Raw genomic sequence first — 144,179 nt, forward strand, 5'->3', positions numbered from 1 at the left:
TCAGTTTTTCTTGCGGTTTCGACCTTAAGATTAAAACAAAGATTATACATACATACGACATAAGATATAGACATAAGATTAATATTAAAAACAACGGTAAAATTGACATGGATCTGCAATAGTATTGCATTAAAATACAATAATTTGACATGCTGCAAGACTTCAGCATGTCAAACTATCCAACTTCCAACATCCAACGAGCGTTTGTCGAAGTACGTGTATGTGTTGAAGTTCTTTCTTTTTGATATACACTGACAATGTGAATGTGACTAGTGAATGTATGCTAAATAAGTCCAACTTAGAAAAAGAGGTCAATCGTCGAATCCAGCTCGGATGGGCAGCGTTCAGATAGATAGCTACGTAAAATCTTCTCATCACAAATACCACAGTGTCTCAAGACGAAAGTCTTTGACCAGTGTGTGTTGCCAGTGATGACATATGGCACTGAGACGTGGTCGCTCACAATGGACCTTATGAGAAGGTTCAAGGTAGACAAAGAAGACGTAGCGTGGGTAGGCCTCTCACAAGATGGACCTACGACCTATTGAGGTTCGTGGGGATCCGCTGGATGCAGACAGCGCAGGACCGGTCCCGGAAGGCGAGGCTTAGGGGAGGCTTATGTCCAGCACTGGACGTCTGTGGGCTGATAAGAAGAAGAAGAAGTAAGCTACGGTACGTTAGAAGTATGGCTATATTTCGGAAAGGCACCAATTTATTATGACTCAGCTGTGTTTTATTGGTCTAGAATAGCATCCTGCAATAGCTCCTGTCTCATCCTATCCTATATAGCTATACAACAGTAGGTTTGGCAAAAGGCGACCGTGAAATTCCCTAAAGATTAGGGCAGTAACGTTCTCGGAGTACCAAATTAGCCAACTAAAAAGCCTAGTGTTAGGAATTCCTCCCAATTCGAGTCCGCGAACGCACATATAAACCGTCCAGAGCTGTAATAGCTCCTTAGGGTACCAACGATTAGGTAGGAAAAGAAATATGCACTAAAATGTAAATTTTTATTTACCGAAAAGCTAAAAATATCACATTTCAAACAACAAATCAAATTCTTACGTAGATCCTTAGATATGAGTTCGTTAGTTTGGTTTGTCTTTTTCGTGAGGTATTATTACTTTATTTATTAATATGGTGACCTTAAAACTGTCGTACGGATAATTAAAACGTCAGTTGCGATTTTCAGTAACCTTTAAATTTGAAATCAACCCGACTCAAATAATAATCGCTTAATTTCAAGTTATAGGAACAAGTATTACGTTCGTTACTATTACTCTTAAAAGCTATGTAATATATACTGGAGTTATCAAATTAAAATTCAACATAAATCAAGCCCACGCCGTACCTTTATGTGTACGTGTGATGTACACTTCAATGTACTGAATATGCTTCTAATGCCTACAAGTTATATTTGCAAATCGTCGTACAGTGAGTCAGCGGGGGCAATATCACAAATCACGACTGACTGCGTACAAGAATCTATTTTATTTAAACAGGGACCGAACGGGTTTCTGGCAACTAATACATTGTAATCTAGATTCGTTTGACACTGCACCTGGAATTGAAAAGTATCATGAAAAAATATTGACATCATCCAATCCAATAGCTGGTACGCAAAACCAATTTAATTTATTTATTCACAAAGATACCAAAAGAAATAGATCACTGATTACATTTCCAAATAAGAACCTTAATTGATTTATAACATTTTAGCGTTTCATAAGTATACGCGTCATTCATTGTAATGACAATGAATTGCAGTAAGTATAATTGGAAGAAAATAATATATAATGTGTTCAGAGACAAGAAAACTAATAAGCAATATATACATAATAATGTGAGTTCACAGAAATAGGTCGGGAGGTAGCTGTTGTGCTTCAAAGAAGATTGTGAAGTTCTAGTTTGGATCTCTGGGCTTCAGTAGTCATTTGACACCAGGTTAGCTGGGAGCTCGACCAAATCGATCAGAGAAAGCGTTCCCGAAATAAAACATATCGGATTATAAGGTCTCAGATGAGGATCTTATTAGATTATTTACGTCAACGGATCTTTTTCCAAATGGATGTCTTTTTTTTCCTACCTATGCTGATAGGCTTGGGAGGCTATTTCAGCTTCTCCTTGACCTATAAGTAAGCTCACAGGGCTCAAACCTGGAGTGTTGCTAATACTGGCTCTAGCAAGAGCAGTGCTTCGTAGAATCTACCACTGGATCGGAAATGCGACCCACTGAGAAGATCCGGCGAGAAACTGAGTGGGCTGTGTCTATGGGTTAATTTACTCGTCGAGCCCTTCGTCGCAAGCGATGACGAGGACGGTGACCAGTGCTTGAGGTATCTAAAAGCACCGTTAATCCGTAATGATGTGTTTACGGCACGGTGTCTTTAAAAAATAAACCTGATATTGAATTTTATTAAAGAACATTTTTCACAAGCTACACAATCGTTTTACAACTTCGAACGAACCGTCTTACATCGGACCTGATAATAAAATTTCATATTACTAATGATGGATACATTATGAGCCAATAGGCATAGCTTTCTTTATAATGCAACCGAAGGTAGATGAGCTAACGGTCGTCCTAATGCCACAGTCATTGCTGCATTGTATGCGCATCAGTAATGCAGTGCAGTACAGTCGAGCTTATGCTCAACGCTGGAGATCCTTTTCTATGCTCGTCAGAGGGGGGACAGGTCATAGCGCTCAGGGAACATCTTGATGGAAACATGACGAAGCTAAACGCTACGTTGGAAGACTAATTAATGCTCTGAGACGAAGTATAGAGAAACTCCATAGAAGACAACATAGATCTAAATGTCACCATTATTCTGAAGAGTTTTCGTATAATCCGGTTCGAATAGTTCGACAGCCGTTACAAAGACTAGATAACAAGACACGAAACTAATTATTGAAATGAAATTTAGGCTATTGGTATCAACGTTCTTTAGTAACCATTTTACACCCGATGGACACGACTGCTTAAAAACTTCAATGAGAAATATATGAAAAAAAGAGAATGAGAATGAGATATTCCCACGATTTTCACAATAAGCTCTTACGGAATCGTCGAATTCCAATGGTAACATTCAAAAACGGACAAAAAAGAGGGTAGATAGATATAAGTCTACACGTGGCCATGACACTCGCAACAGCACCAATTTAAAGCGGAAAGTCACTAAACGCCAGAATCGTGGTAAAAACCCGTTCAAAAATAATGTGCGTAATGTAGATAGCTGAGAAAGTACCAACTAATTGTATCAGCCATTATGTCTCATTAAAAGTTTAAATGAATTAATGCCGAGTACAAAAAGAGGTAATTCTCGATGGCAGTCTCTACGAGAGCTTATCGAAAACTTAAAATGGTAGGTAGTCATGCTTTTAAGGTTATAGTTAGTACGCAACCAGTCGGGCTCATACTTGGAAGCTGCGCTTCCGCGTGCAGAGCTTTGAATTAATCAAGTCTAATCCAGCTTCGAGTCTGGAGCTGTTGAATTACTTAGCTTTTTGTATGTAAATAAATAAAAATAAATAAATAACTAAATAAACAAACTGCATTCCACAACGCCAAGCTACGTTTTTCTTCTGTGTACGAATGCAGGAAATACATATTCGAAATAAGACTGTACACGCATCGACAATGCATTAAAACAGATCAGTCAATATAATTTAAATCGTAAAATAATTAGTAACAGTTTGGTAACAGCATTTTACGTTGGTTTTGGAAGTTCATAGGCATCGCAACCTAAATGCCGCCATTGAGATTTGCGTTCTCATTTGTATGGTAATTCCTTCATCATGAAAGTCGTTGGTGAACATAAATTAAAAAAGTGTGTGTGTCCACTCCGACGCACGACTGGAGTTTACTGGATATAAAAAATTAAACGAAACAATACGAGAAATAGTTCTATATTACGACAACACGATACACTACAGATTATTAACAAATTAACGAGACACAAAACAAACGACTAACAAATATATGAAAATACAAAATGAGAGAAACGCGCGATCAGTACGAGGCTTTGTGGCGGACTGCCGGCGCAGCAGCCCGGCGCGCATTTCGTGTGACATGCGCATAACGCATTTCGTGTGACATGCTAGTACGATTTTGGTCCCCATAATTTTCATACCCCGGGCCTATATATGTAAATCGATTCTAAAGGAGTAAACTCCAAAAACGTATTTCATTAGAAATAGCTTGTACCTGGTCGCGGCATTTGAACACCGCCATACTCGCATCGATACGAGTAGACCAGGTATTTTAACCTTTAGGCCACAATAACTTCAAAGCAATTACGATAATTTTAAAAATCAACGTAACATATTCGTCTCTTCCAAGTTAGGAACATCATATATGTCCCTGAAATATACAAGACAAGAAAAAGCGCACACAAACAACCGTACACCTCAACAAGGGTAAGCTTAAAACTCAATAAACACTCCAGTTTTTTTTTTATTGCTTAGATGTGTGGACGAGCTCACAGCCCACCAGGTGTTGAGTGGTTACTGGAGCCCATAGACATCTACAACGTAAATGCGCCACCCACCTTGAGACATAAGTTCTAAGGTCTCAGGTATAGTTACAACGGCTGCCCCACCATTCAAACCGAAACGCATTACTGCTTCACGGCAGACATAAGCAGGGTGGTGGTACCTACCCGCGCGCACTCTTAAGAGGTCCCACCACCAGTTAAGTAGATATAGCTAAATTCATTCGATCCCGACACACAGGATCCAGATCGAGCTAGCGAAAAGTTTTTATACACAACGAAACTTTATGAATTTCTTACACATAACGTCGACTGCATTCCGTGGGCGTACGTACGGATACTTACGGCCATAGCTAATTGTAGGACAGATTGCGTTGTCTCAAAAGGGACCGCAAGCGTGGGCGCCGTAATTGAAACTGTCCTTGGGCAAAATTGACCGACCGCCTTCTTCGGAATCAAGTAAACGACTCGTTTTCTTGACAAAGGCCGTTCTAATTATTGTCGGTCGTTGTTGTTTAGTGCATATTTCAAGGCGACGTACATAGAAACAGATTTTATATTGTCCTACCGTAGCCTCATGGTAGATTTAAATGGCTACCAACCAATTGAGTCCACATGGAGCTCCTATCGATCTGGTACCATCGCGATCGATCTTTTTTTTTGTTGCTTAGATGGATGGACGAGCTCACGGCCCACCTGGTGCTAAGTGGTTATCGGAGCCCATAGACACCTACAACGTAATCGCTGCGACCCACCTCCAGACATGAGTTCTAAGGTCTCAGTTTTTAGTGTACAAAGGCTGCTCCACCCTTCAAACCGAAACGCATTACTGCCTCACGGCAAAAATGGGCAGGGTAATGGTACCAACGCGGTCTTATAAGACGTCCTACCATCAGTAAAAAGTGCTCTCTTATTAAAGGGATTTCTTTTGATTGGCTGGGTATTAGGATCAACTGTGAATCTTAAACAAAAAGCACTGTGACCTGAGGTACAGAGATTAAGCGTATTCCTTATTACACATGGCATTAAAAACAAAAGAAACGTATTTTATTGTTATATTATTATTAAAATAATAGTGTTTCGATTTGGAGAATAGGAGTCAGTTTTTCAGTTCGAGGAATTCGTTCTAAGGTAACAATACGGGTGAGGTCATGTACATTGTGTCTATGTCTTACTCACCTTAGATATGTGTCATAGTGACAGGGAAAATTCTAGAAAAATCGCTATCATTCGATTCACTTGCATATATATTAGTAAGACTTTTGGTACAGATAGCCTCATAGGTCAGTGACCCTAGATACTGCTTGCTGAAGGGGTCGTTTTGAAATTGAAATCAGTTTCTTGTTATTACGCTTGTTATTTAATTTAATTAAATACGCTTGTTATTTGAATTCGAGGTGTGTGTCGCTTATGTGAATGGTTTCCGTGCTTATAACAAAGGCTAAAGGTTTGCGTTTGTATAAAAAAGGCAAATATTTATTGAAATAATAAACAGCGCTGATGTCGAATAGATACGTAAACATCCTCGTCCAACACACAGTCTAGTTAACAAACATAAATTATAATATACTAGCGACCCACCCTCGCTTCGCTTCGGAAACATTAAAATACACATGAAACCAAAAAAAAAAAAAAAGTAGCCTATGTTCATCAGGGACAATGTCGGCTTCTAATGGAAAAAGAATTTTTCAAATCGGTCCAGTAATTTCGGAGCCTATTCGAAACAAACAAACAAACAAATCTTTCCTCTTTATAATATTAGATTGTAAATCTTGTCTGTGTTTCCGTAATACTAAACAATTTGAATGACAATCGCCTAAGAAGGTAATCGCTTTCAAAGGGCGAACATTTCTATCGCCCGCTCATTTAACGCACGACAATAATAATGCTTCAATCACGACAACTGATTTGCACTAATAAACCATTACCGCAACACGATCGCTCAACATATAATCTCCAAGGAAATATCGCATCTATCACAATATTCATAAGGACTTGCGCATTTAGAGATGGTATGTCTCGATTCGCGTAATCGTTAATGACATTCCAGCTGTGTGCTGATCAGTCACTTTTCAAGGTTAATACGAACAAAGCCTGTTGCAAGTTCTAGAACAAAGCTTCTACACGTGTGCCACAGTTTATGAGATAAAACATAAATAAAATGTCGCGGCGCCTGCCTCGTTTAGCACAGCAAGCTAGCCAAAACATTTACTACTACCGGCACCGCGCGCTGACAGCATTCAACAACATTCTGAAGATACCTCCCAATAATCATTATTGACACAAGACCTTCCTTTTTTCGAGAAAGGTCACATTCCAAGATTCATCGACGAACAATCACAACCAAACCATTGTATAATTAAAACAAGTAGCAAGAATGCAATTGGTTTTATTAAAGAAACAATAAGGCCACAGTGTCTCGCGTAGACATACTTTTTTTTTGGCGACCGTGACAGGACCCGCGTTCCGCCTCATTTGACGTGCCAAGTCATCATTAAGATAACGGCGTCGCATCAGCAATCTCCGCCAAAAGGAAAGAAAAGGGAACGAAGTACTGGACAATCGCTGGATCCGGCAGCGAAGCAGCAGCAGTAAGACTTCGCCACGACCGCGTTGTCGTTCATCAAACAAGATAAGTGTCTTTCCTTCAACATTCCCAATCCCTTAATATCAAATCCATAATTATTGCCTTCACAGTGTATCAGAAGTTTCGTACATTTGTGCAAAGGATAATTAACATAATTTTACGTAAATCATCCAAGTGTTCAACAAAGATTACCAAGTGCATTGTTATGCAATCTTGCTACCATTGCTTTAAAATACAAACAATCAAACCTTCATTTCAAAAACGTTTTCTCAGTTAACAAGCTGCCAAGCTGCAACAAATCCACGCATTTCGTAAAAATTCTATACAATTTTACGCGTCATTCTGCGATCTACCTACACATTATAATTATTCAATCATTGTTTGATCTTAAATCATTAGAATTCATTGTTTTAAAATATATTCATATACAATAAAGGTCATAAAATTCATTAAACAAGTTTAACATTAGCCAATTCAATTGTCACTGTTTACGAAACAGCACGTTAGTAATTATATATTATTTCTTTCTGCTCATTCGTTTGGCCGACGTTTCCAGGCTCGCCCCGCGATTGATCGCGCCGCTTCTGAACATACAGCACCGCATGTAATAAGCCGTGCTCCGAGACCGCGAAGACTGCCAACGAATGGAGGAGAGTGAGTCGGTACCCGAATGAAACAACCGTTGCAGCTAAGTCAGAACGAGTGTTTTTCATTATTTAAAAAATCATTTACTAACTTTTCCATTCTTTAAAACAAGTAACGATATTCTAAGAACTCAAGTAAATTAAATTTAAAAATACAACAATGGCTACTGGGTCTGATAAAGCCATGAGTAAATACAAAGAACTGATTCTAAGGCGTAGTTCTATTAAAGGTCAAATAACAAAGTTTAAAAATTATTTAGCTTTGTTTGAATCATCACCGTTATCCAGTATTGAGGTAGCTGAGCTATCACTAAGACTAAACAGATTTGAAAATTTATCCACAAAATTTGATAGCCTTCAATCAGATATTGAAGTGCTCAATCACGATAGTCTAGAGAGGGAAATCGATGAGAGGGATGGTATTGAGCGCGACATCATTTCATGCATTGCTACGGCAAACAGTTTGATATCAGAAACAAACATTCAACTAGAGGCGCGCCGAAAGTCTGTCGCGCCACCGGAGCCTCAATGCCATCACCACCACGATGACCCTGGTGTTAAGCTGCCGCAGATTCAGATTTCTAGATTTGACGGAGCTTATTTCCGCTGGCTCGAGTTCCGTGATACCTTTGAAACATTAGTACATAATAATTCGCGTATTACCGATATTCATAAATTTCATTACTTAATTTCCTATCTCGAAGGAGACGCAGCTAGAATCATCTCCAACCTCGAAGTATCTTCTTCTAATTACAGAGACGCCTGGTCATTGCTTTGTGAGCGGTACAATAACAAAAGACTTCTTATCAATTACCACTTGTCTGCTTTAGTCAATGTACAACCTATAGCACGCGAATCAGAAAGGTCATTAAGATTTTTAGTTGACCATGTTACGAAGAACTTGCGTGCACTTTCTAGCTTGGGACTACCCACAGACAAGTGGGATATCTTGTTAATATTTTTACTTTCATCCAAATTAGATAATGTCACTCTGATTAAATGGGAAGAACTGCGTAATACTTTTGATAGTGTCCCAGAACTGAACCAGTTTCACAAGTTCTTAATTGACAGAGCTGATGTTTTGGAAGCCTTGAAACGTAGTAAACACAATAATAATTTTAGTACGCCACAAGCTACGTCTCAAAGAAGTCAGGGTATTCACAATAACAATAGGCTTCCTCAAGTTTATAAAAAACAATATGAAACAAATTATGTACACGCTACTACAACTGGTCAACTATATAAAACCAAACCCACTTGTATCCTTTGCCATGATGATCATACAATTTACAATTGCCCTACTTTTAAGGCCAAAAACGTTAACGAGAAAATAAGTTTGGTTAAAAAATACAATTTGTGCTTAAACTGCTTGAGGCAAGGTCATCAAAAACACGAATGTAAATTGGGACCATGCAGAGAGTGTAAAAAACGACATAACACATTATTGCATAACCCTGAAGATTCAATATCTGATGAGAACAAAGATTCAAATTCGGTAATTGCTTTCAACCAAAGATCTTCAACCTGATACAATCAAAACTGATGCTATAAATATAGTTGTAATAGGCAATAATTCATCAAATAGAGTAGTTGAAGCCTGCAAGGCAAATATAAAATCAATCGATAATTCATACAAAATTATAATACTTTATCCTGTTTGGTGCTTAATGAACTAACAGGAGAGCTCCCAAAGGCTCCGATAAATATGCAAAATATCAAATTACCTAATCATATACAACTAGCTGATCCTAGTTTCAATTTGTCTAAATGAATAGATATCATTCTTGGAGTAAACATAAAATGGGATATTGTGGGTACTCAACAACAGTCATTGGGATTAAACGCTCCAAGCTTGATCAGCTCTAAACTTGGTTGGCTGGTAGCCGGACCTATTCATGTTATTTCTTCAAAGTATGTTGAACGTAATCAGTCTGCTCTTTTTGCTTCTTGCAAGCAAGAGAGCTCACGACGAGTATAGTAACGGTTTCAGAATCGATTATAATCAATATTAATTACTACTCTAAACTATCAATGTTGCAAAGATCATTCGCCTACGTAAGGCGATTCATTTTTAATTTAAAAAACCCTTTAAACAAATGCCTAGGTTTCGTAACAGCTGAAGAGTTAAAGGATTCTTTTGAACACTTATGTGCCATGGCTCAAAGACAAACTTTTCCATTACAATACAAATTGCTAACACGACACAAGATACTAAAGACTAAATTTAAAATTTTGTCACTTTCGCCCCGGTTCATATCGCGTCGCGGCAAGCCGGCGGAAATATTCTCTGACATTGGTCGAGATTTCGTGGGGACAGCTAAAGAACTAGGTACATACTTAAGAACTAACAATGTATCTCTTTCTGACTTTGCTGCTTAAGAAGGAATCAAATTTTATTTCATTCCCGCTAACTCTTCTCACTTCGGTGGTCTTTGGGAATCGAGTATAAAATCAGCTAAACACCACATCAAGCGTGTGATAGGCAATAGCCATCTAACCTTTGAGGAACTACAAACTTTATTTGCACAAGTGCAGGCAATACTCAACAGCCGTCCCTTAGGTCCTTTATCCTCCAGTCCTGACGACCTTTTCCCTTTGTCCCCAGGACACTTCGTCATTGGACGACCACTGACAGCGTTTCCATCCCTTGATGTTCAAAATTTTAACTCAAACAAGCTGCAACGCTATCAACGTCTTGAACAAATGCGACAACATTTCTGGACAAAACGGCAAAGATGGACACAAGAAACTGCAAATGTCAAAATTGGTGATCTTGTTTTAATAAAAGAAGATAACACGCCACCATTATGCTGGCGCCTTGGAAGGGTTTCGCAGACATTCCCAGGACCTGATGGCATAACCAGAGTGGCGGCCATTCATACTGTGACGGGGAGCATACGGCGGTCACTCATTCGTCTATGTCCTCTATTCAATGGCCAAGAAACCTAGGAGTGTTGAAAGAAGACTCTTTCAACGGGGGGGAGTATGTCGCGGCGCCTGCCTCGTTTAGCACAGCAAGCTAGCCAAAACATTTACTACTACCGGCACCGCGCGCTGACAGCATTCAACAACATTCTGAAGATACCTCCCAATAATCATTATTGACACAAGACCTTCCTTTTTTCGAGAAAGGTCACATTCCAAGATTCATCGACGAACAATCACAACCAAACCATTGTATAATTAAAACAAGTAGCAAGAATGCAATTGGTTTTATTAAAGAAACAATAAGGCCACAGTGTCTCGCGTAGACATACAGAATCGACGCCTGTCTTATTTAAACATTCAATTAATACTTTGTAATTTTCATTCGCGAATGACACATCTGCACGTGTAGATGATAATGCTATTAGAAAATGTGTGGTGAATCACTGAATCAGATCAATAAAATAATGAAAGAGACAGAAATAATGTTACAATGATGCATAACAGTTATCACATAATTCCATGCAGACGATTGTACTTGTATTGTCAATAGCTCAAAAAATTTTTCGAGTCTACATCCCGATCCTGCGGGCAGAATGGAAAGCAGTCGACGTCGCCCCAAACACGTCATCTCGGATCCTCCCGATCCACTAACGTTGCTTCTAGGTACCTCAAGCACCGGTCATCGTCCTCGTCGAACTCGTCGCTTGCGACGAAGGGTTCGAAGAGTAAATTAACCCTCAGACACAGCCCACTGAGTTTCTCGCCGGATCTTCTCAGTGGGTCGCGTTTCCGATCCGGTGGTAGATTCTGCGAAGCACGGCTCTTGCTAGGGTTCATGTTAGCAACGTCATCAGGTTTGAGCCCCGTGAGCTTACCTACTAGTTAAGGCTACGCTGATATAGCCGCTCAAGGCTCTCAGCTTAGGTAGGAAAAAAAAGTGAGTTTACAGAGGTATTGTTTCTATGGCTCTAGGATTATTATTTCAGATTATCCTGTTCCATCTTCTTTTTGCAGTTGCGCCACCCGCTAATGGAACGAAGCTACTCATTCTGCTAGGTTCATGCTGCTAGGTTCATCTAACGTGTCCGGAAATATATCTCTATCTCTTTCTCTCTTAAAGGAGGTTTAAATAGACCCCAGCGGTAGGCAAATTTATGTGCCCTTCATTGTAAATTTTTCTGAACGATGATTTTTCTGAGCAATGAACACATAACCAATAAGGTTTTTAAGGAACAAGCTCCAGATCAGTCACGATGTCGCTTCATCGAAGTTCTAGAATCTACGAATTCCAGTCATTAAGAACGTATGTGAATGAAAATCATGAATTTACATTAAGCCAGTCGATGTGATACGTCGGAACTATTTCTTCCTAATTTCTTCTTCAAACCTCTACGCACGCCATTTGTTGACGCTTCCAGAGAAACTGTGCGTGACTCAAGAAATAAGATGTAACAAAAAAAAAAACTGAAAAAGTCACGAGGTTGGGGCCATTTAAGTAAATTTCCGAATCATATTTATCAATCTGCTCAGAAAACTCTTTGCTTACTCCCTACCCGATCCCAACAATAATAAACATATAACTCAACAAACAAAGCTACTTTAAATCTCAGTTTGTCCAATAAAATAATTATGTACCTACAATTAAGAACATTTGGTTAGCCTAGAGAATAAAAAATACACAAGTTCTTAAGTAAAAAGTGAAAAAAAACACATCTTTTTCATTTGATTATTTTTAATTACATGAAGTCACGTTTGAAGATAATTATACTCCTTTGTTCGAAAAACTATTGAGTCGTGTAAGAAAATAAAAATATTGAACAAATCAAATACACCGAGCGCATATTTCTTTTGAAATAAAATGATTCACATAAATTCCAGTGCTTGGATGATTCAAAATGTAATTATCAAACAAATGGTGGTTACTGCTCACGTATTTGTCTAAGGAATTAATTTTAAATACCAAACAAACGCTTTAAAGAATTCATAACTATGAACTGTAATCTTTACAAACATAAAGGTGATTTTTATTATTATTTAGAAACTTATCACAATAATTATTCTGGCGTTCTAATCGGATGCATATTGTATGTCAATTTTTGCCAAATATAAAGGTTTCTATTCTTATTTATTTATTTATTTTTCTTTGTTTCAATAAAAACCATACATTTCGTTAGCATTACTTATGATCTATATTAGTAATTTAAAGACAGAACGCATTAATATCCGACTCTATTTGCTGCAAATTTTTTTTGAGTATTTCCTATGTGTCTACTGCAAAGGCTGTTAACTAGCAGTTCCTAGTACAATTGGTGCAACTAGGTTATTGTATTAGATCCGTGGATCCCGGATCAAAAGGTCTTAAGTTCTAAATTTAAACACATCACAACCTCAACATCTCCACCTACCTTAAGATATATGTTCAAAAATTGATTTATCTGGTTGTACAACAGTAGTTCCATGCTGCAACCCGGAACGTATTACATCTTCACGGCCGAATCAAGGAAGATGGAGGTATACTGACGGTAGGACCTCTTGTGAGTCCGCACGGGTAGGTACCATCACCCTGCCCATTTCTGCAGTGAAGTAGTAATGCGTTTCGGTTTGATGAGTGGGGCAGCCGTTGTAACTATACTGAGACCTCATATCACTTGACACCAGATGGGCTTTGAGCTCGCCCACCTATCTAACCAAAAAAAAACTTACCTTTATGGCTTACAATTTCGGCCACTACCACTAACAGTTTGGTAAACAAGCGCATCTATCTAAAAATACTCAGCAACAAATAAAAGTCATTTGATTAAGACTGATATGAGTTCATTGCACACTCGCGTCCAGTTAAACAGGATAAAGGTTAAGTAGAATAATGAAGTTCACAAACAAAGAAAACGGGTCAATTCGACCAAATGACATTTTAGCGCCGTCCGTAACCCGAGATGTGTTAATTTGTACAGATGAGCTCAATAGCTTTGTTTTGTACCAGCTTTTGCACTTCCAATGCTGGTGTTCAAGGATGGGTTTTGAGGATTCAACATATTTTACTGATAGTATTTTACGTTCCACGTTATGTTGAACCTGATTCATCATCGTCTTCCATAGACATTGGTAATGCCTAGTCGAATACGAGGAAGAGTTTGACGTGCGATCTAGCCTATAGATATAACGCACTGAGTTTCTCGCCGGATCTTCTCAGTGGATCGCGATCTGGTGGTAGATTCTGCGTGGGACTGCTCTTGCTAGTATGTACTTGGAATAGTCCCTTAGGCTACCAGCTAATAGGTAGGAGAAAAAAAATGCCGGTGCCTTTTGAGTGGTTGTTGATTAAATCAGAAATTTGAGTAACTGAACTCCTGCGTCGAACCCAAGAAACTAGACCAGTTTTCTCGGAAGATTATTTTGATCCTTTTTTTTGGTTTTGGATTGACTGTAACTTAAGGTCCCCCGTCTTGATTATTTAAAACTTGTAATTAGTTAAGCCATTCCCGAAAAAATACTTGTCGAATAAAGCTAAGGTAGACGATCCTGAGAAATACGGTTTCATCAGACTAAAGGAGACCATTGACACGACAATCTAATAAGTAGATTGAGGGAATCTTAATTAAATTAGAATTCGTCCAGTTCAGTTCTGAAAAAAACGATAAACATTTTGGATGACCACATAAAATTTACGTAATAGTTAGTAAATAATACATAGTTATTAGATTTGTAGGAATCGTTGGGAATAAGAAAAAACAATTTAGAATCCATAAATAAGCTAATTAAACTTTTTTTAATTAACTTATACTTAAAGTAATTTTCTTTGAAGCACTAGAAGTTTCTTCAGGGATTATGTAATAATACGTAATGACTACATATTTTATTCAATAGTAATCAAACAGAAAGAAAATACTTTAATTACGATAGAATTAATTATATTGATTATCAATATTAGTACAAGGCCAGTCAAAGGTCTAACATTGGTGACGTAGAGGCTTGTATAACATAGTCGCTCCTGGCGCCATATTAATATGTATTAGTCGTTTATTTTTATCCCAAATGACGTCACACACAATAAGTTTATTATGTTTGAAAAGAATTCCTGGGTTCCTATGACAACTAAATACGGTTGAATATTGTTCAAATCGGAATGCTGGATTGCTTCAAACTAGGAATAGGCAGGAATAGGTACAAAATATGTAACTGGCAGTAAAAAAATTAAATTATAATTAATATATAGTCACAGAATGCACGTTCAGTAGACCCTGGTACGATGCACAAGTTATTTTTACTCCGTTTCTAAATTAGTATGACCTCAATTAGCACGGGTGTGAGTAAAAGATAATTACCGCTCGTTATGGACTTGTAAACGTTTGTTGTTATGTTATTATTATAAAACAACTTTAAAATCTTCGATATTTATGATAGACATTTCATACATAGCTTTCATGATAATAATTTATCTATATATTAATACGTGAAGCAAAAATTTTGTATCCCTTTTTACGAAAATTGCGCGGACGGAGGAGTATGAATTTTCCCAAACTTACAGAGAATATAGAGGAGTGCAGAATGTTAATAGTAAAAAAAAATGCGATAATAATACATTAAATCAATAAAAAAAACATTATACACACTACCATGTATTTGACATACACACATATAACAATATATTATTATTATACTCTATGTTTATTGTCAAACTTTTGTTATTGCTTGATGTCTGTGGTCAAATTGAGAATAGGTTATTAAATATTTATCTTTAATATTATTTGTCTATAACGTAGCCTTGGCGAAATCTGTGATTATAGAAATATAATAGTCTTTGACAATAGAACCATAATGATGTTCAAGCTTATAATTTTAATTAATTGTACTCGAATTTCGACTACTGCGGGACAACTAGTTCTATTTAATTTTTTTTTTCTGTTCATTTTACGCCAACAGATGCCAATTCGAGCACTGTCAATTTTCTATTAATGCGAACATCTGTAACTTATAAAATAATAAAATAAAAACAAACACTTAGTGACATATGTCAATCACCAAATATACAACAATTTACTCGTGGTAGGACCTCTAGTGAGTCCGCATGGGTAGGTACCACCAACCCGCCTATTTCTGCCGTGAAGCAGTAATGCGTTTCGGTTTGAAGGGTGGGGTACCTAGCCGTTGTAGCTATACTGAGACCTTAGACCTTATATCTCAAGGTGGGTGGCGCATTTACGTCGTAGATGTCTATGAGCTCCAGTAACCACTTAACACCAGGTGGGCTGTGAGCTCGTCCACCAATTTAAGCAATAAAAAAAAACCGCTTGCAAGTGAATCACGTAATATTGATAAAGAATTCATATACTTCGAATCGTAAAATCGTAATGTAAAATCGTATTGTAAAAGTTTCCTTTCCAAAACTTGCATCTACTCAGTGAAATGATTTCCAATGATTCCAGCAAACAAAGAAAATGCGACAAGCATTCATTAGGACCGTTAATTTCTCGAAAAAAAAAAAAACTGCTCCTAACTCGCCCCTAAGTCATTTCCATCAACTTTAAATCCATATAAAGCTGTTCTTAACATATCATTTACATAAGCCGTGGCGAGAAATGTTGGACCGCGCCTAAAACGGAGCAAACGAGCTGGCATTAAAATAAAAATCTCCATTTCAGTCCTACAAAGATGTTTTCTTGGTGACGTTCCGCGCGTCTGACTTTGGCTTGAGACGAGATCCACGCTGTAAATGTTGATTGTAAGAAACTGCACGGCTATAATTAGCTAGTCATTGATGAACTCGGGAAAAGAATAGTTTTCACCGAGCTACGTTGCCATCGAAGATACAATTGCAATTCAAAAGATCAAATATCTAAGTAATAATAGCGTGGTATGGACATGTGATGCGTAGAGAGAAGATGCATGTGACTAGATGTATGGAAATGGTAGTGCAAGGTAGAGGGGGAAGAGGTCGACTAAAGAAGACATGGATAGAGTGTCTGAATGACGATATGAAAGAGAGAGGAATGAGTGTTGAGATGACGGCTGATAGAAGAGAATGGAAGAGAAAAATTAACTGTGCCGATCCCACCTAGTAGGATAATTTGGAGAAAAAGAAGAAATACCTATCTAAGTAATATAATATATTTAAGTGCGCATTAGATATACCTATTTATTAAATTTACATATTTCATATTTACGTATTATTTATGATATTACAGTACCTATGTATTTATAAAAATGTATATTTAGTTTTTTAAATACTCGTGGATTATAAGCATAGTAAGTATATTATTGTAGAGCACGTATTTTTTCCTTTATTTTATACAAAAAATAAATAATGACACAATCAATGTTACTCATTAAGCGTATTGTTTGTAATTAATAATTTTAATTTTAATTTCATTAAGTGCTTTACGTACGAGAATTATGTTTTACGTCGTATCGTAGCTACACGACAAGCACAAGGTATTTTAATTTTATAATTTACGGTAACTGCTGACTCTAATAAAATTGTGCTTAATCTCCATTAACCTATTCCAGTGGCTTATTACATCGGCCCACGCGAAGTATTTTTTGTACTGCTCTCTCGCATTTAATATAGTTGCTCCCCGTGGAACAGACTCACAGCGCCCCCTGCTGACAAACACGGCGAAACGCGCAAATTAAATGCAAATTGTCGACTAAATCTGTTTCCATTAAATGAACAGACAACAACATTATTTTTCTTCGGTTGCGTCGAGTCGGCCGGTTCTATTAATTGATTCTCGGGCGCATTAATAAGCAATCTCGTTTACAAAGTCGCACGCCGCTCGTTATCAAGGCAAAGAGATTTTATAGTTCGAATACTCGTATGTACAAAGCGCCAGTGGCGCGCGGAAAATTCCAGAACTAATTTGACTTAGAAATAGCCCCTTTCACGCAGTGCTGCCGCCCTCGGAGAAATGCTTTCTTTTCCTTCAAGTTCCGCTATCCAACGCTAGGTGGCGGCAAAAATTTGGGCTCCCGAAGCATTCGGCGGTGCGCAGATGTGTGCGTGAAGGAACGAGATAGAAAATAAAAAAATAAAAGGAGTAAGACAGACAGCGATATAACATGTGTATACTAAGGCGTGGTTACGTGCATGCACGTGATTTTTTTTATCGCAAAAATGGCCGGAACTTTACACTTTTTGCATTAGACAGAAAAGTCGCAACTACGTCCTGCAGTTGATATTTACAGCTTTATGACAATGAGTTAAGGTTCATATTAAAGTTTAACACGATTATAGCGCCGTTTAGAATGTGAGGTATAGCAAAATAATTGGCGTCACCGGCGTCGCGTCGTTTTAGAAAGAGAGAACGTTAAGCTACCGGTGTTACGATGGAGCAGTGCACATCGCCGACCGTTAGATGGAGGGGGACGGAGATTTAGCGACGAGGGACGTTAGAAAGAGACGTAGTGAAAAAAATGACAGAAAAAAGCCGTTTTCAAGGTGCACGATAGAAATTACAGAAGCATGGGCGCGGTTTAAAAAATGGCAGGGGCGCCTGCGCCCTCACCAAAAAGCTGGTGCGGAAGTAAAGGGGAAAAGAGACGTTAGCGAACACAACGCGAGGACGAACAGTTTAGCGGCGCGCCGCGAACCTTTGCCACTTAGGTACGCGACCACTGAAACAATACACCCGCTAATTATTACGCTCAGTTAGATAATGTCGTACGAGTGATCAGACAAGTGAACGTAGATAAAAAATTCGCTAAATTAAAGTGCGCGTGTGTGTATTTTTTTTTAATGATTATTCCGACGTAAACATTCAAGAGAAAACAGACTTAGTTGATACGTGTGTTGGCAACCAGTGTTTGTTCGATATCGAATGCTGTTAATGACCACGCCGGTTTTCCCGCTAAATATGGTAATGATCGAATCATTCTAGACAAGCGATTATTTCGTTATGTGATCTCTTTCAACATTTTTTATGGTCGAAACGAAATTAAATTACGTTCATAATGAACTTAGATTCATGTAGCGAACGTCCTAAAATTGTGATAATGACATATGTAGCCATTTTTATTCCAATGCCGAATACAAATTACGATCTATCAAAAATAAAATATTTATTACATTGATTTTATTAGTGGGTTTTGTATTAAATTTGAATACATTGAAATTTTAATAGTTGTTTTCGAGGCAGGGTAAATGTTATTTAAAACCTATAAATAATAACAGATGTTTATAAAAAATATTAGTATATCAAATACATTTTGAATTAATATGTGAAGCTAATATTCACTCCACTGAAGCCAATTTTAACGTAACCATAATATATTGCCGAAATTATAATTTAATGATTCTTGATGCATGAAATAAAATTAAATGTAATTTAGTAGCTTCAAAAATATATGAACTGCTCTTTATTAATAATATTGAAAAACAATTTTACTGTGCGATAAATTTCTCGGTACCTAATTCACAATTTCACACACAAATGAAAGTAAGTGTATTTAAATCGTATGAAAATTATTTTAGTACCTAAATTTCTATACAGATATATAGACTGTCTTAAAACAACAAAAAAAAGGTACAGGTTTATTTAAAATTAAAAAGTAAACTCTTATTGAAATATTTTTTACCTATAATAAAAATTATACAACATGGCCGAATTACAAAATAGCGCGTAATATCCATTTCATTTTATCATTTATCGTGAACACCGCAATATTATCTAATACTCCGCAAAGAAATCAATTATAGTAATAGCAGATTTCTGGTAACAGTTTTCTTTACCGAAATTATCAATCGGTATCAGATATACATAGTATTGTATCTGATAAAAAAAAATATCACGTACCTGGCCATCGTTATGTTTTGCGATAAAAATGGCTACTGTGGATGGCAGTATTAAGAAAAAAAAATTCAATCGAATTACTTGTGAAGTCAAAAACGAAGTATTTTCTTTCGAATTCGTTATTTTCTTATTTTCTTCGGTTTTCGCAAGCCGTAGTAATAATTCAAATTACTTTTACGGCTTAATATCGAGTATCGAGTTTCTTATCGTCACGATAGTAACACCCACGCTTGCAATACTTTACAGTTTTCATGGTCACAGACGAACTATTAAGCGTCGAAATTTTAACATTATGTTAATACAATGACAGTAATAGAGATCGAGCCGTAAATATAGTTCAATAATTACAACTAACAGTTTGGTTACATATCTCAAAGAATCTCTGTGCAAGAATAAATTGTCTTCTATATCAACTTTGTAAACTGGAAACTGATTGAAAATTTTAACAAAATCTTACATTCGTCAGTTTTACTATTAAATATCGTACCAGTTATTAATAATTTTATCAATAATTAGGAATTCTTGCTAATATGTTTATGGCTCGATTTGTCAAAGATCAAAACTGCCTGTCATAGTTAAAAATAATAGTTACGTTTCTTTCCACGCAGAAGGACTAACGCTGACATCAGTTTTGACAATTTGTTTGACTTGGAGCTTCATGTACCTACATGATAAGGTGTGTCAGATAACCGCCAATCATTTTCTTTATTGAAATCCAGATATTTTAATAGTAGATAACCTTGCACACTATTTATGGAATAACTAGTTTTTTTTTAGCTAATTTAGAAGTTGTTCGCACTGATAAACTGAATTAAAAAAGAACGAACTCAATATTGCGGTTTTTAATTACGTCTGAATCTCGCGAAACCTGTACTTAATGTATCTGATTAGTCAACTTTCGAAAATCTTCGACCACAAATCCCGCCAATTAACGTTATAGTAAATGTACCGTAAAACGTACGTGATCATATAAATCAATTGACGAAACAATCAATAAATAACTACGAAGAACACCTGTGTGTGTCTACGCATCACGCAACCAGAATTCACATAAATCACATTAATTCTCGAATACACTAGAGAAAATCTTGTTCGAGATTAAAAAAGAAAAAAAATAATACAAAAACCAGTTGCATAAAACATAAAATTTGAATATTTTAGCTGTTCGATGTAACGGCCCGGCCAATAGAAACGCATTGCTCTGTTTCTTGTGCTGAGAACGTGGGCCTATGAGTGGGTATCCACACTAACTTTACGAACTGTGTAAACGATTTTCTCTTGACGTGACCGTCCTAGTTTGTTCGTCGTATCGTCGCTGTGAAGGTTAAATGAAAAAGGTCTTTAAACTCAGCGCTCTGAACGTACGCGAGAACCAGTATTTAATCAGCAAAGACTAGATTGGCGTGTTGATCGCGGCTCGCTTACACCGTTTCAACAGTGTGCGACTAGAATAATTTAATATGAACGGTCGCCAATAATCTTAGAGATAGGTAAGACGATTTTGGTAAAATTTATTGGTCTGCTGAGTCACCGTGTACTTTCGACATTCTAGAAACAGTCAACAACCTCGATTTCGTCCGTGCAAATATATCTTATGCGATACACACTCGAATATCTGTCTTGGTAATAATTAGCAACTAGTATTTATCACCTAATACGATGCTAGAGTGGTTACAAACAAAGCTACTTGCTCGTCGCCTGATGCCTCAAACGAAATTTTCATCAAAAGTATTTATTTTTATATATACATAATATATCGGAGTGATTGTGAGCTTCAATTCTGTGAAAATATAGCCCGATAATGATCATTGATCCGTGAATGACGAGGTATCAATTAATATTATAGGGACCGACGACCCGACCCGGCTGTGCGCCACATGTCGCCTCACAAACTCTCACTCACTCACTCCCATCAGCCTGAAACTAAAGACAACGATACCAACAGAGTCTCTTTCATTATAATCTAATACTAAGACGGTGGTAATTCTCATCGACACCACTTATAAAGTCTGAAGCTACTCTACTGACTCTACTATTGCATACCCGAGCGTTTTGTGAGGATAAGTACACATGCGTTACGCTGTTCAACTACCAATAGTATTCCGTCCCTCTCCTGCAAGTGTTGATGACGCATCATATCTTCTCCCTCTACACGCACGATCTGATGTCGGTTGCGCTTCGTTTGTCACATCCCTCGAGTCGTATAGCTATCGCATAGGAGCTAGATTGGCGCGTCGAGTATTCAAAATAGGAACGTTAGTAAAATGGACGGAGCGGTATACGGTGGGGTGGATGTGTGCGTGAGGAGAGCGACCCTCCCCCGCGCCTCCGCCCCCGCCCGTCGACGACGCGGCCTAAGCGAGTGGCGCGCGTTTACACAATTCGTTGGCTTGGAGTGCGGATGGCGCGACGCTCTTTCGTGAAGCGTCTTCTTGTGACGAAGATCGACGCGCGAACACGTATCGACAATTGTTTTTAACACGTCTTCAAACTCAGCTCCGTGAGACTTAGCGGGTTTTAAAACATTGCAAGTAACGTCCTATAATACTACGAGTACACTTAACCAATGTTTACGTTAGACACTTCGAACTGAGGTTGGAGTGACGAACGGACAGTGACATATGGCAAGGAAATAAATAAGTAAATTACTTTACGGATAAATAAATCAGAATGAGTAAACGGCGACAAAAAGATTTAAAATTTAAATCTTTTTTTTTTATTTTTTAATGTGAACTAATCTCAAAAAGTGTTGGCTAGTGCTAGTGCCTGATACGATATCTGAAGAAGGCGCGACGGAATTGTGCCTAAAGAATTTAAAAAAAAAAAACTTTACACAAATAGTAATTTACACTTAGTTAAAAGTTCAGTTAGTAACATTCAGTCAGCAGAATAAATCGGTAAGTTTTTTTTTTCAATTGTTTTAGTTACTATGCTATTTCTATAAAAAATATCAATTGAATTTTTACTTTATTGCATTGAAATATAAGTAAACACAACTCCGTACTACACATTATTTTTTGCGGTCGTTTTTTTTTCTGTCGTCACAAAAAACCGTACTGACGCTAAACTATTAATCGAGCGTAAAAAAACAGTTATCTAATAGTTACATTGTTAGTCAAGCCTTATTTTTTTACCTAATGGGGTATAATGATCAAAACTTTTTGTTTTTCATAGTGACTTTACGAAAAAGCGATTTTTTAAACACCATCGCGCTTAAACTTTTGTTCTCTTTCATATTACTGGTTAATATTAATATTTATTAGTTTTAAAACCGTCTCAGAACTGTAAGAATATTTACACAGGTCACGGCCTGAACGATTAACACAATCTAAAGTGAACAGCAAAATAATATACTTATAAAATATTGTAAATAGATTTATTTTTAAATAGCGTAATTACGTAAGATATGAATTTAAAAAACGTAGGTGAGTTATCAGTACGCTTGGCAACAGAATATTCGATGATAAAAAACAGTCACATGTTTTTATCTTGTTACTACGATTACATACTTGGCCCTTATCGAACATAGGCAAACATTCAGAAGACGTACCTACCTATTCTGAGAACTAAAAAGGATACGGCAAGTATGAAATTTTAAAATTCACAAAGAAATGTTAAGAATGTATCTCTCGTTCAAATATAATTCTAAAATACAACAAAATACTTTATCTTTAACAACAAAAAAATACCAATTGATAGGTATATGACTTAAATCTTTAAACCTAAGCGCGTAAAACTTAGGCGCGTGAAAACTTTATAACGTTAAAAATTATGTACTACTTACATGTTTTTGTTTTGCTAAAACTCAGTAGGTATGTAACAAATACAATATGTGTATGATATAAAAGCTAATTTTAAATAAAACACGTCATGCACAGACATGCTAATGTTTTGTTAGCTGTATCATGTGAACTATAGGTACATGTGTTATCTATGTTGCTATGGCAGTAGTCGGTAAGTTTTCCGAGTTTACATTGAAAATGTTTTGTAAAATAATACACGAGAGCAGAATATGTACATTGTAAAACTATTATAGAAATGTTTTTTTTTTGTAATTTTTTTATTTATTTTTTTCGTAATCGCCTTAATTTTTTTTCGTTTCTGTGTTCACCTATAAAATGGGCTTATTAAATTATATGTTGTAAAAGGTACTCATGAGTTCCATTTAATAAATTATTGAACACCCACTGTAGCTCGATTTATAATAATATGATAATGAACAATTTTTACACAACTTTTAATATTAAAAAAAATATATATGAAAAGAATCCTTCCTTAAGAAGCCATTTATGTGACTAAGTGTGAATAAGTGCATGAAATTAAATTAAAAACACTATGTACGGTTATTTAAAAAAAAAAGCTGTGCAATAAATGAGCACAAATAAGAATAGTACCCAGTTTCGGGAAGTCATTCTGTGACATGTTAAAAGATAGATAGATATGATTATGAACATTTCCTAAATATTAAAAATAAATTTCGATTAGTATATAACGACAATTTGTTCCCAAACACGTTTTCTGCAATAGAGAACCAGGAGGAATTAATAAAAAAGTTGAAAAAAAAATTAAATTACAGGACTAGTCCTGTAAGTAATTTAATTTTTTTTTTCAACTATACTTCACGGTGCGCTAATGTTTTAAGTGCATTAGTGCATTATATCCACGATCGAATTAACATGATGTCATTGTTACAAATGCAGCAGTTAAAATTAATATCACATATCCACCGTATCAATTTTATTAGAATTAAAGCACATACAAATGTAGTAAGATACAAAAAACTTATTCCCTGAAAAATTACTTAAATAACAGTGATATTTAATTAAAAAAATTGGAATGTCAAACAAGAAAATATTGTGTAAACTTTAAATTAACTTTTCTATGATGATCCCATTATTGTACTTTTATATAGATATTTTAGATAGATTAATAAATAAATACAAGTTAATGAAAATGAATAATTTAAATAACCAACAGATCGGAGCAGTTGATTTTATCAGAAACACGTGCTCTCAGCTATGTTTTGTATCTTTAAGCACTTGTATTATTTAATTTAAAAAGCACTATGATGACTTTTGATCGAATATATACACGTGCTTATAAACTGAATCTAGTCTCTGAAATATTACAATCATACTCTGTGGCTTTATTGATTAGTGCGTGGTCAAATCGTTCGAGCATCGCTTAAACAATATTTTTACAGCTTTTAAAATTATTAATGGCGATTCAAGGTTGTTTTCTGGTATAATATAGTTAGCAAGGGTATGAGATTTTATTTTTTTATTGCTTAGATGAATGGACGAACGAGCTCACAGCTCACCTGGTAAGTGATTACTGGAGCCCATAGACATCTACAACGTAACCCACCTTGAGATATAAGTTCTAAGGACTCAGTATAATTACAACGGTTGCCCCACCCTTCAAGTCGAAACGCATTACTGTTTCACGGCAGAAATAAGCAGGACGGTAGTACCTACCCGCGCGGACTCACAAGAGGTCCTACCACCTGTAAAAAATGTATGCGCTTCACATAATATCTCGCGATAGCCAATGTTTGTCTTTTGCCGGTATTTTTAATTTCTACGTAACTTTAGTACAGGGCGCGATGAAGGTGACTTATTTATAAACAAAATACTGATGATTGTAATTCTTCACAGGAAAAATATTTTACTAAAATTTAATATAAAAAAAAGTGTAATTCACACGCGGTAGAAGTGAAATCTTCGAAATTATACAATCTCTTTCTCTCGTAGACTAAATCGTTAAGATGTAATGTATGTCTCTTTTTTAGTGTCGCATTTACGTTTCATCCAATTTACAAACAGTGCCAAAGATGTTTAAATTTCAGATAGTAATTTAAATTAGTTTCGAACAATAGGCATAGCCGCCGGTGAGGACTAGTTGTAATTGGTCATTCGTCGTCATTAAGTGCAGTAGCTCAGGGCAACGAGTCGGACTTTAATTTGTACGTCCGAGGTTCGTATTCCGGTAGGTAATTATAATTTACAGCTTTTCTGACTTGGGGCGACGTTTTATTGAGCGAGGGCTTGAAAAACAAAAACATTGGTGAAAATCACAAAAAAAAACAAATCTGGCTATGTTTTATTCTTTTAATTGCCTTTGAAGACAGACACGCGTCACCTTTTGATTATATTTGGTCATTGTCGCTAAATAGCAGCTGCTTGGCGTTGGATATTTTTTTCGGAGCCCATTCGAACGGGACCAATCAAGTTTAAGGGTCTAAATAAACCGGTAATTGCCAGCTAAATCCAGATGCAAGTGAACGTTAAATCGTAGCTTCATTCGTAAATATCTTTAACTTGACACGGTCTTGCTTCTTTAGTTTTATTATTACTATTCTAATAATCTAATATCCAAAACCCATTTTAATGTCTGTCGGGTACTGTCACCAGTAAAATAAGTTAGATTTTTGCTGCAAAACAGTCGTGCAGTTTTGTTTGAAGTGTGGGAAACCGTTTTGATATACAATTGATGTCTGTGTTTCAAAGTGGCTGGAGGTAATCTCGTTAAATAATTATTGGGTGCCGGCGACCTCTTAACACTCGGTATATAGTTAGCTCGTACCTTTATCAACGACGTTAAAAAATATTGAGAACGTGACACTCGAGCTGTAATTTAAAAAGACAATAAAAACGTTAAAAATAACATTCCATGATTATCAACTTATTTAATTACAATTCTTGTACCGTACAAACAAAAAATGTTGTTAATGTTATCATTAAAAATTTTAACAACGACCTTTACTGGTACACGGGTTATCGAAAAAAAATATTATATTACCTGAAGAATGATTAATGCTAATTATAAATAATGATATAAAATAATACTTAAACATTGTTACATCATCGCTTCGTAAGTACGCTTCTTTTTATGTCCACACGTGTGTAGTGGGAAAATAATGGATTTCCACACCGCTCTTTCGTCTGCATCTTGACTATATACATAACCTTTGTTCCTGTCTATATCTGTGCGGTTTTTAGTGCACCTTGTATTAAATTTACAACCAGAACTTTTGGATATAGCCATGCCTTCGCTCATCAAGGGATATGAGGTCAAGTCGATTGGTTATTTACAACGACCGCTTATACAAACCTACCTGCTACGTATACTCAAGTTAAATACGCTGAATGAGTACTGAAACTCATTGCGAATCATGACGGAAAAGCGACATTAAATTCAAAAGAAACGGGCAGTAGAAATAAATAAATTATATCTTCAATAACTCAGCTGTTTCGTCGGGTTCTCACCTTGCCGTTACGAGTTGTAAATAATCTGGCATGATGCCATTAATGCTGATAATTGTATACATAAATAAGGTTAATTGCGAACTGTTCAACGTCCATCATTCGGTTTTTTATTTTTTAATATTCTCATTACTGTACATTATTCTCCTCCGTTTAGAATTGGTAATTTAAATTTTGCATATCATTAAAAGTAACACTGTTATCGTGACGGCTTTAAAGATTGTATTAAAAAAAATTTAGGTATATACTCAATAGATTTTAGATTGAACACGAGCTAAGTTAATATGCCTAGATTAGAATGGCGACTTCTTTGGCAAAGCCATTGAATACGATCCTGAATTCCGGCACAGACATAGTTTGATAACAAAGAAAAACACGATTGAATGTCGTCTGTTAGGCTAAAAAGTACACAATTATTGTAGTATCCTTGACCATTCATACGTACGCAAATTTTCAACTTCATCATCATAGGTGATATAAACTACGTTAAAAGATTCTGTAACATAAATAGATAGACTCAGGTCAAGTCAATAAAAGCATGTTAAAAATCCTTTTTATTACACCTCTACGATGCGTTAGGAGTATTCCCTTCAAATTTCAAATTTGTGCTTTTTTCCATTGCGTCTACGTGAGCGGCCAAACATAAATTAAGTTTACTACATAGTCTTTTGTCTATGAATTTTGTTGACATTAACATTAAACATTATAACGCTTTGAAGATGAAATAGTAAAAAAAATGGATGTATGTAAGAGAAGAAAGGTACTTACTTACCAATATGAGTCGATTACATACATAATCCTATAAAAACGATAATTTTTCTCACTAACGAGAAAATAATCGAACTTCCCACAAAAACTGTACACTGACTAACTAACTAGCTTATAAATTGTTTTCTTAACAATTATTTTCAAGTAAATTAATGGTATTTCTGTCGCTGCTATTTTAATGGAACGAATAATAAACATTTTCGTTGTTACGTCGCGTCGGTACGATGAAAATATTTTGACTTTCATTTAGCTAATGAAATGCGCTTTTTGCTGTCAAATTACGCGAAGAATTCAGGTTGCCTTTTTGGATGAAATTCGTTTAGGAAATTTCGACGCTAATGAGGCTCTTCAAGCACCGGTCACAGTCCTCGTCGAAGCCGTCGTTTACGATCAGCGAATCAACCCGTAGACAACTCACTGAGTTTCACCCCAATTCTTCTCATTAGGTCACTATTCCGATCCCGTGGTAGATTCAGCGTTTTTTTTACCCTACCCATGCTGATAACCTTGAGAGGCTATTTCAGCTTCTCCTTGACGTGTCGGTAAGCTCACGGGGCTCCAACCGAAGTGTTGCTAACATTGGCCCCAGCAAGAGTCGTGCTTCGCAGAATCTACCACCGAATCGGAAACGCGATCCGTGTGAGAAGCGAGTGAGAAGATCCGGCGAGAAACTCAGTGTGCCGCTATTCAGCGAAGTACTGCTCTTGCTAGGGATAGTGTCAGCCAACTCTCTCAGATTGAGCTCCGTGAGCTCACCTACCGCACGCCATAACGTAGCTGAAATAGCCCCTTAGGCTATCAGCGAATTGGTAGGAAAAAAATCGACGATATTGAAAAACGCGGCAAGAGCGCGCGCGTAATGAAAACATTAGCCTTTTAATGCTAGTTCGAAAAGACACGGAACATAGTCCCGATCCTGTAGAGCAGAAATGAGCAACCTTTTTAATCAATGGGCCAATTTAAATTTAAATTTTTTTTGGCGGGTCCCACGTAGATTAACTCTTATTAATTACGAAAATGTATTTGTAAAAATTATTAAAATAAAGAACATGAAACTTAAAAAAAAAGTAAAGTTTTAACTATTAAAATTTAACTATTTAAAAACAGGAAAAGAAAACTATTGTACTCTTAAAAAATTCAACGTGACTTCTACGTTAAGGACTAGTAAATTAAAGTGCTATTGCAATAATTATCCTAAAACAAACACAAGTGAGGTCTAAATCCAAATAAACTCAATAAAAAAAGATACTTAGGCAAAAGTGTAATAAAATTATTAGTGTTGACGCCCACTGAGCGCGTCGGATTGACGACGTAAACTAATGATGTCTCTGTGAAAAATATAAGACAGGGAATAATAACAAATATATGTAAATAAAAAAATTGACTGATTGGGTGGCTAGTGGCTAGCGCCCCTTACAGTTAAGCCGTGGGTCGTTGATTAAATCCCGGCTTCATACTAAACATTTATATGTCAAACAGGTTTGTTTGTCTGGCCGGATATTTTATATCTAAATATTATGTATTAAAAATAATTAAGTATGTTTATCTGTTTTGATTTCCAGGGAACCCTGGTTTGAGGCCATATATCTTTTGTTTCTCATTTTCATTATTTTAATTAAACTTACTTATACCCTGTTTATCGTAACATTAAACGTAAACTTGGACGATGAGGCTGTAAAAAACGCAAACCTTTGCTTTAACACAACAGATAATTAAAAAAAAAATACATAATCCTACAGATCAGCTGGAAGTTCTACAAAAGGGACTACCCTTTTAAAGTTTCAAACGAATTCTACCTTATACTAAAATAATAATAGGAACTAGCATAACGATGCTAATAGCTATCATAAAGATTAGATTGCAAAAATAAAGATGCAAAACAGTCATAAAAAAATATCTAAAATCAAATACCGTCCATTAAGCGTACCTTTAGCTTTTAGTTGTGTCAAAACGTCAGACTACTATATCACGTTAATATGCACTGTATCACTCACGCAATTAAGACGAATTTAACGACGCCTCACGTGAGACAATGTTGTAATTCATCCAGACGTTTCGGCCGCTGATCCTGCCAAACAAAACATAGAAATACTCTGAAGAGTTTAGTCCCCGTGCGCTCAACTAAAACTAGATTTGAATATGTAGCTTATATCTTTAGAATTAAATTTCGATGATTTCTCATCAATACAATTAACAAATACACAAGTAGATCGCAAAACAACTTGTTTACGATTATTTTCGATCAATACATTTTTAAAGTTAGAAAAATCACATTATTTACAGAAAAAAGAACTTTATTAATTAGTAAATAAATTTTAATGTTATTTTTTAACGGTAATTGAATTATAAGTACTCTCTGACGGAATGGTGACGGTACACACCCTAAGCAATTATTACTTCACCGTATTTGAATACCGCTATAGGCCAGTATCGATTTTGAGTCGTCATCATATTCAATACATTCAACGGGAACGATGCCTTGTATACATAAAATAAAGGTCAATGAACTTGAATTAATTTGAATGGTGGAAGCTTATAGAATATACCAATTTCTATATAGTATTGTTATGTATATGTATATAGTTATTTTAATACTGAAGCTTAGACTGGGTTTAGTTGAAAATTACCAAAGACAAAGGTGTTTATTGCAAAAAAACAAATAAACCGATAGTTAACAAAAGAGTGCCTAAATACAAATAAAACATATTTATGTTTTAATCACTAATTATAGTTTAATCATGACTACGAATGTGGCTAGCCGTTGTGTGTCAGTGTTTAATCTATGGAGTTGTATTCGTTTAAAAATACGTCACGTGATACAATTGCGTTCAGTCGAGCCCTGTAAAATTTACGCGCTAATTTGAAAAAGTGAATTTTCACTTTAAAAAGGATACTGACGTTTCTTTAATATTTTAATTGTGTCTATGACTTACGCTTTTGATTGGAGAAGGCCTTGATTTTAGTACCTGTCAGTTTTAGTATACATTCAATATGTTTCATAAATAAATGTGTAAATGGACTTTTTGGCGGGAACGCGGAGAGTGAAGTTGTGTGATTTATTTTATTTTGTCTATTTAGTGTTTCTTCAGGTTTAAATGTGTAATAACGGTGGTTTATTAATAGTTTAGAATCTGTGAAAGTTCACAAATGTGAGAAAATAAAACAAAGCCGCTGGACGTCAATTCTCGGGATTCTCCAAAAAGTCCACTGAAAAAGTCTCAGTAAATGACCACCATTTTACTAAGATTATATTTCATCACATATTTCATCACATCTCATTTGTAAATTTAAATCGTTTTTAATCATTTATTTTATGTCGAGATTAATTTTCTTCGTTTTTTATTATTCATAAACTGTACCTAAATAATTAAAACGTGGAATCATAAAAATCTTATTACTTGACGCTGGCTAATGCACAAACCGGGCCAGAGCCAAAAAATAATAAAGAAGAAGAAGAAATGTGTAAATACATTTGACATTCGGTTGGCAATAGACAAGAAAGAACAGACTACATTTTACTTGGCGATGTTGGCGTACGGAATAAATAATAATAAAGATAGCTAATTGTTATTGATGTTGTCACCTAAAATCTATTTACGTATGCATTGCTGGTAAGTATTTGAATGGCTCAAACTTAGTATAGATGGGTGCCCGAGCTCACGGCCCATCTAAGTAATTTTAAGTTGTTACCGAAGTAGTTGTTATCGAAGCAAATAGACTTCACAGCATCAATGCGGCCAGCCAACTTGTGAGGCATAGATGTAAATTGTTGAATAATTCCACAGATTTTTTTTGCCAGTTTCGTTATTATTACACATACTTTGATGGGTTTTTTTCTTAGTCACAAAAAAGTGACCACACTCTTAGTTCCTCTTTTCCTACCTAATCGCTGATAGCCTAAGGCGCTATTTCAGCTACGGTCGCATAAGTAGCTGAGTTCACAGGGTAATTTTGAAAGAACTTCCTATAAAGTCTGCCTTAACAAGAACAGTGCTTCTGACAACACCACTGACAACATCCGGCGAGAAACTCAGCGGGCTTTGTCTATCGGCTCACGTCGAACTCTTTGTCATATTTGACGAGAACGGTGTCCGGTGCTTGGAGAGCCTAAAAGGATCGAGAGTAGATCGGGAGGATCCGATAAGACATGTTTAGGGCAATGACGGCTTTAGGTTACTCTGTCGTCTGGGTCGGTTTTGTCAATAGAGGCGGCTCCAGGCGGCCACGATAAAAGGATTATCGTGTCGCGCCGCTTTTTCGAAGAAACACCCTCAGTGAGATGCTTGAATTCCATCACACTGCCTTCTTGTAAAATGAATTGTATTATGATTGACCTGGGCCATCCTGAGATCGGCGCAATGGAACTATACGTTACGGAAGTCAGCCGAGAGCTTTAATCTAAACAAGCTTACTTGGTTACTGTAGAATAAAAACCTAAGTATCAATTATCTGGCATTCCGCGTTCATCAACTAGCGATCATACGTACAGCCTATATTACTATTGAAACTCATTTAATTTTATCTCGAACAGAATGCGGGTATCGACGACCTGAATAGCAATCGCTTTCGTGTTTTTATAATAGAATAGATACGTAAATGGGCTCACGGTCCACCTGCTGCTAAGTGATTAAGAGAGCATTGAAATAATAGCAAAGGGAATAAGCAGAATCGCACTCCTAATCTGTGCACTGTCGTGATCTGTACATAATAATAAAATCTAAAGCATTTTAAATATTCTTCGCTTCATTTTTTTGCCTGCCTATGCCGATAGCCTTTAGAGGCTATTTCAGCTTCTTCTTGACGTGTAAGTGAGCTCACGGGGCTCAAACCGGAGTGTTGCTAACACTCGCCCTGGCAAGAGCAGTGCCAAAATCTACCACCGGATCGGAAATGCGACCCACTGAGAAAATCCGGCGAGAAACTCAGTGGGCTGTGTCTATGGGTTAATTTACTCGTCGAGCCCTTCGTCGCAATCGACGGATTCGGCGAGGACGGTGACTGGTGCTTGAGGTACCTAAAAGCACCGTTAATGGATCAGTAATGACGTGTTTAGATCGACGTTGACTGTTTACCGGTCCACAGGATCGGGTATAACGCTCTTATTACTGATGCATAGGACAATAGAATCCTAGCTAGTGTGTCATGATCGCTAGCTAGTCACCTGTTGCCTTTCGAAGGTCACCGACTCTTTGGAGATTGACGCTTCAGAGACCTAGAAAGCTAGAGAGCTAGTTCGGTGTCAAGAACGACTTGTGCCAAAAACAACAGAGAGAATCAACGTCGTCCCGTACTTACGACCAGATTTGTTAACTACAATATCGACAGTGTCCGAGCATGTATCAATCACGAACGGATATATTATCATACACCGTGAATGTTTCGTGTGTTTGGCATTTGGCACGAACACGCAAAACTGTTTGACAAACTTTCCGCAAAACAATTTATCAAATAAACACTTAGATAATTGGCAACATTTATCCAATGAGGGACGTTTGGTAAACATGTTCTGCGACTGAGTCATTGCGGTCACAGTCGCACCCCAAAATAGAATAAATTACTGTACATAGTATTCATTATATACGGATATATTATATTGTTTTAACTATATAGTTATTTACTGCAAACAAGGATGAGTTTTAATAAATAAATTAATAACCTTTGAAGGAATCGAATTGGTTACAGAAAATAAAGCAAAAATAAAATGAGTTAGTATCTCTCTAATGAAGGCTTTTTTTTGTAACCATTATTGTTTTTCGTAATTCTTTTATTAAAATAATCTTGTTCTTTATTGATATATGTATAATATCAAATAGTAAATAATACAGAAAGGAAAAAAAAACAATTATATATTAAGGAAAATAATGAAAAAAAACAAATTAAAATAAAAGCTTAAAACTATCGTGAATTCAATACGTCCGTTTTCCGTCGTCGTGTACAAAACAGGAAAAATAATTTAAAAAATAATCTGCCACGAACTGTTTGACTGTGTGACTCAACGATCCCTGTGCCGAGATTGATATAAACGAGAAAAAGATTAGTTCCATCGGGCATCACGCAAACGGTAATTGCCGCAGCTCCTATGCAATTGGCATGACAGGTGGCTAGCAACGTAAATGTACACTTACACTCGACGTTTGCGTACGTGATTTATGTAGCACAGATTACCGTACGCAAAAACAGTTCTCTTTAATAAAACATTTTCTGTTACCAATTTTTTTTTAAATATAATATCCGTTCAAATGTCACATGTATTTTGACAGACCACAGATAATAATACGTTCTGAACGAAGCACACAACAAATATAAAACTCTTTTGAAGCATTAAAACACACTTTTCAGTTAATTTTTTAATGATAGAACAACAAAACACAGAAAATGATAAATTGATTAATTTAATCACAATCATTAAATATATAAACTTGAAAAAGGCGAATTGAAAAATGCCTTATTGTCAAAAGAATCTAAGAATTCATTTTGTACACACAAAGGTTACGTTTGACAGGTAATTAAACAAAGACACGATCTTGAGTGCACCGTCGTGAATAGATCGAGGTGGTTCAAACAAAAGGGCGTAACCGACATATTACACCGAAGATTTATTATTGTGTGAGACTATTTTTAATAAATCGAAAATAAAGCCAAGGTATATTTATTTTGTGTCTTCTTCGTATTTATCTGGTTATATCGTACATTAGCGACCCGCCCTCGCTTCGCTTCGGAAACATTAAATTTTATTTTTTATAGCTGAGTCCCGCGATGTTACCCGCGGTTATTGTCGTACCGCGGATGACGCCGCGGGGCGAAGCTAGTCTAAAAGAACTAAGTTACTTCTTATATGATCAGGTATCTATCAGTGAAAGTCTCTTGAAAATTGGTCCAGCTGTACCAGAGATTAGCCGGAACAAACAGACCGACAAACAGAGACAAAAATAAAAAAATAAATTCTTGGTATATGTACTGTGGTATATATACTTACGCATTTAGTAAAAAGTGCTTATTTTATTATTACAAACAGACACTCCAATTTTATTTATTTGTATAAATGGACCAGTACAATCTCAACGGTTTCTAACTATCTATATAGTAAGCTCTTCTTACGACTAAGCCACGTACAAAAATGCCAAACAATCTCACACGTAAATTCCGATCCGCGTCTTAAGCTCTTTCAATTGTGAAACCCCAAAATTTACTATTATCGATTGCACAATGAGTTCAAGGGCCATATTTTGACATTTACAAATGAATTTCCGATGTTTTTTCTGCCCTTTACAAAGTAAAAAACACTGACCCCCGTGTACATTGCGTCATAAATTGAACTTTTTAATTAAACATTTGAACTTTGATGATGTGCTTTTTGTTACTTCGTGACATGGCGATGCCGTTGCGTATCGTAACGAACTTCAAACGGTTTTTATGTTAACATTAACATCCGATAAAAACTTTCCCAGTAGTTTAAAAGCTTAGGATAAAAAGACGTAACTACATATCTAGCAATTAAAAAAGAAAAAAAAAAAATAGACAACCTCATTTTTATAATCACGCCGCAATGTCTTTTAATGCTTAATGAACTTAACATCAAACAGCCCGCCGCTGTCAAAACATGTTTGACATCTCGACGTAACAAGCAATTCATTACTGTCTACACAAAGAATGTAACTCACGGACCGCACAATAGCACAATCACTAAGCCGTAGGCACACTTTGTACTCAAACATTACTATTGTTAAGTCATAGAAAAAGTTTCAAACCACCTTTAATTGAGCGGTTAAGATTTTTCACTATATTTTTTTTTTCATACATAGTGCACGGTGTTTTTTTTTCAATAAACGTTTTGTTATCATTTGACTTTGACATTAAAGGACTGAAGTTCAGAATAAATAAAATACACAGCTAAATAATCGGGTATCGCTATTTGAGTACCAATTCAGGAATCTAGTAACAGTAATAAAGCGATGGTAATATTAATCCAGTGATAGTTGCAGTAAAATTAATATCATCACTAATACCTAATTGCTGAAGCTATTGGTAATAACTGCAGTAGTTTACGATAGTACGAAATCAATTAAGCATTTTTAAAGTTTACATACGGCCGTGGTTCCTAGATGTTTTAGCCAATGTTTTTTTTTGTTTTTTAATTTAACTTCAATAATATTCTGAGCAGAATGGCGATAATTTGAAGACACTTAATTATTATTTTGAAGAACCCGTGACATTCATATATTCGGTTCTATTTCCCTATATTTAGCACATTACTGTCAACTAACTTTATTTATCGAATGATTAATAGGTCTCCATTGTTTTCATGTTCAAGTCCAAAGAAACGCTTAGAACAGAAAATTTTTCTCACAGCGTAACAGTCTCATTCGCGTAGCACTTTCTTTGGGCCACTTTCTGGTAACCACTCCACATAACGTGGACCGTGAGGTCGTCCATCCATTTTCCGTATAAATAAATAAAGTAAAACTCTTCGATTTCCCGCTTAAATACCTTTCTAGAAGGCACACCTACAGACAACAGAACTACAGACTACAGTTAAACAGAGCATTACAGCTTCAGATTTAAAATAAAACAAATGATCCAACTTAAAAATTTGGTTTAAGATTTCAATGCAAAATACATTTTGAATATCCAAATATTTTTATTGTGTAAAAGTCCGTAAAAGAGTTAGAGTTAGAGTATGTCTTGAATGATTAAAAAAACGGGATTTATGTTGGTTTAGGTAATTCCGAACTAATTAAAGGAAGGTCGTAAAAACATTAAAGTTATTCTTAAAAGTTCTCGATTCGCGCCTTATCTTTCAAATATTCATCTATCAGATTATCAGAACATTCTGGACGATGCTGTATCGATTTTGAAAATGTATGTCACAGCAATCACATACGAACTCAGACAAAAAAAAAAAATTTACACTTTTCGCCCTTCAAAACTGTATGCAAATGCTGCTACATACAAAAATAATGCATGGGGCATCAACCCGTAGATAAGCGAGATAAATATTAGACAAAGACGGATGCTTTAGTAAGTACAGCTGACATCTCGGCGTGATAAAAAATATTTTTATAATTTAAATCATCCGTCTTAATTCGATTTATGTTCAAGACCAATTAATTTAATCGATTCGATCGCTTGTTTGGCTTCATTTGAGAAGATGCTCATTGATTTTGATAAACTCTGGTATTGACCAGACCTTACTAGAAATATGAAGTTGTAGTCTTGACTGTATAATAAAAACCTCACCCTTCGGACCGTGACATATGACCACTGAAGTCGGAAGGATAGAATGTGCAGGTTCAGAATACTGTTTGATTTTACTGAATAGTACTAGAATACTTTAACAATACGAATTTTTCGTTCGGAAGACTTCGTGGTTATTAGATATACATTTCCTTAGTAAAAAAAGAGTTAACATTACCATTACATAGTCGAAGTAGAATGCGATCTGACGTAGCTGTCGCACATAATATAACAAAAACAAAAATATGACTACACTCACAGAAATAATATCAAGATTGATTGATTTATTTCTGTGACTACAATGCTAGGAGAATACTAACTAACCTTGGGCGCTCCTACACAAATTCTATAATAAAAAAGTAGTAGGGTCTAATAATGAATTTGCCATCTTTCACGTGATTCACATACGACTATGCCACGAAATCATGACAGAAATACTTAAAAATAAATGGTAAAAAACTACCTCATCGATATCGCATTCAGATTATTAACACGAGGAGAGCTGCCATTTCGAGTACGTTCAGTACTCTATGATTTATTAAGAAATAGAACTGGAATTGCAATACGAACTAACTAATTACTAAAACTTTGAATTATTTTCATATGAGCTCGTGCACTAATTTTTTTGTTTTTTTTTATTTCAGAACACAGATGACAGTTCTGTTATTCAAGAATACTATGGTAAGATTTTATAAAAATCTATTAACTTTTTTTCCCGTATCCTCCTCGTTGGTAGCAAGGAGCTTTAATTAATAGTTGCATTGGAACTTGGCCATTTTCTTCTCCCTGATTCATAATGGTGTGAATTTTCATATGTATACTGAGGATCGTCTGTACCTCAATAATTAACGCCATAGATCTCGACGAAGGTGCCTCGGTTCGGAGCGAGTCCAGATTCCGTTTTCTTGGCCGATACGAAGCTATGTATTTGTTACATTTAAATATGTAGTCACATCCTGGCCTATACAATAATGGTTTCAACGGTCGCGATTTAGGCTCTGTGCCTCTGTGGCATCACCCAATGTAACCGATATCCGTATTTTTTTCCTTTTTTTGTAATGGAGGGTGATTTTTTAGTGATATTTTTCTAGTTCATAAAAAAAGTTTTTTTACTTTTAATCAGCCGTTATCTAAACCGTGGATGGTATCTGTGTCGTTTATGCAATTAGGTCATTAATCATGAGACAGTTTTTTTTTAATTAAAATAATTATCTATTATTTTATAATTATCTATTATTTTAATTAAAAAAAATAATAAAAGAAGACGTGGATAGAGTTTGAGAATGACGATATGAGAGAGAGAGGAGTGAGTGTTGAAATGACGGCTGATAGAAGAGATGGAATAGAAAAATTCGAAATAGAAGAAGATGATGAATAAAACGTTCACGATACGAGAGTTCTTTGTGTAATAACTCAAAGCTGCAAAATGTGTAGATACTTAGGTAGATGTTACCACTTTCTGCGTATTTCTGCCGCGTTCCCGCTTTAAGGTTGCAACTGGCATTTTAAGGTAAAATGAACTTTTTCTACATACACCACAACATGTCCCATTGTTGTGTATCAATAGCATTAAAAGTAGGTACTTAATTATCAGGTAATAAACTACCTAAGGAAACTTAATTTGGATCCTTCTGCCTTTCGAAAGATTAGCGAAAAATAACATTACACTCAAGATAATTCGTAACATTTCTCTTCAATGTCACAAACTTATGTAAAGTGCGAATATATCGAAGAAAGTATTGATAAACGTATTGATTGATGACATTATTGTTATCGCACTCGATATCCGTAAGCACTTGCCTTCATTATTCGATTAGATTACTTACAAAAAGAATTTCTCCTTGGAATATGTCATTCAGTCGTTTAATACAATGTCATTATATAAGTAGCGATCGTGCAAGATCACTCTCAGTACAAAATATACGGGTACATGTACAAAGTTTATTTTAAAAGCAAAGATGAGATTCTTCGTATTGGAAAAATAAAACACCTTGTAAGTACTTAATTACAAAAAGCCTTACACAATGTTTTTGTTTTGTATTTTATCTATGACAAGAAACCGTTATGAATGAATTACTGTAATCAATGAGCTACCACTAGATATTAGAGACCACAAGATAGAATGACGATAATTCATTTCATAACACAATGATAACCATTATTCCTTGTCTTTACATTAACCCTAACCCTTTGCAACGCCATACGGTGTCTTCCATATCCCGACTTTCACATCCTTCCTGTTTTTAAATGTATCATAACGCAGCAAAGCAAAAAAAAAATTAATGCGTATCATTCGAACGTTCTAGACAAAAGCCCCACTGTCTATTGTACGTTTAAAAGGATTTTTTTTGTCATCTCCGAAATTGGTTCGTACGATGCAACCTAGCCGATCTGCGTTTGATGTTTTTTTGTGGCACGACTTTCAGTTGTTTTTTAAGCGTGTGTGTAATTGATACTTCGGATTTATTACGACGATTGAATCGGGCAAAATGTAGGTCACAGAGCATGAAACTCGGGTTGATTATTTTAAGAGCGTGTATCTGATTATTCTCGTGGCGATCATGAATTGAGGAAGTCAATCCATTTCAAAGTTATTACAACTCGTTATGACTCCTAACCGAGGAAACATAAAGTATATTTTCACTGTAATTGCGTGATTAGTGCCGACGATAAATTGCTGTACACTTTATAAATTGGTTACGATTTATCGTAAATTAATTTAAGTGAAAATACGGCAAGTTGAAATTGATTTGCAAGATATCGTCCGTTAGCTTCTCAATCATTAGTAGCAAATGCTTCGAGCATTATGTTTATTGTTTTATGATCTTAGCTACTTAAGATTTCGTGTTGTCCATCATAATCATTATAACCTATAAATATACCAATATAATGGACGTTTTGGTTCCCATTTAAGGAGTTATTTTGATGGTTGAGAGGTATTTTGATGTTATAGTGTATAATGTATCCTCAGATTTGTTTTTTTACCGTTTTACGTAAAATTTTCCTCGTCCGAGCGTAGCTATAGCAGCCCCTTAGGCTACCAGTGATTAGTAGGAAAAATAAAATTCACTTTACAAAGTTGACCGAAATACGAAGTCGACGAAAATCTGTACACCGTATTTTAATTGCGATCCTATCTTTGACAATCCGTATTAATGTAATCTAAAGATATTTACAACCCCATCACTCTCACTCGTTAGTTGAAAATACTCGGAACCGACAAACAAAAAAAAAGCATCTTACAAACCGCGATCACAGTACGCCATTGTCGTTTCTACCTTATCTAACAATGAGCACCGTGTATCAAATCACCGACAGATACTAAAACTACTTTGAATAAAGAACCCATTGTGATTATTAAAATATTATGCTAATGCGATAAAAGGAATTTTTGACTCCCGGCCCTAAGCGGCCAGGTGTCGCGCTCAAAGGTTAGAGATTCAAATTCTGCACCCCTATTTGAATGCGATCATTTATTAAGATTTAAACCTTTTGTTTAGCGCGTTATTCCCATAGATGTGCACGCTCGGATAGTAATATATGTGAGAAAGGACGTATTGATATATTTCTTTGATATTCTAATGTTCATTACGAAATGTGCGCGCTACAACGGTCTTCGAGACGACGTATCGTAAATTTTAGGATTATTTTGACAAATGTTGTCATGTGTATATTATGTTTTTTTTTTATACTCCGAAGATTTTAATGAATTACAAGTTTATGAATGTCACGAGTTAGGGTTGAACGAACTTGCTTGTGCTGCTACACATGTATATGTGAGTATATTACTAACAAGAACGGGAATTTTAGCAGAGCGATAATAGCATCTAAAATCCGATGAAAAGGTACTTTGTAGGGCTTTCACACAGCATTGATACCTCGGTTTCATGTCTCAAGATGAGTGACGTACTTTGTGGTCTAAGGCTCCGGTGACCACTGAACAAGACAATCCGCGAGAGCTAGTCATTAAATTTAATTACAGAATAACTAAAAACACTAAACATATTCTCAAAAAAATTCAACCCCTCATATTTATTTAAACTAATTATAATAATGCGTAGATAAAGTAATCCAATTGAATCACACGAATAACTTTATAAATGATTAAAAGTAAAATATTGCAATTACAAGTTCACAGAAATAGATTTCGCGAAATCACTTTAAAATATTTTAGCGCGAACTGCATTCGTTAGAATAATTCGTTTATTAAATGTTCGTTTGTTTGTGATAAGCATTGAGGCGACTTCCGGTTCTGTGCTGGTTAAATAGCAAAAACATATAATATGCAATAATTATGCTGATTCACGTAGTGCTAATAAACTCATCATTTTAATCGTATTTCTTGATGCCTCAAAAATAATGTGTTAATAATCGACATTCATTATTTTTTTCAATTTTAATAAATGTTTGTCCTCATTATTTTAAGTGTTAACACACATTATAATGTAACAAAAACTAGTAGGTAGCTACTCTGTGTCGAATTAAATTATTATTTGAATGCATTTTTTTGAAACTTATTAAAAATATAATATAAAAAAATATAAAAAAAAATATAACCTATAATGTTAGCTTTTTCTTTCTTTCAGTCCATATATGAGTGTTGAATTCTATATGAATATCACTATTATTTAAATACTTGTGAATATCTTTTGTTTCAATACGTTAGTTATAGTTCCGTACCTATAAGTTATTATATTATTAAATATGTAAATCATGAAAATAAACTTAATTACTATTCAAGAAACTTCGTGAAACATTATTATGTTAATTATGAAGTAACGCATGAATTTAACACGTAGCTTGTTTTGAAAATTCAATTATCTGCGTAATTTCGTTTTATACCATATATCCGTGACCACAAAATTCTAGCAATTAATAACAAATATTAACCAGTAAGTACAAACATTTTTCAAAAAAATTTAATATCACAATTAACAACTCGTTTATTAACATAATCGTAATACATATACGTATATATATTCAATAAAAAATAATCTAGGCCGCCATATTACATAGCAACATTCAAAATAATAATTCGTTTGAACAAAATGACATGCTAAATGTATGTTTTATTACTTAAATAAACAAGTATCCAATCGTTAATTGTGTCCATATGTCGGTCTGTCACGGAAATAATAATACGGATATTCGTATCACAAGCCAACATGTAGCCGTGCTGTTATTTTCAGCTTATTTTCAATGTGTCAATGGATATTACAACAAATAATACTCACCTTATATTCAAGCACTGAGAAGTATTATATTATTATTATTTTTATTGCTTGGTGGTGGACGAGCTCACAGCCCACCTGGTGTTAAGTGGTTACTGGAGCCCATAGACATCTACAACGTAAATGCGCAACCCACCTTGAGATATAAGTTCTAAGGCCTCAAGTAGTTACAACGGCTGCCCCACCCTTCAAACCGAAACGCATGACTGCTTCACGGCAGAATAGGTAAGGTGGTGGTACCTACACGCGCGGACTCTCAAGAGGTCCTACCACCAGTAAACATTATTTGTAGGAAACGCGTATTTTAAGTGACTTCAGTATTTGAAAGTAGAACAATCATAAATATTTTAGACATCTTCGCATAGCATATCTCTGGATACAACGTCGACTTTAAAAAATTAGCATTTCTGTCAAAGTCAATAATATAATGGAGGTATTTCACAAGCACACCGTTTGACAAGATCAAAATATTAAGAGGAAAATCGTTAAAAATACCGATTCGGAGCGTGTTTCATTGATCCACAATTTTATTTAATACTAAACAGTGTCAATGTGGAATGATCACCTTTGATTTTAACGAGCTTAAAAAGCATAATGTTTTCATTCGACTGTAAATCTTATGTGCTACTAAAGTTTTTCTAGATGAAGCGATTTGGATGATTTTTTTGATTTGACAACTGTTGCTCCTCATTGGTCCCATTTATCAAAAGATCTCATCGTTTAACTGACTCGATACTTTGATGATAACTCATTTTATATTACAAAGTCGGTTTTCATTTTTGTTAAATATTTCTATTACAATTTAATACCAATCCCTATTAAGTGCTTACCAGCGCCCAGATAAATCACATGATTTCACACCTTCATTAGTCATAAGGCTGAAGCTTCAACTATAATTTAAACGGCTGTATCATCCGTTAAACTTGGACGGATGACTGCTTCCCGCAGAAAAGATACCTACCCGCGCGAGCACCCAATACGCCTATATTTGTAAAAAAATTATGTATATATGTTATATTTTCTAAAACGCGAGGTGACTTCTCCTACTTCCTCCCATTATCGAAGTGACTTTATCCCTAGAATTGCTGGTGCTCAAAAGCCCAGCCAACACCCCAAAGTTGGCCCATGCGCTCGGCTACCTATGAAGACCATTACTGAGTTCTTGCCGGATCTTCTCAGTGGTCGCGTTTCGGATCCGGTGGTTGATTCTGCGAAGCGCTAATCTCGTTAGGGCTAGGTTAGCAACGTCCTCAGGTTAGAGCCCTATGAGCTCACCTACTCGCTCGACGACGCTGGCATAGCCCTCTAAGGCTACCAGCTTAGGTAGAAACAAAAAAAGGACCATTTTTCATCAACAACAATTTCGCGATTAACAAATCTAACCAACACTCAACAAAAGACACTCATTCACGAGCCGATAAGTGCGCGAGCAAACTAAACGCTCCAAACAATCCGTATGTTAATATCAATCTTACAGATGGCCTGTACAGCTGTTCTTGCTATTATTATGCAAATTACGTCATACTAGTGTGTATGCACACGGGATAACGCACGTGTTGAGAACAACCATACTACAGCTCGGAGTCGCGGGTTTGTACCGGTATAAAGTTTAATTCACTATCGTCTTCACCATAGTAAGACTCAATCCTCGTACCGATTCTTCTAGATATGATACGAGCAGTTGTTCTCTCAAACTGCAATCTAATACTGGTGGCAGGACCTCTTGAGTCCGCACGGGTAGGTACCACCACCCCGCCTATTTCTGCCGTGAAGCAGTCATGTGCTTCCGGTAGAGCAGCCGTTGTACTGTCCAACTGAGACTTAGAACTCGTGTCCCAAACTGTACGGCGACATTTAACGTTGCTGATGTCTATGGCTCGGTAACCACTTAACACCAGGCGGGCTTTGAATCGTCCATCTACCGAAGCTATAAAAAACTGCCATTAATAAATTAAATAAATGCAAAAAAATAATGCTAAATAATAAAGGTATCATGATATTATATGCTACGTTTTATCCGATGTGTCTTCCAATAAACCGATTACCACTTAATGTGCGGAACACCTTGTAAAGTCATTAAAAAAAAACAAAGTCATTATAATTAAGTAACACAATTTATACAATGCAGCGTGCTTGCGTAAAGCTTTATTGAACTCGTAAAACAACTAGAGAACAGAGATAATTTATTTTTATAACTTACGACTATCACACTTAATACTTAATAGAATTAAGTTTATTATTGCTTTGAAATGTCGTTATAACCTTTGACTTGGATACGTGCTTCCAATTATTACAGTTTAAATATAATGTGATGACAGTATTCCAATTAACTGAAGTAATTAATTTCTAGGTTATTAGTTGAGTTAATAGAAGAGTTTTTTTAAAATAGACAAGTGAGCAAACCCTTTCATTAACAGGGAAAATGTTTAAAAAAATGCACTAATGCAGAATTTCTTTTAATGTGAACATGGGCATTAAAATAAAATAAAATATGCAAATTATTGGAAAACGCTATAATCCGTACAGATATGGTTGTAACGCTAAGTTTCATTTTAAATCAACTCAACATCCAATTTAAAATGGTGATGTAATTTGAAAATAATTGTGAATATCAAACATGAGTGAAAGAGACAAAGATGTGAGCTAAGAAACATTAACATTGAGTTCGTTATTCGAATTTCAAAAATATAATTAAACAGCTTTCTTTGTAATAGTGCATGAACAGTGCGTGCAGTAACAGTAATTCAATATGCAGCATATCTGTTTGAATCGAGTAAATAATTATGCTGAAATGTGTTTTATCATTGCATGTGCTTACTCGCATTGATAGCGTTTTCATGTGATGCTGTGCGGCCGTTGACCCCGACGCGCTATGTTTTGTAAGGCTCACGGTCACGCTTATTCATTATGATACTAAATTAACAGCGTCAGTCTAATTTTTAAATCAACATGGATAGACCAACTGAAATAGATACGAAACACTATTTTGCAAGTATTTGGTAAAGATTTTTTTATTGCCCATATATGCATGTACATCGTACTATGAATGCCGCTTTCCACATAGAAATGCGATCATGAAATCTCAATTGTATTGTCTATGGTTTACCATTCTTCACACTGAAACGCATGTTTTTCGGTAGAAATAACCAAGGTACCTTACTTACTGACCGTACAGACTCATAAACGCTCTACAAACAGTAAAAAAAGAAGTTGATAATTACTTAAAAGAAATATAATTGTGTTACGTTAAAAAACTGTTAATTTAATTTAGAAGTATGTTCTATTAATTGACAATTTTAGCAAATTTCTAAATATTGTTAGTTCGAATTCTTATTTTCCACTTTTAAATAGCCGTGTAGACAATAATGTTTCTTTAGTGAAAACATGTTCTATTTTCGAAAATTATTTATAAGTGTCTAAGTACTTACATATCATATTTAAAACATGTTCTGGTTTTAAAAATTTAAGACGGTTTGCATGGTTTAGCGTCATACAAAACTATAATAACACGTTGCCTAACTGATTAACACTTTAGTAGTTAAAACGTTAAAATAACATATTATATTATTACACAGCATTATTTGCACTGTACTTATCACAGGAAATAAGTTTAAAAATATTATTCCCAACATCATGATAGTGTGAAAAAAGTTTTCGCGTAAATAAATTTGTTAGCGCCTATGACGAAATCCTGAGATGGTCGTTTAGATGGTAAAAAGTAAAAAAAAAACAGGACATCGTCTAGTTCATTAAGATTTTTTTTAATGATACGAACACAAAAGGGATCCAGAATTAGGTAATGTCCTTTCGAAATCATTCCAATGCATTTCGATACAAGTTCTGTGTGATAGGATTTTTTTCCAAATCGGCAAAATAAATCTAAACTCTCAATCGGATTAGAATCTATTTACGCTAACAAGTGGAACGGCTGCTTTGCCGTAGAGAAGGAAGCAGGTGAAAAGCACAACTCTTACGGTCTCACATAATAGATCCTTTCGTATCAGTGTATTTCCAGTTTTCTCACGCCGATTTCATCGCGGAAATGTACCCAACCTAATAATGAAGTATGTCTTGAAATTGTAAAAAAAAACAATAAATCTGTACGAGCATCGAAAAGTCGTAGCCATTACAGCGCATTACAGAAAGAAAAATATATTAACAATTTATCAAAAAATAATAATTAATTCATACCTATTCTAGTAAACTCGAGAGATTATACTAGATTCTACGGGCGAGTAGGTGAGCTCGCGGGCTCAAACCTGCTAATACTGGGCCTAGCAAGAGCAGTGCTTCGTAGAATCTACCACGTTGAAATGATTTGAGCATTTATTCTATACATCACAAGGTACAGATTTCCGTGTAATAGTGACAGTCGTGCTCCGTTTTAAACAAAATTACCATACTTAATAACCCTTTACTTAATTCATAATTAAAATACAAATATCGTTTGTGTCTGAAAAACAAATAAAAAATACCTCGGGTTTTATTCGTTAAATACTCGAAAGGCTTTTAATCGGGCGTGCTTAAAGAAACATTCAGATTTATCGTTTGACTTATCACCTGTCGTCGGGTACAAGCGACACTAGAAAATAAAAATTACTGTAAGCAGAGTAGCATTGGTCACGCCACAAATATACCCTCTCGATCCATCACGCGGGCGGGCCTTCCCCCACCCCCCGCTTCGATGTCAGCCATTTTGAGTTATATATACTTAAAATACTACCAAAATCATAATCTTAATAAAACAAAATGTAAATTAATTTATTAGTTTAAAACTACGACAGTTGGTAGTACTGAATTTTTTTTCACGTTGGTCACCCGTCATTCACATAATGCCATAATTTTTTTAAATCATAAATTCCAGTTGTGTGCGATAAAGCAAAACAATAATATTTTTTACGTTATATCAAATTACATCACAAATCAACCCCTTTTTTTTATCACGTACACGCGATTCCACGTAAACCCTTTTCACGTAATTGTAGATAATAATCTAAAGATCTGATTATACCTGGCGGTCTCAGTTAAAGCGACGTACTCACTCTCTCGTTTTGCGATAACTTAAATGGAACTTTAGCGTAGAGCGTGCAAACTATATCTTGAACCGGCATCACCATTTTGTTTTTAACCGTTAGTACTTATTATAACGTGAGGTATGGCAACATTTTGTAGGGCTGCCCAAGTTTAAACGTTAATAATGTTCGTTGTTATCGAAATAACAAACCGCCGCAAAGAAATGGTTAATATGTCCATCCAGTAAATAAATAGACACAAACACCTCTTTAATTACTACATCCATTACATCTAACATTCAATTTAAGTATTAGTGTTACTAAATATATATATATATTACGCCTACAAAATTTATAGTTTCTTATAAAACATTGCAGCTTTTAATATTGTTAAAATTTACTATCATTTAAAAAAAATTTAGCTTTTCTCATTTCGCAAAACGTCGATCCTAAATCTGTCCACGTTGAGACATCAAACAATATATTAAGTATTTAATGCTGGTAATATTCTTCTACAAGCAACTTTTACGGATAAATGTCATATTGAATACTTTACAGTTTTCGTGGTCACGGAAGACTAAATTGTTACTCGTCGACAATAGAATATCGTGGTACCTAGTTAGTGATTGCAATCGTAAAACTACTTTTAATTACATTTAAAACTTTTCAGTACAAACAGACAGAACCAATCTAGATCATTGTATTTAATACTCCTCGAATATTTTAGATACATCTGCTAAAAATTTAAATTATAATAATGATGCAAACATCACAATGGTAGCGTCAGAATAATAATATAATATTATAATTAGTTTTAATTAAGCACATTTAAGGAACACGTGAAACGAATTAACTTAAGCGAATGATCGACTAGAACCGTATGTGCAAATTCATCTTGTATATTTAATTTTATTTTATTCGAATTTATTTGGCATTGTGCTGTGTTTACTGTACCTAATAAAATTTATCGACCGCAAATAGATGCCTATTTTCGGTCGATAAATGTCAAGTCAAAATCTTATAGTAAAATTAAAGTTGATTTCTTCTGTATGTGTAATAATCTGTAAGGTTTTGCGTAGACCCGTTGCCGAAGGCGAAGATAAAAATGATGAAATAAGAAATGAAAAAAAAGAAGCAATGTACGTCAAATGAATATTAGTTGACGCGCAGTGAATATACTTTATATGTTCAATACTGTGTGACCGATGTTGTACCTATGTAATTAAAAAAAGTAAAAAAGGATGTTTATCATAGCACTTACGAAGTCAAACTCAGCATTACTATAGATAAATAAATACGCTTCAGTTGACTGGACATCCGTAACCTCTAATGCTGATTGTTTTTCTCTGAAATGCGTAGGCAAAGGAAACCGAGGCATAACTTACACGCTTAGTGACACACACACATTTTATGTTTTACCTTAAGTAAACGTCATACTTAGTAAGAAGTCTATAAGTTTAATCTGTCTCGCACCACCTATTGGATTTATATAGTGTGCGAAAGGGATAGCTGTAAAAGTTATCACTTTAAAACGTTCGTCTCAGTTCAGTTACATTCAAAACGTAGAGTAATAAGGTGAGAAGTAAGTCAGTTGGGGAAAATCAGATCGAGTTGACATGTCCATTTTTTTGTTAGTGCCATAAATATTTTATTCTAACATTCTTCATAGTTTCATCAAATAAAGAATTATAATGCTCAAATTTTTTAATATCGATTGTTTTCGAAACAGTTGTAGTGATATTTTATATATGTGTGTGTGTTTTTTATTTTTTATTACTTCACACAAAATCGATTTTCAAATTTATTTTTCGTTTCAGATGACGACGTGTTGGATGTGTGATGGTTAAAAAAATCGACCGCGTCCAACCTGTTGCACGGAGACATTTGGTGAGCGATCCAAATTTATTCTTTACCCTTTTTTGTGAACTTTTCAAGGTATAAAAACAACAATGTAAATAATACGAGCTTTTAAAAAGGCTCACATTCGAGTGCTGTAAAGATGGCGATGCACTGAGAGGTACTGTTAAATATTGTTATTATTTTTTCAAAAGCATAGTTAGTTTTAGGGCTTGCTTTACGATTGAAAATTGATTGGTGCAAATCTGCTGTCTAATGTTTTTCTATGACAATAAAAGGAAGTGAAAAGCGTATGATCTGCATAATTTTTGACATTTGTACATAGTATAGGCATAAGCAAGCATAGGTAAGCACCGGTGCGTCTCTGGCCTAACACTGACATTGTCCATGGGCCTCAATGAACACTCCCAACACTTCTATCGCATTTATTTCATGTTTTTTATTATCTTAAAGTTCCACGTTCCAATCAAATTTGTATTTTTTTCTCATTATAACAAAATAAAATTACAAAATTAATTTTTAGTATTAATTTGTAGCTTAAAAATTATTTCAATTTGTTAGTAATCTTTTTTGAAGCCCATTGTGCCACTGACCTTTCAACGAATGACGGGACCACTCGGGCGGAGTTGAATCAGGTATCAGCTTTAACTTTTTTGTACACATTTTTTTTTTCCTCTACTCGCTCGGAAGTAGGTTAACCTATTTCGTATTCGTATTTAGAATACTTTAAAATATTATACGTTTAAGATGGCCGCACACAAAAACCGGATTAGGGTTTTTCATTTCGATTGGCCTTTACTTAAGTCGTGGATAAATTTAATTTGCATTAAATGTCTTCGAAGTGAATTTTTAATTCAACTATTCGTACAATCTTGATGAAACAGTTTCTTAGAATAACATTCAGAATTTACGTAAAGCAAACGTAGTCCGATCATTAACCTTTTAAAGTTCTGATTTCGAATCTATGTATTTTGAAGCAAATCCGACGAAAACCACAACAATCAACTTCTAATTTTAAAACGACCCTTCAATTTTTAAAAGCGTCCGAACCTATAGAAGCTCTCGGCATTTAAACCCCATTACACACTTTTGAATAAAACGCCGCGAATCGCGTTCAATAACATCGCGTTCTAAAGACGTCATTCTGCAAGAACGAGTCATCGCACGGAGATGCAATCAAAGGCAAGAACGTTCTTGCAATTTTATTAACATTAAAAAAAAAACAATAAGCAAAACCGAATCACAGAGTTCCAGCAATCATTTATAATTTGATTAGGTTTTTGTGACACGGCCTGATACGTTTTAAATTGCATATAATACATGTTTTCAGTCTATCCTATTCATTTGTTCGATTCAAAGGAATTTAGGTCTTGTTTTGTATGTGTGTGAGGCGACAATCGTCTGCTGATATTCTTAGCGATCAATTTTTCAAAGAGATACACGTGAATGCTCTACCTGCATGCCGCGACTTAATATGTGAACGACATTATGCATTGTGCCAAGTTGAATTTAATTTCGGTAGTAAAAATCAAGATTGAAGCTGGTCAAAAGAAATTAGCGTAATGAAATATTGTATTTTAGTCGGTATTATTATTAAGATATTCCGTTAGTGCATATTGGCTGTGCTCAAAATTTACCGTATTTTTTCGTATAGCGTACCAATGTTAAATCATTTACCGCTATTCTGCTTAATTGAAGTACCGCTTTAAAAGCCTCTATAACGAAACTGATTCTGAGAGGAATCTTTTAATAAACAAAACATAAAAAAATTAACGCGATCAACAACATCTCACAAGAGTTAATTCTCATACATTAACATTTCGATATTGTTTACGTTATGTATTCCTCAAATCGTACACATGTGGTCAGGATGCGTTCATCCCGCAAGTATGATTTATTGTTATGGTAACAAATATTAGAAGATTATTTACATGAAATATGTTTGGACTCGATGAACTATATGTATATATTAGTCAGTATCTTGACCGTTTCCATGGATTGCAAGGATCTGCGCCCTCGTGGATCTTGAATATATTAATTAATACATTTTGTTTTTATGAGATAGTTATGTTCGTGTTATAAGAGAATTAACCTTGAAATAATCTACGCTGAACAACTTTTTTAATTACATATTTTTAATTGTTTTAATTGGATCATAAATAAGTTCATTACAAAATGATTGTACGTGATCACATGTTGCATAGTCTCGTCCCGCGGCACCTGCTCTCGGACCGGTCCAAGAGAAAAAAAATCGTTTAATCTTTCCCATTTTAAAATAACATTTTTTGTTTTTTTTCTGTAAAGTCCGCATCGTGGGACTACGGCGCTGTTTACGTGATGCCTTAGGTGGACTAACCTTGAGGCTGTACAAGCAAGTTATCTGGACATATTACTCCCACACGTGACGCAGCTGGGAATTCATCGTTGGCGTTTTAAGTTTCTTCCAACCCCAGGTTTTTACCCTCGCATAAACACCTAGGCTACCAGCATAGGTAGGAAAAACAAATCGTGCAACCAAAGCCTACCATCATCAAAGCAACTTTGACGTCGGAACAGACAGTGTATATCTATCTCTTTCTCGCTGTTTAAAATAGAATATGAAAATATCTCGTAGGTTATAGCTTACGTCATCGAACATATTAGTATCGAATTAAGTAAGATGCCACTAGCGTAAAATGTCAAAATATAAATAGAAATAAAAGACATCTGATTTTTAATAAGCTATACGAAATTCGTAATTTGTATGACTTTGTTTCTATATGTGACTGACTGCATAAGCTAGCGGTAAGTAAACTATTACGTCGATTAATTGAAACTAGAGGTCCCGCAGTAGTCGAAATTCGACTATAATTAATTGGAATTGTAAGTTTGTACACTATTATGATTGTATTTTATACTTCCATAATCACAAATTTCGCCAAGACTACACTATAAAAAATATTAACAAAGACAAACAATATTTAATCTCAATTTGACAACAGAACTCAAGAACAAAAGTTTGACAATAAATAGTATGCATGCGTGTGTGCGTCATATACATGGTATGTAGTGTGCGTAATGTTTTCTTTATTGATTTAATGTATCTTTTATGCATTATTAAAAAAATATTAGCATTGTGCACTTCTTCTCTATATTCTCTATAAGTGTGGAAAATTTCATACTCCTCCGTATGCGCAATTTTCGTAAAAGGGATACAAAGTTTTTGCTTCACGTATTAATATATAGATTAAAACCACAAAGAAACACGAACGGTATGTTGTCAACACATTTTTCTGAAACAAACAGCTTCCTCTCCAGATAACAGCGTAGCTATTTAAAACCGTTCAAGAATTGACGACACAACTATTTTTTAAGTATCAAAACTATTAACTTATCTATACTAACGATTTTGTGCAGCATTAACCCGCGCCTTTTAGATAAAAACAAAAGAAAAACACACAAAACGTAATTTGGAAATTTCCCCGGCCCTTGCTACTACGTAGACCGCTCAAATTATATATAAAAAATTTGTTGGAAACTATATTGATGCTTACGTCGAACAGGTTTTCTAAAGACCGGATCGACTTCTCTGTGGCAATGCGCACACACCTTAATTTACCATTTAAGAACGCCAATTCGAAGCTGCCTTCAACGAAAACAATTCTGACATTTAAGAAACTTTATTTTGATTGTACGTTCAACTAAAGCAATATCCAATAACGCGGCAGCGCCCTTAAAACAAGATTTCTACTGCAAAAATTATAAAGGACAGCTTAACAAAGAGTTAGGTCGTGCAGGTCGCGTCGGGCATTGATCGAATATAACAAAAAAAAAAAAAAACGCAAAATCATCATCGATGCAAAAACATCGTGACTCATATTTTTATACCTTCGCTGTGGCTAATAAAGGAAAATTGTTGTTGGCAACACTAACAAGTGTGCCGGTCGAACTTAGCTACCTGTCATTTGTCATTTCGCGTGTGACACAGAGGACGTTCACACCAACTGAAAATGAAATATATATAATTTGCACATCGCAAATTGTTTACTATGACGTATGAATCAGAATTAATGTCCTTTTGTTTTCGTAGCTCGACCTTGTTCGAACACTCACATAAATGACATCGGAATGAACCTTTTGTGTTTTTGTGGGCATTTTTTTGTGTCAGTCATTGTTGGTTCGTTAGTGATGCAAATATGTACGTTTTGCAAAAAAAAAAGAAAAAAAACTAAGAAGCAAACGGTTTCCAACTAGTATAAACAGTTGACCGTGACAAGGTCGCGAGGATTTTGAACTTGGAGATATCAGAAAAAAATTGAAAAATTTGAATGTTGCATTCGACTCGGCTGATTGATGGGATCCCTTTGCACGCGATTGAATCTTTTGTTAATTTTTTTACGGTCAATCCATTCACGTTGTTTTTTTCTTCTTATTGTTTTAGTTTCGAGAAGTTTTTTTGTTTTAACCGCAGATCTTAAATTCAGATACAATATCTCGTGGTCAGAGCAACGGATAATTGTAATGAAGCGTAATTTTACGTTTACCGATCCGGATAATCTCGACAAACGGGCCCAATGAATTTACAAGAAAAACAACCTATAATTACGAAGCATCTTTCGAATATCGAAATTATTTCAACATTTTCGTAAAATAATCATTTAAGTGAAGCATTGATTTACGAACATCAGGTGTAACGAAACTATGGAGGGTCGATGCATGGAATACCATCTCAGTGTATTAAATAGTTGTCGCTAGTAGTTGCTTAGTAAATTGTTTTTTTAAATAGCGCCATAAACTACCACACTTCACTCTGTTTAAAACTGCTATATTCATAATATCATTTCTACTTCCAATAAGTATTCCAGCCATAAGTTATTGTTTACATGTAGACACATTTTCAACATGCCCCCTATACAAGATCATACTCCTTACCTCTACCTACCAGAAACTAAACCAACCATTCTTAGTAAAGTGTTTTTTTTTTAATAGTGCCATAAACTGCCACATTTCACTTCCATCCAGTACACTTCACTCTATTCAAAATTGCTATACTCATATCATTTCCACTTCCAATGAGTCTTCCAACACAAGGCCCTTAAACAAGATGGTAGTCCTTACCTCTACCTACCAGAAACGAAACTAACCATTCCTTCTCTGCTTCGACTATATATCAGCTTGAAAATCCAAAGCCACGCTTTCACGCTGAAATAAATTACTAAATGACTAGATAGTGCAGTTTCGTAGAAAACAACAATGCATGTAATGCATGCATGTAACTATATTTACATATGGGACCGTCAGCGCAAAAGTGGCCTCACCAACAATTTTTCATATTCGCACTTACATATTGCAATTTATTTAAAACATAATAAATTTTGATGCAAAACCGGCCTATCCCTAGTCTCACACATAGAGAATAGATGGCTGTGTAAACATTATTTTTGCGCGTATTTTTTTTGCCTACGAAGCAGTGTAAAATTTAATTCCAACCTCATTATCTCCATACTAACTATGATAAGCTTAGGACACTGGCGCTGACTGCCTCATGTATCCTAACGCCCCCGATATCCGCTATGCATAATCGTGACACGGCCTTACAGTATTGTCTCGGCGCGTGTGACTCAATCTCTTGTACTTATCACAATACCTGTCTTTGTGCATTGTCCCACGGACCTTAACGTTACATATTTTGTAATTAGTCAACTATTTTCAACTGAATCACGCATTCTCACTTAGGAGTATCACGACACAAGGCAACATGTAGATGATAGCTGGTAGCTGGTTAGCTGGTAGATAACTCAATTGTTGAGTTAAGCTCGCCATTTTTTATAACTTATCGCAATTACTGTATTATATTAACTGTGTGTACAATAAAGAATAAATAACATGATTTAAGTCGACGAAAGAGTTTCAGTGTATTTTGATAATTAATATTAATTCAGTGAAAACTCCTTGGTTGAGCGTACTGTTTCTGGCTGGTTTTGATGCCAATTTAAAACCAAGATGCCAAAGAAGTAAATACAATTTCGCGCCATTTTTACTGTCGCTTTTGTAATTAAAATATTAATTGCCAAAACTATACAAACGAATGCATTAAGAGACGATTTATTTCAAGTATGTTCATGTCTTTACTAAAATAAACCATATTTACTTGCCTTATTTAAAAAGTTAAATCTTAGACCATACACAAAAAGTTAAATTAAAAAAAATATATTCGAATTTCACTTAAAAATCAGTCAGTGGCCAGTAGTTATTTGATCGGCGATGTCCAGGATTCATTCCTGGTTGGTCAGGTCACCTTTGTGAAAGTTATTTGGTTTTTTTTTTTTTTTTTTTTTTTTTTTTTTTTTTTTTTTTTTTTTTTTTTTTTTTTTTTTTTTTTTTTTTTCCTACCTATGCTGATAGCCTTGAGAGGCTATTTCAGCTTACCCTAGCTTGTGTAGGTGAGCTCGCGGGGCTCAAACCGGAGAATTGCTAACACCGCCCTAGCAAGAGCAGTGCTTCGCAGAATCTACCACCGGATCGGAAGCGCGACCCACTGAGAAGATCCGGCGAGAAACTCAGTGGGCTGTGTCTGTGGGTTAATTCGCTCGTCGAGCCCTTCGTCGCAAGCGACGGGTTCGGCGAGGACGGTGACCGGTGCTTGTATTGCCTAAAAGCACCGTTAGTGGATCAGGAGGATCCGTGATGACGTGCTTTGGGCGACGTCGACGGTTTACCAAACGGTCTACAGGATCGGGTATGTAGTTTCCGGCGGCCACGACAAGAGGGTTCTCATGTCGTGCCGCCTTCTCAAAGTGGCGCAGCGATGCCGACTGTAGATACTTACTGACGGGGTCGAGCTCCAGGTCATCGTGGAGGTCCACGTTCCTCTGGAACCATGGTGCTCCGACGGCTATCCTGCAGAATCGGGATTGTATTACCTGAAGGGGTTTCAAGTTGGTGCGGGCCGCGTGAGCGAACACTACGCTTGCATACGTCATGACGGGGCGTATGCAAGTTTTGTAGAGGGTTACCTTGTTACGGAGGGACAGTTTGCTTCGTCTACAAAGCATTGGGTAGAGTCGTCCTAGTATAAACGCGGCGCGATCGCGTACCGTTTTTACGTGGGGACGGAATGTCATCCCTCTGTCGAGGGTGACGCCTAGGTATTTGACCTTCGGGGCCCACGGTATGGGCTGGTCAAAGAGAGTGATGGGGCTAACGGCGGAGGTGTTTACGCGCCTACTGGGGAGTGGGGTGCTCGAAGTGGTATTCGGAGGGCGACCCCTTTTGAATAGCACCGCTGTGCTTTTCGTGGGGTTAATGTCTATTCGCCACTTCCGGAACCACTGTCCCATGGTGGTTACTGCGGTCTGGAGTCGCCGATGAAGCAACGACATCTTCCTACACGAGTAGTAGATAGCCGTGTCATCGGCGAAGAGCGCTAGATGGGTCTCCGGAGACCGGGGTATATCGTTGATATACAAACTAAATAGTAACGGGGAGAGTGCGGAGCCTTGCGGGACTCCGGCAGTCAGATGACGGGGACGAGAACGAGTTCCCTCTACTCGATATCGAAACGAACGGTTCGACAAGAAGTCTCGTATGATGAGCACGAGTCTGTCTGGCACTCCCATGTTGTACAGTTTGTAGATCAAACCGTTGTGCCAGACTTTGTCGAACGCCTTCGCTACATCGAAGAAGAGGGCGCCGGTCGGGATTTGTTTACGCCTATTTAGCCCTATTAAGATGTGCTCCGTGAGGCGGTGCACTTGTTGTACGCACGAGTGTTTGGCGCGGAATCCAAACTGCTCGTCTATTAGAATTTTGTTCGCGGTAACGAAGTCCCAGAGGCGTTTCCGAAGGAGCCGTTCGTAAATTTTGCCTATCGCTGGGAGGAGACTAATCGGTCGGTAACTAGCGGTTTCATTATTCGGTTTGCCCGGCTTGTGTATACCGATAACGTCTGCTTCTTTCCATACCGCCGGAAAGATGCAGTGCGTCATAGCAGCATTTAAGATGGTAGCCAACATTGTTATCAGTTGGACTGGTAAGAGTTTTAACGCGCGGTTGCGGATGCCGTCGGAGCCGGGTGCCTTCTTAGGTTGAAGGTTGTCTATTACTTCTCTAACTTCGTCAGAGGTAATGGGGGGTAACGCGTCCGAGGGTGGCAGGGAAGCTCTGCGCTCGACCTCCCTGTCGACTGCCTCGGTGTGTTCGGGGTCCGCGTATTGAGTGCTGGTGGTGCACTGCTCTTGCAGTGCATCGGCCAGCAACTCTGCCTTGTCATCGTCATCGAAAGCCGGTGGTTGGCCTGAAGGGCGTACGAGAGGAGGCATAGTAGCGGTAGTTTCGGACTTGAGAGTCCTTGCTAGTCGCCAGTATGCTTGATGAGAGGGCGCGAGTCCTTCTAAGTAACTATCCCAATTCTCATTTCGGGCGTCGCTTAGGCGAGATTTTACATCCCGCTGTAGACGACGCATCCGAATCCGGTTTGAGTGCGTGGGAAGTTGATCGTAGGCCCGGATTGCCGCGTTTCTAACTCTTAGGAGGTTCCTAAGTTCGGGGGACAGTCTGATGCGGTGGAAGCTATCCTCCACATCGACTTCTTTTGAGGATCTTATGATCGCGGAAGAGATGTGATCCGTGATGATGTTTATGGATTCGACTGTGTCCTCGGGGGAGGGAGTTGAATCCGGGCCGCAGGGGAGGATTGGTGGAGCGGCATCGGCTAAGCATTTGCCCAGCTTCTTCCAGTCCACCATGGTCCTCGTAGCTGTGACTGGGTTGTGGGGGCGACCGAGCTGCATAACGACAGGTCGGTGGTCTGAGTCGAGCTCTGACATTGCTTCGATGGAACGCAAGCGCAGAGTTACGTTCCTCAGCAGTGCCAGGTCTATAGTGCTCGGACGGAGCGCGATGTTATACGGATAACATGTTGGAGTTGGGGGACCGACTACTTCAAAGGTAAGGTCGTCTATAAACGCGTCGAGACGCCTACCATTTATGTTTGAACTGTGGCAGTTCCACCTAGTGTGGTGGCAATTTAAATCGCCTGCCAGGATGACGGAGTCTCCCATGCCGAACAGTGATTCGATGTCACTGCTCAGAAGGGGCTTGTCCGGGGGGAGATAAACGGATGCGATGACGATCGGCTGGTGTCCCGTCAGCGAGATACGGCACACTGACGCCTCGATATGTGAGAGCGAGGGGGTATCGAGAGGGACAATGTGCAGGGCCCGCCTATAGTAAATGGCAGTCCCGCCTTTGGAGGCGGTGAGTCTGTCATTCCTAACCATGACGTAATTCGCGACTTTCGGGTCACGACGCGAGGGCTTCAGGCAGGTCTCCTGCACTAGCAGAATATCTACAAGATTGTCGCGGAGGAATTCGTAAATTTGATCGCGTTGTCGCGCGAGTCCGTTAGCATTGTAGAATGCTAACGTAAGGGAATATGGTTTCTCTCTAGCGTTTTGCGCCATTGATTACCGGTGATTTTAGAAAGTACGGGCCACGGACTCGTAAACGTCCATGTAATCGAACGCGGCCGCGAGCCGTTGTTCGGGGTTTACCGCCCTTCGCAACGCGTCTGCGAACGATCGCAGACGGTCGAAGTTGACCGCCGTGACGAAGTCGCGCACGAGCGTGAAGTCGTTGACGGCTGAGGGTTGCGGGGGACGGTACGCGGGCGCGGGGGGAGGTGCGAGCAGGGGCTGCGGCGCGGGACGTGTCGCGAGCGGGGGCTGGGGTGCGGTTTGTGTTCCCGACCTCGTATACGGCAGCGGTTTATTCCACGCCGATACGGTGGGAACCGCAGCCGGTACGAAGGCGGGTTTCGGTGCGGAAGGCACCGAAGTCTTTGGGCCGACGGTACGGGGGGCTGGGTGGGTCGGACGTTTTCGCGGAGCCCTAGGACATCCACGGTAATTCGCGGGGTGCCCTTGCTTAAGGCATAGGACACAGCTTGGAGGTTCGGTCGCGGTTTCCCTAACTCGCGAGCAATCTACCGTGGCGTGATCGCCGAGACACTTCACGCAGCGGGGGCGCGCGTGGCAATTCCGAGCCGAGTGGCCATATAGTTGGCATCTGTGGCACTGTCCGGGAGTGCCACGTCTATGGGGGGCTTCAATGGTAACCCCGGATAGGCCACATACTGTCGCGAGACATGCGATCTTTTTCTTGGCCTCCGGGGTTGGTTCTAGAGCGACTAGAACCATGTTATATGGTTTTTTGTCGCGGCCGTTGTGCATCCGGTGCACACTTACTATCGGGAGGGACTGAGCGGTCAGATCCTCCCTTACGTACTCTATGTCGAGTTCCTTCGGAACTCCGCGTATTACTACGCGGAGCTCGCGGTCCTCCTGAAGGGCATAGGTGTGGAAACCTATGTTCTCCTTTCGGAGGTATGCTGAGAGGGCCCTATGGTCGCCCGGCGTTGCGACCTTTATCTGAATCCCATGCGCGACGTTACGCGCATGGGTATAATTTATTTTGTTTGCCTGAAGGGCCTGGGAGACGCGGTTCCACGCTGACTTCTCCTGGAGAATCAGCGGGGGCGGGGCGACGGTTTTTTGCGCGGATGCGGGCTTGGGACGCGGCGGTGGGGTTGCGCGGCGGCCGGAGTCCGACTCCGGTGTCACGACTACCTGCGGACGGGAGGCAGTCGCTGACTTGGTTTGTTTTGTCGTGGAGCTCCGGGACTCCACGGCGCGAGTACGTTTTTTCCCGCGTTTTACCGTTTGGAACCCATCCGAGGTTCCGGGCTGCGGGCTCGTCGCGGACTCGAAGTCCATCTCCGATCCGGTATCGGAGTCTGAACCTGAGTTAATTATTACCGACGACGCGACGGATGATATTGGCGAGAATGACGTCGCGGGTGCGTTAGGCGCTTCGTTGGCGCTAGGCGCTTCGTGAGTCGCTACGTGCGTACGTGCGCTCAAATTGGGTTTGGGGGCGGGGCATGACTGCGCGGCTCGAAATGACGCGGCGAGGGACGCGGGCGGGGCGGGACTCGCGCGGGCGGCCCTGTAGGCCGCGAATTCGGCCGTGAGGTTGGATAACACCGGGTACTTTTCGGCAAGTAACCCGAGAAACCCTAAAAGTTCTTCTTCCATCTTACGTTTTTGCCCGGGGGGGGCGTCCCCGGGACTTAAGGCACACTCGCCGAAAGGCGAGTCCCCTGAGTAGGAGTTCACCCCCTGAGCTTTACCAGCTCCAAGGGGGGGGAGTGCCTTTGCCGTGAAAACGGCAGTCGGCTAGGATTGGGGTGGAGTTTGGGAAGGTGGGGCCCCACTGGGTTGTGAGAATGCCACAACAAGCGGTGATCTCAGCGGGGGGTTAGTCTCGAAAGAGACTGTTTTGCTTGCCGAATAAATAAATAAATTTAATAAATGATATGAGTGGGTGATAATGTGAAGTCGTTACGAATGCACAATCGACAAGTTCGAGTTGCTTTTACGACCCAAGGTCGCGACGCCAGCGATAGTGCGTCAAGAATTCGCAACAATGCCGCGATCGATGCGACAACGACAATGCAGCGAAACTCAAGACACAAGATCGCGACGGCAGCGACAGTTTCTCGTAAAAACACGTCCGGACTGTAAGGCGATGCAATCGGAACTGGAGTGGTTATTTGGTTTGAGTGTACTTATTTTAAATCCTTTGTCTTAGCTGCACCAATTTGCTCAGGAGAAAAATCAACTTTAGGGTTTTTCCTTGACGCGTCTTTTCTTGTTATCATGTCTATGTTTGATCTCCAGAATTCTATACTAGAGGCACATTACACACAATATTTTTTTTTATTGCCTTTGTAGGCAGACGGGCATACGGCCCACCTGATGGTGAGTGTTTACCGTCGCCCATGGAATTCAGCAATGCCAGGCCGCTGGCTACCGCTAAAATAATATAAAAATTGATTTTCAATTTTTAAATATTACATTCACATTTCAGTGTACCATAAAGGAAAATCCATACTGGTTATGACACGTGCTCATAGGGTATCGCCCCCTATTACGAAATACGAATATAAAAAAAAAACGAATAGGGTCCAGCCACCATAATAGATATGCGAAAACTCAATTGCAGTGGCTCCGAACAATAAAACCCAATGATCTCCGTTCAAATTTAACAACGGTCAAATGAATTTGACCTTTAATAGCCAACAAATACGAACGCATTTTTATTAATTAAATAATTTCGTGTTCGGCATCCCCCTTTGTGCTTCAAATGCGGCACAAGTTGTAGGCGGGAAAGTTGCCGTACGCTCAGAAATGTCAAAACAAATTAGCAGTATAACTGTATATGTTTGTGTGTGTGTGTGTGTGTGTGTGTGTGTTTCGGAAGCACTATTTTATACTATTATCGATCTAATAGGTGTGAAAAGGATGGATATCTTGCATGAATATTGATATTGAAAACCGGTTTTCCCCTTTAGAAGTTCGCATCCATGTGTGAGTGAGCACGGTTTTTAGTTTCATACTATTTTAATGTCAACAAGAATATGACCGAACTATGAATTTGTGGAAATTTTTTTGTAGATCAAAACAGGCCCTAACAGTAAATAAATCTTCAAATCTGCCACTAAAACTATTATAATTTTTCGAACAAAAATCATTTCGTCTCCCAAAAGACAAATCAAACGAATTGTTATCTGACTCAATTCAAAAACTACCACCGCTAATTAACATGACGCCCACCCCAACATAAATTCGATGAAAATTATTACTTCATACATCTTTGCTAGTGCCAATTTAGCCGACAATACTATATTACGTATACTGTAAAAGACTGCAGGAACTTTATTAAATAAAATTATTGTCAAATTTGAGTAATATTAATTAAATAATTTCATAATGACTCATAAATAGAATACTAGGTACTTATAGTTGAAATAAAATACGTATCTGTTATTTTTCCGAGGGTATTATACTTATGATTGTTCTTGTATTCTTATAACATTGACACTAAGTTATCTCAATTGAATATCAGATATTCATAGAACTACAATACCTACTGACTTCATAATCGATGCGCAATGGACGAAGCCTCGCGTTAATAACATATTTAATTACGGTCAAACTAAAAAACAAAAACACGTCCATAAAAAAACCAAATTGCCGTTAACTAATTCAAATATCGAATGCGTAGTGGGTGGCGACGGTTCGGTAGGGTAAGAATTACCCTCGGGGGTACGACGTACCCCCTATGTGATGTTCCTACGTATGTGTTGTTTATGTGTGAAAGAGGGTATGATAATGGTATGCTTCCTGTAAGCGGATCCCCTCTAGAGTGTAAGTACTAATGTCGAGTTTTGCGATGAGCACTCGAAATTATAACAAATGTGAACTTTAAGTGATAGATAGATTCATAGGAGTTTTTTTTTTTTTTTAAATTAGACATGGCATTTAATTTTTTACTCTTTGTTGCATTGAATACACAACTAAATTCTCAACTGTGTACATATTCACAGCAATAAGGTATCAAAATTATACATCGTTCCTAATTATCCGGCTAGCGTACCATATATCGTACTTGCGTTAATCTTACTTATCGTACAGTTAAATGTCATTAAAAAATCTACAATTTCATTATATGTATATATAGATGATTTCAAAATTCGAATACACAAAAAATGCAGTAGCAGTCGCACGGAAAAAAATGGCAATTAACTTTAACCGACGTCCATAAAAGTATACAAAACGGTAGTTAAACACATACGTTTATGCCGCGCTGTAAATTACACGGGCGTTATCGTTTTACAAATGTAACAACTACATACTCGAATAATACTGGTAACATTAAACGTTTGACAACTAGGTATGACAGTTGTTTTTTTTTTCTTTTTGTTTACGGTAGGCAGCGGCTTGGCTCTGCCCCTGGCATTGCTGAAGTCCATGGGCGACGATAACCACTCACCATCAGGCGGGCTGTATGCTCGTCTGCCTACAAGGGCAATAAAAAAAAAAGACGTGGAATCTCTCGTGAAACTTCCTTACACGATTCTCATTGATATTAACCTTTTAAGGTTTTTGGATAAAATTTCTTACATTAAAATTTACTTTGACGGCCCTAAGAGGCCACCAAAAAACCAGTAAAATAGATTTTCTTTGATATTCGCGAGTGGAAGACATAATTAAAATTACTGTTACGATTTAATCTAGTGTTTAATCTGTCACTGCATTGTTTCCGGCGCCTCAAATACACAAATACATACAATTATCGTGGTCACGTAGTTTTATTAAAAAATATATTTGATTTATGTGGTAATGTTTACAATTACATATTAAGCACACATTACGTATTTAGTTTAGTCTAACTTAAGCAATCTACCTATTTTTACTTAATACGGCAGAGAACCATGCGATGTGGTGTGTTCGACGTCGCCCAAAACACGTCATTACGGATCCTCCCGATCCATTAACGGTGCTTTTAGGTACTACAAGCACCGATCACCGTCCTCGTCGAACCTGTCGCTTGCGACGAAGGGCTCGACGACCGAATTAACCCAACAGACTCAGTCCACTGAGTTTCTCGCCGGATCTTCTCAGTGGGTCGTGTTTCTGATCCAGTGGCAGATTCTGCGAAGTATTGCTCTTGTTAAGGCCAGTGTTAGCAACACTCTGGCTTGAGCCCCGTGAGTTCACCTACATGTTAGGGCGAAGCTGAAATAGCCTCTCAAGGCTATTAGCATAGATATAAAAAAAGTGGTGTGTTAAAAAATGCCCCGTGAACCTTTTGTGTGCATATAGCTTAATCGCTACAATAAAATTTGAATACGAAACGAGAAATGCTGTCATAAAAAACGTACACTTTGGCAAACACTGCAATTTCCGGTGCAAATGGCTCGAATCCAAAGCCAAAGGGTAGTTTATTGATAATTAATGGTATCGCAAGCAGTACGGACAAAATTATTATGTATAAAGTAGAAATAAACTGCTGTTTCTTGCCTCACTATAAACACGAAAATACATAGATTAAAACTTTTGAAAATCTATTATTATCGTTTAAACATATTGGTGGTAGGGCCTCTTGTGAGTCCGCGCGGGTGGGTACCACCGCCCTGCCTATTTCTGCCGTGAAGCAGTAATGCGTTTCGGTCTGAAGGGTAGGGCAGCCGTTGTAACTATACTGAGATCTTAGAACTTATATCTCAAGGTGGGTGGCGCATTTACGTTGTAGATGTCTATGGGCTCCAGTAACCACTTAACACCAGGTGGGCTGTGAGCTCGTCCATCCATCTAAGCAATAAATAAAAAAAAAGACATAACGCTACAGTCAAATCCGACGCAAAGAATAAAATAATTGCATTTTTTTTTACTTTTCACGGACCACGAAACAACGGAATCTTCGCACCATTTTCAGTCAAGCGATTCAATGATTTTGATCACAGGTAACAAACAAGATAATCCAAACGTCAGAGCTGCCAATATAATCGTACGCCATGTCATACCGTATCATAGTGCGTTGGAACACGCGAGTATTATCTAGGGATGCTAGTTCTGTTACTGAATATATTGAACATAATCGAAAGACAAAATTTTGAATATAAATTTAAGCTGAATTTAAAGTTGGAATGTACGGATGTAAACTGAAGCAAAAATTTTTATTAGGCGCTAGAATGAGTATTTCAAATAGAATAACTTTCGAGCTATGAAAACATCATAAAAGAAAGCTAATCCCAAAATATCAACGGCTCAAGACTTAAAAATATTCAAGTCATCCTTGACAAAAAAAGTCTCTACCTATTCTCTGGTAGTCTACAGGGCTATTTCAGCTACGCCCGGACTGGAAGGTGAGCTCACGGGCTCAACCTGAGAGAATTTACTAACACTAGCCCTAGCAAGAGCAGTGCCTCGCATAGTCTACCACAGATAGGATCGGAATCAGATAAGGTGTCCAATCTACTCGTCGTCACACGAATATGAAGTGGATTTTGGTAAAAAAAATTTTCCGAATATATGGATACGTAATATCATCACCAACGACTTCCACGCTGTAAGAGCGAGCAGCATATATATTTTATGTGTAATCATAGACATCGGTATACTATGAGTTTGTGTAATACTACTTCCCAAAAATAAGTCCTTCGTTGCGATAAGATCAATGTGAAATCATAATGAAAACATATTTTAGGTTTCCGACTTTTTGTCTATGTAGGAGGTACAATTCACAGGAAGTCAATGAACTCCAAAAGCGAAAAACTGATATTTTTATTAAAGAAATAACTCCAGTTGAAATGGGTACACTCCACTCTATATCAAACTCTGCCTTGATCATGTATTATCTTAATCAGTTATGCGGAATGCGGTTCACAAATAGGACGTAGAAAATCAAAATATCAATGCATAAAACCTGTCTTTATACAGAAGCCACTTGGCCCTAAGTTAAAATAAACCTCCATATCTTTTATTTTATGAACAGACATAAAATACCTTAACATCCCTGATCAGTCGTCTACGAAATTCAATAACCCCGCCATAATATGGAGACATTTTATTATTCAATGTCACTATAATAATATAATGAGGTCGTTTCAGCGTAATGAGGTAGTTTTTATCGCACCGAATGTATAGAGCGATCATTATTGCACCGTTTTGCTTTGTGAACAGTTTTTTATATAATATTCAATTAATTTGATATCAGTTTTTGCTCGTGTGGTCTTGTGAATCCCCAAGAGTTTATACGTGCATCGTCTTGTCTATTTGTACAGTGAAGAAATTATTTGGCACCTCTCCTTGAAACGGCAGCATTAATATAATAGCATTAATATTGCTATGTCTAGGGTATCAGAAAACAATAGTCGGGAAGGAAGTTCTTTCCCGACATACACCTATAATAATACGTGAAGCAAAAACTTTGTACCCCTTTTTACGAAAATTGCGCGGACAAAGGAGTATGAAATTTCCCACACTTATAGAGAATATAGACAAGGAGTGCAGATAGCTAATATTTTATTAAAATGATGCATTAATGATACATTAAATCAATAAATAAAAACATTACACACACTACCATGTATTTGACACACACACTTAAATACTCTTTGTTTTTTGTTAGTTAGTTTTCAACAAGGTCTGAAGTGTCTATTGAAGATTGATTGCCTATATTGGAGCACGGCCCACTTGTAGACGAACTTTCCTTTATGGACATTAGCAAAACCAGGAACCAGGCGAACCGCCGCAAACGAATTATTTATTAATAATTAAATTTATTATCAAATCGGAAAAATAATGTTTGGTAAGAAAATGCGTTATTAGTATTATGAATTAATTTTGGAATGTTTGAAAATAGAGACAAATTCGTTTCGTCATACACAAATTCGGATAATTTATAATAACTCGATAAATTATTTTTCATTATATTTTTTCGGTTTTCCATTACAGCACAGCCCTAGAGTGCGCCGTGCGTTTTAAGATTCCGCATTCGAAGCTCGAGTCGTGTTGTCGTGTGTAACAGCACTTATACGCGTCGCGTGGCGTCACGTACCAACAGTGTACACGTTTATACATATTTAGAAGGAATTCGAAAGAAAAAAAAAAAAACGGGAAAAAAAAACGAGGGAAATGGATTAATCGACTATAAAACTTTACTTTCACATAAACACGTTTTACGTAAATAAAGAAATGAAACGTTAATGGTAACGTTGCTTTACAATTTATTTACGTTACACATGCAAAAGTGTTCGCTGGGAATTTTTGTTGGTTTTATTGTTACTAATTTGTTGTTAATTAGGGTAGTAAAGTGCGGGTTAAAGAGGCATTTAGTAGGCACAAGGTTGAACGAGTTCACGGCTTACTTAGTATTAATTGGTTACCGAACCCAATGGATATCACAATAACCTTAATCATATTATGTATACTGCGACTGTTTCGACTAATTCGCGGCAGAAATAGACAAGATGACGGTACCTACTTGGGCGGGTACATACATACATCATCACACCTTGTCATCACAAGAGAACAATAAATTTTCAAACAAAAACGAATCCGCGGGAAATAACCTCAAAACGTTAACGAGACAATAAAAAAAAAACACAATAAGCAAAGGGAAACCCATCGGAATCCTTCCCTAGGTTATTTATCTGCATCCCTTTGCGCATCTACATCTGTAGCGGGCTCCCGTTAAACCCGAGATTTGCGAACTAATTTCAACTGCAAATCCTCAGAATGAGTAGGATTTACAGGAGACGAGCGCGCCCGTGTACCCACACCTTTACGGTTATTCGTTCGGGGATAATGGAATCACAACTTTATATATTTGTGCAGTGTTTTTTTTTTGTTATTATTTCAATATTTTCTGAAATCGTTTGATGAATTATACCTAAGTTCACCGAGCTATTCTGTGAATCTAAATATTCGTCTAAGCATTTTAAATGTTGAGCTATGAGCTTCATCGCTCATCAACTATTGAAATTAAATTATTAAAGCATTATTTACAAATTGTATGTATTATTTTAAAGAAATTAACTTAAATTTAATTAAGTCATTTAAAATCAATCTAAACCTAATATAAAATAGCTAATCATTTAAAATCACATAAAATGCAAATTCAAACTTTTTTTTTAAAACAATTCAACGTTTTTCGCTTATAGGCTTACGAAGAATCCAATCGCGCTGTAAAATAAAAAGATTTCTTAATAAACCTATAAAATACACCCTGTTGTTTTTTAAAAGCATTGTAACTTTTTAATAATCACAATAAATAAGACAGCGAGAGATACCTATCTATAAATGGTAACTTAACCATTCGAGCTTAAGCCACAATGTCACGGGCAACCGTATGAAGGATTACGATTCGCGCGGGTCAAGTTGACTTGGACATTTGTTACCTACCACCCGCCGTCCGACTAATTACAGGCAGGGTGCAGACACGTCAGTTGTTAGGTTTTGTTACGGCTCATTAAAAATGAACTTTCAAGAACATGTGTACGATGCCTTAGGCTCGCTTACGTGGGGCCAGAGCTTTTAGCGCTCATTACATATGTGGCCTAAGCTTTTTACGTTTATAGCCTTAGGCTTTTTTTCCCTCGGGCTTCGTTTACACCTTTCCAGGTAATAGGTGACTTCTTAATAAGGAACAATTTAATTAATCAGTTCAGAGCTTTGAAATTTTAATCACTTGTATAGAGAATGGTATATATTTTATAGAGCGCTAAATAGTCTACTAATATATAATTACAAGCATAATGTTCGTCAGTGGTTTTTTGAACATATCATTTTAGACGGTTTATAAACAATTTACGACGGTAACAAATAATTATAGCACTTGCTATTTAAACTAAACTATAGTGATTTGTAGAACATTGACATGACTGTTTAGAAATAAGAGATCCAAACACAGCTTTTTGTAATTCTACAACCCTACTACAAACTATAGTCTCAGCTGACGCAGTCTCAAACGAAAATTTAACAATCCTTCTAAAAATTCTCACGAAAATCAATCCGAAAATATATGCAAAACTCGAAGCTATTGTCAAACATAAATACAACCCTAAAGAATTCAATATCTCAAACTAACACGTAAATTGAAGGCTCGCCCATAAATTTAGATGACAAAAAAAAAATTCGCTACCGTTCCGAAATCGCGCATTTCTTATGTAAATAACTCAAGTTCTCACGGAAGAATTTGCATAGCCTTAAAGGGTTAAGTTTATCAGCTTATCCGAAACTTCGGTTATGTAAATTACGGTCACCTAAAGGAATTAAAGCGAAGCCGGCAGCTGGCTTGATGCTAATTCGATGCATTCGATTTTAGGGCTTAGCATCAAATTTAATGTGAGAAAAATTTAATCGATTTTTTTCTAAATCGATTTTGTTCTCGCTCTACTCGATATCGTTTGTTTCGACGCACATTTTAAATTACATTACTTTTAAATTATATTTTAGTTAAACAAATTTATAAAATTCATTATGAGTATAATTTTACGATTTCACCAACATGCTCATTGTAGTTTATTATGTTAGTTAAGCCGTAATCAATTTGAATCTTTAGATTGGAATAGATCCGAGAAAATCGCAAGAAGACAGAAGAATGAAATAATTGCAGAAATTTTATTATTGCCTTGTAAATTGGATTAGAAGAAAGAAAACAAAAGAAGATACTGGTAATTACCACTAGCGAGGTATAGAGTTCCTACGTATGCTAACACTGTAGGAACTTCATACCGTGCTCTTGGGTTTGCCAAATTTCACATTTACTGCACAAGAAATAAGAAGTGAAAAATAAGAAGATTTGTGACAAGCAGCAAAACATGTGATAAGTATTGCTCTTGGTATAATAATAGTGGAATAAAAACTAAACAATAAGTGTATATATATTATAGGAATACTTTATAATGGAATGAGCTCCCCTCCACGGTGTTTCCCGAGCGCTATGACATATCCTTCTTCAAACGAGGCTTGTGGAGAGTATTAAGCGGTAGGCAGCGGCTTGGCTCTGCCCCTAGCATTGCTGAAGTCCATGGGCGACGGTAACCACTCACCATCAGGTGGGCCGTATGCTCGTCTGCCTACAAGGGCAATAAAAAATAATAATAATAATAATATTCAGCTACCCGCAAACGGTAAATTAAAAATAAAATTTAATCCAGTTAATAGGTCAAGCACCTTATATCCTTACGCCGTAGTCCAGGAGCGTCGGTGAGCAAATACAATCACGGGGACAGTTAGAACTTCAACTACAAACAGATTTATATTATATTTAAAAACTAATTTAACACGGGATCGTATTTTCGTATCGTAAATTCATGGTCCTTCCAAAATCAATAAATAATATTTCCTTCTATTCTCACAAATATAATGAATTATATATCAGGATAACATACGTATTATTACGGATTATTTATAAATATTAATCAAGTTTTATTAAAACGATTTTTATAGCAAAGTAGACACAAGGCAGTTTTTTTTTTTGTATTGCTTAGATGAGTAGACGAGCTCACAGCCCACCTGCTGTTAAGTGGTTACTGGAGCCCATAGACATCTACGACGTAAATGCGCTACACACCTTGAGATATCAGTTCTAAGGTCTCAGTATAGTTACAACGGCTACCCCACCCTTCAAACCGAAACGCATTACTGATTCACGGCAGAAATAGGCGGGGTGGTGGTACCTACCTACCCGTGCGTACTCACAAGAGGTCCTACCATCAGTAAAAACACAATCTTTAGCACAATCTTTAAAATTCGACTACACTTTAACAGTCCGTGGTCACAGAAACTATAAAAAACCTAATAGAAATGACGGAAATAATAAAATAAAAATTATATTACGCTAGATCAAACCTTGGTCAGGCAGTTTTAATTATTTCTATGACTCGCGGAAACCGAAGAAAACACTTCGGTTCGATAAGTTTTTTTCCCCTACCTAATCGTTGGTACCTTAAGGGGCTAAGTTATATAACGTAAGCGGTTTTATTGTTGTCATGGCAACGATTCTCCGGTCACCGTTCTCGTCGAACCCGTCGCTTGCGACGAAGGGCTCGACGAGTAAATTAACTCCCAGACACAGCCCACTGAGTTTCTCGCCGGATCTTCTCAGTGGGTCGCGTTTCCGATCCGGTGGTAGATTCTGCGAAGCACGACTCTTGCTAGGGTTCGTGTTAGCATCGTCGTCAGGTTTGAGCCCCGTGAGCTCACCTACAAACGTTAGGGTTACGCTGAAATAGCCTCTCAAGGCTCTCAGCTTAGGTAGGAAAAAAAAAAAAAAAGCAACGATTCATTATCGCGTAATAGCAATGTACAATAACATCCGAAATATAAAATTTGTCTACGAATCGAATTTAGTCTTATTGTATATTAAAAAAAGATATATGGCTTTGTTTGTTTATAAGTGCTCTTGTTAATGTTTTTATTTTTACGCTTTAGACACGCTGACAATCCCACGGTTCACTTGTTGCTTAACATTAAGCAAGTCCATTCACTTTACAGCGTAATGCCACCCACCTTGAGACATCAGATTGAAGTCCCATTAGTATTGGTAACCTAACCTAATGTATATAAGAACTGTCCTATCTTGCAAAAAATTACAGAAATAAACTGGATTGTGGTATCTACCCGTGCGGGCGCATACAATGCGCCTCTACCACCAATCATCTACATTTACAAATTGTATTTGATTTTTAATACACGATATATCCTAGTCCGACGTCCTAGAGGCCGGAGCCCCAAACATTGGTCCGACCAGATCTCCGAGCAAACCAGCGGACCACTTAACGCTGCACTACACCAGGCAACTGACCGGAACCGATGGAGGCTAACAGTCGACAAGCTAAAACGGAGTCACGATCCTCAGCAATGAGGGAGCGATGGAGAAGAAGAAGAAGAAGAACACGATATATCCTTGAATAGAAATATAATTCCTTAATCGTACTAATCAGTTTTGTGAATTATTAATTTTTGTTTATTTTTGCTAGGATAGGATTGGATGAGCACACCAGCTGCTAGATTCTGCAAAGCACTGCTCTTGTTAGGGCTATTTATGGCATATTCTCCCAATTTGAGCGAGGTTGAGCCCATGAGCTCACCGTCCGCGCGAAGCTTAGGCTTGTAACGAATAGGTAAGAAAAAAAAAGAACTCACACCCCACCTGTTGCTAAATGGTTATCGAACTGCATAGACATCAATAACGAAAATGCCGCCACCCACCTTGAGACGTGAGCTATGCCTTAGCTTTAAAATACAACGACTGCCACACCCTTCAAGCCGAAACGTTTTTGTTCTTCACTACAGAAATAGGAAGGGCTGAAGTCCCTACCCGTGCGGGTCATAAGACGCCGCACGAGATCTATCAATCGTCTAGGCAAAACAAAAAAAACCCAATTCCGAGATTTGCAAAAATTTAGAGCATTGAATGTGGATTCAGTGGAACATCAATTTCACCACACCAACCAGGTTATTCCGCAACTCGATTATCAAACAAATCCTTCTGAGAGCAGAGGAAGTTTCCCGAACATAAATCTATATCCCTTGACCAAACCAATGTTTACATGTAATTTAATTAATTAATTTAATTATTATTACATTTAATGTATACAAAAATCTGTGTATTATTAGATAAAGCAAAAAAAAAAATTCCCCCTTTTTACGAAAATTGCAGCAGACGGAGAAGTATGAAATTTTTCACGCTTATAGAGTATATAGAGAAGGAGTGCAGAATATTAATATTTGTTTATTATATTTGCAATATACATTAAGTCAATTAAAAAAACATACAACACACACCACCATATATTTGACATAACACATATATATGTATGTATACTCTTTGTTTATTGTCAAACTTGTTATTGTTGAAAGTCTGTGGTCAAATTGAGAATATATTAATATTGTTTTTCTTTAATATTACTTATTTGTTTATAGTGTAGTCCTGGCGAAATATGTGATTAAAGAATTATAATAGTCTTTGACAATATAACCATAATAAAAATGTTAAAACTTAAAATTTCAATTAATTATAGTCGAATTTCGGCTACTGTGCGACCACTAGTAATAACAATACGGTGCTGTTTCTTCATCGTGATATTCATTCATGAACACATATTTGGGTCGAATTTCTTTATCCAATTTGATACTTGTTTTTGTATCAGAACATTCATACTCACATGAATCGACACTGGTTTGACACATTTAAGATAGAGGTCAATCCCCAATGAGAATAGCCAACTATCAGAACAAACCAAATTCGACCATTGACATTTCTAACCTCTCACAAGTTAGTCTATTTATGATAATCCATTGTTATTGTAACAGTAAAAATGCCTATAAGTCGAAGGGAAATGCGTAAAATTCATTCAGAGTCGATCTTTTAACCCTTGGCCCAAGAGTGTGCTCTGGAAAATGATTTTAAATAATCCTACCATCGTTTTAAAATCGCATCGTATCGCCCTCAGAGCACAGTTCATCCCTATCTTTTGAATCCACTAGCTTCAGGCTATTTTGTTTTTTTTTATACTTTTTAGATTGGGTTAAACACTCTTCAAGATATGCTATGACATGTGCCTATTCATACAAAGTTTGAAGAGTCCTCAGCGGTGGGTTCGTCTTTGCTGCATCACTGACATTGATATTGACAGCACTGGGTGCTAAAAAAACAAGAATCAAATAGTTCGTTTTATTACAAACGATGCGGGAGGGTGATTTATAGATTGAAATAGGCTTTATAGATTCCATGCGGGCCTATAACAGACTGCAACAAAACCTATAAGTGGCATAATTTCTGCTGAATTAGAAATTTTAATCCGAAATCACTTAAAAAAATAATGACAAAAACACATTTTTACTACATTAAAACACCGAGAGCGCTGATGTCTTATTCATTGAAATTAAAGAATATATCGGTTATTCCGAATAGCTTACATAAATTTGCGTTAATATATGAAACTTGTTTTCTTTTTTCACATTATTTATGAGATACCAACTATCGTATTGAACGAAGTGCTTTGGATTCCGCAGTGAGTTTCTTAATGATACTTTTGATACAAACACATCGGTTCTAACTGTTTTAATTGGTAATTCCGGCGTTATTGATGTGGGAACATTTCTGTACTGCACGCGGACTAGAAACTCGATAACGTTTATTACAGTTTACTTATTTTTAATGTGTTTTTTTGGAAATCTATACATTTCTGGATATTGATAATTTATTTATAGCTGACGGTTACGATTTTTTTTATAAATTTCCTTTCACGACGCTACGACATGTTCCTGTGGTCTTCAAGTCAATTTAGCTGCTTGGCTGACATTCCTGACGTCCAGGAGTGACGGCGAACTCATCAGGTGGGCCATACGCGTCTGTCGACAAAGGCTTTAAAAAACTTTCGTAATAAACATTTTTTCAAAAGCTCACCGGATATCATCAAGCTTGACAACAACAATACTGACAATGTAAAACACATACCTAACTCCACATCATTTGAATTGGAAGAGAAAACAAAAGATCGGTTTTTTTTAAATTTAGTTTAGAGAAAATTGAAAGTAAAAAGGACAGGAATTTAGAAAAGTACCAATCAAATATCGAATATGACATTACGCAATTACTTTATACGAAAGAAAATGTCAAGAACATATTTTGTCGCAGGTGCTCTGGATCCTATAAGAACATAACTACCTAAAAGTTGTGTTCAGACAAATAATTGCTAGCTAGAATTCTCAATTTAAATTACATAATACGTTAAATTGCAACCAGACGCTATAATTTTTACAATTACTTAATTCTAAGTCCCTTAGGCGCTGTGAATTTATATCTCATTGTTCTAATAAATATATAAAAAAAAACTGAAACACGTCATTGCCGCTAGCTACCTAGTAAGGGCTCGTACATACACCTGTCATCTATTTTAATTAATCTGCTTATTTCAATTTAATTTTACTAATATTGACGGTACTTTCTGGAAGTACCAAAAACAACTAATCCTACATCGGATAAAGAAACATATACAAATAAAAAAACTTATTCTTTTAAATATATGTAGTTATATTAAGTGTCTTAGGATCTTATTTAAATCTTTCAGTTGAATTTTTTTTAATTGTCTGGAGGCGGTTGTGTAGAAGGAAATGAATTTTGTGTGGGTGTGTTTTTTTTATTACAGCCCAGCTGATGGTGAGTGGTTACCGTCGCCGATGGACTTCAGCATGCCAGGGGCAGAACCAAGCCGCTGCCTACCTTTAAGTAGTTTTCACAAGCCTCGTTTGAAGAAGGAAATGTACTATTGTCTTCGCAAAGACATTACCGGCGGGTGAAAATATTATAACTCATCTAGACTGAAAATCAAGAAACTTACCGAACGATATTTATTGGAGGCTTATGCCCCCTTCATTCCCATCACGTCACTGTTATAAAAAAGCAAAGCAAATAAATTATTACGTTTATTTTGTATCAGCTAGAACGAGACCTAAACGGGTCATAGTTTGGACGAAAAATAGGAGAGTTGAGGGTTTTTTTTTGTTTGCGTCTATTGTCTTTCCTATTATTGGCTGCGGTCACGACAGGCTGTGGAATGCGAGTGTGAACGATGCCCGGTACAAGTAGGATAAGTTTGAAATGAAAAAAATGAAGAAAAAAAGAAAAACAAGAAACATAAAATGGTAAGAATTACTCGGATTGTTTCGATCTCTGATTGTAATCTATCCGGAACGTCAAAGCGAAGATCTTGTATCGAGCTGGTGATTTTTGCTCGGGAGACCGCCGTTCCGAATATTAATGTTCGGAGCCTGCGTGTATGCAGGCTCTCTTAGCAAACGTCATTAGCGCGATTCTGTTTTTTTGCCAGATTTCTTCTAATCAATATGGAAGGTATGAGTTTTGAAAAAAAAAGCAAATAAATTATATGGTTTATATAAATGTATATATTTTTCCTTTCTTTAGATGGTTTCAAAGAATGTCTTAATTCAAAAGTACTACAGGACATAACTGTAAATGCTTTTGTTCATGGACACGTTTTATCCCTTTAAGCTTGTCACCTATGTGGTGACTGCTGACGCTTTATTTGATTCTATGATGTTTGTGTAATGTATTTTATTATCTTTCACATTTATTCTATAGACGGGTCAATGAACTCACGACTCGACTGGTATTTTGGGAGTACTCGCAACATCAGGTGGTTGCTTATAGATATCAAAACATGAATTCCTCTACCCCCCTTGATAAGTGAATTCTATGTCTAAATTGTTCAGTACAACGACCCCACCCTCCAAACTGGTATGCATTATATTCCATTGCAGTAGAAATAGGCGCCTACCCGTGCCTACCCACCAGACAACGCCAACACAAAATAATCTAATTAATATTACAGATATGGATGACATGACGGGTGACAGTTATTATTGGGGTAAAAATTACGTGCTATAGTCTACGCTATAGTTTATTAAAATTTAATTCAACGATCATTTAGAAATAGGTATGTACTGAATAATTCATGAAAAGATTCACTTCTAATATTCTGCTGCTATTTTAAGCCATTCAAAGTTAAGTAGTGAAGTATGAAACTAAAATGATTCCATAAGACGTCCGTGCCTTTAATGTTCCGACACATAATAATATGTAAGTGTAACTCTTATAAATAAAAATCTGCCGCACAAATCCGCTTGGTTGGACACACATAAAATTAATGTTTGTCAAAATTTCAAAGATTGGAATCTTTTGAAATTTCAAAAACCACATCACGGCCATTTTGTTTTATGGCTTTACCACATTTACATAACTATTGTAGTTTTATGGTGATCGGTACTGTATCCCAAATATATGCCGAGATCAAAAACTGGTCGGGGTCAATGGTCCCCACTCATTAGTTTCTGATCACATGCCGCAGAAACACAGAAACGTTACAACAGCCGTTGGAATTTTGAAGAAAACGCGTTTTATCACGAAACCTTAAAGGCTATATTCGAGCGGACAACTTTTTAAATATATTTTTTTCAATAAAGGCACATAACTGGTTCTAAATGTAGACGCTTGAAATGATAAAATTCCTCGGTTGGGCACCTATAGATTAGGAAATTCTTCTAAACTATAAGTTAGAAATGTTTATTGGGACTGAGCCCCGGGCCGGTTTGCACCGGTTCCATCTGGCTTTTACCTGATATATTCGGTTGTATTTCAAATTATTTTTCATTCGTATGAGCGATACGAGTTTTGTACGCCGTGATTTAATGTGGACGCGCGACTAAAGATCCCGTATATTTGCATTCAATCGATTCCAAATTACATATTCTACACTCAAAACAATTGAGTTTGGCAATTTACTGGTCCTTTGTTACTATGTTTTAGTAAAGAAACTTGCGCATGAGTCATCTGTCAGGAATTCAGCATAAGACAGCGAGGCGCAAGCCGTCTTTTAATTGAATGAGTAATTACAGCTATTTTTAACTGTTTCAAAATGAATCAGTAACTGTTCTCTTTCACAGCGACGCGTCAAGTAATACATTTTTGATTTTATCGTCTCCCGTGACATTTTTTGATCAAACTTCACCTTTGACTATCTTACTTTAAGCGGGCAAAACACTTGCCAGGGTCATTGACAATGCTTATAGTGAGCTGTATCGACCGTGAACATACTCACCGACATACTGACACGTGTGTAGATCACATTAGGTACGTACATACTTGAGAAAAACAGGAACTTCTATCTCTCAGATTCTATCTCTAGGTCAAAAATACATGATTTTTACTTAGAGTATACGTGCTTACGGGTCATACGGCATTAGGTGGATCCATAGGCAACATAAGCGAATGCCGCCACCCACTTCAGTTTTTTGAAGTTATACTTCTTTAGGCGCGTTATGAAAAATTGATGAGAGTGAAATTTTACGATGCGCGCGCACCGTGACACAAAATTAACAGAATGAAGTTGCCCACCAAATCGCTCATTACAATACGACCGACGTAACTTGGCGAGTTTGAATAAAGCCGCAGGTGAACTTTGCGAGCCGTACCGAGAATTACCGAATTTATACGATGTCAAGAAAAGGGATGTCCAATATGCGTGTTTGAGGATGTTGTTTAATCGATTTTTTTTTTAAATTGATTAAAATATAAATAAATAAAAAAAAATTATTAAAATAAAGTAAAACTTCTTACGCGCGTACACAAGTACACGCACCCTTTTTTTTTCTTCTTAATTTTATAAAATCGAAAAATCTTGACAAATGAACCCGTCAAAATGAAATTGGTAAATAATATTTTTGTATTTCCTATTAAAAATGTTTACTGAACCCAAACAATTAAGCACTGATAACCGCCTTAGCTTAATGGCCAGTCAGCCAACAACTATAGCAAAAATTTCAATCTCCGGTCGGCATTAACTTCATTAGTTCTTTCCCACTAATACTCTACAAATTTTACAACTTCCAGTTGAGACTAGTTCCAATAGAAAGAGAGGGGGACTAATGTATATTTTTCATTTAAACTTTTATAAGCACTTGTACTGATTAACTGAATGATTAAGTACAGCTGGTGGTGTTTTATTAACTACAGCTTACTGGTGGTAGGACGTCTTGTGAGTCCGCATGAGTAGGCACCACCGCCCTGCTTATTTCTGCCGTGAAGCAGTAATGTGTTTCGGTTCGAAGGGCTAGGTAGCCGTTGTACCTATACTAAAGCCTTACAACTCATATCTCAAGGTGGGCGGCGGCATTTACTTTGTATTGTCTATGGGTTCCAGTAACCACTTAACACCAGGTAGGCTGTGAACTCATCCACTCATGTAAGCAATGAAAAAATTAAAATTAAAGCTGCTACATTTTAAGATGGAGACATCCAACTAAGGAACGTTATTTTCGAAATTTCACCTCCGAACAGTAAATAAAGGATTTAACGGCCGTGTGGTAAATAAGCACTTTAAGATAAATGAAATTTCATATATCTTATTCTGGTTAGAAATAGATGTCCATCTATGTGAAAATCTGGGTTGAGGCCGTTTAACATGGAACGTATAACTTCAACACTGTTGCATCGTGCCTTATAGGCGTGAATTTCTAGCCTCCTTTGAATAGAATGCATCCATTCCCCTACTACATATTATGTGTATAAATGAGAATTTGGTACTTCTGCTAGCTCAGTTTCTTCAGGCAGTCAGGCTCGGGGTACAAAGATATTTTGCCTGGCTATTTTTCATCACACTTTAAACACAATACTTCTGTATTATTTACATATATGTTTGTTCTTCACATATAGATGTGTCTGTTAAAAGAATCATGACATATTAGGACACCCACCGCCATGTAGAGCTAGCTCTATTAGCTATAAAATTGAAAATACAGACTCCTAGATTCATAGAAGTCACTAAGGGTATGCGTAGTGACTTGACCATGTCGCTGACGTTATTGATATCTCTGAGCTACGATGATGACAATAAGATGAACCAAGGGCGTTTGCTTTCGATGAATTGAGAAAGGAATACAAAACAGACGTCGACACGACGAAATGTTCCAAAATTTCAAATGGTCTGAGCAACTAAAGTAACTGCAATGAGCATCATAATTGAGGGTATCATTTAACAGTCCGTTGCGTTCCATTCTACACCATCTTAGAACGCCTAATTAAGAAACGTGTTAGCAATATTTAGCTGGACGTAAAACGGAACGCATCGCGTACAGAATACAGCTTTATTGTTTCAAGCTTGTTATCGGAATTAGCGTGTTTTTTTCAAATGATTCACACCCATAGTTCATGGACGTTTTTCGTACGAAAATTCATGAAATACACTTTGAGGTAAATTGTTTTTTCACTTCTCCTATATGTTATCCATAGGTACAAGATTCGTTGAAATTTAAACATTGTAAATGACGGCAGTATTTTAGATATCGCCTATCAGCACTTACGCCGCTTTGTCGCTTCAAAGACACCAGTAATTTAGAAAGGATTATTTGTGGCTTGACTCATATTGTGGCAAAAACGTCCCGATTTGAAATTTTCATATCCAAAGTAGGTACATTCCCGTCAAAGTTAAAAATCTTATTCACTAAAGTTGTGCACAACATTTATTTCCAATATATTGCAAATGTACAGTTTCCAGACAACATTTTGATCGAAGTTTTTTTATTCAAGTCTTATCGGAAGACCTTAACTTTCAAATCAACTACTTGCCGTTTCCCGAAAATCTAAACCCCAGATCACAGTTTAGCCAACCGTTATACTCAATTGAGTCTTCGACCACGTGTCCCAAAGTGCCAAAACTTCAGGATTCACGATATAATGTCTCGAGCTACGAAAACCACTCAACACCGGTACTTCCAATTCCACTTAACAAGGTGGGCCGCCATATAACCTGGCTTCATTACGATAAAAAATGAAAAATAAAACAATCTCTATGTAAATATGTATCTCCGAAACACAAGTCGGCGATAGCTTTCAATATAAACAGGAATATAAGTAGCTATTTACAAAACCCATATCTCGATAGTGGAAGTTATTTTATTAATGTTCCTTCAATTTATCTAATCGTGTTAATAAAACAGAAATGTTACCCTAACGTCAATTATTACTCGTAGTATTTGACATCAGACTAATAAATTTGGAGGTACCTTGTGCAGAAAGATATTTTAGAATGCTTAGAATATTTTAGTGTGTGGTCGCCTTTTTATGGAGTTGCGATGATAATTTAATTAAACTAGTGGTCGCCTGACAATCGAAATTCGACTATAATCACTGGTACCTAACGACTTAGATTCACTTTACGTATTTACATTTTCTTTTTTGTAATGAATTCTTTTCTTATTGTTTTTTTTTATTAAGATCAAAACTCGTCAATAGTTAGACCAAAAAACAGTTGGCAAAAACAGGACAAAAAGGTATTTGGGTGTTTCGTTATTATCTTATTATATTTAAGTATTATGTCAAAAAAAAATCGCCTATTGGGCGTGTTTTCCATTTAGAGCAATACAGAAATGTTCTTTTCGATTTAGCTCCTGCTTATAGTTGGATATATGTATGTTTCATTTCAAATCCAATAACATTCGTACTTTTCAATAACTAATAAATTAGGTATGTAGTCCTTTGAGTTAATTGTCAGTATCTGCTCGTGAGTTAACTTTTGTTTTATTTAATATATAACAGGCACTGTTGTTTTCCCAAATAAATAAAGCCTTTAATACATGAGAATCAGTTTTAGAATAATTTGGGACAATTTAACATATAACATGCATTGTTGGTTCCATTGTGGAACCATTTACGATTTGTAGTACTTCATTTGGGGCACAAAAGTAATGAAGTGAAGACCTCGTACCGGGAGTCGTAACGTGGGCAGAAAACCAATTAGGCAGTATGATGACCTGGACAAAATAGCTGATAAGGACTGGATGCGAAAGGCAAGAGACTGAAGGTAATGGAGTGCATATGAAGAGTGAGTGACACGGTTTGGTAGAAGGCATCTGAGAAGTTGAAGCTATTGAATATCGGAAGTTCAAAATGAATACCAAAACAAAGCAAAAAAAAGACGTTCTCAAAATACAGTCTCCTTTCCTTAAATTTTATTAATCATTGTTTTCACTAACGCCGCTTTTTCATTTGTATAATTTTCATGAACATGTTCTTGCATACATCTTTTTGGGCGACGTCTTGTTCAACCCACGAGGTTCGCACCTGAAAACCATGAGTATTATAATCGACCTAAAGGATAAAACGATGTGTCTACGCATATTGAGTGGTGCGAACATGCCAGTGTTCAAATCCCGCTGGATCCCGGAATCCCGAGATCCCGTTTTTTTTTGTACTATAATTAAGTATGAATCGCGTCACAAAAATTATTACTGCAAAATTTCTAACTTTCGTAATCACTATCCAATCGATACATAGTCCTGAAGTTTCAATGCAGCTAGTGGCATTTACGTTGTCACGTCTATGGGATCACATAACCACTTCGCATCAGACGAGCCGTGAGCTTTTTTATCCTTCAAAAAACTTAGTAAGTTACGGTCACAGTACACTGTCAAAATTTACGAACAATGCAAAATCAAGCAACTTTAGATTTAAGAAAAAAAAAAAATTATCCAAACTTTTATTACTCAAACCTACCTCAAGCCACAGCGCAACAAACATCAGAACTATCACAACTATTCTAACTGTTCGACTATAATTATCAGAGCACGTAAATATAAACGAACGCAAATCAAGAACACGCGAACCTATAAATTATAGTTGCTGCAAGTTTCATAAACTGTCAAGCCGATATAGTCTAGGAGACAAGAGTCAATTAACATAACAATTTGCGCGTCCCACTCGACTCGTGTACAAGAATGAGATATGCAATACGAAGGCGGCGCTCTAATATTTGTTTATCGTGTGGGCGCTAGTGCTAATAAGAATATGTGGGCTATGCACCTAATTTCAGACTTGATATTACATTAAGATGCATGATAAGGTGCACTATGGAAATAAACCATATATAGCTATATATACTTGTTAATGAGTCTATGGGAGAAAGCGGAAATGTCGTAACTTGCATTTTGGGCTAAATCACTTTTTTCTATGTTCTTGTATAAAAAATAACGTTTCCAAAGCTTACCATATCAACTTTCAATTAATTTTTTTGTTCCTTGAGCTACGTCAGCGTAACCCTAACATGTAAATGAACTCTCGGGGCACAAACCTGGAGGCGTTGCTAACACTAGCTCCAGCAAGAGCAGTGCTTCGCAGAGTCTACCACCGGATCGGAAACTCGACCAACGGAGAAGATCCGGTGAAACTCAGCGGGTTGTGTCTATAGGTTAGTTTACTTGCCAAACCCTTCGTCGCAAGCGACGGGTTTGACGAGAGCAGTAACCGGTGCTTAGGGTACCTAAAAGCACTGTTAGTGGATCGGGAGGATCCGAAATGACGTGTTTAGGGCATTTTCAACTTTCTATCTCTGTAAATATAATTGGGTTTTTCATATTACGACAATTCCACTTTCTTCCGTCGATGTCTTATATATTATATTACCCCTATAGAACTAAATTCATAGCGATGAAACCTAATTATAGCATTTAATTATTTAAAATTTATCCTCTTCACAAATAATTTGTGAACGAAAAAAGTGTTTCTCATCACTACGGTCGTAAGGCAAATGAATCCTTCGTATCTGCGCAAAAATGATTGCAGTATTTCTTATCGTGAAATATTATACATAAAACCAACAGAAAAATAAATAAACGTTCCATGACCTCATTTAACCCAAAAACTATAAATAGATAATGGCATGTCTAAATGTACAACGAGTTTAAAATAAGTGTGAAACGATTGTATTTTTTTACGCTCAAATACAATACTGGCACGCAAACATTTTAATAAAAGAAAATAGTATGGTGAATTGATTTTGTCTCTAAACAACTCGACACCCGTTTGGGTACTGGGAACATACTGAGATCATTTCCTTGGCAGACTTTCTGCAGCACGCCGGGATCATCTCACACAAGGGCTGGTGGACACAATCAGGTATTGCTTCAATTGGTACACAACTCTCAGGAATGGCGCTTCCTAGACATTTCGGTATAAACACACAGTGAGGTTGATGTCGACAAACAAACTTGCTTTGTGGTCTTACTTGAGTGGCTATCGAATCTTTGGCGGTCAGAATGAGATAGTCTCTTGTGCATATCGGTACTTCCGCACATCTTGGCTTGTGCTCACAAGACCCAGTCATCAGATTCTGTTTAGTTCTTTCAATCATACATTCCGGCACTTTCTGGCACATCGGGACGTGTATACAAGAGTTTTTTAATTTCGGGTCATATTTGTGTTTGTAACAGCATCTAACTATTTCGCACGGCGGCGTGTGGTCACATAGACTCTGCACAAACTTCTCAGCCTTTAAATTCGAAGTCTGACAATGTCGAACTTCGACACTCGGAATATCGTATTGACAGCTCTGATCGCAACCATTCTTGAGGCTTTTCAAATTTGTGTAGACGTCGTAAATGCTGCCTCTCGTCTCCGGAACGGACCAAACTCCGATCGGATTTTCTTTCGGTGGAGGTAAGTTTAGACAGCCATTAATTAAAACACAAGGAGGATTGTGTATACACAGGATTTCACCTTTGTATTTAACCGTTAGAGCTTGAGTTATTTCGTCGTGAGGTTGCTGACATGGTGTACTAGCGCTTTCGATCATATGAGTTCCTTCAATGGATTTGTTTTTGCCCTTCGTTTTCTGTTTACTTTTTTTGGGAAAACATTCGCATTGGATGTTCGCAGATTTTGATTTGGAATTCTTTTTGGTGATTGTTTTCGTTTTAGAACTATTAACTTTGCCAGAAGCATCAGTGGCCTTAGCGGTTTTTGAAGAATTATCTGATTTTTTATTTTTTTCACAAAAGCATCGATGCTGCTCTTTGTGAAGTGCAGGCGAAATATCTGTGCAAGAACATTGTATGTCTTTTGATTTATTTTCTGGATCAGATTTGAAGAACTCGCAGTTATCAGGCGAACATACTGGCTTAACATCTTGGCATACACAGGGTTTTAACGATCCTGCCTTATAGTTAGGTTTATTTTTACAGAATTTGTCCACAATATTGTTCCAAAAACTCGAAGATCTTGACGGCAGATTCGAAGAAGACGATGTATTCTTGCTTTGTGTTTTCCGTAAAGTAGTTTGCTCCTGGTATGGGTTGGTAAATACCTGATATGGACCTAGTTTTGAAGGAAATTGTTGTTCCTGGTGCTTACGATACTTTTTAGTTTTATACATCTTGTATTCTCTTCGTATTTCATCTTTTAATATCCTTTTACAGTCTCTTTCATTTTTATTGCTACCGTCATCATGTTGAGACGAGAGAGAAACTGTTACACTTGTATTAGAATACTGTTTAACGGGAGCTTTGGGCTTTCTCTGGAATAGAGACACCTGAGTTTCTTTCATGTTACCAAAAGCTTTACAATGAGTGGTACATACTGGTTGTACTATGTAATTATTACGCCTTGCATAAAATTTATTTCTGCCCTTCCTGTTATTTCTCTTTTGGACTTGACAAGTCTTATCTTTGGTGTTTTTTAATTTTGTTTCTTTCACTGCGTATAGTTTGTAATAAGACCTACCAAACATACTCGAAAAACATGGTAGAAGTTTGTGTTTCAATAACGAAACTTTTGATTCATTAAGAGATTTACGTTTATCTTCATTATATTCTTTTGTCACCAGTGTTTTGGCACTTTTCTTTTTGATAGCTTTTATAACTTCACCCGCTTGAATTGTATTAGATGCGTATATAAACAAATCACTTCTGTTTTCAATTTCACGAGTAGCAAATGAAAATACATCGTTCAACTTGTGCTTGTTTTTCTTTAGTATTGGTGTTTCACTGCTGGTTATATTATGTTTACTACGAGTATCTTTTGGGGTTTCAAGTATGATACTGTCGTCGAAATCGGAACTGTCTGAATGTACTTCAATAAGTTCAGGGTCATATGTCTTTAAGAAAGCTCCTTCGAACATGTTGACCCTTCACTTCAATGTGACCTTTCGGCATAACGATCTTTTTGGTATTTTCATAATTAACACTGTTCATTAATTTTCCTCACATCTTTATTGTTTTATGTTTCAGATTTTTTTGTGACAGCTTCGAATTTGACAGCATCTGCCTAACGTTTTTTTCTATCATAGTGTTATAAATTCAAACTGTGTTGATTAAAAGTAGGTGTAATTTCAAAGAGTTCTTCATTCTTAGAGCATAGAGTGCTTTTTCACATACACGCGGTAAAGGCATTGCTGTCTAAAATAGTCGTGTGATAAATGGAAATAGAAGAAAGGCATGCTGTGCCGATCTCACAAAATGTGATGTAAAAACAAGAAGAAGGTCATTGTAGAAATTACGACGAAGGAAAATCTTCCACCGAGTCGTTGACATAGCTTGGTAGACCGACGATCCGAATGCTGTTTTTCAGAACTTGTATAAACATTTAAACTAGCTTATCTTTAAAATGTTGTAAGCGAGATTCAGGCATCTGTCAAATATTTTGAGTTCTGTGGTGGCTATCCGCTATGGTCACCAAAACTTACGAAAAAAATATTTCAAATGAAGCGTTTTTTTTCGATTGCCAAATTATTTTCAATACCTAAATGACTTAAGTCATATATTATTAGGTAGTTGGAATTAAGGGCTTATCGGATGATTGTAGAAAGTATTAGTAATGTGACTTAAGAAGACGCTTGCCCAAACAGCAGTTACTAAATATCGTATTCTTAATGTAACCGGAAATTTTAAAACAGAAGCAATGAAAATTAAATTAAGGTAATGAATACAAGCGGACTATTGCAGCCTAACATCGGTGAATAGATGTGCGTTTTTCTTGTTTCATTGATGCGTAATGCTATGCTCTCTACATCGTTACATTTTTGTTACTCAAACAGAATCCAGTTCGATAGCCCTGACATTCCAAAAACAACGAGGTCAGAAACAAAAGAGTGAAAAACAAAAAAACAAAAAAAACACAACTAAATTAATTCCGTAAAATTCATAATCTCTCAAAGGAATTCCTTGCGCATTGTTCGTTAGCGTACAAAAAATAACATCACAGAATAAACCGACCGCTCGAAGCCGGGGTAATGCACTAAAACAAAGGGTACAATGTGCCCGCTGAATATTATTATTATATGAATTAAACGGTGAATTAATATGCTGACGTGATACGTCATTGTGGAAGCGTTGCGCTTTCGTGTGGAGGGGATTATAAACGACACGACACGATTTGATACTTTAATTTATTGTTGCCATTATAATCACCTCAGCTACATGTCTAATGAAGAAAAACTCGCTATCCTCAGATAAGTTTTCTAAGGGAGCAATTAAACGCAGTTTCCAACTTAAGTCACTTCTCTTGAACAGTCTATCCAGAAGCACTAGTCAATAATAATTCTGATTAATGATCACTCATGACTCGCTATCCTCAGATATGATTCCTAAGGGAGCAATTAAACGCAGTTTCCAACTTAAGTCACTTCTCTCGAACAGTCTATTCAGAAGCACTAGTCAATAATAATTCTGATCAATGATCAGCATCTCCATCTGCTATAAATAATAAAATTAAAAAAATATTTCAAGCAGTCTAACTAAAGCCACTGAAGATGATAGAAATTTACAAGAGTGAGTTACGTAGGCATTGATATTGGTAATGATATAGATATACTGTATGAGAGAGACTTATATATATTAGTAATATATAATAATAATAATATATAATAAATAAAGTATAACTTCACTTTTTTTTTCCAATTCGCTGGTAGCCTAAGGAGCTAATCTAGCTACGCCCAGACGGGTAAGTGAGCTCACGGACTCAACCCGAGAAAATTTGTTAAGTTTATAAATTAATATGCTAATAAACCAGTAAGTAACTACCGTTATGATGCAATCGTATCCTCGATTTCATCATACCAGCCAGTTTCATTTATTTTTAAAGAAGCCTTTCATTGGTATGTAGCATACATTTATTATTATTTTCTCTACTTATTCACTAGTAGCCTAAGAGACTATTCCAGGTAGGTGAGCTTACGGGCGCAACCTGGGATAATTTGCTAACACTAGTCATAGTAAGGGCAGTACTTCGCAGAATCTACTACCGAATCGGAATCTCGACCCACTGAGAAGATTCGACGAGAAACTCAGTGGGCTGTGTCTAGAGGTTAGGACTATATTCAAGTCAAGAATATAGTCACTACAATTTCAGTTGCTAAGTTTTAAATTTAGCGTTTACCACTAGATATATTAACTTACCTTCTCAAGCACTTTCAGCAAATAGCTACAGCATCATTATTTGTAAATATTTATATTCTTTTTGTTTTCACATCAAAAAAACATATATTTCAATCGCTACGATCAAATTGAACAGCCCCACTACAAAACTATACCCGACGTCACACCGTAAAATAAAAGGGAATAGAATTAAAAAAAGAAAAAAAAGCAAGCGAAGGTGAATGCTAGTTCGTTTTAGACAAAATGAATCGACCGAAAGGGTTAGCATATTAATGTAATAAAGGTGGGGTCCCTCCGTAATCATACCTGATCCGGCAACGGTGCGTTTATTTCTTTTTTAGTTTCACTAAATTAAAAACGGGACGGATATTAGGAAGGCAGAGACGATACTATTACCTGGATAACGAATTATATGTTTGTATCGACAAAAAGCGTACAGTACTCGATTAAGTGCGATGTATGTATAATCTAATACATGCGCTATGCACGTAAGATTACTCTTTCACTATCCTAGAAAAATTTTGAGGTAAAAACCGTACAATATTAGATTAAGTCTAAGCGTGCGATGTATAATCTAATAGTATATATTACTATGCACTCAAGATTACTTTTTCATTATCGTAGAAACCTTCGGAGGCTTTCACGTTTCAAGGTCTGTACTGGTGGTCATGGACTACGATATCACTTAACACCAGGTGGGACCGGAACTCGTATTACGATAGGATCCAGTTAAAAAGTTAATTAACACAACGCCTACTGTTCGGTTAAACTGAGACAGAATTTGTTTAAAAGAAATATCTGGATACTGGTGATTTATTTGGAAGAGCACGTGTAAGTATAAGATTTGTAATGTTTGATATGTTATTATAATGTTTGATATGTTCTTTTTTTTTCCTACCTAGTCTATTAACCTCGAGGGGTTATAATAGATTCTCCGGGTGAATAGGTGAACACACGGCGCTCAACCCTGATGACGTTGCTAACACTGACCCTAGCAAGAGCCGTGCTTCGCAGAATCTTCGCAGGACTTTTACTGGTGGTAGGACCTCTTGTGAATCCGTGCGTATAGGTACCACCACCCTGCTTATTTCTGCCGTAAAGCAGTAATGCGTTTCGGTTTGAAGGGTGGGGCAGCCGTTGTAACTATACTGAGACCTTAGAACTTATATCTCAAGGTGGGTGACGCATTTTACGTTGTAGATGTCTATGGGCTCCAGTAACCACTTAACACCAGATGGGCTGTGAGCTCGTCCACCCATATAAGCAATAAAAAAAAAAACTACCACCGGATGGGAAACGCGACTCACTGAGACGATCCAGCGAGAAAGTCAGTGAGCTGTGCCGTGAGTAATATCTTCACGGATATGTGTAGGTGCTACGCCTTGTCTTAAACTCACTGGTAGTTCAATTTTGAACTCTAAGACAGCAGTAGCGTGCTACGACTGGAAACTTAGAACACCAGTTATACAATTGCAATTACGCCCTTACGTCTTAAACTGGCAATATTCAATGTGAGTTCTTATTAAATTCAATACAGCGCTTTTATCTCAGAAATAATATGTGTTGTATTGCAAGCCCCTGTAATTTTTTAAAAACAATTTTCGTCATTCGATAGAAGCGACTGACTAATTTTGATACTAGAAAAAAAACTAAAAAAGAAAATAAACGGTGCGCGTGCAACTTGGTGCACTTGAAAGAAGTGAAACTCTTTCTGAGGTGGGTAGTGTTGTAGTTTTCTTAATTGTTCATCCTTAAATCAAATTTCTCTTGTAATAGGGAATGCTATGTATAAGATAAAAACGACCTCTCTCCTAAATCGAGTGGTTTGCGAGACGCTTTGTATATTTTCTCACTCTCGCTCGTCCTAAATTGTATCTTTTCTCTCTAGCCATAACGAATCTGTCGCGAGTTAAATTTTACTCTCAACCCGCAATGAAATCTCACTTCAAAAACTCTTAGAAAAAAAACAGTTACGTTAAACACATTAAAAATGACATAAGGACAACGTTTGGGTACAAATCTAAATTTAAACATAATTAAAACTTAATTATTTTGTTGGCATCGATGAGCAGAGCTCAAAGCTGACTGGTTTTAATGGTGTACCAGAGAACGAGCTACGAACAAACGTACACTTCGACGCATTAAATCGAAATCAAATCGATTAGATTCACGCCCATCGTAACCTGAACTGGTATGTATGACTACTTCGCGGCAAAGGGAGGTACGTAACATGCACAATCATCAATTAGAACAGCGGATTCGATTTTATTACACTATTTAATAGCAGTGTGACACTAATTTGAAAAAATAAATAAACTGGATTTAGGAGCACAGTCAGATATTTTAACATGAAATAATCCGGTTTTCATTCTATAGTAAGTTGTTTCTTAATATAAGAATGCTTGAGTGCTTTGAACATTTATTGTTAAGGCGTTGTCTTCAACAATTTAAGTTAGTGCCACGTCATTTTTCCTGATGACGCATTTAAACTAGTTCGACGAGAGAAAATTTATATGATAATTTAAGTGTCTAAATTGAAATTTTATTTTAAAACTATCAAGACGTATCGGGCCTAATTTAAAACTAATGTTTCACGTCCATGTTTCGCGGTGGAACGCAAAATTTGAATTTCGAAAATGGAACGTCAATCGTGGATTTAATTTGATTGGACGAATCCCAACGGGAATAGCCGAGGATACGCGAAATAGGGGAAATTGGGAAAAAATATTTTTTTTATTGCATCATGCGTGCTTTCGTACCAGTATGTCAAGACCCATTTCACCCTTCATGCTTAAAGGATCCGGTAGCTAGATTCCGCGTTCACAGGCCTCGTTACGTTGGTTATGTGATTAAGGTATGTTGAGGGGTAACCAATAGTGAGCCGATGTCCCGATTGATTGGCAAGGGGCGATTTGGCGAATGTTCCCTAAAATTGTGGGTGTGTTTCGCGATGTTTTTTCGCGTGCAACACACATGTGGGTGGGCAATATTATGTGGGAACAGTGACAGTGGCATACTGAATAGATATACATAATTCTAATTCCATGAAAAGTGGTTCGGTACATGTACCGTTTCGTCAAAAAATTGGTAGACGATAAGTAATAAAATAACTTAGTTTCCGGCTTAGTGAAAATAAGTTGACCACACGGCTCTCGTCAAAACTGCACCTACGCGGCTAAAGAACGCCATTCATTGACCAACGATTAAATGTATGAAAATTATTAAAGAACTCGACCTGCCCTGCGATTTCGCCAGCATTATATTATGAATCCTTATTAATCCTAAATGAATGACACATACTTCATTTTTTCGAGACAAAAAGTCGAATGCACCATCCTCTTCCTACTGAGTTTCTCGCCGGATCTTCTCAGTCGGTCACGATTCCAATTCGGCAGTAGATTCAGCGAAGCACTGCTCTTGCTAGGGTTGGTGTTAGCAAATTCTCTCAGTTTGAGCCCGTGAGCTCACCTACCCATCCGCGCGTAGCTGGAATAGCCCCTTAGGCTACCAGCCAATAGGTAGGGAACAAAAGAGCAGTCTCTTGACCGTAAACTACCGATCAACCTATAAATATATAGGTATGTAAAATCACGAGATAGTAAACTACACTATCTTGTGATTTTACAGCTACTCTGTCGTAATTATCATAACAAGCTTTGCCTGTATCAAGTCATTTACCATGGTAAAAAATATCTCATAGATACGTCCAGGTTAAAAACTGCTCGATGAGTTTTTACCGGATCTTCTCTGTGAATCGCGATCCCGATCTGGTGGCAGATTCATTCGCGAAGCAGCTGCTCTTAAGTTGTCAAGTCTCCTTTGAAGGCGCTCGGGTAGCTGTTAGCAAATCCCGCCCCTCCTGGCCGAGCCCTTGCTCGCCCACCTGTCCTGCTGAAACTGGAATCCGGGTCACCACTAATCCTGCAATCATAAAAAATGTTACAAGCTATCTGTGGTATTTTGTCTATCTTTATATATCTTTTTCTTCGATTTTCGTAGTTCGTTAATTAAAACTTTATTTACAGTTTAATCTGTTTAGTTGTTATTGCATTTATATTATTTCCGTAATATCGACTGCTTATTTTTGTCGAGTATGAAGTTAAATGTTACATACAATTACAATACAAATAATTGTATTCTCCAGCATGTTGGTACGTGAACGTCTCGCTTTATACCTTACAAAGTACAACTAATAAATTTTAGGAGATTGTGTAATAACTTGTTTCTCGATATCGCATTCCTTTTCTAGAATGTCAGTTTAATTACGATTTATTTTCTATATAAAATCGGCTTATGGTCATAAAATACTAAAATAGGCAATATAATCTCATCCGAAAACGTTACCGACCAAAAATAATTGAAAAATACATAAGTATGTATACATATATATTTTTAATTGATTATCTTGATTTACGTACGCCCGTAATATTTGTACTGTCTAAAATTATTCGTGTCAATGAACTTAGTGCTTTTCAATACGGTATGTAGAATTAAAGACTGGTACGTTAATGGTATAATTTTTAAATCTTTCATTTACCACACAAAGTAACAGAGATATATTAGTTAGGTATACATACGTATCGATCATTCAGGAGTAAGACTTGAAAAAAATCCGTTAGGTATATTAAATGAGTCCCATATTAGGGATGATCGTACACCCGTTTTTTTTTTGACGTCATAACGTATTTTAAATCGATGAACCCCGGCTGCACGCACGAATAAGTGTCACGTTCCGCCTGAACTTGAGCGTGCAAGCGAGAGCGCGGAACAAGCAATAGAGAGGCACGATATTAGTCCAAGCGTAAATTTATCGAAAATATTGTAAATTTAAATTAACTCCTTCTTTGTATTATAGAAAATAATGATAATTAAATTAAAGTATGCAATTTTCATCAATGTTTCTTTAAGACATTATCACGTAAAGCTATCATCGTCCATAAGCCGACCTTACAGACAACCAATTTGTTACTAATATATAAAACACGATGCAGACGAAAATATCAAATCATTCTGATATATTTTCAAGGCTGCATCGTGCTCAAGCTAATTTTAAATTCAGTTCAATTTTTTTTTTCATTTTCCAACCTTTCTAACTATACTTTCAAGTACAAGAAATCCCCACGTCCTCTTCAGAAGAACTTAGCAGAGAGACCATGAATGTCATTGTCAATACGGGGCATATAAATAAAATTTACATGTAATTACCAATCATTGTTATTCTAAACTCCCAAAAACTTTCATACAAAAATCTGTGTAGTCTTTCTCACGATATGCACGATATGCAAATACCATCAATGGGTGGTTCGTATGGAGCGTTCTTTAATTTGAAAAATAAAATATTTAGATGGGAATCGAGTCGACTTGAACACCTGGTGTTACCGACTTAAAAAATCATAGTTAAATTAGCAGCGTGCGTTCGGGATTTTGCGCCAATGGCAACACCTTGAATGTCAGTTGCACTAGGTTGTCAAAAAATTCATGGATAATCCTTCAGCTTCTGGCAATGCATCGTGACAACATAAATATTTACGCTTAGTATTTCTGCCGCGAAGTAGTAATGCGTTCCGACTTTAACGGTTGGATAACCGTTCTAGTATAAAACTGAAAGTTAGACCTCATGTCTCAAGGTGGCGGCATTTACGTTGCCAATGTGTATGGGTTGTAAACTTGTTCACCTGTCTACGCAATAATAAAAACAGACAATGTACACGGTTTTGATAAAAAAAAAACCATACGTAATATTCTTCTTATTTTTTTCTCAATATTTGTGAGATTGTACAAGTATGTATGTAGGATGCATTAGAAGTGCAATTGTTTATTTAATTTACTTATATGAGTGATTAGACTTACAATGGATCTAATGTCTACTTTTTGTCCTTTTTGAATAGCATTAACTGAGACATCTTCTTTTGCCTTTTTTTGTTTTCTTTTATTTATTTACATGTTATAATCTAAATCTATATGAAAGGCAATAAATGATGTTATTATTATTATTGATTATGTAAAGTGGTTAAAGGATCCCATTGACATCATAGTACTTCCTGTACTGATGAAACTGGAAAGGCCTCCGGGCCACCTGTAAGCTTTCAAACATAAAAAAAAAACATCACAGAACAAGTTCAAAGCGAAACGGAAACAGCTTCGCAGCAGTACTAGGCAGATTGCCGACTCCTGCTCATGCGGGCTTACAATTCCACATACATTTTTAAAACGTCTTTGTGATGCACGCAATGCACTTAAAAATCAAATGATACGGGGTCAGCGACCTCGGGTTAACCTTCGAACTATAATGCGGCCTCACATTATTTGAATTATACAACAGATATGATTGGTGGGTTTGCGTATATGGCTTATAGTATTTTCCCGCTTCGCCACAGGGAACGATATTTTTAAAGCAAGCACATTATAATGGTCCTCTAGAATTTTCTTGGTCATCCTTAACCATTGCTACATATCCGGATAACGGAACCGGAATTAATCTATAGAAGCTTGTACACACCTCGATCCTTATATAGATAATATTTCGAATAATCAATGAGTGGAATAACATATCTATGTGCTTAACCACAGCATTTGAACATTTCGAAAAAAGGAAAAGTAATTTATAACAATACAACTAATATTGTTAGGATTCGACCACATCACGTACGGTTAGCTAGACATGGAAATTACAAAAAATACGTTTAACCTAAGTCACTAATCAAAATGTATACTATGAACAACCAGAAATAACTTGACACAATTAATCTATGTATACATATGTAAATACGAAATTCCTAAAAAGAAAAAGGTCATGTCAAAAATTTACGAAAAATCGATACGTCATTGCGCAGTATCGATTACGAAAATCGATTAACACATCACACAATCCATACGAAGTTAACGTGCGTTCGAAACATTATTTATGATTGTGTTAAAACGAATGCGTTGTCTTAATAGCCGAGATGTAGATAATAAATCAAGTTTGTTGTCCCGCCAATAATTGAACTCCGTATAAATTAGGCACTAAGTCATCGGCGTTTTGTAAACTAACAAAAAAAAAAACGTATATAAGCCGATTTGCATGGTTAAGTCTTGTCGATACAAATTAATGAAATAGCGTGCTATGAAATATTCCGTGTTATTGGTTTCCTTAAATAATCTCTCAGATTTCATTAATCATTATTGAAAATAAAAAGTTTCATCTGAACTTTTATCTCCGCATTTGTTTTTAGTAACAATTTCTTCATTTGGGTTATCCTCACTAAGCTCGTCGATCACGACGAAGAGTTCCACTAGCGAACTGACCCATAGACACAACCCACTGAGTTTCTCGCCGGATCTTCTCAGTGGGTCGCGACTCCGACTCGGTGGTAGATTCAGCAAAGCGCTGGTCTTGCTAGGACTGGTGTTAGCAAATTCTCTCAGGTTGAGCCCGTGAGCTCACCTACCCGTCCGCGCGTAGCTGGAATAGTCCCTTAGGCTACTAGCTAATAGGTAAGAAAAAAAAAGAAATAGGGTCGCAGAAGGAATGCATGTGGGATGGGATGTGCATATTACAAAATAAATTACAGCAAGGTTTCTGAAATAAACTTTTTTTTTATATGATTAATTCTCACATCGCCGTTAAATTTATCAGCAAGAAGTAAAAATTATAACAGATGTACAAAAATGGCGATCGGACTAACAAAATGTCACGCATAGTTTTAAAAAAAAACTAAATGTCACATGGTAACAATATCGCTGAAGTAAGCATTTTCGGGCAATTAAATAAAAACCAATGCGTTGGTAGGATTTAGTCATATAGATGAAATGAGTCCGTATAGTTAACATATAGACCGGAACGCTTATCTATTTATGCCTCACAGAAATCCCAGAAAATCCTCGAAAAATATTAAGTTTTTTGTCACGACTAACAACTAAACAATTTTTTTGGATTTGTTACCGGAACAATTTAATTAATCCCATTCGTGCAGTAACAATAAAAATGTCATAGAAGAGAATAACGTTCTTATGCAAATTGACGAATTAAAAAATCTGAACAACAAATTAACAAAAGTTATATTTAAAAAAAAAAACTACGCGCAGATGTCGACCCAAAAAAAAACGGTTTTTTGTTAATTTCAGAACAGTGACAATTGAGTATTTTTTTTTTCTAAATCATAACCCTCGTGATTTTTTCTTAGCGGCTCGGAGTGCTTAGAAAAAAACACGGGTTCCAATCGGCTCGTATGCAAATTGCACAAAACAATTCATGCACGAAATATGCACAGAATTAGCGCCAAAAATAGGGTTGAGTTCCTAATAATATTAAAAAAAAAAAAACGAGTCCAACCATAAAAATCTGTTGTAGCCAGAATTAGTAAACAAAAAAGACTACCAACAGAAATTAAACAGCTTTTGGGGCGAAAAACGGAAGTTACCAGAAACATTAATATCGATATCAATTATTTGTCGTATATTAACAAAATAATTGAAGCAATAACATTTTGTAATAATGTTTTATTTTAATATACTAGTGGTTTGGTTTTTGTATATCTAGTGATAGCGTATAATCCTTCGGTAATAATAACGGTGTATTAAATATCCTCCGCGATGAAAACAGACATTATAATAAAGTTTTCGTCTTAAAATTTAAATTGCCCTTTATTTTCTAATAAGATTCTAATGAACACTGAAGTTGATGGTGCTTCGTTTGTTATTTGTTGGACAATAACCTAAAACTTCAGTGGTTAGGTTGATGCAAATAAGTAGATGAACTGTGTATTTAGTGCGAGTTTTTTAACTTTCTCGATCGCGTAAAAGTTAACATAAATTTGTATTGATTTGGAACAGTGCCCCTAGCGGCAAACGAAGGAAAGGTGTTCCAACTCCGTACAAATTTGACTGAGGTGTTGTTAAGCGGTTATCGAAGTCAATAACAAAGTGAATATTATAACCATCCGTGAGCTATAGGTTGCAATCCCACCCGACGTATAATCTTAAATCACCCTATTGCCAAGTTCCCAAATTCGTTGCCCACTTTCCGATTCTTGATGTTGACTTCGGAGGCTCTTCGTACCGCTTTCGTTGATGCCACCAAGAGCTCTTTTTGTTTTGACATTTTCATAAATGTCCACTTACCTACGAGATTAGTGAAGTGGTATCCCTTTGCCTTCCGTACAGACATTTCAGAAGCTATTTTACGTAGGTAGTGCTTTAACCTAAAATATCTATCTCATTAGAGAATAAATGAATATATAATAATACGGTCAACTTTAATTTTTTAAAACAAAACAATTTATCAAACACGATCCTTTGACGGAAAAAAATTTAACAAAAAGCGCCCGCATGTTCGCTGCACGAAATTTTAACCGTAGTGCACGGCTCTATTGTTTTAAACAATTTTTACAGCGTTTTTTTTTTTTTTTCGTAGAACAATAGGTTAATTGTTTTGGCGCCCCGTGTTGTTCGCTCTCATGCAAATGAATTTCGTTTGAGATTGATTTTTTTTTGTGTAATATTACAATAAGTAATGCGGGTAGTAACGCGCACGTGTGCACCGGGCCCTATGTAATTTGTGTACTTACTGGTACATCTTATACATCTCAAATCACGTCCTTACGGATCCAATAACCTTTGCATTAGACACCTTCAGCTCTAATACTAAGAGCAGGCTTAGGGATCCCGGTAACCGTACTCGACGAACTCGACAAAAAGGTCGACGTGCAGCCTAACCCATGCATCAGCCCGCTGAGTTTCTCGACGGATCTTCTCAGCGGGTCGCGATTCCGATCCGGTAGTAGATTCATTCGCGAAGCAGTTGCTCTTGAGTTCTAAGGCCTCTGGAGGCGCTCGGGCAGCTGTTAGCAAATCCCACCCCTCCTGACTGAGCCTTTGCTCGCCCGTCTGTCCTTGTGAAACTGTAAAGGCCTCAGGGCCACCAGTAATCGCTCAATCATAAAAAAAATCATCTCATTAGTTGTTCTTATAAGAATTCAATTGTAAATTAAAAGTGAAAAAGGATTTAAGGTTTTTCGGTCAGCAGTTTTTTTTTTCTGAATTGTATTCTCTTAGGTTGCGGTCTACTTAGTACAAAGTGAAGACCTTAGGCATCACCACTTCATTATTGGTACTCGCCCGTGCGATTCATATCATTAGCAAATCTGAACGATCGCAGAGTGCTAGTACTCACGGAACATTGTAGTGAATTCTCCACTAGATCCTGTAGTCCGATTTAAGAATATTTTTTTATTGCTTAGATGGGTGGACGAGCTCACAGCCCACCTGGTGTTAAGTGGTTACTGGAGCCCATAGACATCTACAACGTAAATGCGCCACACACCTTGAGATATAGTTCTAAGGTCTCAGTATAGTCACAACGGCTACCCCACCCTTCAAACCGAAACGCATTACTGCTTCATGACAGAAATAGGCGGGGTGGTGGTACCTACCCGTGCGGACTCACAAGAGGTCCTACTACCAGTAAAACGGTGTAATGCGGTGGTGTTATTTTGTGCCACCACACACCGAAATAATACTATTATGGTCTGGCCAGCTGTGCATCAGAAAACAAAGGTATACGACCCTTCTTGGAGCGAGTTTCACCACTTTCCTTCAGTGAACAAGAACTACTTCAATTTATTTGATATCACTTGTAGGCGGCGGCTTGGCTCTGTCCCTGGCATTGCTGAAGTCCATGGGCGACGGTATCCACAATAAAAAAAATCTTCATAGATTCATGTCTAACCCTCTAAGCATCTATTTTAGGTGCATAATATATCAGCGTATTGATGGAATAGCCATCGATGCAATTAAGGACATCGCGTTGTGACTAAACTCTCTAGGTATAAGATCATCTAGTCTTCCTATTTTGGTACAGCATTATGTTTACAAACACGTTTGTACTAAGACCTAAAGTTAATTGCAAGTATATCTAATATATAAAATTCTCGTGTCACAATGTTCGTTCCCATACTCCTCCGAAACCGCTTGACCGATTCTCATGAAATTTTTTATGCATATTCAGTAAGCCTGAGAATCGGCTACTATCTATTTTTCATACCCCTAAGTGATTAGGGTTGTCCACCCCTAACATACTTTTTTTTATTTGGACATTTTTTTTGTTATAATGAGGTATTATGTGGCTGAATGAGGTTTTGTTATTTTTATTATATATTCCCTCATCGTTCACAGCACTACATACCTCTTTCACTCATTTACCACATCCTTACACACTTACAATAAGTTAGTTTTTTTTCTACACTAGAAATTCCCTAGAAATCTTATATATGGCAAAACAATGTTTGCCGGGTCAGCTAGTACGTTATACAATTTCCACGTTTTCTGTAGAAAATGCAAAGATACGAATCTATTGAAACAATGGGGCTTCGAACAACGAGAGCCCAACAAACTGTCTTGAAAAGTGGTTTAGTCAACAAATTAGACATCGATTTGATTGGTTTTAAGGTATTTTGTAAATAAATATGTTTATGGTGGAGGATGAGGACCTGAGCCAAATTATATTAGTAGTACTGACATTTTATGCATATTTATAGCATTTATGATTGATAATATTATCTGTAATGTAATCAAATACGAATATAATCAATCAGATTATAAAAGTAAGAGAAAAATTGACAAAAAGACTGTTTCCGCCCGGGATCGAACCGGGGACCTTGTGCGTGTGAAGCACACGTGATAACCGCTACACTACGGAAACACAACTATCCAAGGCGAAAATTTCGTATATAAGCATTTACTATTTTTCACACAGCTCAAATGTTATTTACGAAAGCAACGAATCAATTTTTATAATATTTTAGTTTATTAAGATCATACTTGAAGCATTTAAATATAGCTTCCATTCGAAATTAATACTGAAGTCGAAAAAAATACAATAAATTTTAAATGTCAGGCAAAATACTCTATTAGTTTTAATGTCTTGAAACGAGAATTATTACTATCGTAGGAAGACTAATTTACGGCCGATCCGATGGTAAGTGGTTACTGTCACTCATCGTCATCGGTAACGATAGAACCGTGTAGGGCCAAGCAGCGTTCCAGTGAAGACATTTTTAAATTTAATAAAATAATATTTAAAAAAATATTTAATGCCCATAGAAGTTATACAAGAACCGGATAGTACGTGTAAAAACTGATGACTTAACACATTTGCTAAGCCGCGTGCACAATTTTTAAAGTATTTCTAATTTTGCGGCGTCTAGATGTTGTCTTTCCAATATGGGAATTCTTACGTGATGGAATATGAATAATCTCAAATAAGTTTATATTTATTTATGAAACTGAATAGACAAACGATTTCATTGTCCATCTAATTCTAATTGGTTTTTGGAGACCTTGGACATCATGACGTGAATGCCTCCACTCACATTGGTACACGACTCTCAGTTGTACTATAATAACGATAGAACGGACAGTTGCTTCGTGCCCATTTCGATAAAGGGGCACGACTGGAGAACCCTCATATCGTGGCCGCCGGTGACTACATTCCCGATCCTGCGGACTGAATGGTAAACAGCCGACGTCGCCCAAAACACGTCATTTCGGATCCTCCCGATCCACTAACGGTGCTTTTAGGTACCACAAGCACCGGTCATCATTGTCGTCGAACCCGTCGCTTGCGACGAAGGGCTCGGCGAGTAAATTAACCCACAGACAAAGCCCGCTGAGTTTCTCGCCGGATCTTCTCAGTGGGTCGCGTTTCCGATCCGGTGGTAGATTCCGCGAAGCACGGCTCTTGCTAGGGTTCGTATTAGCAACAACGTCACGCTTGAGCCCCGTGAGCTCACCTACTAGCCCGGTGACGCTGATATGGTCTCTCAAGACCATCAGCTTAGATAGGAAAAAAAAGTTGCTTTGTGTCAGAAACAGGCAGGGTGATGATTACGGGCCCTCAATACTTCTAACTACTCACAAAATAAATGTAACTCCTTAGAGCATTCCGCATGAAAATGTGTGTACGCTAAAAACACAGAGCACCTTTTTTTTCCTACCTTTGCTGATAGCCTTGTGAGGCTATTTCAGCTTCGCCCTAACGTGTGTAGGTGAGCTCACGGGGCTCAAACCGGAGTGTTGCTAACACTGACCCTAGCAAGAGCAGTGCTTCGCAGAATCTACCACCGTATCGGAAACGCGATCCACTGAGAAGATCCGGCGAGAAACTCAGTGGGCTAACAGATCACCAGAGTCTGTCCTTGGAACCAAAAGCTCTAAGACACCCATAAACGACTTAAATTTCATATATTATAATATATTATTAATTCAGTCCGCGATCGAAGTATATTTTTGAGTGGCGCAACTGAAATCAGAGAGCATTATTAACTGTATTCCGTCTTGATAAAAACCTGATTGATGGCCTCCTAAATGTAATAACAAAACTCAAACGTATCCCAATAAATTATAGTTAAAACCATCGGAGCTCGTTAAAGATTTCAACAAAAAGCTATTTCAACTTTTACGATCGCATATTTACATCGGAATTGTTAAATAAAGAGCTATTGGTTCACAAAATTTCGCAACGGTCAAACGAATGCATAGGATACTTTTAACTTAGCTTTTATATACGTGTTAGGGTTTAAACGTATTGTAAGGTTTATGATTATTTATATTACTATGATTACCAGATGATGACCGAGCTTCGCTCGGTTTTTTTTTTTGATAACGCCATCATGTTGTGTCTTTAAAGCGGTTAGTTGCCCTCAATTAAGAAAAATAGTATTATTATTCGCCAATAGATGTCGGGAAGAGTTGATTATTGAACACACAAATAAAACAACATTTTCTGAAAGCAAATCGTAGCTAGATCGATTTATCGCGCCCCGAAATCCCCTGTATACTATATTTTATGAAAATCGTTGGAGCCGTTTCCGAGATTCAGATTATATATATACAAGATTTGCTCGTTTAAAGGTATAACATATAGAATCATGTAGATATTAAGAATTATTATTAAGTATAAGGTTTGTATTGCAAAACCATTAAAATATTATTGTTTAATAGTTGCTCAATTGATTGCTTTTAAAGTCACGTTGACCGGCCAAGAGGGGATAGCCGGCTGAGACATATTTAAAAGTGAATGCAGGCGATCAGAAAAGCAGATCCATTCGCAATTCGGCAGGTTAGCCGTCGGAGCACCATAGTTCCTGAGGAACGTGGATCTCCACGATGACCTGAAGCTTGACTCTGTCAGTGAGTATCTACAGTCGGCATCATTGCGCCACTTTGAGAAGGCGGCACGACATGAGAACCTTCTTGTCGTGGCCGCTGGAAACTACATACCCGATCCTGTAGACCGAATGGTAAATTGTCGACGTCGCCCAAAATACGTCATTACGGATCCTCCCGATCCATTAACGGTGCTTTTAGGTACCACAAGCACCGGTCACCGTCCTCGTCGAACCCGTCACTTGCGACGAAGGGCTCGACAAGCGAATTAACCCATAGACACAGCCCACTGAGTTTCTCCCCGGATCTCCTCAGCGGGTCGCGTTTCCGATCCGGTGGTAGATTCTGCGAAGCACGGCCCATTGACATAATGTATACATTCAATACACATGCAAGTTTCGTTTGAAATTATCGATTATCGATATGATTAATGAATACAAGATAAGTAATGTTGATACGTGTGTAGAGTATTTTCTTAATTCTCTGGTGTCTTAAATCGATCTAACGGCCTGGTAGCCTAAAATAAGTGTTTTTGACTATTTTTTTAGTTTAAAGAGTGGGACAGCCGCTGTAACTATACTTGAGACCTTAGAACATATCGTCGTGTCTATGCGCTCCAGTAACCACTTAACACCAGGTGGGCTGTGAGCTCGTCCACCCATCTAAGCAATAACAAAAAAAACTCCGAAGTAGACTATTGATTTGCGACACAAATATGTAAGATATTCCCGTCGGATTTTGTCAGTGGATCGCGATTTCCATCCGTTGGTAGCGTCCCCAAAGCAATGCTTTTGCTAGGGCTAGTTAGCAAATTCTCTCAGGCTGAGCCCGTGAGCTCACCTACCCGTCAGTTGGAATAGCCAATTCAATCAAAATAACAGAGAAACTGTGTGTTGCCTAATATTTTCTTGGATTTTCTAAAACTGTTTTTACGGTTTTTTATTGTCACATTTACATATCATTACCGACGTTCCGAATGATATACAGTTTTCGTGGTCACCGAAAACCGTAAAAACAGTTAAGTAGTAACTGTACTAATTCTTCGCCTGCTCTATAACAAAGTTCCAAACGTAATTTTACCACCAATAAAACACTTTTTTTATACGAAACTATAAAACGACCTAGAAACAAGACGTTAGTTACGAAACCCAGTCCAACATTAGTACGACAGGAGACACTCCAGAACATTAAATTAAATACATACAATTTTATGATCTATTAAATGTATCGTGCGCACGCACGTGTTTACACATGTTTCATATTTATCTATATATATAAAAATGAATTGCTGTTCGTTAGTCTCGCTAAAACTCGAGAACGGTTGGACCGATTTGGCTAATTTTGGTCTTGATTTATTTGTGGAAGTCCAGAGAAGGTTTAAAAGGTTTATAAATATGAAAATGCTCGGAATTAAATAAAAAATACAATTTTGTTTTTCCATTGATGTGTCCCCCGTCGGACGGATTCCTTTTGTTTGTTTTAAGTTTATTTTATGTATTTATATAGAGAGAAGTCTGCCGGGTCAGCTAGTATAATATATTTTTCATCATAAAATGACGTTACCAAATACCATAATTTTATAAGTGTTGTCATAAATTAGAAATAACGTAAGGCCTTTTTAATTAAAAACCAATCTTGTTTAGGTACATTCCATTAAGTATTCTCTTGTATATTATTATATTTTATACTGTTAATATACTTATTATTTGCTTAATATACTTATATATTGTTGTTTGATTAAGAATCTTCGGTTTTGTTTATCGATTGAATCAAATCAAAGGTTGCTTTCGATATTATTGAGATTAATTTTCAATCACAATGACAAACTATTATGATCACAAAATAACATCGTATTTTCAAAATTTGATCCGTATTATTCTACCGGTACGCTATGATGGCCGTTTTGACATATTATATTATAATAGTGATGTGAATTGTAAATTTATTCTCGAAAAAAATATACCTAATGAAATCTATAAGTTTTTATTGCAGGTAGTACCTGATTAAACAAGCTTAATAAAACAAAAAAAAAACAGCCATCGTAGCGTGCCGGTAGAGTAAATGGTATTGTGTAAATATATACGTATTTTTGCGTAATAAACACTGATAAGGCGTCTGAGTCCCGCCTATATCTGCCGCGACGCGTTCCAAATTCAAAAAATATCCCTTATAGCCCACTGAGTTTTCGGTCGGATCTTCTCAATGGGTCACGATTCTGATCCCGCGGTAGATTCTGCGAAACACTGCTCTTGCCAGGTCTAGTGTTAGCAAATTCTCTCAGGTTGAGCCCATGAGCTCACCTACCCGTTGGGGTGAAACTGAAATAACTCCCTAGGCTAAAAATGAATAGCTAGAAAAAATCCTTTACAAGCAAATTTTATCCTAAATTAATTACACGCTTAAGGTCATTTTGGAATAACGATAATAAAGTATCTGAAATCGTGCAGCGGATAATAAAATAAAAATATCAAAAAACTTAACACCAACACAGAGCTATAGTACCGATAAATGACAAACTAATAATATATTGTGGCCAACAAATATTTTTGGGGTCGTAAAATATACAAGGACCACTTAAATTTATAATGAAACAACGAAATTAAAATGTTGATAATATTTTTGAATGCACTATATCTTCATTTAACACGTCCAGTCTAAATTGAGCTCCGTTTTACTTGAGAAATAGTTTTTTACTATCTAACGGTATAATTATAGGCCGCTCTTTAAATCTAATTTACAATACCATTCGCTTAATAAAATTCGATATCAAATGAGACGAGATTAACAAAATAATGAGGCCTATTCTCGGAATTAAAGTTTAATTTAGATTCTTGAACAGTAAAAGATAATTTACATGTTATTATTATTGAATTAAATGAAGGTTCTAAATGAAGAGACTCTGTTTTTTCATCTTATATATTCCATCACTATGGATCTGGTCGGCAGATGTGGTATTTACATTTGGTTTATAAGTCAATAGTTTTATTTTATTTTTTTAATAATTATTTTTATCTGTTTTCATAATTACTAATGTTTAAGTGCCATCTGTTCAAAGCAAAACTTTTAAAGTATCAAATAGCTTTCTCTGAGATCCTAGTACTTGGATAAATATCTTTTGATGAAAAGAAACCCCGGTTTTTTTTACTTAGATGGATGGACGAGCTCACGGTAAGCCGTGAGCCGAGTAAGTGGTTACCGGAGCCCATAGACATCTACAACATAAATGCCACCACCCACCTTAAGACATGAGGCCTCACTTTTAACAGTACAACGGTTGCCCCGCCCTTCAAACGGAAACGGATTACTGCTTCACCTCAGAAATAGGCAGGATGGTGGTACCTACCCGTGTGGGCTCACAAGACGTCCTACCACCAGTAAAATTACAAAACATAAACCATTTGATCCAAAAGCGTAGAACTATTTTCAATATTGGTCAGCTTCATCGGAGACCCGCCATTGGGGCCGCTTGTAAAAGTTTCACAAGTCGTTCACGGACAAAAAATAGATTTTTCATAGTTTTTATTGCGTTAAAAACACCTTGTCATCGTTCGAATGTCACATTTAGCTTATTTTTTAAATATCTGCTTCTAGTTACACAAACATTTAGCGGTAGTTTTAAAGTATTCAATTATTTATTAGACGTTTGTTACCGCATACAAGAGCTCTTGTTACATTCGTTTTCTTTGTCTCATTTAGTCTTCTTTAAATAAAAGCGTCGCTAAGATTCCCAACCTTTTTTCTTACCTATGCCGATAGCCTTGATGGGCTATTTCAGCTTCTCCTTGACGTGTATGTAGGTGAGCTCACGGGGCTCAAGCCTGACGTTTTTGATAACACGAACCCTAGCAAGAGCCTTGCTTCGCAGAATCTACCACCGGATCGGAAACGCGACCCACTGAGAAGATCTGTCGAGAAACTCAGTGGGCTGTGTCTATGGGTTAATTCACTCGTCGAGCCCTTCGTCGCAAGCGACGGATTCGACTAGGACGGTGAGCGGATTCCATTCGATTACCATCTAAGCAATAAAACAATATATACCTCTCTCGTGCTGCCTCTAATTACGTAACCGACCCAAGCGACGGAATAACGCAAAACTGCTGTTGCCCTAAGCACGTGCTATGGGATCCTCCCTATCCACTCCCGACGATTAAAGTCACTAAAAGCACCGGTCACCGTTCTCGTCAAAGTCGTCAAAGAAGTTCGAGAGTTGCACTGAAATATTCTTGACTTGAATAAAGGCCTAGCCCATAAACACAGCCCACTGAGTTTCTTATCGGATCTTCTCAGTGGGTCACGATTCCGATTTGGTAGTAAATGCTGCAAATAAGTGCTAGTGTTAGCAAGTCCTTCCAGGTTGAGCCCCGTGAGCACACCAACTAATCCAACACGTGCTATTCATATTCATGTAGCGACTGTCCCACCTTTTAAACATTTAAATTAAATGACACAATATCTACCTTGGACCTAGAATTACTCGTATATTCAAACAAATTACGATCTTTATTAAATACGGATGTAAATTTAAAACAAAATCAATTTTACCATAGGCAATTTTGACCGGTGACTCTCTATGGCTTTAATTTAGTGTCACAATGACGGCGACATCCTCTTTTCGTGATCTAATTTTAAATGTATCACAGCCAGGTCTATTATTTTCATGGTTCTGTATAATATAATTTTTTTTTCGTGGACAATTAATGTCTGTATAATTTCAATTGAAAATATGCAGCTCGATTTTTTTTGTGAAGACGGCAAAATTAACGAATAGAGCTGTGATATATTTTTCGTACAATATGCGGCCGGACTAAAATTTTATAAAAACTTCATATACTCGTATTAGAGCTAATCAAATTTTGATGGAACATAACGGTCTTAAGATTCCCCTTGCAATACAATCATACGTATAATTTTAATACATTGGACACTCGACCTTAATCCATCAAATTAGAATATCAATTGTTTTGTAGTTTACGAAACAGTTGATCCCTTTAAACATAAAACATTACTGTTTGCGTCATTTAACCGCGCGGTAAAAAAAATCTCTAGATTTTAACACGATTTTTTTTAACTTGGCCTGTAACATATATATATAAAAAAATTGTAATTTTCACTAACTTTGAGACAAATAATTTGAAAATTTGCCCACACATCAAAGGCTGATGACAATACACTCATTTTATCACTTTGGCCCAATGTCACGACCAGCGTCATGTGTCATTAATACCTCGTTATTTAGTTTGGAAACTGTTACATATTTATTGTTATGAAATCGTTAACTAAATTCTTCGGCTGTGTAGGTACCCTAATTCGTTACTAAGGTTTAACTATAACAATGGGCATGCTAATGTGTAAATATCGCTGTGCATGGCGACCATCACCGCGTGTAAATACATCTATGTTCATAGACATAAATAATACTAGATTAGAATTAGATTTACAAATTTGTCATAAAACATAACTCGATTTCATGTTGTTTTCATTAGCGTGAATACAATGATGTTAAAATCGATGACTAATTTGTGATAACTTAATGCGATTGATATCAGCAAACTGTTATTATAATATAGGAATTTCCCTCGTTAATAAAAATAATTCGAATAAGATAATATTCATATTAAAAAAGCAAAAAAGGCATTAGTGTTTATTTTTAAACTTTGAAGTAAAATATTACTTTTCATTGCCATAGCAACATTGCTGACAGGATTTGCGTAATCAACATCAATAAATAATAGCACTTTAGATTGGACACGGAAAACTAAAAACATTGTGTTTTGTGCCTGGTCCCGAGTCTAAGTCCTGAAACTATGCACTACAGAACTAACAAAAGTGCTGAGAAATATCCTTTTGAACAGCCTTAAGCTAGAACTTTCTTAAGTATTAAGAATTTCAAAAACAACAAATACGAGTCAAGATCTTCTTCTTTTTCTCCCGCTTATCCCACTAGGTGGGGTCGGCACAGCGAATTTTTCTATTCAATTCTCTTCTATCAGCCGTCATCTCACTACTCACTCCTCTCTCTCTCATATCGTCATTCACACAATTCATCTATGTCTTCTTCGGTTGACCTCTTCCCTCTCTACCTTGCACTACCATTTCCATACATCTCCTAGTCACATGCATGCATCATGCATACGAGTCAAGATAAATACCACATATTTTTTTATCGATAATATCTTTAAAATATTTATGCCTTTGCTTCGATCAACAATCACTAGTCCAACAAGGAACATAATCAAAAAGTTTGACCGAAAAAGAATGAAAGTTATCAATATTCCTATAAAATATCGTCGTTCTAGTAAGATGGGTTGTATATCCGTGTAAGTAGGGTAGAGTAGACGCAGCGACCCGCAATAGAGTCATTTCCTGATTTTGATGTCGCAATACAATGTCGAAATGTAGTATATGAAAATAAAATAGATAAACTGTATGTTTTTAAAGCTTTGTCTACGCACTTCTGTTTTTTTTTTAAATGGCAAGGCAACTCGGCGAAATGTGTTTAATTATTTGTAAACTACAAATTCAAAGTGAGCGAAGCCGCGGCACATGCCTGGTTTAATTTAGAAATAGATTATGTCTAAGTGGATTCAAATCAAATCAAAAAATTTTTATTCAACATAAATGAAAGTACATACTTGTTGAACGTCAAAAGAACTACCGCCAATTCACAAGAACTAGCCTCCGTCCTGAGAAGAATTGGCAAGAAACTCAGCGGGCATGTTTTTTTTTTTTTTTTTTTTAATAAGCATTTATTATTTATTAATTTTTTTATATTACATTTTTTTTTAATATGATTTTTTTGCAATGAGTATTATAACGTAACAATTACTACAATATTGAAATGCCCGGAGCGAGCAACTCATTCCCACTTTGTGCAATCTTCTAGATAATCATTGACTTTATAGTAAGCTTTATTGCACAGATATTCTTTAACAGTTTTCTTAAACCTATGTATATGTAGGTTCTGAACATCTTGTGGGATTTTGTTGTACAGGCGCACAGACAAACACCCGAATGAATTTCGTATCTTATGTAACCTACTCATCGGCACAACAAGCTTGTGTTTGTTCCTAGTATTTCTATTATGTATGTCCGAATTTTTAGGAAACTCCTCAATATGTTTACGAACATACATCAAATTTTCAAAAATGTACTGGGATGGCATAGTGAGAACTTTAATTTCTTTAAATTTCTCCCTCAGGGATTCCCTTGAGTGCATGTTATAAATAGCGCGTATAGCTCTTTTCTGCAGAATAAATATCGTTTCTACATCGGCCGCATTGCCCCATAGCAAAATGCCATAGGACATGACACTGTGGAAGTAACTAAAGTAAACTAAACGAGCCGTGTCCGCGTTTGTTAACATTCTAATTTTTTTTACTGCGTATGCTGCAGAGCTGAGCTTACTCGCCAATTTATGAATATGAGGTCCCCATTGCAGTTTGGAGTCCACTGTTATACCAAGAAATACGGTTGACTCAACAAGCTCCAATGATTCCTCAGAAACAATTACATCACTATCCACTTGTCTCACATTTAAAGATGGTTTAATACATTTTAAAGTAAATTTAATACATTTAGTTTTCTTACTATTCAATAATAGGTTATTGATACGGAACCAATGAACCACACACGAAATCGCATCATTCACTTCGTCATAGACTTGTAATTGTCGTTTAATTTTAAATAATAAAGATGTATCATCTGCGAATAATACGACCTCGTGTCGGGACTCAATAAAACTAGGTAAATCGTTTATATATATTAGAAATAAAAAAGGACCCAAAATGGAACCCTGAGGTACACCCATTTTCAACAAGGTACCTGAAGATCTATTACCTTTCACATCTACTGTTTGTATCCGTCCTGATAAATAGGAAGTAATAAGTTCCAATGCACCATCCCTAATACCATAGTGATGTAGTTTCCTCACCAATGTTTCATGTTCAACACAGTCAAATGCTTTGGATAAGTCACAGAAAATTCCAAGACAATCATGTGATTCCTCCCAAGATTTAAAAATATTTTTGACTAGATAAGCACCTGCATCAGTTGTAGAGCGACCCCTGGTAAACCCGAATTGTTTATTATGAAGCAGGTTATTTGAATTAAAATGTTCTAAAAGTTGTGTCAAAATTATTTTTTCAAAGATTTTACTCAACGTAGGGAGTACTGAAATAGGTCTATAGTTAGAGGGGTCATCAGTACTACCAGATTTAAAAAGAGGAATCACTTTACTATGTTTCATTAAGTCAGGAAATACACCACACCTAATACATTCATTAAAAATGCTAACAAGATGAGAAGCAATAATGTCTATTACAGACTTCAAAATCTTTACTGATATTCCCCACAAGTCAGCTGTATTTTTTACATTAAGGCTATTAAAACTTTTTATAATATTGCTTGAATTAATTTTCTTAAATTTAAAAATTTCATTACATTTGTTGACATGTTTATGCAATAATATTTCAGCTGCTGTGGGGGATGAATTTAGAGAAGTGGTAGTTGAAACTGGAATGTCAGAGAAAAACTTTTCAAAAGCATTAGCCACATCTTCATGACTAGTTACCAATTTATCATCTATTTTTAATGAGAATTCTTGGTGGCTATTTCTGACTTTTCCACTTTCTCTACCAATGATTAAGATAATTTAACACAAAAAGGTGTTTTAACTACATCAAACCTAAAAAAAATATGTCGGTATTGAACAACTCTTTTCCACGTAGTACTTACTACAACAATGCTTTATAACAGTGTTGTGTTTCTGGATCTGCAGTATATCCTTGAACAACACATAAACATTCGCGAAGCAGCTGCTCTCGAGTTGTTAGGTCTCCTTTGGAGGCTCTCGGGTAGCTGTTAGCAAATCCCACCCCTCCTGGCTGAGCCTTTGCTCGCCCATCTGTCCTGGTGAAACTGGAATGGCCTCCGGGCCACCAGTAATCCGTCAATCATAAAAAAATACAAGCAAACATGTATTCTACAAGTAGCACAAAAAAGCAATGGCATTAAACCCCCAATTTATATTTGTGAGTTCATGGTGTGTTGTGAACCGTACAATTACTGAAGGGGTCCTAGGATCGTCTCCAGTGTAACCAAGAGTTAGTCATCAGTCATGGAAGTCACTCATCTTGAGATGTGATTGATTCTGAAGTATCTGAATATAGCGTCAGAACGCTTCTTTGGAGAAGCGGCATGGCATGACATCCCTCTTACGATGGTCACCGTAATTTAGATCCCCGACCCAGATGATGGGACGACAAACAAACGCCCTCGCTCTAGATGCATCTTTTCGGACCTTCTGTCGGTGCTTCTTATCATACCAAGGTTCGATCCCCATAGACACAACCCTTGATAGGTTGGTTCTCGCTGTATCTTCTCAGCGGAACGCGATTCTGAACCGCTGGTGGAGTCAGCGACCGACTGCTCTTGCTAGGGCAGTTAGTAAAGTCTCTCAGTCTGAGCCCCTTGAGTTCGGCTGCCAGTTAGGTCAAATCAGAATAGTCCCTCCAGGCTACTGACTAACCGCACTCGTCGAACTCGACAAAGAGGTCGACGTGCAACCTAACACACGCATCAGCCCGCTGAGTTTCTCGCCGGATCGTCTCAGCGGGTCGCGATTCCGATCCGGTAGTAGATTCTTTCGCGAAGCAATTACTCTTGAGTTGTTAGGTCTCCTTCGGAGGCGCTCGGGCAGTTGTTAGCAAATCCCAACCCTCCTGGCTGAGCATTTGCTCGCCCACCTGTCCTGGTGAAACTGGAAAGGCCTTTGGGCCACAAGTAATCTTTCAATCATAAAAAAAGGCAACTTACAGATAGATAGGCAAAAACAGAAAGGTTATGAGGCCAGACTCAATAGCATAAGACCAACATTTATGCTACAGAATCCATGAGAGCTTCGCGCTAATTTTTGATAGTATTTTTATATCTGTTGATTTTTATTATACTGTGGCTTAGTAACACACAGTGACGATGTATGTCAGACAGACGCGCTGCCCAATTTAAACTAATTTCATCTGATATTCTTCCCGACAAACTTGTATTTTCCGTTGTCGGATTATGACTAATATCAGTTTAAATTTTAATTTTGATTAACGTAGGCCTAATTTGTACCGAAAAAAATAATTAATATGAGGCTATACTTATGCGACATCTGATTTTATAGAAATAGTTGAGTGTAAGTCTTTCGGATCGTTTCTATTTGCTTTGTCATCAATCAAATTTAAGATTTTTGTTTGTAAATGTATGTACGTATTTCTTTGTGTGATCGAGTTTCTAAAATTCAACTCTATTAATAAAAACAAGATATAGTACGATTTTTGTTGCATTACAAAAATGGGCCTGGTGTTGCTTAATGACGGTGTCCACAAACCTCACGGTCTGCCGTCACCCTTCTTGAGACATGAGGTCGTATTACGCTACACTAGTCCAGAACACTAAACCAGAACAAACTGAAATAGGTGGGATGGTGGTAGCAATCTGAACGGACTCACTATACTAATACCAAAACGTAACTGTAACATAACGTAGCTTTTGCGATCAAATTCAAAACGTAAACGCAACTTGGTAACAGACTAGATAACACAAAAAAATTGTCGAATTTCCGCCCATTAATTTGTGAACCGCCAAACAATTGCATCGAATTCAAACAACTATATACTCGTGAATGCACAGCGCCATTATTACGTACAATTTTAATACAATGAATGAAAAAATATTTTCAAAGATTTTAATCTTACAAACTATCCGTGGAGTTTTACACGTAATAAAAAAATAGATTTATTACTTTAAAAACAGAAAAAAAAAAAAAACGTCACGGTCTATTATTTTTGAATGAGATTACCATCACTCTTTGGACGTGACGTGGAGATTTAAACGAGAAAGTTTATTTTTATTCATGAAATGCTTAACTACTAATGCATAAGTGGTGGTTGCTAAGAAGACGTGCTGTGATTATTTTTACATTTTTTTATTGCTTAGATAGGTGGACGAGTTCATGGCCCACCAGGTGTAAATTGATCACCAGAGCCCCTAGACATCAACAATGCAAATACAGGCACACACCCTGACACCGTCTAGTTTTAAGTCTCCGTTTTTACAGCACAACGACTGCCTCGCCCTTAAAAAGGAAACACATTACTGCTTCATGACAGAAAAATGTAGTGTGGTGGTTGGTACCTACCCGGCGGGCTCACAACATGCTCTACCACCATATTAATACCATAATAATTTCTGTAGTGAAGTTATTGCTTTGGAAAGCCGATGATTTCCAATACAATGTCTTCCCATCAAGACCAACAAGAAAATGGGACATCCACCTAACCCGTTTGAGATTTTAATTTTAAAACTCTTGTTGCGAGTACTTTATAGAATGCTTACAGCAAGCACGTGATACCCAAACTAAATTTCAGTAGGGGAAAGTGGGGGAAACGCGAACGCTGGGTAATGCCGAACTCAATGGTTCTAATATGTTAGAAAGATATATCCTAATTTTATTTGCCGCCATTTCGGAGATCACGCCACCACTGATACCAGTCAATAACACGGGAGACGCGGACGCACGTACTTAAAAAGGTATGTATTTTTCAATATTTTGTATGTTTTAGATGTAATTTTTTGGTAAATTCAAGTTGATGTAACTTTATTTCTATCTACAATAATAATTCAGCTTTTACATATTGGAATAATCACATATTACTCAGCTAAATGATAATGATGTAGTAGGCAAAATAAATTTAACCAAAATTGTTTTTTGACCTTTAATTATTTTCGATTCCGCGGGGTAAAGACGAACACTCCATGTCGGGCAATCTCGAACATACGCCCTTACCCCACTCCCGTTTGTTGGTACCCCGTTCAACTTTTCTTTAAATATTATCACAGATACCTTGTACTTACAAAAGAAAGACCGAACTGAAGTATAGTTTAGAAGATCTCAAAAAGGCTATAGACGATGTTAAAACCAAAAAACTCTCCCTGCGTAAACATATAATGTTTCAAAAACCACTAATTTTGACCATCTAATGAAAGAAGTGTTAATACAGCCATGGTCTGGATGAAAACCTTTATTTACAGATCAGACAATCAGGAAACGTAAGAAATTAAGAAGAAAACGGAAAGATGGCAAAAAAGGAACCCAAATAAAAAGACTGAAATGTAATGAGAGAACACCTTCAAGCAAGAAGTATGAAAGATTATTAAAGAATTTGAACAATATAAAAAAAGACTTTAGTGACTCTAGTCAAATTACGAAAAAAAAAAGAAAAAGGCGAAAAAGAAAATAAAGACTACTTTTGTATTTTTTGTAGAGATAAATATATTGATCCTCCCGTTGAAGACTAGATTGTGTGCTATATGTGCAAAAAATGGGCTCACGAGAGTTGTACTGACGGACAGTCAACATCGTTAGGTTTTAAATGTGGTGTGATCTATGTCGTTAATAATGTTAGTTCGTAATCACCCCACTTGGTGTTCGTATTTACCCGACTGATGTCGGGCAAAGCCGAACACTAAGGGTTTTGTTTTTCTTTCATATTGTTGCAATTTATTTAAAAAATATAAATGATGATTAGTGAATAAGTTAGACAGATAAGTAAACTTTATAATAAAAAAAATTTAAAAAATCTGTGATTAAATTCCATTGTTTTATTTAAGTTTTCCCTTAGGTGTTCGTATATCCCCCACTTTCCCCTACGTTATAAGATCAAATTAACAATAAACCAAGACATAATTAAAACGGATTTACGGCTTAAGCTAGCGTTTAGAATACTTTACAGTTATCGTGATCACAGACGATTCAGGATTGAAAAAAGGAGTCGTTCATATAAACACGGGCTTAAGCCGTAAATTTGATTATGTGTACGGCTCTCGAAGACCGAACGATGGCTGGAACGAACGGGTTCTTGAGTGGAGATCGCGTACCGGCAAACGTAATGTGAGACGCTCTAGGGCAGACGGAGCGAAGACTTAGGAAGGGTGGCTGCCAAGGAATAGATAAGGAGAACGGAAGACCGGGCTCGGTGGTCCAAATTAGGAGAGACCTATGTCTAGCAGTTGACGACTGCGGGCTGATGATGATGGTTTAAAAAAGAATCACTCATTGACGACAAACTACCTAGAGCTGCCTTTTCATTATTACTAGTAGTCGCCGAGTAGTCGAAATTCGATTATATTTATAATTGAAATTATAAGTTTGCCTTATTATGGAGCATTGTCAAAGACTATTAGCCCCCTGAGTTTCTAGCCGAATCTTCTCAGTTGGTCGCGTTTCCGATCCAGTGGTAGATTCTGCGAAGCACGGCTCTTGCTAGAGTTCGTGTTAGCAACATCGTCAGGTTTGAGCCCCGTGAGCCTACTAGTTAAGGTTACGCTGATATAGTCTCTAGACCATCAGCTTTGGTAGGGAAAAAAAAGAGACCTATACATCTATAATCTCAGATTTCGCCAAGACTATAGACAAACAATATTAAAGATAAACAATATTAATCTATTCTCAATTTGACCACACACTTTAATCAATAACAAAATTTTGACAATGAACAAAGTTATGTATATGTGTTGTGTCAAATACATAGTAGTGTGTGTGTTTTCTTTATTGATTTAAAGTATTTTGTTAGGCATAATAAATTAAAAAAATTACCATTCTGCACTCCTTGTCTATATTCTGTATAAGTGTGGGAAATTCCATACTTTTCTGTCCGCGCAATTTTCGTAAAAAAGGGATTCAAAGTTTTTGCTTGACGTATTAATATATAGATTATGTATTTTTATTTCAGTAAAGAAACCATACATTTTGTTAGCAAGTATTACCACTAATCTATGCTTGTAACTTAAAAACACGTAATTATTTGACTACTGTATACAATCATGTGTGGTTTTAAGAGAAATTGTAATTTGGGTGTACTAGACGAAGCGATATTATTTTTGTGAAAGGACTTTAAGAAAGCTTAATATTATTTTTGATACCGCTACAAGCATATCAACCAGAAATAATATAGAAAATATACACACTATTTCCTTTAAGAACTTACATCCTCTTATTATTTCGATAGTCCCTCCTACGCACACACTAATAAAGACCACATTTCACACATCGAAAACACTTTTAAATTTATTATCGTATCTCCTTATACGAATACAATTTGACGGGCACACAAAAACTTGACATCATTATAAAATGTATTACTCTGACTTATGGATCGAATAAGGTGAGACCGTTAAAAGATGATGAGTTTATTATCACAAATATAAAGCTAATAAGGTGATGCTATTCTTAAATTTTACTTTTCGTGAAACAAACGTTAGTATTAAACAGTTATGGGCAAAAATGCAAAAAAAAATTATTGGCCTTGTAGGCAGACGAGCATAAGACCTATCTGATGGTGAGTGGTTGCCGTGCCTAATGCCAGGGGCAGAGCCAACCTGCTGCCTACCGTTAAGTACTTCTCCATAAGCCTCGTTTGAAGAAGGACATGTCATAGCGCTCGGGAAACACCGTGGAGGGGAGCTCATTACAAAGCCGGATGCTACGTGGCAAAAAAGATCTCTCATCAAAGATCTCTCGAAGACGTTTCATTGGAACACCGTATAGTTCTACAATGACGCTCATTGTCTTAACTGAGACTTGGTCTATTGATATCTATAAACGATACTTACTATAAAAACAAACTTTAACTGGTTGACGAAGGCTTGGTGTGAGCTCGGGTCGCCTTAGTAAGAATAAAATCCTTGGAACAATTCCCGGCTTGCGTAATTCCGTCATTACCTAATCAGTTTGGTGGAGTTCACGGGGAACCTATTCGAAGCAAATCATTCTACCTATTTCTGGTGGGAATTTCTTTTATAAGGATTGATTACCTTGCTTTTTTTTATTGCTTAGATGGGTGGATGAGCTCACAGCCCACCTGGTGTTAAGTGGTTACTGGAGCCCATAGACATCCACAACGAAAATGCGCCACCCACGTTGAGATACATGTTCTAAGGTCTCAAGTATAGTTACAACGGCTGTCCCACCTTTCAAACCGAAACGCATTACTGCTTCACGGCAGAAATAGGCAGGGCGGTGGTACCCACCCGCGCGGACTCACAAGAGGTCCTACCACCAGTAATTACGCAAATTATAATTTTGCGGGTTTCATTTTTATTACACGATGTTATTCCTTCACCGTGGAAGTCAATCGTGAACATTTTGTTGAGTATGTGTGCTGTAATAAAACAATTTTACATATTCTATACCACTAACCATATCATTTTTAAGACCATATTTTACTTCCTTAACTTAATATGTCAAATGCACTATCAGATTTCAACATACAGAGTTACAATAGTAAAACTATTGAATGAGTATATCAGAGGAAGTGTGAAAGTAGCCCCGGTGATTGACAAATTAAAGAGCGGACGGTTAGCGTGGTATGGACATGTGATGCGTAGAGATAAGATGCATGTGACTAGGAGATGTATGGAAATGGTAGTGCAAGGTAGAGGGGGAAGAGGTCGACCGTAGAAGACATGGATGGAGTGTGTGAATGACGATCTGAAAGAGAGAGGAGTGAGTATTGAGATGACGGCAGGTAGAAGACAATAGAATAGAAAAATTCGATTGTGGACTCCACCTAATGGGATAAGGTGGAGACAAAGAAGAATAATATTATGAAAAGAATATTCTTACACTAATAAATATATAAGTATACACTAACAAAACTCTTAGTGTTTGGAAGTAGGTCTTTGTTAAAAAAAAACTAACACAATTCACATTAATTTATAAAACAAACTTTTTAGAAGGAATTCACGCAACCAAAATATCAGGGGCTCAGTCATTTTCCCTTATAACTCATAGCTCAATAATTTAAAGTTAAACATCTCATGGTGCTAACGTTGCTAATTGTGCATAATAACTTACTTTGTAGCCCCGAACTACAGCGTAATATAAGCCTATAATATATAATTGGCGGTTAGTTAGCTGGTAATTATGTAAAACTTAATTATGTGTGCCCGATACGGGGATTAAGTAAGAAATTTGTAAGCGCAATAGTCCATTGTGTACGTTTCAAGTCGAAACATTATCATACTAACAAGAGAAAAAAATATATATTTCTCGATTACGAAAGGAAGTCTTCGATGGTGTCACAAAATGAATATATTAAAGTAGCTTGCTGATCGACTATTAGTATGTGGTAGCGCGGTCGTGCTTTAATACATGAAAGGTACGGCGTATTTGTCTTTAGTAATCCGAGATGATCCCATTATCCCGTTTTTAGCAACGCACCGCCCGCCACCGGAGTAGAGTTCATCCGTGCTACCTAGAACCACTGTATTCATGCACAGTGTGCTTCCAGAAATCTTTTTAGCCACGTAGCCTTTTTAGCCACCATCAGGTGGGCCGTAAGCTCGTCTGCCTATACGGCAATAAAAAAAAACGTATCATTCGACTTTGGAATGAGCTCCCCTCTACGGTTTTCCCGAGCAATATGAGATGTCCTCCTTCAAACGAGGCTCGTGGAGAGTAATTAGCGGTAGAAAGCGGTTTGGCTCTACCCCTCGCATTGCTGATGTCCTTGAGCGACGGTAACCACTGACATACAGGCGGGCAGAATGCGCGTCAGCAACAAAGACAATAAAAAGAAGACTATACCGACGTTAAAATCCTAAAGTTAAATCGAAAGCGTCCCAATCGTATCGTGTAATAAGAGTGAAAACAAAAATTATATTGAGGTGGCTTTGTGGACGGTAAAGACAGAATGCTTGTAGCGAAGCAGGCTTTTATTATGCCTTACCACCTCTTATATTAGGAGTTGCTCCACTGACTGAGTTGGAGTCCATTATAAACACATATAAGAAAAAGCAGCAACGAACGATCAAGGTAGATTAAGTAATTAATTAGATTAAGCTTATAGTTCAATTAACTAGTTTTAATTAAAAAGTCTATGTACAATTTCTGAGGGTTGGGGAAAATGAATTTAAGAAAGGATCAAGTTCAGTATTCGGTGTATTATTTCTCGAAATTAGCAATCGGATTTCCATGATTTCGTATTTTGAATTGTATATTTCGAGTCGTGATTTGTTTTTCTGTATGAGATTTTAGGTTTAGATTTTTGTTAAAATTATCATCCACACGAAGTTTCAAGGAAATGAGCGAACGATACTGACGAGCTCTACATATAAAGACGATTTAAAAATAAAAAAAAAAACTTTTACGTTTTAAAGTCACCTTTATTATTTTCCCTTTATTATTCGAATATTTGCCTTTCGAATACAGTTTTCCTGGTCTAGGACGATTAAGATAACATTTTTCGACTCTGAATATTGTGTTAGGTAACTGATAACACAAATTTCTTTACACGCAGAAAGAAACTAACAATATCTTGAAGAGTTTGTTTGACTTGGGCTTTGTCGTGGCCTGCAACTTCTTTAACATGACATACGATCTAAAATGACTGAACATAGACTAAGACAGAGACTTGACAGGTAATTCGAAAAAAAAAAAATGGGATGAGGGCGGACGGGACTAGCGGCAGTCAGTATTTTCAATACCTTTATAAAAGACGTACATGGAATAGACCACAAACGAACGAGTTAACCATTCAGTGTTTTTATTGAGGCTTGTCTTTGCTATTACTTTTTATATGAAACTTCTTGGCTTCGATCCAAAATAATAAAGGGTGTGATAAAAACCAATTACCTTCCTTCATCCTTGAAGCATCTGCAGCGCTGCCTTTCATAGAATAGAAGGAATACAGCGGAAACCTGAAACGCGCTAGTGACATTTTCGTAATAAGCTTGCTCCGAACAAAACCATTAGGACCGTCGATTAATCGACTAAAAACACTCGCTCCGAGGAAAATCTTCCCTTTGTCTTATTTCCAAACATCTTTTGTTTCATTAAGAACACGTTGCGCTTTTTTGAAATTGTTACCTAACTTATCTGCGGCAGTGATATGATCAAGCAAGTCCACATCAAAGTGCAGAGGCGGCTACAACCATAAGGCATTGAGCTTATATGCCTATCTTTGCCGATAAAAAAAAAAAAGTTAAAATATACGCAATAACTGAATATGGAATTCATTAACTGTGCACGTTACCCTTCAGAAAACAAGAAGATAAAATAATTGTAAAAACGGGCTGCGTGTAATGTATTGAGCGTGGGTCTCACTGCGAGCGATTTAAAAAAAAAAGGGTGCGTGTACTTATGTACGCGCGCAAGAAGTTATACTTTATTTTTATTAAATTTATTTCTTTTTTTTAAATATTAAATAATTAATAATAAATATTTAACGTTAATAATGTAATAATATTTAGTATGAATTATATTAGATAATAATTTTGTCATTTATATTATTACTAAATAATGAATGCTAATAACACTTTTTTTTACGAGTGTACATGCGCGAAAGTTCACCTGCGGCGATATTCAGACTCGCCAAGTTACGTCGGTCGTATTGTAAAGAGTGATTTAGTGGGCAACTTCATTTCTGTTAATTTTGTGTCACGGTGCGCGCGCATTGTAAAATTTCACTCTCATCAATTTTTCATAACACGCCTAAAGAAGTATAATTTAAAAAAAAACTTTTTGAGATTCGTTTTAGACTTATTTTTTTTAAGTTTTTGAGTAAAGAAACAGAAAGACTTACGGCCTACATGATACGAAGGTTGTACTCGAGTCAGCCATGTGAGATTGCAGAAACCTTTAAAGTAAGATGCGATTATTTTATGAACCAATTTTATACAATGAGCTCCTCTTTACGATTTTAGCTATATATACGATTTATAATCATCGTAATGATACTGACTAACAATGAAGTCAAATAATTGAGAAATTATTAAGCAACTATAACTATACAATACTATATAACACATACTAATTAAAAACAGTTTCGTTGGTCTGAACATTCGTGACCTCAACAATCGTATCACGTGTTCCAGTTCAAATTCCTAGTCATAGTTAGTATGATTATGTAAGATATTTTATATTCGACGTAAGATATTATAGTTCTAGTGCAGTGCTAAGTGGTCCTTCTATTTGAAATATTTAAAATAGTTGAGAGTATGTCTGAAAGAATTAATCGCTCGGTGTTCAAGTTTCACAGGCAGATACCAATTTTTATAATGAAATACTTGACACGAGCAACATCAATCAGGAAGTAATAACACCGCGTAAAAAAAAATCAATCCCGCAAATATTGTAATATACGTATTTTTTTAACTACTTTTTTAACTAACCCTTTACTCAGGAACTCAAGTCTCAAGGTGGGCAGCGTCATTCACGTTCACACTCTATGAACTCTGGTTACCAATTAATAGCAAGTCAGCAAGTGAGATAATTCATCCGTTAAAGTTAAAAACAGAAGGAAAAATAAAGTACACTAAATCGCTTCCAATGTAACCCGATCTCCATAGTACTATAAAACAAGAGAGAGCAGTGATTTTATCACGTAACCACGACCTATCTAAACATATAATCATACATTTTATATTATTTCGATCACACTACTCGTAATAAGTGTAATTATATGTTTTTCTTTATCGTTCTTAAACGCATCGTTCGTAATGGAGAAAGAAATGCGATGTGGTATTATAGTTTATTATGAATAAAATTTTAGCGTGGTAGATTCTTTTTTCTGATTATATACGTACTTAATACGTGTCTGTGTCTTCTTCTTCTTCTTCTTCTTCTTCTTTGTCTCCAGCTTATCCCACTAGGAGGGTTCGGCACAGCGAATTTTTCTATTCCATTCTCCTCTATCAGCCGTCATCTCAACACTCACTCTTCTCTCTCTCATATCGTCATTCACACATTCATTCATTCATATGTAAAGAAATAAAAAGTTTGAGGAAGAACTGGTTTCAACGCGTAGTGTGAGGATACGGGTAGCGACCACCACATGGCTAATTCTGCCGCGAATCCGTCGCGCGTTTAGCCTTGAAACGTGGAGCAACCCTTATACAATGCAATCGAAACTTGGAGCTTATTGATATATGAGATATTCATGTCGTGGTGTCAAAGGATTCGAGTAACCATTTAAAACTAGATGGAATGTGAGCTACCAGTCTTAATCAATAATATTCACTGGTGGTAGTCTTAATCAATAATATTCACCTCTTGGTAGTCCGCACGGGTAGGTACCACCACCCCGCCTATTTCCGCCGTGAAGCAGTAATGCGTTTCGGTCCGAAGGGTGGGGCAGCCGTTCTAACTATACTGAGACCTTAGAACTTATATCTCGAGGTGGGTGGCGCATTTACGTTGTAGATGTCTATGGACTCCAGTAACCACTTAACACCAGGTGGGCTGTGAGCTCGTCCATTCATCTAAGCAATTAAAAAAAAAAATTTACTCTGAGAGCGGCAGAGCAAAATTTTGCTTTCTTCACCCTACCTGTGTTGTGTTTTGTCATAAATTAATTTTAGTAACATCGAGCTGGCAAGAAAAACTGTATAATAGGTTTTTAGACGTGCAACACGTGCACTTATTGCGCAATTAGCTTTACAATAAGCGGACCTACATATCGACACCTACGTGTCACAGGTTCGACTCCGTGGCAGGGAAACAACAACAAAATGCCGGATGTGCTGTGGGCGGTCACTCGGTGCATTGTCATACGGTAAGCTCGTGTTTTAGTGACACAACGTATTTTGATTTTATTGGGATAAAATGGAAAACGACAACATTATTGATGTACACAAGATTTTTGATGTACACGATAACGTATCTTGGGTGGATGCTGTCGTTCTTGAATGGATTCCATCTCTCATTTTAATGGTGGTAAGACGTCTTGTTTTCTGCCTCGTGCGCCTTTATCAAGGCTCCTGGCAGGAATTGGAAGAAAAGGACCCCGGTCTTCTTCTTCTCTCTGTTCTTCTCTGGAGGCGCCGGAGTCCGACATAACCCGGTCTCTTACCCCCCTCGACCGGGTACCCGTAACTGGATTCCCCAGCGTTAAAAAAAGGGGGGTGGGCTGTGAGCTCGTCCACCTTTGTCTTCTTTTTTTTTCCTACCTAAGCTAATAGCCTTGAGAGGCTATTTCAGCGTAACCTTAGCTAGTAGGTGAGATCACGGGGTTCAAAGAGGAGTGTTGCTAACACTGGCTCTAGCAAGAGCCGTGCTTCGCAGAATCTACCACCGGACGGAAACGCTACCCACTGAGAAGATCCGGCGAGAAACCCAGTGGGCTGTTTCTTTCTGCCACGCAGTCATCGATACTAGTTTGAAATATATAATTAAACGTCAATAATGAAGAGAAACGTCATGTTCTGACATTCACGTTGTGATATCTACATGTTCCGGGCATCGAGTGCAGCGGCTCTCAACCTGTGTGTCGCGACACATAGATGTGTCGCCAGCACACGACAAGAATGTCGTGAGATTCACAAATACGATATTTCTATATAAGTCGGTCCGAGGTAACTGCTTCTCTGGGTAAATATACAACTGTAAAGTAGATGTTATCTGTACGATTATATGTGATAGATTTATTATGCATATTTTAATAAACGTACCTATGTTTACCCTTACTTCAACTACTGAAATTCTTGTATGTGTATTGCGAATTTGTTAAGAGAATATTAGTGCGTTGCTGAGTAAAAAAAGTTGAGAATCACTGTTCAAGTGTAACAAAAAAATCATGTTCTCTTACTCGCATAGAAACTGTCTTTAAAATATTAATTTCTTAATATATATTTTTTTATTTTGAGAGAAATATACGCAAATTTTAAATACATATAATATATAAAAAAGAAACGGCAAATATATTATAGGATGATTAGTGACAACATGGAGCAACAATCTGCGCTGAACAGTGGGTAATCCATAGAGACGAGAGACCTAAGGAGACCTTGGGAGAGGCCTTTGTCCAACAATGGACTAAAATAACTTGTTAATGATTACAATGATATCAAATAAATTTCTGTTAATGAGAAAATCATTTTAAAAAATGTCCCGGAATTCGTGTAACATCATAGTAACCTTAGTGAGCACAGACAACCTATTGTCTCGCGTAACGCTATTAACAAAATTATTGTTTACCCGGTTGAACTGAGCCAGCCCGGTCATTACTGCCTGACCCGGTTCTGCCCTTTTCCGGGACGAATCATTACAACGGATTTAATTACATTACATTAAAACATTCAATGGTTCCGTTGGATTCCTCTTAATTGAAAGCTACGGGCGTCTCTCATAGCGTCCGATTTATATCGAATAACCCGTTTTGAGATAAAGATTGAGGAGCCTTGTTAGACTAAGACGGAATTAAAATTAATCGAAGCGCTGACAAGTTCTGCCGATAAGAAATGTTACCACAGACCATCGAATTACAAAATTATTCGATCTGCAGTAAAAACGACATCAAAATGTTTTTCCCGTAAATTCTTGTAGTGAATGTAACTGGTATTCGATTGCAATCGAGATTTTAACATGGTGTTTTGAAATGACCCTGTACTCAACATTGATTGATCAAAATTCGACCATAATCACTAAAACCTTAAGATTTGAAATTCTTTTTTTTATTGCTTAGATGGGTGGACGATCTCACAGCCCGCCTGGTGTTAAGTTACTGGAGCACATAGACATCTACCGTCACCCACCTTGAGACATGAGTTTTTTTTTAAATTTTTTTTTGCCCTTTTAGTGACGAGCATATGGCCCACCTGATGGTTACCGTCGTCCATGGACTTTAGCAATGCCAGGGGCAGAGCCAAGCCGCTGCCTACCGAAAGGTCTCAGTACAGTTACAACGGCTGTCCGACCCTTCAAACCGAAACGCATTACTGCTTCACGGCAGAAATAAACAGGGTGGTGGTACCTACCCGTGCGGACTACCTACCAGTAATTACGCAAATTATAATTTTGCGGGTTTAATTTTTATTACACGATGTTATTCCTTGACCGTGGAAGTCAATCATGAACATTTGTTAAGTACGTATTTCATTAGAAAAATTGGTGCCCGCCTGCGGGATTCGAACACCGGTGCATCGCTAGATACGAATGCACCGGACGTCTCTTATTCTTTAGGCCACGACGACTTGAATTCCTTTCAGATCTTTGAACGAAAATCTGATTAATTATAAAAGAATAATTGATAACGTAAAGCTACTATTACTAAAGCTAGTTACTACAGAAAACAAAACAAAAAAATAACGAAGGTCGACAGTCAAGCAGAGGAGAAACTGGCAAGTAATTTTTTTTTTCTTTGTCTATTTATATGTAGTTGCTGTGATATTGCATCCAGCAACCGCTTCGCAAAATTAGAAAAAATATCCAAGAAAAACACCGACAAATTACAACAGCTATGCCTACTCTTTGAAAGCTATTCCTTTCATTAAGCTTTCCTTTTAGTGCTCATTGTAGGCAGACAAGCATACGGCCCGCCTGATGGTGATTGGTTACCGTCGCCCGTGGACTTCAGCAATGCCAGGGGCAGAGCCAAGCCGCTGCCTACTGTTGAGTACTCTCCACAAGCCTCGTTTGAAGAAGGACATCTCATAGGAGGATGACACGTGGCAAAAAAGATCTCTGGAAACGCTCTGTGGATGACCGCAGTGGCTTCAGGTAGTATGGATGAACTCTGCTCCGGTGGCTGGCGGTGCGATAGTAAAAACGAGATCATGGAATCATCTCAAACAATTCCTCAAGGTATCCTATACCTACGACTAACATAGTCCACAACCTGTGCGGGCCGACTATGTGTGTAGTTTGAATAAACACCCAGAAAAATATATACGCCAAAGGTTCATTAAAACGAAATCAATATTCCAAACATTACCTCCTAGCTTCAACAGGTATATCTTGAAACATAAAATCCATCTTCAACTGTTGATTCAAGATATTGACAGAAAATCTTCACCATAAAAGATATTACTACGACGATACTGATCAGTAATTTTGTGTTGGTCAACAGTGATACAAAGATTATTGCTATCAACAAAAACTGCGACGTTCAAATTTCAACATTATTGAAACGTTATAAGAGTCTGTAGTCTTCAATCCGATGGCAAAATAAAACGTAATTGTTGCCTATAAATGAAAGTTCATTAACCTTTACAATGACGATTTAAAATTCTTGGAGCGTGGGCAGTGGCCGAAATGATAGTTGATCCCTTGAGACTACAATAGTCTATAAATATAAAAAAAAAGATAATCCATTACATATGCTTGTTATTCTAACGCCTTCCTTAATTGATATGCCCCTGTGGTTTACTTTTATGACGTGAACGCGATTTATATTAATCGATTAATGCTGTTACTAGATAGGTTTAATTATGTGACAACAATATGTTGTCTGTAAAAACAATACATATCGTTTAAGTGCAGTAATAATTTGTTAAAAACATTCAGGCATCGCATGTCCTATTTTCGTGCAGCCGTCAAAGAAAGCCTTGAAATAGGCATGTTTCATCAAAATCGATTCAACAGATTAAAAAAAACAAACGTGTGGGACTCGGGAACTGCCGCGGTAAAGCATAGCATTTTTTTATCTACTTATGCAATTATAATTAGACAATGATAATTTAATATTAAAACAATAATACAACCAGACCAGGCTATATTAAACATTAATAAAAGCAAAACATTAACTGTCCCCTTCACACTCATAAGCTAGACCGCGCGAGAGAGAGATGGGCAGACTTTTCATGATGCGCATGCAGTGTGACGTCACGCCATGGCGCCACGCGCTTATTCATAAAAACTACACGAGCGCAATGTGTGAATGTGTTGAACGTGAGCTACATGGTAGGCGGAGTGAGGGATGTTAGGTTTTTTCGTTATGGAATTTTCTGATTCGGTCGCCGCGCTCAAGGCCCGCAATAAAAGCTATGCAACAGCTTCTTAAAAACGCTCACACGATAAAAAAATTCAAAAACTTGTGTAGAAATTTAAGAAGATTTTATCTTTCGTAAAACATTCTCGTTCTCAAAGGTATGAATTGGAAATTCGAATCTTTAAAGATATTACGAAATACATGTTCATAAGATAACTTTTTTTAAGGTCATACATTTTTTTCGGAGTAATGACCGTACGATGCTTGCTTCGATTCCCGATCGTTTGTGCCAAGAACTGATAAGGTTGCTGTGAGGTGTCGACACAGAATATCAATTTCGTGGGTACTACACCAACATACTGTGATAGGACTTGAAGGCAGCAGATGCTCTCGCAACGACAATAAAACCGACATAATATCGTCTTGAAGTATACGATCTCTGGGGACACTCCGGGGAGCAACACAAATACAAAGTTTTAAATTAATTCCTGAAACACATTGTATGTTTTATGGGTTTTATTTTTAATACGTTAAGGTTCAAATAAATGTTCTCCTCATTATTTGAAAACATACAAATTATGGTATTCCTTTCGAATTTCGTCTATTTCGAAATTTGTTGTATTGTGTTTTCATACGCTAAGCGGCAACTTTGTATTTTATTGTAAAATATTTATTGTTATTTTATTTATAATATATAGAACTTAAGATTTTTTTTTATTGCTTAGATGAGTGTGGACAAGCTTACAGCCCACCTGGTGTTAAGTGGTTACTGGAGCCCATAGACATCTACGACGCAAATGTGCCACCCACCTTGAGATATAAGTTCTAAGGTCTCAAGTATAGTTACAACGGCTGCCCCACCCTTCAAACCGAAACGCATTACTGCTTCACGGCAGAAATAGGTTGGGTGGTGGTACCTACCCGTGCGGACTCACAAGAGGTCCTACTACCAGTGAATCCAACAATCCCAGTGAATCCAACAATCACCAGTGAATCAAACAATTCCATGTTAGTTTTTACGTTTTCGATGATCAAACTAACGGAACGTCCCGCAATTCGAAGTTTTACTGCCCACGCGTTTCACATGATGGTCACATAAAACAGATTGATTTACCATAAGGGCTTACCTGCGTTCCAATCGTTTTGAAGCTTAACTTACCGACATAAGATCCACTTTAGCACCAGCGAATGCTATTACAAACTTTGCTGTCGCTATTTTGTTAAAGATTTTCAATTTTCGTGAACCTCAGTGTCGTAACGACCGATGTTCGAGGTCTTTCGTAACTGTTTATGTTCAGATCTTATATCACGTTGTTAAATACTATATGGTGTTATTAGGTAGAAAATTTAGTAAGTACATAGGTCAATCAACAATCTTTATCTCTGCCGTTTCGCTTTTTCAAGTTATACTTCTTTAGGCGCGTTATGAAAAATTGATGAGAGTGAAATTTTACGATGCGCGCGCACCGTGACACAAAATTAACAGAAATGAAGTTGCCCACAAGTGCTCCAATACAATTAAGGTTAACTATCCGTATGTATTATTTAGTAATATAAATGACAAAATTATTATTTAATATAATTCATATACTAAATATTATTAAATTATTAACGTTAAATATTTATTATTAATTATTTAATATTAAAAAATAAGAAATAAATTTAATAAAAATAAAGTATAACTTCTTACGCGCGTACATAAGTACACGCATCCTTTTTTTTCAGAGCGGTCGTGTTTGGGTGAAAATTTAAGGACTTAAGCCGATTGCTTCGTAGCTTCGATTCCATTCACCATCTGTTTGCTATACTGATAGCCTTTAAAAGCGGATTTGTTCTAGTCAGTTCATTAGGTTCGCGTTGGCCTATCTACCTCTTTTTACCTAGCTTCTATTTCTTTAAATTTTATAAACGCGTTCCCTATTCTAAGCCCCGATTTTGACTCTTTTCCAAATTTTTTTTTTTTTTTTTTTTTTTTTTTTTTTTTTTTTTTTTTTTTTTTTTTTTTTTTTTTTTTTTTTTTTTTATTGCTTAGATGGGTGGACGAGCTCACAGCCCACCTGGTGTTAAGTGGTTACTGGAGCCCATAGACATCCACAACGTAAATGCGCCACCCACCTTGAGATACAAGTTCTAAGGTCTCAAGTATAGTTACAACGGCTGCCCCACCCTTCAAACCGAAACGCATTACTGCTTCACGGCAGAAATAGGCAGGGCGGTGGTACCCACCCGCGCGGACTCACAAGAGGTCCTACCACCAGTAATTACGCAAATTATAATTTTGCGGGTTTCATTTTTATTACACGATGTTATTCCTTCACCGTGGAAGTCAATCGTCAACATTTGTTGAGTACGTATTTCATTAGAAAAATTGGTACCCGCCTGCGGGATTCGAACACCGGTGCATCGCTTCAACACGAATACACCGGACGTCTCATCCGTTAGGCCACGACGACTACTAAATCATTCAAATGTATTTATTTCCATTAAACTTATACAAATTTAAGACACGTCATAGTATTTTTAGGTTCTCCAATCTTGAGCGATCAAACAGGAAACTATGCGAGACATAATTCTACAATCTCAATTAACATAGATTATAATAAAACTGTATTTTTATTTTATTTTAAAAATGATGTAAAAGGGCCAACCCGAGTGGGATTGGTGATCACAATGAAAATCGCAATCTTGAAGTCGATACCTCAGTTCCTTTCAAATAGCATCTACTCCAGTCTTCAAATGCTTTTCTGCACAAAAAGATAGCGCATGGATATCTTTAATTAGCTAAGTTAATTAGCTTTATTGAGAGTTGTTTCTTTATCGTTGGCGATTAAATACTCAACTCAAGATACATATTCACAAAATTAGTTGCCTACCCGTAAATCGTGGCATCGTTTCTCATGACAGCGATAAATCCGAATGTCGAATTTGTTTTGCCGCATATAAATTTAGATAATGTTACTGTCAAACATGAAAATAGGAGGAGTAACAAAATTACCAATCTGTGCTGAATTTTCACACATTCCATATTCTGCTATATAATCAATATGTTTCAGATTGTTATGTTTTATAGTAATAACATTTACGGTTTCAACAAACGAAGCATTTGTTAAAATATTCAATAAATATATATATATACATACACGTAACGTAACCATACTAGTGTTGTGAAAAGCGACGCTATTCACGAGCATAAAATGGTTTGTTTACACTACCATGCCTATTTAGTTTTATCGACATACCAAGGTGCCGAGAACCGCTGGCAAGTTGGCAAATACCATTTACTGCTCGATCAATATTCAATGCTGTTAGTTTAAAAAAAAAAAAAACAGTAGAACGAGATTATGGAATGTATGTAGTGCATCCGCATACGGCCACTTAATTTGTTAAAATATATTCCTCGACATGTAAGGTTAAATACAGTAAAAGCTCCTTATTCGCGCTTCCTTTAATCGCGTTTTCACTATTCGCGGATTAAAAAAATACGAACCAATTCTTATATTCACGGCTAAATAATCCTTTATTCTCAGATCTAATCGGTATACATTACACACTGATAAAAAGGATTCTAAAATCTCCTTTGTAAACGCGCTTTTCTATATTCTCGGTTTCTATATTCGCGGCATATCTACATATACCCCGGGCTGCTTTTGCTATATCCGATGATTGGAAGATCCGATATAAATGAATTACAAACTGCGAACAGTGTCTTGTGAGGCACCCTCTTCAGAGTGGGAAGCCGTGTTAAGAAAGATAGAAATGTCCGTTTGGTACCAAATAGTTACCAGCATTACCAGACATCACAAAGTAAATAAATGCCAACGTCCAACTGCAGATCTAAGATGGGCGCAACAATAGCTTATCTATCTTATCATCCAGACTGGAAATCCCAAATCCTTCGCTGTAGAATTTGTTAGGGCTGCAGGTTACAGCATGCCCACACCAAACGAACCAAAAATACCTTCACCTATTAGTAAAACCAAAGGACAATTATAGGCAGGCAGTAGAAACTGTGGAAAATCTAATCGCCGAGAACTCCACTAGTGATCTAATAAGGCTGTTATCAGTACAGATAGACAGACCATTGAAATCTATTAAGAGTATCGAAGAAAAAACACACTATAACGTGTTTACTTGGCCGTAGAGCTTCGACACGCTCGCTATTCGGGTCACGTGCTTACCGAACTTGCGGCCCGTGTGTAAATGGTGTTGGATAACTCTTCTATAACTGTTTTTGTAAATTTATAACTCGATTTAACGAGCGATTCGTATGCCCACTCCGGAGGCGGGCGGCCCGTGAATGTTAAAACTAATTTTACAGCGCCTCTTGATGGCGACCGTCGAATTCTTTTTCGTACGTGAAGTCACGTACTCGAGGTGATTTTGGGGGAACTATATTGAGGAGACAAAACAATCGTAGACTCAGTAGCATAAGAACGCATATCCAACTTCAAGCTAAAAGCCACTAAAAAATTACACGATACAAAATAATCAAAATAGAGAGCACAGTTTGCCGAACACAGTTTTGAATTTACAGTTTATATACGTGTGTGACGTTACCTCTTTGGAATCTATTGAATCTTCCTTGAAGGCGTAGAACGAAGAATTTTCATTTTTGAGCTCTTATGCCTTTATCGGATTTTATAACGTACCCAACGCCAACAAAAAACATTAATTCTGAATTCTGCTAAATTTGATAATTTTCACTGCTATCGCATTATATCAGTACATGGTAAATAATATTGTGAAGTACTACTTCCTTTCCGTCCGTTAAAACTCTTGAGGAACACCATCACTGTGCTAGATGATGAGGTATTGAAGAACATCAGGGGAGTTAAAAGTTTGTATTTTCTGATGAGACTCCTCTTCTTTTTTGTGTCCACCTTATCCCACTAGGTGGGGTCGGCACATCGAATTTTTCTATTCCATTCTCTTCTATCAGCCGTCATCTCAACATTCATTCCTCTTTCTCTCTAACATCGTCATTCTCACACTCCATCCATGTCTTTTTCGGTCGACCTATTCCCCCTCTACCTTACACTACCATTTCCACACATCTCCTAGTCACATGCATCTCCTCTCTACGCATCACATGCCCATATCACGCTAACCGTCCGCTCTTTAATTTATCAATCACTAGGGCTACTTTCACACTTCCTCTGATATATTCATTCCTTATCTTGTCCATTCTTTTCACTCCACACAACCATCTCAACATTCGCATCTCCGACACATACACTCCACTTTCATGCTTTACTTTCGTCGCTCAGCATTCAGATCCATACAGATTGATTCAGACTGTGTTTTCTAAATTCAGGGCGCCGACAAAATTAGTCCTTGCGTCTGCGTCTTTGCATCATTTGAACCATCCTCCTACCGCACATAGCCGGGGTGTAGCTATTTTCAGGCCACAACAGCGATCTTGCTAAAAAAAGACCAAAAAAGAAAATATAAAGTCAATGTCACTTAGGATCATCTTAAGATTCTAATTATACTCCATACATCCAGATCTATTTAGGCATTCAAAAGCTACGGCAAAAAAAAAAAACTCAGATACATACACGAAACCTGAAAACAATTCACACTAAAGTTTTCACAGTAAAGATTGAGTCCGACCTGAGAATCGAATCCGACCCGCATGATCGACGAGACGGCTTTTAACTCAGTGATCAACAAATGTAAAATCATTCTGCATCATCGATAATGGTTTTTTTAATGCCGTAACCTCTAAGTAGATTTCTGTAAGTCTCTGACACGAATAATAATTCAATAATTGGTAGTTTTCCTGTACCCCGAGGCGCTTCGGTTTTGTAATTAAGTGAGTTGTAAATATAGGGTTAAACGCTACAAAAATACGGTTTTAACGTTTGTAAATAAGTCTTTTACAACGTGTTTTTTTTATTATTATCGTGAATTTCAATCTAATGCCAAGAAAAGAGGTTGAATGGATTCAATTCAGTAAAGGAAGTCTCGGCTGTTTATAAAATCGACGCTATTTGTAAAGGTTATTGAGTGAATTATGTAAACATACATATACACTTGTTTTGTGTTCTAATGAATCGGTGAAGGTTTTTTTTAGTTTATTAAGTATAAGGTAAGTTCAGTTGATCGTGTTTATGATCGTATATCATTAATTTGATTAAGTTGAAACTTGGTCTAGTTTTTTTTTTTTATTGCCCTTGTAGGCAGACGAGCATACGGCCCACCTGATGGTGAGTGGTTACCGTCGCCCATGGACTTCAGCAATGCCAGGGGCAGAGCCAAGCCGCTGCCTATCACTAACCCTTGTTCACTGTATCTCTGGATAACATAAATACGAAACCAGTGACACGTGACTAGATTGAACAAATGTGTGTATTTAATTTGGTTCACAATACGGTCAGAGCGAAGCTTGGTTTCGTCATTGCAGTCATCAACTTTAAGATGCAACAATCGTATTGTAGTGCATTCAGAATTATAAAAGAATATAGTTTATTTTTGACTTTTTATGTTTTACATAGAAAGAAAACCTTTCCCTTAGATTACTTCTCAATTTTGAGCTCCTGTACACATTAGCAAAACAATTTATCTATACTAATATTATAAAGAGGAAAGATTTGTTTGTTTGTTTGTTTCGAATAGGCTCCGAAACTACTGGACCGATTTGAAAAATTATTTTACCATTAGAAGCCGACATTGTCCCTGATGAACATAGGCTACTTTTTTTTCATTTTCATTTATTTTATTTTTTTGGTTTCATGTGTGTTTTAATGTTTCCGAAGCGAAGCGAGGGCGGGTCGCTAGTATTTCATATTTTTAATTCTAGCATATTCTCTTAGTAACAAGACTTACAACAAGAGTATTAATAAAATACGACTTTTTTATATTTTTTGGTAAAAACATAACTGAAATAAATTCTCATAGACCGGTCTACAGTTCTATTAAAAGTAAATGTCGAATAATTCAGCATTAATTATACACCCGACACTTAAAAATTAATAGGACGTCTGCTTTCTATTGTTGCATCGTGTGCGCAAAGGAATACCAGCGCAACATTTCATGCTGACTACCAGGAAACAATTTTAATTGCCATGCTAATTTATTACAATGAACATCAAATCTCTCACGCCACAAACATTTCTACGCGCACCTATGCTAGCTGTACCACACTACACAAAACACAATTAATATATTCAACATTCACGACTACAATGTTCTCTTTGTCTCTTAATAAAGCTTACAAACTCACAATAAATACATATATTACAGCACGGAATTATTTCTTTTGCTTAAATGGGTACGGTGAGCTCACAGGCGAATGGTAACGCCAACAGTTATTTACCCACATTGAGATATAGCACTAAAGTCTCAAACGCTTTGGTATAGCGGGTATTGCTAATAGTAATCGTTCGTGGCAAGCTAATGAGTTAGGGAAAGTGGAAAGAAATGATAAAACCTGAACAAGGTTTAGGATTCCTGTAGGGTCATAATGCAGCAAGAGTAGTAGTCGCTATGTTTGGTTCGGAAATGGTGTTCTAAATTAATATTTTTGAAGTAGTTAATAGTATTAATAGTTTTGAAGTCTTAAAAACCCTTACCTTACCTTTGGGACATTAGTGTGGGGACTCGGTATATGTAATAATGCTGTTTGCCTTTCTGTTCTTGATTTAAGGAAAATTAGATTATGGTAAAACTCGACTATCACTTCCCTACTTTTTCGTCGTCTAACCTGTTTTTCTATTGCTTCGGTAGCTTTCAACCCTCCACGTTCACTTGCTGTTAAGTGTTTGGAACTCAAAGACACGACGCTAAAACTACCAGGCTATTTGGACAAAGTATATTGGCGATGTTTTTATCTAAAAATGGAAAATGGAAAATGGAACGCAAAGAGAATACACAACCGATTTTGCTATACAAAATTCATTTTCCAACGTCATCGTCTGAATACGCTATAAATCATGACTCATTGTTTCGAACAATCGTTATTTAGATAGCGAATTGTCGTCAGTTAAATTATAATTGTGCATTTAATTAATCGTCCGATTGTATTCAATTAGATACATTTTGTAACATCGACCCTGTGCACGCGAGACTTCGTTGCGTTTTGAATTACTGTCTCAACCACAGTTTTGTAATTATTTCATAGATAATAGTACACATAAATTAGTCATAGGTAAGCAACTCAAGCACTCAACAAAAATGTTTACGGGCGTCGGCCACTAGATGGCTTCGCTTCGATTAGTTTCTTATTGCTCCTATATAATAACATATTGCCTATTCTATATTTTATTTTTATTGAAGGATTTTGTAAATTTTCAAAACCCACAAATTGATAAAAATTAATAAATTTGTCTATAACAATTAAAGACTTGTATGATTTTTATTTTTTTTATTTTCTGTGTTTATTTGTACAATAATTAAATGCCTTAACTTTAACAACATAATAATATAAGCTTAGGGACATCAACTACAAGATGTCGCTAGTTTCCACACAAAAAATATTTGTCTTAAAGTATCGCAGTTTCAGGGCCTTGATTATTTTTTCACATCAATATGGAATGCTCTATATATTTTATTTTTTTCAAAATTACGTGCTATTTTAAAAAATAGAGAATGCAACTTCCTTGCGTGTTCAAAAAACCAAAATCAAAACAGCGAAGCTTATTGTCGACATTCACATCCTACTTCTTACAGACAGTAACTGCTAGGTTGGAATTGAAATAAAATCCCATATAACCAGTATTTATATTGTTTTATTATTGAACGCTTATTGTAATAATTATTGAGTAGTGTTTAATTTTTATCATGATTTGATGATGAATATTTGGGTTGAAATTGTGCTATTTTGAATAAAGTTAAATTATATAGTGATTATTTGCATTCAGGTTTACCGATACATCTAACTTAAAATCAGAATGATTCCTAATTTTGATTATCAAAAATGTATGGCTATATGAATTGTATGAATATGAGAAATCCAATCAGGACTGATTAACTTACACGCTTGGTTCTTATCTGCCTACACTAGATATATTAAAATATATCTCCCTAACCGAATCGTAATTTGTTACAATCACGAAACACTTATAAAGCAGCCTACTCCACGATCCAGGCATTTCAATACACAGATTTCGCTTCAATCAGTATTCACCTGCCAGGTAATCCGTTTCTAAGTGACTTGAACAGCGAATATTCGTCACACGCAACTTTCAATCTCTCAGTACCTATGATAATCCATTGAAATATCTTTGAATGTAATTGAACGTTTGTTAGTGTCGTGTCGCTTGACTATAATAATCTCTTCCGCTTTTTTTTTTCTTTCTTTTTTTTTGTTTAATTTTTTGGATAGGCGAACGAGCTCACAGCCCACCTGGTGTTAAGTGGTTACTGGAGCCCATAGACATCTACAACGTAAATACGTCACCCACCTTGAGATATAAGTTCTAAGATCTCAGTATAGTTACAACGGCTGCCCTACCCTTCAGATCGAAACGCATTACTGCTTCACGGCAGAAATAGGCGGGGCGGTGGTACCTACCCGCGCGGACTCACAAGAGGTCCTACCACCAGTAAAATCAGTTTTCAGATAATTTTTTTGGGTGCAGTACCTTCAATAGACGAAGAGTGAACGAAATTTTGGATTCGATCAACAAATCAAGCTTCAGACGTGATACTAATTAATAGGCTTTTCATTAAGGATGCCAGTATCGATTATATGTATTGCCTAGTAAATTCGACTCCTAAAATCATTCCATAACCGAAGGGATGGTGAGTCGACATCTCAACTGGCTAAAGGGGTTACCAAGTGCCACTTTTCAATTTATCATCATCATCTTAGGCCTTACAGCCCAGAGTGGGCCTTAGCCTGGTCCAGTATGTCTCTCCAGACTGCTATGTTCAGGGCTTTCTCCTTCCAGTTCTTGACGCCGATATTTTTGAGGTCGCACTCCACGCTATCCAACCATCGGAGTTTGGGTCTGCTACGACTTCTGCGGCCCTCTGGTTTGCCATAGAGCAATTGCCTCGGCATTCTGGTACTCTCCATTCGAACCACATGTCCTGCCCTTTTATTTTCAAATTATGCCTAAGCTTTAATACATTTATCCCCAAATCCTATAGCACAGGTCAATAAATTAGCACAATTAAACATACAGACTACGAACATAGCTTACCAACGACAATTAAAAAGAAAAAGAAAAAAAAAACTTAAACCAAACTGTATGATAATCATGCGTTCCATGAATGACCGTAGTTTGATCACAAAACATTTGTCTCTGTGCAACAAGCCATGTTTGCGAACAGCACACACATGGTTTACATGTGTACGTAAAATTTTACACTTACCTGTCGAAATAGTAATGCGTGGGCGGGATGTTTGATTGTAAATTCGTATTAGAGTCTGTCACAACGAGCTGATGAAAATGATTGTAAAGTGCCACGTTCTCTTTTGATGTTGCACAAAAAATTGATCTAAGATTTCGAATTTACTTCTATAAGCAAATTTAAAAATAATTTGTAAGATATTTTTTAAATATTTTGAGATAAATCTAATAATAAATAACAAAAAAAAAACAATAATCTGTAATTACCTTTCCGAAAAGCCTTCTCTCCAAAAGCCAATATTTTAATATGCTATTTCAAAATTTGAATTGTTCTTCTTCTGATCCATAGATTTCACCAATAGAACTAAGTTTGAATTTACAAATAAATAAATGATTAGGTTTTAGTGTATTACCTTACAACACGCCACAGGGCTACCTTCAACAAGTTTCAAGTGATATAATTCCGAAAATAAAAATCAAACAAGTCGGCACGAGATGACTTAGCCACTTCCTTATTTAAGCCTGCACTTTAAGAAGACTCGCTCTATTTTCCATCAAGCTAATACACAATCACAGTATAAATTAGCGTCGTACACACACGAATAGAATGTAAACACACATTCTACGTTAAATTATGTTTAAAAGCCTCGGACAATATGTTGTTAATGCCAACCCTATTTGGCAAGGATTTGTTTACATTACACCTTTTAAAATATAGTCCGAGATAAGATTTGGCTCGGTTTACTTGGAAGAGATTTTCTTTGGTAGCTTGATTTAAATTCAATAGAAGGAAGTAAATATTTGGTATCGTTCAGCTAATTGTCCAATAAAATATAATATTGCTGTTTATATTTGCGTCTGTTTAAGATTTGATTTATAAGGCATAGGTTTTAGTTTATTTTTTAATGTGCTAGATAACTTCCCGTAATTATAAAATTTATTACATCATATATTAGCGGCCGAAGCGATCACGCCCACGATTCAACGTAACATGATTAATAACACAACTTTTGTTTAAATTAAATTAGTGTTTTATAATTTATGACGTATGTCGGATAATAATAAAAGCAACAAAAAAACGTTTTTGTGATTTGTGACCCTCTGGGCTCGACTCTTTTGCGAGTTTATTTTAAGAAACAATTTTGACATTTGTTTTTTTTTTGCCTGATTAGTCCGTACGGTATCGACTTTTTGTCGGGAATGCAAGGTGTGAAGTTGTGTGATTTGGTTTATATTGTGTATTTAATGTTTCTTCAGCTTTAAATGCGTACTAACGGTGGTTTAGTAACTGTTTAGTATCTGTGATAGTGCACAAATGTGGGAGAATAAAGCAAAGCCGCTGAACGTAATTTCTCGGAATCCTCCAAAAAGTCCACTGAAGAAGTCATGAATGACCACCATTTTACTGAGATTATATTTCATCCCATATCATTTAATTTCATCCCAGTTGATTAATGTCTCAAATTAATCATCTTCATTTCATTTCATTTCACTCCATATTATCATTTTTCATAAAAATAAGAATATAGAATTTGATTCAGTCTGAATTCGATGGGAACATTCAATCCCATACTGTTATCCATTCGCTTGAACAATTAACATCGTATTTTTAATTCCTAAATATAGTGGTTATAATTCATATACATAGTATATATATATATATATATATATTTTTTTATGATTGAAAGTTTACTGGTGGCCCGAAGGCCTTTCCAGTTTCACCAGGACAGGTGGGCGAGCAAAGGCTCAGCCAAGAGGGGTGGGACTTGCTAACAACTGCCCGAGCGCCTCCGAAGGAGACCTAACAACTCAAGAGCAATTGTTTCGCGAATGAATCTACCACCGGATCGGAATCGCGACCCGCTGAGAAGATCCGGCGAGAAACTCAGCGGGCTGATGCATGGGTTAGGTTGCACGTCGACCTCTTTGTCGAGTTCGACGAGTACGGTTACCGGGGTCCCTAAGCCTGCCCCTAGTATTAGAGCTGAAGGCATCTAATGCAAAGGTTATTGGATCTGATGGATCCGTAAGGACGTGTCTAGGGCGTCGACGGTGACTGGCTCCTGCATGATCAGGATTCGGGGAGTAGTCCGCGGCGGCAACGATAAGGCGATTATCATGACGCATAGCCTTATCGAAGTATCGTTCCGACGCTGACTTCGTGTATTTCCGAATTGATTCGAGGCCCAGGTCGTCGTGTAGGTCAACGTTCCTCACGAACCACGGAGCCCCGACAGCTAGCCTGCAAAAGCGGGATTGTAGGGATTGGAGGGTGTCTATGTGTGTGCGGGCCGCGTGAGCGAACACCACACTCGCGTAAGTCATGACGGGAACATAGTATATTATAGTTTCCAGTAATAAATACTAATTCGGTTAAAATGTACTCACTTTTTCAAAATTCTATCAATACTTATCATAAAACAATAAGCATTTTTCAAACATTTATTTATTTCAATCAACATTTATAACATAACAATCGAAACTGTATGTTTCATTAAAATGTATACATATATACGAAATATGTACATACGTATAACGAAGATAAAATTATATGTACATACGTATGCTAATTAATATACATATATCGAAATATGAATATGAATTTACTGGTCGTAAGACCTCTTGTGAGTCCGCACGGGTAATTACTACCACCCTGCCTATTTCAGGCGTGAAGCAGTAATGCGCTTCGGTTTGAAGGGTGGGGTAGTCGTTGTAACAATACTGAGACCTTAGAACTCATATCTCAAGGTGGGTGGCACATTTACGTTGCAGATGTCTATGGGCTCCAGCGCTGTGAGCTCGTCTACACATCTAAGCAATAACACAAAAAAAAAATATACATACAAATTATGAATACATCCTTACAGGTGTGGTTACAACTAATTTTAGGCGTTTTTATCGCCTTAACAACAGAACAAATTAAAAATATTGTAGACATTAATCAATGAACGCATTTGCACCGAAAACTAATTGTGGAAAATCACCAAATGTTTGAAAGTATAGATATAATAATATCATTAAATTGATGGATCGTTCCTTTAAAATTGTATATGGTGCGGTGTGAATAATAAATTTAGAGGCAATATTTACATACTAAATTCTCTCTTGGTAGTAGTATGTCATAAAAATACTTGGATGGTACTATTATTGATCGAAGGATAGACCGTGTGAAATAGGATATGAGGAAGAAGGGTGTGAGTGTAGAGATGACGTTGAGGCCTGAATGGAGAAAGAGGACACATTGCGATGACCACACATAATGCGATACCGGCAAAAAGAGGATGTTAGTTCTGAAAGTTATGAGAAGATAAATTCAAATTATAGACCAATAACTGAAAAATATCAATAGTGAGATTTTACTAAAATTTACGACATTTTTAAACTAAGTACATACTTTCACGATAAAATAATTAATGATAGATAGTGTTGAATTAAAATGAAACCCGTTAAATTATATAGGTATTAGGCACCAGTTGATATCTTGTCTGGCTTTTTTTGCTGTGAAATCATATATCGGTTTTGGCGGTAGTCATAATAAATCACAAGACATTTGACAAATGCCCGAATCGTGTTATTGACATTTTCAAGCTTGCATACATACAAATTTCGAAGAACTTTCGGACTGTCGGTCTACCGGGCAATTTCACCAGCTCGGAGGGAGACCTGCCTTTTGTCATTATTTCCACACAGTCTTGGATTATGTTTTAAAGAATAGATAAATCGTTATTTCAGAAAAAAAATATCTTTAAGCGAATGAGTTCGCGACCCGCCTAGTGTTAAGTGCTTACCATACACCCAAGCCCGTGCTCTTACACGTCATATTTCATCACGGCAGTCACACTATTCCAACTGATTTTTATATTTTTTGTTGAGCTCCTAATGACTAGCCTTAGTTTAATCAATAAGATAAAATAATAATAAAAAAACAATAGAAAACATGAAATTTAAAATCAAATGAAATTGAGCCTTTAGGCATCATTGAATATGGTCGATTTTGGACAAGCAGCCGAACGCTAGTAATCGTAATTAAACCTTCTCGAATTATTTAATAGCACATTAATCGCATCTCTTTAACCACTTGATGCCGGCTTCAGTTTCCCAAATTATCTATTTTAATGAGTCAGAAGGATTCTTAATTGATTTGTTAAAAAAAGATGCCTTTTTAAAAAAAATGCACCCAACATTCCGAAACATAGTTTTAAAGGCGAGCCTATTTTGGGATATTAATTAAATTGATTCGTAAAGCAGTGTAAAGTTGCCATATTAAACATGAGAAAATTCGCGCACATAAAATTTTTATGAAACATAATACTCATCGTTTTAGTAAATGTTAAACCATGTTAAATGTCACACTATCTAATGACTGGACTGGGCTTAGGACAGATCAATGCACCTGTAACAATAAATTTAGTATGAACATACAATAGCGTGAAAAGCAGGTGTATTCTCAGTAAACTTTCGCCTGCACCTTGACTCAAGAAAAAAAAACGGAGTCCGTTAAAATGACGTTTTTTCGGTTCGATTTTTGTAATTTAAATTTGGTACCGTAAAGATGGCGGCCGATGACGTGTCTATTAATTTGATTGGACAAGTCGGTTGCGCGGGAACAGTGACTGGTTCCTTGTTATGGATCGTTTTCAATTAAGTTATACTCGTTTTTTTTCATTTTAATCTGCACCGTTATAGATGCTAAAGATATGATTGTACAATTATCGAAACATGAGTTTGACAACAAAAGGTTTCCTAGTTTTGATTTTTAATGAGGTTCTTTTGTTTTTGTTATAATTCAATCAGTCATCTCTCTCTCTTTCTCTCTTTGTCTCTCTCTGTCATTGGATACACACTTATATCAGACGAACTTCTTGCATCCATTAGTACCTACGGCATGTCCGGCCATGGAGCTGTAATTGGATGAAAATTTGTTTCAATATGAGTATTTGATCGCTGCATCTGGTTGGGAGCCAACCTCGAGCTCTCTTACCCTCCGTGTATCGATCTACCATCAACTTCTTGATTCTCATCTTCTTCCTCTAATCTTACGAGACAGATTGATATCAAAATGCGCAGATAAGTGGTTTATTATTCTGTGCTGCGCATTGAAGCATTGATGCATAGATGCGCTTAGCGGTCAAGGGTGTCTGCAGCATAGGACACGACAATAGAGCAAAATTTTAGTTTTAGAACCTCATGTTTACATGAGGCTAAAGCCACCAAGACACTAAAACAATTTTCATGCGCAATCTAATCTCAATAATTGTGCAATCATATCTACCGAATAACGTAATAATTTTTAATTCTGATCGTAATTATAAATCACAATTAAAACGGTAAATCATATGAAAATCCGCTCCATGTGGGAACGATTCTAAATCGTTTAGCAACTAATTATCTTAATCGTCTTTTACAACTTTAAACCATCTTTATAACTCATTCGGTAAGACCGATTCGTTACAATAATGAAAATCGACTTATCAAAAATCGATCGTAAACATTCTAAGCAATTATCTCGTAGTCAATTCTCGCATTATAGGAGAATAGGATTTATTGACCTAAGACCGTGGTCTGAGGGCTTAGCAATAAATACCGTGACCTCGCGACCCCGCAGCTGTAAACTCTGGAAGCGACAACCCGCTCATTTCGTAACCACGCGGCTAATTGTACGCACGGAGATTGTGTAATTTAATTTTTAGATGTGCTGACTTGCTAACAGCCCTCCTGGTGGGAAATAATTACAGAGACCACCCATAGCAGAAATACCGCGATCTATTTCGACACATGAGGTCAAATTTGTGTTTTGATCTCCCCATTATGCGAACAGGAAATCAATGGTTTATGGCAGAAACGGGCACGATAGTACTGTCTATCCGTACTGACACAACATGTGTAGCCGTCAGTAATTTAACGAGCCTATTCTATTAATTTTATTTTAATACTCTTCTTCTCAGTCGGACACTCTTGTCAGAGTGGTCGTGGTTGCGTTGACGCTGTATGTGCAGTAGGACCTGTTAGGTCGCCCATGTTCCCGACAACCGCCCTCCAGGCAATGCGCTTCCAGGTCTGGCGGTTCGAAGCGTTACGAGTACATTCGACCATAGTGGACTCAGTTGCCTTCTTTATTAGGTCAGTCCAGCGGGTCGGTGAGCGGCCGCGGGATCTTTTGCCTTCCACCCGGCCCTGGACTACCAGTCTCTCCATCGAGTGCTCTTTTCTGGAGATGTGACCAAAGAATTTTAAAACCCTCAGTTGCACTGTTGACGAGAGTCGGTCTTTGATACCGAGTTCTTTGAGGATGGATGCATTGGTGCGGAATGCCATCCATGGGATCTTTAGGAGGCGTCTCCAGCACCACATCTCCAGTGCATCGATTTTACGGCGATCCTGCAATCTTAGAGACCAGGTTTCGGCTCCATAGAGAAAGATTGGAAACACAAGACATCTCATCAATCTGACCTTAGTCTTCTTGGTAATCCTCCTATCCTTCCAAATCTTTCCCAGCCGTTCCACTGCTGACCTGGTAATGGCGCATCGTCGTCTGATCTCTTCACCACATCCTCCAGTGCTTGAGATAGCAGAGCCGAGGTAGATGTAGGTCTGTACAACTTCGCAGTTACCTATGTTTTGTACATTGGTTCCATTTTGTTCAGCCCGGTCTACTATCATCATATTTTAATACACAATGCTGTTAATTCACCGTGAACATGATGGGTTTCGTGAGCACGAATTAGGTTCATTACTTACCAAAATTGAAACCTGCTACTGGTATGGTAATAGGTATAGGCATCGGCATGGGCTCAATATGCGCACATCGATTGTCTTTATCTTTTATGACACGACGACTTCATACGACATAATAATGACTTGGTCGGCTTAACATAAGAACTTCAGAATTCCTCGCTTAACTAGTTGACTACTTAAGGCTCCAATATAAACTACGTTCAGATCTTTTATTAATGCAAGATTATTTTGTGAATTCCGTTAGCTTGTCGTCTATTCTGTGATAGCTAACGCTACCTCATGAAACGTTTGAAATCTTAGATTAGCATAATTAATTGTCTAAATAATCAATTTAAACATACTATTATTCAGTGTCTGAGATTAATGCTGATTGCACGTAGAAAATCTAACAAGCCCACAGTAATACTTTATCATACCGCAATATTAAATTTACAGTAGACGATGCCACAAAGGTGGTGTCTAGCTCACCTGTATCTCTGTCGCAAACCTATACGAACAACGATATTGCGATGAAGAGAGATACAGTATTGCAACTTATTTTGACGAACATAATTCAACGTTTATCATTTAATACGGTTTCAAAAGTGAGTATGGATAACCCTTCTATAACACGGTATTTTACAACACGGTTCTACTCTAACGCGATAAGAAAAATACCTCAAGCCCCTCTTATTTTTTTTTTATATCCTACCTATGCTGATAGCCTTGAGAGGCTATTTCAGCTTCGCCCTAACGTTTGTAGGTGAGCTCGCGGGGCTCAACCGGAGAGTTGCTAACACTGACCCTACCAAGAGCAGTGCTTCGCAGAATCTACCACCGGATCGGAAACGCGACCCGCTGAGAAGATCCGGCGAGAAACTCAGTGGGCTGTGTCTATGGGCTAGTTCGCTCGTCGAGCCCTTCGTCGCAAGCGACGGGTTCGACGAGGACGGTGACCGGAGACCCCTCTTATAGCACGGTACGTTTACAACACGATAACGAGATTTTTATTTAAAATTATTTAGAAACTTACATTATGCACTATGAACACACAATATATGGAAATACCCGAAATTTTACTGCTTATCTTTTATGTATAATAGGTAAAAAAAATGCATAAATAAAGGCATAGTTGAGATGTTTCATTCGGAAAATTACTATCCTTTTTGTATGGTTCCGCAGAACACGGAACTTTGTAGGAACGTATCTATCACTATATAGGAGGGTCACATGTACTGGTTTTACAGAAAAACTCCGATAAGTACCAGAATAAGAAATTACTTATGAATCCGATTATACTTCTGGGTGATTTTGGCCTTAAATAAAGCCACAGAAGTAAATAAATGTGTGA

At 36.9% G+C, this 144,179-nt stretch overlaps 1 protein-coding gene, 1 long non-coding RNA gene and 1 other non-coding gene across 3 annotated transcripts; 1 reads left to right on the forward strand and 2 right to left on the reverse strand.

The window, feature by feature from the left end:
• Positions 1-19,170: 19,170 nt before the first annotated feature.
• LOC149502000 (uncharacterized) lies at positions 19,171-52,239 on the forward strand. The gene is made up of 3 exons (XR_016323771.1): positions 19,171-22,335; positions 37,350-37,386; positions 48,766-52,239. It is a non-coding gene; the product is annotated as an uncharacterized LOC149502000 (long non-coding RNA).
• Positions 52,240-80,677: 28,438 nt separating this feature from the next.
• On the reverse strand, positions 80,678-85,011 carry LOC114242176 (uncharacterized). The gene is made up of 2 exons (XM_028173231.2): positions 82,596-85,011; positions 80,678-80,839 (listed from the first exon to the last, which is right to left on the reverse strand). The coding sequence occupies exons 1-2, from the start codon at positions 84,666-84,668 to the stop codon at positions 80,747-80,749; spliced, it is 2,166 nt and encodes a 721-aa protein (XP_028029032.2). The 5' UTR covers positions 84,669-85,011; the 3' UTR covers positions 80,678-80,746.
• A 13,518-nt stretch (positions 85,012-98,529) lies between these two features.
• On the reverse strand, positions 98,530-98,602 carry TRNAV-CAC (transfer RNA valine (anticodon CAC)). Its single transcript has one exon. It is a non-coding gene; the product is annotated as a tRNA-Val (tRNA).
• Positions 98,603-144,179: the final 45,577 nt, after the last annotated feature.

The sequence above is a fragment of the Bombyx mandarina genome, chromosome 11 (genome assembly GCF_030267445.1).
Source record: "Bombyx mandarina strain Sakado chromosome 11, ASM3026744v2".
NCBI lineage: Eukaryota > Metazoa > Arthropoda > Insecta > Lepidoptera > Bombycidae > Bombyx > Bombyx mandarina.

Bases quoted from the DNA above. Each gene is read 5' to 3' on its own strand.
- LOC114242176 (XM_028173231.2), bottom strand. From the start codon at position 84,668: ATGTTCGAAGGAGCTTTCTTAAAGACATATGACCCTGAACTTATTGAA. The intron at 80,840-82,595 runs GTATGTTCCCAG...CATGGTTTTCAG, and splicing joins CTGCCAAGGAAATGATCTCA to GTGCGAACCTCGTGGGTTGA.